Raw genomic sequence first — 131,325 nt, forward strand, 5'->3', positions numbered from 1 at the left:
ACAGTGATTATAGTTATCCTTATTGCTCAGAGTCCAACTTCTTCAATTCCATTGAATAAATCATGAAGTTAAAACAGTTTCTAATGGTGGAGTGCTGAGGGTGACTTGAGGAATTCTGAGGAAAGAAAACGTTACTTTGTTTCACCCGTGTCATCTTTTGTCCGCAGGGATTGAATACATAAAATAAATAAAAAGCTTTGAATTATTATGCAATTCATCACAGTGATTTAGTCTTATAAGATCCTTAGCCACCAGGACCTTACTGATTTGAAAGGTAATAAATGATTGAGCTAAATGCTAATGTCAGCATGCTATCTCTCGACTGTCATAACTGGATCCATTTGGTCCAATACGATTTGGAAAGGCTACAAGAGCAGCACTATCAAATAATATTATCCCTCTTAAACCAGAAGTTAGTCAGCTCGGTCAGCGGCAGTCTCTAGTGCGCACGCTCTGTGGGCCGCACAACATGGAAGATTATGAGTATTTTCATTCCCCGCACCGCCTCCAATGTTCTGACCAGATTTAATATAATGTCTTGGTCACTATCAGATCTGAGTAGCTGCCTGATCTGAGTATCCATCTGCCCTGTCGTAGTATAGCATATTTCCTGATTTTGTGTAATTGCGTATTGCGTATTGCAAATAAGTCTTTAGAGCCCCCCCGACTTGTATACGATTAGCATTATTCTTTGAGAAACTTTATGCAAAAAGAACTACACTACGTGATAGCACTACATGAAAAGTCAGGAGATCAACCAAAGTCATGAGGATTCATCCTCTGGGAACAATGAATACCAGTGGAAAATGGTAATCATACAATAGCTGTTGGGATGTTTCAGTCTGGACCAAAGCTGTGGTCCGGCCACCAGTGCTATCCCTAAATAACTGTCACCACCAACTTGTAAAAACACATCGGTGAAACACATTATTCCACTGGATAACTAACATGTTCCATCATTATCAAGAACATGAACATTATATAGTTCATCTATGTAGTAGGATCATTTTACTTTTCCTCCTACCTCTGACAAAAGTAACAAATGAATGGACGTGTGATGACTTGCTCATTGTGTTGCAGATTGATATTATAAACATACTGGAAGTTAATGAGCTCTTCAGTTCCTCTATATCCCATGCTGCCTCTCTGAACTGTAATCCCCAGCATGCTTTGCATGTTTTATTCAAAGCTGCACTATGGGAGGTGAACGAGGGGATGGCTCACGCCGTCTCTCACATACTGCTTTCATGGTGCGGTGGCGATATGCATTTTAAAGACAGTTAACTGCACAGGGACAAAAAAGAAAATGAGCCTTATTATTCATATTATTTTATTCCAGTTATTCATAATTGCGTTTATATACATTGTGACAAATAATCTGGGACACACAGATTTCTTTATAAAACACGTTGCTCTGGACGATAACACGCAGCATCATGTTTTATTGGTTCCTGTGACATTTCTCTGACAGGAGATGCTTCCTGACCTTTATGTCTCCCGTCTATTCTTTCTATGCATGTGGAACAAAATGATTATGGTTATTAATCGTATGGAACTCTTATTATCCTCGAGGTTGTTCCTTGCCGTGATTATGGTACTTCAGTGTTAGACACATTATCTGGAGAGGTGAGGGAGAGGTCACATAAAGAGCTGCCTCCAGCCTTCTGTGTCCGGTCGCGTCTCTCTCTCTCTCTCTCTGCCTGGTCGATCAGATGTGTCTCATTTTTCACATCACGTTGCAATCCGCTCACACAGGGACAATAAAGACTTTTTAATACAGGTCGACTGCAGCAGAGAGCCCCTTTTAACCTCAGTCATCGCAACCGTATTGGTTTTATCAGTTCCGTTTTAATGAGATCAATTTCGGCTGTCATTGAATTCCTGGCCTGGTTAAAGCTAGTGAAATGCTCTCCCTGTTCCCCAAAACTGCACGTTGAAAGTGTTTGACTTTCCCAGCATGTGATGATATTTTAATTGATATGTTAATGATTAGATTCAGAAGGCAAAGCGGTGCAGTGGTCTGCCGCACAACAGGAAACCCCTGGCTCTGAATCCACAGGCCCTCTCTGTGAGAGCTTTACTTGTCCTGCGAGGAAGCCAGAGGCAGCTGAAAAAGCTCTCTGGGATTATGTGCCCAACGTTCAGTGAGTTGCCAAACGTGAGATTGAGGGTGCTCCTGGTTCTAGATGTAATAGTCCTGTTGGTATTGCCCATCGACAATATTATGTGACCCAACTGGGACTCTTACACGGCTCGGTTTAATCATAAGCACAAAAGATGAACAAATGTGTTGGAAAATAAGATAAAAGGCTAAAATCCTGTGGACATGCCAACTTTTGGAAAAAAATCATCCAATTACCAGACGTAAAAGTCTGTGATTTTGTTCTGCTAACGGCAGGAGGAAGCTCATTAAGATCATGATTATGTTGTTGAGAAACTAAAAACACAGCCTGGGTCAGTTTTAGATGAATTCAAGCTGTATTTTGCTCCGAAGTGCAACAAAAATGTTTTGAAATCACAACCAATGCTTGCCTCCAAGTATCTCCTTCTCCATGCCAGTGGAAGCCGAGGCTCATGGGCATTGCAAGTCATTTGAGCTGTCCGACCGTCAAAATGACAAACGCGATTTCTCAGAAAACAAAGCGGGAGCTGCCCCGGCCATAGCATAAAAGCTATGCGATCGTTAAATGATCTTGTAGGGCCTTGTGTTTGTTTTCTGTTTCCAGTAACATTGAGGATATTGTTTAATTAAAGGGCTGAAATTGGAAAAACAGAACAGGAGAGAAACACCTCCGGGACGAGCGCCAACTCCCACTTCGAAGGCAAGGCAGGTTTATTTATGTAGCGCCATTCAGATTCAAGGCAATTCAAAGTGCTGTTACAGAGACATAGAAATGCATTAAGATAAGGCATTAATACATTACATAGCAGAAATTAGTTACAGATATATATATATTTTTAAAAAATGCGTGGAACTATAGAAAGTGATTTTGGACACAGCCCAGTTCTCTGAATATATCTACCCACGTAAGCCCTCACAGGATGTGCCGGCGTAGATAATGCATGGATGGATGAATATATTATTTACTTTGACAGTTAAGGCACCCTGCGGATTTTTTTTCCGACCACTCTTGAGGCTATAAAGCAATGTTTTTGATGAGCAGGCGCCGCGCTGCTTATATTTTCTCCTAACAGCACATAAAATAATACTGCAGATGAAAATATTACAAGGAGCAGCTCATCAAAAAATGTGAAAAATTCATTGAAAAGCCATCGTCTACCGGCTCGTGTTCTGATGGAAAGTCATCTGTAGTTTTATAGTCCACAAAACATTCCTGGAGCTTCACGACAAAACGACGTCGCAGCGCTCACCCAAACGACTGGAGCCGATGGGGATTCAAAAAATTTAAAAGCGTGCAAAAAAAAGAAAGTGAAACACAGAATGGCTCCATACAGCTCGTCAGGTGTCACCCAAGTCTCCAGAAGCTGACTTGTAAAGATGTCATTTACACCGTCAAGGCCCGGTCGAGCTCATGCACCCACTTCAGACAGGGTGGGTGTTTGTGTGTACTATGAAACTTCAGGTGAACTTTCCATCAGCACGCGGGTGAGTAGATGATGACTTTTCGATGAATGTTGAAATTTTTGACGAGCTTTTCCTTTAATATTTTCATCTAGAGAATTATTTTACGTACTGGCGGGGGACAATACAAACGATACAGCGCTTGCTCATCAAAACATCGCTTCATAGCATCAAAAGCGGTCAAAAAGGTTTTTTTTGCTTTTTGGCATAGACACCTTTATTAAGCAGTAGACAGATAGGAAATATGGGAGAGAGAGGGGGATGTGACATGCAGCAAAGGACCTCCAGCCAGAATCGAACAGGGGTCGGCTGCGTTTATGGCATGCGCTCTAACCACTCAACCACCTGCGCGCCCACAAAAAGTTTTTTTTTTTACTACATTTTAAAAGCAGTCCCCATCTACTCCAGGTGTTTGGGAGAACGCTGCAGCGCTGTTTCGCTGTGAAGCTCCAGGAATGTTTTGTGGGCTACGAAACTTCACCTGCAGAAAACCTCCATCAGCATGGAGGTGACGAGAAACAATGCATTTAAATTTCGCAGACGCTTTTTGATCCAAAGCGACTTATGATTACTGAAGGCGGTGGCTGCCATGCGAGGTGCCGACCAGCACATCAGGAGCAGTTTGGGGTTCAGTGTCTTGTCCAAGGATACTTCGACACACAGACCAGGGGAATCAAATCAGCGACCTTCAGAGTCACAGCAGCCCTCAAAAGTGTCTCCTTCGAGCCGGATTCAAACCGGCGATCTAAGGATTTCAGCAGCATATGCCTCTACAGTCCTCCGCTCTACCAACTCAGCTATCAAAGGGAGCTGATGAATACATTTCAATTTTTGGGTCAAATGTTCCTTTAAGCAATGTACCTATGTGTGAAATCAAAGTGGGTTCGCTGCCGTGAGTCAAAACTGGAAGCTGTTTCGGATTTTTTCTTGAGCATTTCCAGTGCCTGATCTCGAGCCGAAGCAGCTGCCCCGCTTCTTACTACACGATGGACCCATTTCCTGCCGGTTCCTTCCAGAACCGAACTGATTTATGTAAAGAGTCATTTCCTTTACGGAAAAGCGGCTATTTTGCTGTTACCCTCCAAATCATTTATGTATATTCACTTCATGGCCTGCAGCCTCCTCCTCTATGGCTGATACTGAATTTGCCATACCTCATCACAGGCTATACAGCGCAGGAGACACTTATTTTCTTAACATCAATTGACAATTAACAAAGACTTCGTAACAGGCTGCTATTTTTCTCCTCAGAACCGTCTTCAGAACGTCTTTCTCTGCCACAGTAAAGATAACATGAAAACAAATGCAGAGCCGCAGAACAAAAGCAATTGCTCTCTTTTCATTCGACGAGGAAGACAAAAGAATTATTGACAGGCACAGACGAACGGGCCGGGTTTCACACACTTCTCCGGGTTTTTTTCAACCAAACACTGCGCGCAGACCGAGCACCGCAGGCAGAGCGCCCGTGGCAGCCATCTGCTTTTTCATGAATTTATCTAATATTGCAGCATTCGGAGGTAATGAAAGCCAGACAGACTCTTGGGAAGGAATACACAACAACCTTGTTCCGAGCAATTTGTCTCCATTTAAAAAAAAAAAAAAGAGAAAAAAATCCCCCTTCAACGGGACGCTCGGTGAATAAATCAAACCGCGATCGAACATCCTTCATGCCAGACGCCCACGTGCGCTTTGTTCATTCCTTGCAGCCATTTAATAAAACAAAAGGCTTCTCTGCAACCTTTGAGTGTTGCGATTTCCATGGAAACCACATGCACCGCGGCCATAAGGTTTCGTCTGAACGCAGCCCGGATTTCAGAGAGGGTTGCGGTGAAGCGCGGCTGAGGAGGACGCGCCTGTGAAAGGAAACACAAAATAAACATGCTTCATATTTAACAGGATGATGAGATGAATTGTAAAAGAACGCAAAGACGTGGGAGAGAAAAGAAGAAAGATTTAACGTTGTCTTTATTCCATTTCATGTCACAATGGCCTGGAGGAAGTTCAGTCTTAACAGAATTCATATTCAAGGTTTGACCTCACCCTCGCGGTTTGAATAATGTCACGTTGAGTCCATGTGTAAGTGCATTTCCTTATTGTGAGTAATCCTGCGTTTGTGACATTTAGGCCCAATCAAAGAGACTGATGGTCTGCAAATTGCCTATAAACACTGTGAACGACCGCCCCTTTTAAGGATGCTTCTTTCATACCGGAGCATGACACCATCACTTGTTATAAAAGGACTTGTGGAATGTGAACAAATAAAGGTTTCTCCTACATTCCTTGCAGTCATTCGGCCCAAAATACATTTCTGATCCGCTGCCACGTTATGAACCATCCAGACCTCAGAGGCCGTCAGGTGCAGGTCTGCTTTCAGTTCCTACAGTCAGAGCTAAACATGGAGAAGCAGTGTTGAGTTATTATGCGCCACATATCTGGATCAAACCCTTTAAATCAAGACTGAAGACCTTTCTGTTGCTACAGCCTCGCTGAAGCTTCAAACCGCACTGTGGCTTTCTATTCTGTCCATTTTAAAACCTATTCCATTTTAGCTTAATTTCCCAACCTAGCTTGTTTGAATGTTTTAATGGTTTGTTTCTCAGTGGAATCGGTGTTTTTCCTACTTGTTTCTAATGTATTTCAAATGCAGTTTTTGAGCCAGGGCACGACAGGAAACAGAAAACTGTATTACATTTTCCAGGTTATTCTACGGATAGTCGATGTATTTTGGAAGTACACAAAATATTCCTAATTCCTAATTACAAAATTATACTGTGAAGTTCCATGTGCAATGTAAAATAACAAAAACTTTAACTGCGATAGATGATAGAATGTCCATTTTTGTGTACAGAAAATGTATTGTAAATAAAGTTTTTCATTCAAAATGTTAAAGGCAATGTTAAAACTGTATTCAGTTTATTCACTCAGATAAAATTAATGACAATCAGCACTTTAGCAGCTTCACTATGAAGACACCGGGAACAACACTGTGTTGGAGAGACATTGCTTTTGTCTAATTCTGAGGGTTTGTTCTATTAACAGAGTACATGTTGAGTCTGAGATCAACATTCAGTGAGACAGACCAAATACATTCACATTACTAACTACATGCATATAATATATCATAGCTGTCTATTGTATATTTGTGCTGAAGGCACTGTGGTCTATTTGACTACGCATATATATATTTTTTTAATGTAATATATGTCTGCTCTGTGAGCTGATATGATGCTGATTCATACGACAATTCATGTCAGAATTGCTTGATCTGTGCAGCGTTTTAATTGGCTGTCCTGTCATTATTCAAACATCTGGAGATGGCATACCAACTGAAAGATTCGTCTGATAACAATATGATAAATCGCAGTCAGATCTAACAGGATGGAAGAGTCTCTTTGACTTCCTGTGGAGACTGCAGGCTGCTGGGAAACTGCCAGACTTGACTGCAGCTTTTTGTCTCTGCCGTTGCTCTCATTCGCTTTCAAGGCAAGGTGCACCTATAATGAGCATAGTCTCCTGTCTGGTCCATGTATCCGTGTATCTCTCTTGGGTCAAAAATCAAGCTTCTTCACATGTAAATGATGATGTATGCACATGTCGGTTGTGTAGACAGGATACGCAGAGTATATCTGTTAGCATTTTTTCCCCATTTGCTTTTTTCTCCTAATGGAAGTGTTTTTGGACAGTGCGACACATTATTGTATTGTGTGTATCTGCACAAAATGCTGTGTGTGTGATGTGTGTGTTCTATGTTTGTTTTCCGAAGTTGCAGTACATTTGCAGTTGTCAACCAAGTACTCATAATCCCTCTATATATACTTAACTCCTTAACTTTTCCTTATAAATGTATACATTAACACATTTTTTGTCTTTATTTTCTCTTCAATTTTTGTTAACTCGTTTTTTTTGCCCTCTGTCTGAGACACTCATTTAAGCTCCTGTCTCTTTAAGGTCAGCCCGTCCCCAGTACCCAGTCTCCTTTGATTGGTCTGCTCACGCACACCTGAGCAAGCACCGCTAACAACAACAGAGCCGCTGCGCTAAATGCATTTCTTAAGTGCCAAACTAGCCACAGACTTTGAACTTTTTTTTAGCTCAAAGGTCTCCTTTAACTAATTGATTAATTATCTTTATCTTATGTGAATATAAATTAATCATTAAAAGATGATGTGTATACTGTGTTCATATGTATTCAACCAATGTTCTTGTAGTTATAGTCAATCCAAATAAAAAAACTTTATTTGTCCCAAGGGGGCAATTGACGGTTTATATACATATATATCAAGTTTTAAATTAATTAGTTATTTAAATAAATACTGCATATAAATGTGTGTGTGTGTGTGTGTGTGTGTGACCAAAATCTAAAATAAGCTGCAACATGTCAGTCATTAATTATTTACATGATAAATATGTACGTGAATAGAAAAATGAGTACCAAAGATAGCAGCAAGAATAAATACACATAACCCCAAAAAATCACAAAAATCACTTCATCGCAAATCTCTGCGTAATGAAAAATAATGAAAAATAAGATGAAACTTTAAAGATTTTTGTTTTTCATTCTTATTGACACTTGTATGAGAGGGAGGCTGCCGCTCTGGCAGAAAGACCTGATGTAACAACAATGAAAGAATTAAGTGCAGATGATGAAGCTGTCTCATATCATGAAATAAAAAAGATCAAACCCATGTATTACTGTTCATTACCCGGCGGGGGAGAGTCGGGGCCCAAGGACACAATTAAGCGGACCGAAAAGGAACCTGTCGCACATGAATTAGACTGAGCGCAGAGAGTTTTCAGCTAACACACATGATTTTAGCCTTTTGCAAGAGTCAGGAAACCGACTTTGTATTCTCTTTGAGGAAATAATAATGAATAATCTGCCATGGTTTGGCGTTTCTTTGATAGTGTGAGGCAGTCTCTGAAGTGTGGCCAAATCCTCTCCGGGAGCAGTCCAGGCCTGGAGCCCCAGTATCATTAGTCAAAGTGAATAAACAAACAGCATTGGATATCTGAGTCTTATTTCACCTCCTTGATGAGCTGTGTAGACACATATTCAGTCTGTTTGGTCTTTTGGTTTGTACTCCGCGGAGAGGAGTATCAAACATTGATAGCTGGCAGTTTCCCCCATAATAACCAGGAAGTTAAGAGTTTCACTACAACCTGCAGAGTGCTTGCTACCTCAGCCATGTCTGAGCAGAGGCCAGCCAGGGCTGAATAATATATGGAGTCTGAGAATTCAGCCCAAGGAAATATTTTTCCATTTTTAGCCGCGTAAAAGGGAATGACCTGAGCAGATAAACTAGCAAAGTGAAGCAGAAAAAAGCAGCTTCACGATAAAGTTCATGTTCAAATAAAGTCATGGAGGAAAACATGAATATCAAGGATAAACTGTTGCAGTGGATATCACACAGCAGACACAGCTGTGCTAACCGGTCACATAAATAAATCAGTGTTTCTGTGTCTATTCTGAGTGGTGAATTCACAAAACGATTGCGCAAATAAACTGGCACAAGTAAGACAAAGAGAAGCAGTGCAATTCGCAAAGCACCCACAAATGGTGAAATGCACCCCCAACTGCACTGTCAAGAAAATAGCATCTCATTTGCATGTTGTTAAGTGAGGTAATATGCACACATTTGGTGCAAAATTGGCCCCTCGATATGCAAATGAGCCTCACACCAGCGCTAATAGTCACACGCGGAAAATTATTAGTGTCTTCAGAAAGTCCCAATGGGATATAATCATAAAGAGACTTTCCACAATATAATATATCTAAAATTTAACTTTTGAATCTTATGAGATCTCTTCTGATTGACATTATGCTGATCTTAAAAAAAGTGCAACATGTAAGAATTCCCCCAGCTGACTTCATGCTCAAAATGAATAGGGAACAGCACATCGCCAGAGTAACCACGAACTGCTGCCAACTATAGCCGCCATTAGCTAGTTAGCTCAGTTAGCTGTGAAGCTATCAGTACGGGTTGGGGGCTCAGAGCAACGGGGAAGTGTTGGTGTTTATACTCGTAGCACAGGAGCTTTGGACCTGGACAGGCTGGGGCTGACTGGTTACTTAGTGAACATGCTGTGCAACACAATGCATTGACAACATTACGTCCAAACTGTTATTCTATCAAATGCTGTGTGTGATCTTAGTTACATGTTGATGTTTTCAACCAAAATTCTTACATGTTGAGATCAATCCTTATGTTGCTCATTCATAAATACCTTTGGAGGAGTGAATAAATGAAGGAAATGGAATGCTAACTTCTGGTTTACATGCTGATGTTTACAAAGCGTGTTTCCCATGTTTGCCCATTTTAATTAAGCATGTTAGCATTTGTTAATCAGTACTAAACAAAGTACATTTAAGGTGGCCAGAAGGTCATTAATTCGCAGGTACAAATCCTCCTTTGCAGGACATGAATGTATGAATGTAATGGCAATCCATTCATGATTTGTCAAGATACAGTCAGTGCGTTTACATGACACTCAAGAAAACCGAATTACTGCGTTAGTCTGACTATGAACGGATTTTTAAGATGCATGTATACACCTTAGTCTGACTAAAATCGGACCGGATCGGATTTCTCTTAGTCGAATTACACTACGTAGATTATTCGATTGGTAGTCGCATTACTCCTGCATGTGTACGTTTCCAGCGGATCGGATCGGATTTTGCGTTCTGCGCAGGCGCGAGATTTTTCCCCGGGGCCGTGAGCCGGAAGTAGACGGACGGCGGCGGCTTTCTTCCGAAATCACGGCAAGAAAGAGCGCCAGAGTGCACCTAGTCTGTGTAATTATCATGTACACCATATACGAAGTGTACAAAGATGCAGCTTCGTCCCGCTCTTCGTACGCCATCTTTCTTGAATGCCGAGGCAGATGGTGACGTAAAGAGGTCAGCCGGAGGTGCGCCGTTAACACTAGTTGAAATGGGTACAGCGCCACCTAGCGTACCGGGGTATGACATGCTTTCGGCCAGTAATTTGATTTTCTCACTGGCATGTATTCTCGGATAATTGCAGTTGTCCGACTGAGCAGCATAGTCGAACTATGGCTGTAATCTGACTAAGCTGTGCATGTCAACGCACTGACTGTTTCAGTTTGGACCACTGCTATATCTGAAGCCATGGTGCTAGCATTGTAGTCAGTGGTTTCATTTAACTGAGTGAGCTTCTACAGACGTGTGAGAGCAGCAGCAGATGTATATTGTAGACTGCACACAGAAACGTTGCCCATTCAAACAAATCTATCAGTAGTGTGCCCAGACAGCTGAGCTTGGGCCTGGTTTGACCACTTTTTTATTCAGGCATCTTTCAGTGTGGGCAGAGAGTCTAAAACATGAAACAGATGTGGAGTAAACAGACCCACTGACTTACAACTCAAGACTCAGAGACTAACAGTCACAGTCGCAGTGGTGCTGACAGAACAGAAGCCATAACCACTGGGGCTCAAGCTGTTGCAGGTACTCAGTGTTTCCAGCAGGTTCAGCTCCAAAACATTTTGTTCTGCAGCTTCCACAGAATGGTACGATCGGCTCACTGCCAGTCGATAGATTAAATCAACTGCAAACACTCATTTTGAGTCTGATTTTTTACTGTGTCTGCCCCCTGCTAGAGATAACGAGCATCTTCTCTGATAGCTGATTTGTTTTTTTCCCTTTCATGTGTAACTGGTTCTGGCCTGATAGGGGTAAAACATATAGAAAGGGGACAGGGACACTGGTTCTTACTCCTCTTGGCCCATTGACTGTGCATGGACAGAGAGTCTAAAGACTGAAGCCAATGCAGAAGTGCCTTTCCCCTGAATTCTTTATCATTTACATTTAGCAGACGCTTTTGTCCAAAGTGACTTACAGTAATTCATACATACATACGCTGACCAGCTGAACATCACATCAGGACGTGTAGACCAGGGGAATTGCGCCAGCAACCTTCCAATAACAAGAACCTGGCTCTACCGCTGAGCCACAGCCGTTCCCATTTACATTAAAGTAGACGATGCTTTAGGGTACGGCTACCTTGTGGTTGACGAGTCGCTACCACGGTGACCATCGATCAGGATAAAGGCAGTGCTTATGCTCTCCAGCACTGCTCTCTAATTCAAACATGGTCACCTCCAGCTTATAGCTCCAAAATGCAAGATAATGCCAAAAAACCGTGGTCCACATACCTACCGGTCTTGATTGGTTAACAGTTTTCAGTTATTTCTTTATTTGCTGTGATGGGTCCATCTTTGTCTCTGTTAAGTTCTGTTTAGGTTCTAATTGTAGTATAGATTAGGAGGTCTGACGGCCCGTTGTGGGATCAGTCTGGATGGCTTCTCTCCTTTTTTGTGTTTAGCCGAACTCTCAATCCCCCCTCATTTCTTTTGTCTGGCATTGATTTTCACATTCATAAAACATAAAATGATTGTATATGTCTCATTCTCTGACCTATTTAAACAAAATAGCCTATTAGGGAACTGTTCCATAGAAGCCTGCTGCTCCTGACTTGACTCTTGCTTGACTCCAAGTCATCAGATCCCTTTTTTTTTGAAAATGGCTTTGTTACAGTCGCTAAATCAAGGCAATCTTTTCCACTATTCTCTCTGCCACATTGGAGCCTGAATCGGTTTGGAAATCAGCGGTGGAAATTCAATCAAACACGCACCGCTGTTCAATGTGTCCCTGTTGCTTTTGGTCTGTTGACTGCGCGCAAACCAGAGTACCGTGACCGTTTGAGATTTTTAAACCACCTGTTGACGAGGCCGCATCTGCAGCTCAGCGCTCTCCTGCCGGTGCTTTGTATCGTTTTACCCTTCCTCCCCTGAACATTTTCATTGTCCCATTCGACTTCATTGCGTTTTTGTTCCGTTTGCTTGTTTTGACTACATCTCCCCGCCTGTTCGGAAAGATTCGATGTTTCTGTTTGATTCCATTTGATACAGACTAAAGGAAAAAAATATATTTGCATAGCACGTGGAGCAGCGCAGGCCTTGAAACACTATTAATTAGCCACAGAAGTCTTGTTTACCAGGCATGAGATAGAGCTAATCTCCCTGTTGTATACCTAAATTGACACATTTTTTTCCTGTGTGATATTTCATTGAGTGATCAGTAAGAGATGAATGTAGCTCGCTCGTCTGTCTTTATAGTTCCTCGGTGTCCACTGAAACAGCAGAGGCTGCGCGCCAAAGGCTGTGTCATCAAAATCCAGCATGAAACTGCACATTCGTGATTCAAGGATGATCACATTTTCTCAGCTCTCGATGTCTGCTCGCATCAGGAATACAACACGCTGTGAGGTCTGCCTCGTGTTCTGAGCCAGTTATGTTGTTGTTATGTGGTTGAGGCACACGTACAGACCTCTCCACCATCACATTCAATTAAGCAAAGCATGAAAGCTGGTTTAGGCAGACAAGCCTCATCTCTCCGGCTCAGCTTGGTGTTTTCTTGTGGGGAGTGAGGAGGTCGGACAATCAGTGGCAAATGCTTACTTTCTATTAAGATATAAGATTAAGAATAAAAATAACATATTTGTCTCAGAAATGTGTGCTTCCGCCTCAATATAATGGATTTAAGATTCAAAGTTTTATCTATCACATGCAGTTATACAAGTACAGCAGCAGTGAAATGGGCATCGTCATTTGTGCCCATGTACTGTGTGGACCATGATTCTGCTCTTCGGGGTAAATAAAGGTTGGAGGTAGGTTTGAAATGGAACCACGCCGATTTTACCTTTGAGAAGACCTGATTGCATGTTCCGACAGAATACTGCAGTTTTAGAAAAATACTCTTATTCATTTTCTTGCCAGCTGTTAGACAAGATTGGAACCACTCACCACTCTGTCTTTAGCTGAATATGAAGCTGGAGCTGGGAGGCGATTAGTGTAGCACAGCATAAAAACCAAGCTTCCTGGGAGGGCATGTTTTGAAGCCAAAATGACGATGATGCACAGGGGCCCGAAAATACTTGTTTCCATAAGCTTACGTTGTGAAAGAAGCGGTGGATAATCCCTCGCAAATGACCAGATCAGAATTTGATCCATTCGGTCCAACAACATTTGCAAAAATAATTCAATCATGTTATCCCCATTCAAGTTAGCCACTCAGCCAGTGGAAGTCAGTCTATGTGCCTAACAACAACAACAACAATAATAATAATAACAATAATAATAATAATAATAATAATAATAATAATAATAATAATGATAATGATAAGGAATTCAGGACTAACAGTTAACCTAGCTCTGTGGTTTAATGGCAGGAGTAAGTGTATTTTCAACTAAATCTGAGAGTTGTAATGTCCTTTTCTAACGCTGTAAGTGCCAAAAATGAACTTCCATTCATATCTATTAAATCAGGGCAGGAGGCCTGGAGACAGATATTAAAGAATTAAAGGGAGGCGGCAAATTATTCATGCTCGTCGCTCCTTTAACTTCCATTCTTCAACTGATAAACACGAGAACGTTCCCAGGAAAAAGGAAGCGCCGACCAGACTGTGACGATGAAAGACAACAGGACTATAATGCCAGTCATTCGGAGTAGAGATTGAAGGGGGACAGCAACATCTGTCATCCACATCTGCCTGAAGATTGCATGAAGGACGCAGTGCAGAGCCGTTAACAAGCGCCAGATGCCCCGTAGTGGTGTCATCTTTACATTTCAACCGGCGTGGCTGTTGATACGTTGAGTTCAATCTTTACAAAACACAGCCAGCTGTTCGCCCGGGCCCTGGACATCCAATATGGCTGCCAAGAGGCCTGTTACATCACCTGACAGCCTGCTTATTGCCTCCATCACTTTGGCTTCTAATTATTGCTGTGCATGGTAACGTGCTGGCTATTTCCATTACCTTGTCAGGATGTTTTGACAGGTGCTTGCTTTCCCGGCGTTGTCGAAGAGCGCCGGAGCTGGCACATGAATGAGTGTAGTGTTGTGGAACTATTGACATTACGTGGGATTTGTAGATGCTGTGTTATTTCCCCGGAGGGCTCCCGCGCTGTTTTTTTTCTTTCACCGCAGCAAATACAAGCCTGGGTGATTGAAGGTCTTTTGACACCACCAATATCTCCTGACACGGACTGGGCATGCTCTGCCAACTCATAGACCGGCCCGTAACCTCGGAGGGATGGAGAGTGTGTGTGTGTGTGTGTGTGTGTGTGTGTGTGTGTGTGTGTGTGTGAGAAAAGAAAGAGAGAGAGGGGGAGGGAAATGTACAATGTCAGTGTGTCCATGTGAGAGAACAGTAGCGATACAGTCAACGAGATACTGTGTGTGTGTGTGTGTGTGTGTGTGCGTGCGTGCGCTCAGCTGATTTATTTTCATCTTTAATCACACCCCTTGCATAAAAAGCAGCCGTAATGTACCACGGCCCTGTCTAAAGTTTCTACGCGTCGAAGTTTTCTCTTTCATGCAAAGAGAATATTTGATTTGCAAACACTGTCGGCTGGTAATGGGGGAATAGCCCCTCTGCTCTCAGGGTAACAAGAGCTTTTTCTCGTTCAAGGAGGAGAAACACGAGGACATTTTCACCAAAATACTCTCGCTCGCAATCGTCCCGTTTTTCTTTTTTTTTTTCGCCCTGGTGCATTAGCGGTTGAACAGGGAGAGAAAATGTTCCTTCCGACAGCAGACACGATTGAAACGGATTTGGCTGATTCACTCGCGCTCGTAGGAAGCCTCCCTTTTAAATATTACAGAGGACAGAATCACCAGATAAATGGAGATATTGTCAGTTTGAAGACTGTTCAAACTGTCGGGTCAGCATTGTAATAGTGCCTGTTAAAGTCTGTGGATGTAACCTGTAAACAGTACTTGTTCCTACCCATAATTCAGTGGTGTTAAAGGGATAGTTCGGGTTTTTTGAAGTGGGATCATATAAAGTACTTATCTATAGTCGAGCTGTTTTTTACCATAATCACCGATCAGCGCAGCTTCAGTTTGGAGAAGTAGAGAGCCGCTCCAGCCCAGATGCTCAGCTTTGTACTGCAGTGAACGGGGTCCAGCAAAAAAGCTAAATTAACCACCTAAAACAAGGCTCACCTAAGATTTTTTACATCAGTTCAAGTGTACGTTGTATAGGTAAAATTCACACCGCTTTACATCGCCGTCAGACCGCGCTTTCTTTTGGCACTACATTTTGTCAACCGCAGAACCCCCGTATCCCTACGCATGAGCGCTAACGCAGAAGGATACGGAGAGTTAAGTTTCGTTTTTATAGAAAGTAAACCTCTCGTCCAGCAGCTGGGCCTCGCGCTGTATTCCGCCGCTCGCAGATCAGCTGTTGCCCAGTTACGCTAGTGCGTAGGGATACGGAGGTTCTGCGGTTGAGAAAATGTAGTGCCAAAAGAAAGCGCGGTCCTACTGCGATGTAAAGCGGTGTGAATTTTACCTATACAACGTACACTTGAGCTGATGTAAAAAAAATTAGGTGAGCCTTGTTTTAGGTGGTTAATTTCACTTTTTTGCTGGACCATGTTCACTGCAGTACAAAGCTGAGCCTCTGGGCTGGAGCGGCTCTCTACTTCTCCAAACTGAGTCTGGGCTGATCGGTGATTACGGTAGGAAACAGATCGACTATAGATATGTACTTTATATGACCCCACTTAAAAAAAAACGAACTATCCCTTTAAAGGGCAAACAGAGAGAAGAAGGCAAATACGGATCCATTTGGTAGCTTCGTCCACATATGCTGCTGTTGAAGGCTGCCCACAGCGCATGAATACCACTATAACACTAAAGAAACTCCCTTTTCTTTACCCTCAATTTTCTAAAACCACTTTCACCCTGCAGGTAAAAAAAACTCTGATATGGCTGTCGATGTCAGTGGGAAAGGGTATAACCGGCATTTATCCCCAGGTGGAATGACTCTGCAGGTATTTATCTGCTCCAGCTGCACCGATGGAAACACGACACCTGGGTGGACACGCTCATTTCCGCCCCTCTTTTTGCGCTCCTCATGCTTAAACTAAGAGTGATGTTCAAGGATCATGTGAGTGTTTTGGCTCACTTCATCTCATTTACTTTATTTGCCATAAAAAGGTGATTGTGATTGTGTAACGAAGACATGTTGTAAAGTGAGACATTCAAGGATCCTTGAGCTTCCTTCACTTTCAGTTCACTTCAAGTTCCTATTTCCTTTTGTCAATGGCCTTTTCAAAAACTGTGTTGGATTTTCTGATCCTATCCAACTCTTGCAATCCGATACCAATCAGCACTGAAGTTTCAGACAGAAAGACCTTCGAACCAGCAGCCTAAAGCTCACCTGATGATATCTAGATCGTTGCAGTGTGAGCTGCAGAGTTTTGGAGACATTGTCCATGGAACTAGATGGAATTCGGCTTGTGGTGCTCAACAGCAATGTCTCTTTCCAGAAATCATGACCTGGCTACCTCAGATAATCCACAGATCTTGCTGTGAAGAGTTTTGTGTAGGAACTATTGAGCTCATACTCCAAAAAACAAATAGGGGGCAGCGCATCACCAGAGGCACTGCTAACTGTTTATATCTGTAGCTGCAGTTAGCATGTTAGCTCAGTTAGCAGTGCAGCTAGCAGATTCTGACTGGAAGCTCGGAGCACAGGGTGAACATTGATTTTTTTTTTTAACACCTGGTCTTGAGCGTTCCCATTTTTCCCTCCATGAGAAATCACATACTGGATTATATAGGGCTTCTGCATGCTTTCCAGGCTGTTGTTCCACTGTGGACGGGTGAATTCATGCAAATAAGTCCGTTCATCTTTACCTAAAGTGTAGACAGAGAAGGCTCAGCGCTCCAGTGGTGCGCTTCAAGAGAGGCTGCTAATGTACCCGTACATCACAGACCTGAAAGTACAATGCTAATCCGGATATCTTTTTTAACTGCATCACGGAAAGCACTTCACACACGCACATGAACACACACACACACACACATTGGTGCACACTCAAAGCCCTTGGGAGATGGAAATAGTCAAGCAAGATATAAATGCAATCCATTATTTATAATATTTCTGAGAGATGTGGCAGGGAGTAAAAAGAGCTATATTTTTAGGTCATCGTGCGGAATCCATTCTCACGATGTAAAAATCACACACACACACACACACAAAAAGGTTGAATCCCGCTCATCTCTAACCAGAGAGGAACACTAGAATCCCATTTCTTAGGAGTGTGCGTGTCCTGGCTTTACAAGAGCCTGCCCAGTCCATTACCGAGTCTCTGAGTGTCTAGGTTTATGGCAGAGGGAGAGACGGAGGGAGCATCTTATTGGCACTATAAAACATCATCACTGTCACATTGATCCAGTTTTATCCACTGGCTGACTGGTCCGGGCAACCGGCAGCCTCCATCAATCAGAGGCGAGGGGGCTTCGGAGGGGTCATCGCCGCCCCGGAAAAAAGACACAGTCAAATGTTTTCATCTCCGTTTGCCAAGTTAACAGACTGCAGCTCTTGGCGGCAGATGTTCACGGAGAATTATCTTTTTTTTTTCTTATCGTTTATTTATCCACTCAAGGTTGAGTGATAACGTATGCTCTTTTCCAGCTCCGTTTCTATAGCTGCGAGCGCCTCCCCGCACTCTTCCACAAGCTCCGCCGGTGCAGCTTTCCTCCGCTGCGGGGATCGAAGCCCGCTTTTCTAACCGCTCTGCCGTTTACCGCTCATAACCTTTTATTTAAACAGCACTTTGTTTCCCGCTTTGTTACGGGATTAAAGCGTCTGCTGTTCACCTGGATTAAAGGCTCTGCCAGGTGCTGGAAGGGCAACGGCAAAGAAAAAGGGAAAAAAAGAGCTTCCACACACTCACGGGCCAGAGCCTGGGCAAATCTTAAACATACGTCCAGCGGCAGCCTTGGGGTTTGTGGAGGATTTGTAGTTTTTTTTTTCCCTTCAGTCCAGAGAAGTAGCTTCCATCTACTACTACTATGGCCATCATCTGTCTCCTGTATCTCCCTCTCCTTCTCCCTTCCATGATAACTCTGTTACTGTGAGGGTCTTTGTTTCTGCTTTGCTCCACTCGCTCAGATGCTTCAGCCAATTGTATATAGATATGTCACAGTGGATTGTAAGAAATATATTAGAGAATGTTTAGCTTACTTCAGCAATAACGTCACACTTGATCGTAATGAAATGCATTATACATTATTTTATTGTGTGAGTGAGGCTGAGTGACACTGAGTGAGGGACCGCATTGCGTTGTTGTATTCAAAGCCCTTTAAAATGGAATTGTGCGCTCTCGATGATCGTATTTATCGAAATGACACCAGAAAACGTGGGATGATGTCACTGCATTGCTCGAAACTGAAGACTCATTGATTTCTTATTATTTGAAGAAGTAACAAGCAAACTTGCTAGCTGCTGCGACCACAGCTGACTGAAAACAAATCAACTCATCAATCAATCGATCCGATGGGAAGATTGGATGAGCCCAACCAGTCACAGGACTCTCACCTAGTAGTGTCCAGTGTGAAGTGGCTAGTTACTTTATCTCACAAATGTAGTGTAGTAATGTCACCTTCATGATGAAACTTAAAGGGTAACGCCACCAATTTTTGGACTTGAAGACTGCTTGTGTAAAAAAAACAAAAGTAGTATAAAAGCCTTTTGTTGCCCCAGAGGAAGCTGCATGTAATCTGTTTTTGATAAATGGCCTTTCAGTGATGTCACTCAGTGGCCATGTTGCAGGGTGGGTAACGTAGGCACCAGGTTTTGGAAAGGAAGAAGGATGTGTGGAATAAAATAGGGGAAATCCGGTTCAGCTGTATCGATTTTGAGGGTAATGCTAGACCAGTGGACTGCTTCTCAAAAGCTGGTGCCTACTTTACCCACAATGCAACTGAGCAAAACACTGGAGGCAATTGACCAGATTACATGCAGCTTCCTTTGGAGCCACAGAAGGCTTTATGCTACTTAATTCACATATGCATTAGTGCTCCTCAAGACCTGTAAACACACCTCCGTGTATAAAATTGGTAACATAACATAAGTAACTTGTTTGAATCAAACTGTATGACAAAGGTCTGGTTCGATCGCTACTGGCACGCTGCAACTGCCACGTGTTTTTTGGAACGGTGATTATAAGCTTTGTCGTTTTTGGGTTTCACTGGCAATTGATTCATCGATCAGGTGTTGAAACTGGGTGCATACTGACATAACCTGCCCGGACAGTTTCGGGACAGTTTTTTTTTTTGTCTGTTTTACAGATGTCTCATTAAAAAGAACAAAAGCCACAGGAGCCTGTGGTAAAAAGTTCCCGACGTCCAGACCAGAATGCAAAAAGACTTTCATTTCCACTGACTACAGCCACATACTGATTATGTGTCTCTGCTGGTCGGATCACAAATGTGATTAAGATCTTTTTTGATTTTCCCAACTACATGCTTATCAAGCTCAGCCACCCCCTGTCCAGAGGCTGCTGGTTATAAAGTTTTTGGACAACTGCCAAACATGTCAGAAGAATAGAAGAATACTAGCCAGATCATTAATCGTTCAGGTATTATTCAGGCTTTGTGACCCCCTCTAACTGCATGTCAGCGCTGGCTGAACCAGCCAAAATTCAGTCTGATTCTAAAATGATTCTGGGACGATCAGTAATGGGTCAATTATTGCAATGTCTGCCGAGCTTTAGTGACAGGTCCAAGTCTCTCTAACCACTTGGATCCACTTTGTGTAAGGGTCCAATCCTGTGGAGCAAAGTCGTCACATCTAACACACTGCCTGACCCCAAACATACAGCAACAGATGGAAGGCGCCCAACTCAAGTGAATGTATGTGGTTCGGACCACCTGCCGCCTGAAACTGAGCATTTGTGAACATATGAATTCCGTAAGGCGAGAACGATCTTCATTATCCTGTTGCACTTCATTTTTATGAAAACTCATATTCCACCTCTTCCACTCAGATATCAGAGCATCAAATATGTCAAGCTGCAGAGAGGAGGCTTAAATAACGGAATAAAGAATAAATGTGGGTTTTTGCATTCTGTTTTGCAGTATACTCTAAATTGTGCAGAGTATACTGTGAGGGATTCCCTCCGTTTGTTGTTTTGTTAAATACAGTACATTTCAAGTATAGATGGGAGACCCAAAGCTGATAAATAATTTGTCCGTGTTGAGACAATGAACATCCGTATATGAATATCAATGAAACCCAGATGCAGTTTAATATTTCCAAACCAGCGTCTGCTGTCGAGACCTCGTGCGGAGGGTAGGTCGAGATTTTCAGCGGGGAATACTCCTCACCGGAGCTAAATGAGAAGACACATGGCAGGAATACAGAGGACGGGCTTAGACTGTGTTAATTTATTGGTCCTTGTGCCAGCAGGCAGCTTGACAAGGTGAGAGAAGCCGCGGAGAGAATGTATTTAGCTGGAGGAGATGAGCTGCATCTCCTTTGCGAATATCTGACAGTTTCTAATAAGTAACTCAACACCTTCCTCCTTTCGATTCAACTTCATTACTTTCTCTGCGTTCGAAGGCTATCTGGTGTATTGCTCTGTACTTACAGTGTGACTTGAAAAGAGAGAAAAACACACAACCATAAACTTGCTTTTTTTTATTGTAGAATTTGCCAGTATGATCCGACTTGGCCAATCAGAAAAAAAAGACTAGAGGTGCTCTATGTAGTTTTGGGGAAGACATTTTAATTGGAAGAGACAGATCTTTCTTGAGTGATTTTTTTTTGTATGCCTCAACAAAACAGTTTTTGTTTTCATGACTAAATAAAATTTGGCGGACCCTGACACCTTTCTAGCTTCAAACAGTGTTCAGGGTTCCTTATTTTCCTCTGAGAACAGCTTGTTTATTAAGTCTTTGTTGCTTTCTTATTTATCTTGTATATGTTCCCTTTCAAAATTGCTTTAGTTTGTATATTTTTGTAGTATATATTTCTTTGACGTTGTTGGCATCCCCTGGACAGCACAAGGAAGAATTTCATTATAGAGGGAAACATGTTTCCTTACTGTGCATTACTGTGACATTAAACACCTTCTGGACAAATACATATATTTCTGAGTTTGTATTATTATTATTGTCAATATTCAAATTCTGCATTTGAGTTTATCCTCCAAAACTACACAGTGCCCCTTTAAAGAAACAATTTTAGAAATGTTCATGAAATCAAACTGATACAATCTATGGTCAGCAATTTTATAGTGACAGCCTTTCAATCATTTAAATTCAGCAACAGTCTCTCTATACAGTAGTTTCTTTAATAGGAATGGCAGGGTCAGCCGCTTCTCCTTTGTCATTTAATGACAGTTGGTGCTTTAAGGTGCCACCTTAAACCCCACCTTCTGGATCAGTGGGGGTTAATGTCTACATCACACAAACGGGCCGTTGAATGATACTCAAACACCGCCGCCTATCGCCACAAAGCATGAGGTTGCCAGAACGAGGCCTGGACACAGGTGACACAGAGGGAATAAAGCCTGCATGTAATTCAGTCCATGTAATGTCATTGTCCACAGCCGCACTGATTTGTTATCTTTGTCTTGACCTTGAGGCCGATAGAAACATTTCCTGCCTGCAGGGACAGAGCGAGGAGCTCGGACTGCGACTCCTTCTTGTAAGGACAGCTTGTTGGTTGATCCCTCCAAAGTGTCTGAGCATCTGATTAGGATGCCCCCCGGATGAGAGTTTCTTGCACATCTAACTGGGAGGAGACCCAAAATATGCCACCGGGATTACATATCCCATCTGGCATGAGAACACCTCAAGATCCCTCATGAGGTGCTGGAGCGTGTACCGTAGCCAGCGAGGAGGATTCTGCCACCATGACCCAGAATGACATTCATCCATTTTCTGCCACTTAGTCGCTCGCTCATATGACATTATGTAAATTAAACCTGCCTATACCAAGGTCTACTTGACCCAGACTCCAAAATGTCGAGTGTGGATTATCAATTATGCGTATATACTCACTGAACTATAATAAAAATTCAAAACAGAACGTCAGAAAGTTGGTCCAGCAGGCTGATACTGATACACAGTGAGGCTCAAACATTCAGCTAAAAAGAGGAAAAACACATTTCTGACCTGAATGGAGCTTTAAAATAGAATGAAATCCTTTAAGATGACAATGTGATGACAATATAATGGCAATAAAACTAACTCATAAAAGTGGAACTGAGGAACTTTTGTGTGTGTGCACACACACTGTGACCTTTTTTCTCATTTAGAGACAAACAGCCCTCCTCAGTGCAGCTCGTCTTCGGCCCCTCGCAGATTGTAATGCGGGAGACGGGCTCGGGCCGTCTATAAAAAGCCTGATTCTGCCACATGGTCGAAGTCTGCGGCACATCAGACGGACGCACACTGGACAGCAGGGACAGTGTGAGGCTGGAAGGATCGAACCCAGATGGTCCATTTCTTTGTGAGCTGGCACCGAGTATCCTAATTATTATTCGTGTGAAGAGAGGCTCCTCTTTGAGTCTGATAGCGTTGGCTGACATGGCCCGAGGCAAGGCCAAGACCGACCCCAGAAACACTGCAAAACAACAGCGCTATTCTCAGTGCTGGAGATGCACACACACACATACACACCCCCCCCACACACACACGGTCTCTTGCCTGACAATTAAGAGTAATTTAAAACACCGGTGACGTCACTCAAAAAATATTAACCTCATACAGCTTCTACTCGACTCTACAAACGTAAAAAATATAGAGAAGAAATACAGACAAACACACACCCTCACACACACATGCTCATAAGCACACATAACACACGCACAAACACAGTCACATGCTGGGACTGAAATAGCAGCAGTTAATTATGTCAGTGAATGAAAGAAACTTTTATAGTCCACCGTCTTTTTATGGTGTTGACTGCGCAGCTCTTTAGTGCCTTTGTTCACTTACACTACGCAAAACACAGTTTAACCTACAGTACAATGAACACACTGTGTGAGCTGCGATGCGTACACACAGTACAGTGTGTAATTATGTGCTGATGTCCATGCCCAACCCATACCACCCGAAGCTACAGAAGTTGTGGGCCATGTATGTAATAGGCAGTGAGTGTACGTCTTCTGACACAATTTATGTATTCAGTCTGTTTTAGCGACATATGCCATTTGCCGACTTCTAGCTAGCTCAATTTTAGTTTTGCGCAGTCAGGGAACCGTTGTTTTTCCAGACACTGCCATTTCAAATATACATTTTTAAAAATGATGTGCTCAGTGTTGCCTTACACAAAAACGTGGAGACTTGGACAACGTCGGTAAACTACAAGAAGTTACACCAATATGAAAATGACTTAAAAGGTGAAATTAATATCATAATCATCTAATTACAATGTGGAGTTCTGCTGGGAAACCTTGTGTTCTGGCACTGATGTGGGCGTTCTTTGGCATGTACCAGACATCAAAACCCCAGATTCCACCGGGTCCGTCCCGGCCACGTTACAGCCGCGATACGGTTTCTGGAGCAAATCACCGCCAATGCTCTTGGTTCCACTGGCCACACCACGGCTAATATTTCTTTAGTGCGGAGAACAGGCGGCGAGTCTATTTTGGACAGAAGCGAACGGCAGCCACATCAGTCTGCACAGAGCGGCTCGAGCCAGGCAGGAAGTCGGCATAGGGCATCCGGTCAATTTTTAAAGTAAAACACCTTGCGCCGACGGGGAATCTACACAGCCAAAAAGCACAACAAAGTCGGAAATATAAAACACAATTAAAATAGACAAGTAGCGATGGTCTTCTCAAACACAGTGGAGGCACAGAAATCAGGGGAAAAAATCAAAATAAACACAAGTCTGAGGAAGTCAACAACATCAGGCAGGCACGATGTTCCGCTTCTGAAGTGCTCCCAGTGGGACGTGAAGTTCTCTGGAAACCAAAGCCAAATACATCCCGTCATGGCACGGACACTCCCCGCTGACAGTGCCCCCCCGCCTGAGTCCATGGGGTTTTAAGGTAGGGTCTCATGGTAGCTTGAGGATGGAGCTGAGGCCTTGTCAGAGACACACTACACCCTTTTTCTTGCACCCTGGCTCTTCTCATAAGCTGCTGGTACTCTTTTCTGTCATCACCATACAGGTTCTCTGTGCAATTCGTAATGGCCCTGAATAAATGGCATTTCCAGGGAGCAATATGTGACACTCACCTGCTCCCATTCTCGCCCGCCTGCTTTTATCTGTCGGTGCTTGAAGTGTTTGTGTGACACACTAAAAGTAGACAGAATTGAAAGTATCCAGGGAAGCAGACACGCCAACACAGTCGAACTGGCCACTGGGACCAATGGGAGTACCTGCACTTATTTTTTCCCACTCTTTTGAAGCACTGAGCACACCTGAGTAGGCTCGGCTCAGGAGTCTATAAATCAGACCAGCAGGATCCTCTCACTCTGTTCCCCCGGCCTACCAGCTGGTCTGGTTCTCTGCTTGTGCTTTGTGTTTCACATCCATGCACTCACACACTGTACACCACTCCCGGGGGCACTGCATACAGAACAGACATACAGCGACTGACATGTATTTCACTCTTGAATGAAAGAATTGTGTACATGTGGTCTCCCTCCTGTCAATGATAGCTTTCTCCCGAGATGCCAATCAATAACTCACAAGGGACGCCGTCTTTATACCTCTATCAATAATTGTCTTATTGTTAGAGAGGTGTTATTTTATGTGTAAGTGCAATCAAATGGGAAAGATTTTGGTTTTGATACATTTTAACAAACACCCACGCACTTTGAGGTCCAGCTATTCAACCTCTTCCTGTTTACATCTATTCATGGTACGTTAGTCTCATAGGACACAACTGTCATTTACCACATTATCTGCAACAACCATTGGTGTAAAGTCAAGGTGGGCACGTGGGACATGACACCCCCATCTTGGAAAACATATAAATTGCCCACCCCACTTGAACACAACTATGTAATTTTTAATCATTTAAACTGCAAGCAGTGATGAACTGGCCCTTGTGCCTTGAAGTGCCAAGGGTATGCGGGCCCATTTGTCACTGTGGACAGTGGACTTTTCTTGTCATGGTGTCACATCAGCTTTTGCCATGCTACAATGGCCTTCAACAAAAAACTCACAATGTTCACAATACAGCATCATCAAGGTCTTAAGTGAATTCTCAACATGTTTGACGCAGGTTTGGTCATCCGGCCAGGAGGAGTACATTACTTTCCAGTCCTTTCCTGCTGCCAGTAGGGGGCGCTACGAGTGTAACTGTAACATGTAAATGTGTTCAGGCTGGGAGTTTGGTGCCGATTTGACCATGCACATTGGATTTACGGCAACTTTCCAGGTGAAACATTGACGTGCACGACCCTGTCAAGTTTTGTTACAGGACAAAATGTGCAAATCGCCAAAAATAAGCAAAACATACAAAATGGCTGACTTCCTGTTGGGGTTAGGTCATGGCCACAGGAGACATTTATGTTGGTCTCGGGGCGATACACATGTTCACTTCATTTCAAACATGTAGCCAATTTTGCCCCACCCACAGCTGAAACATTGAAAATACGCTAACCTCCACCACTTTTGAATTTTGGGTAAAGTTTCATCAGTATAAAAGAAAAGAAAAATTCCTTGTTTTCAAAATGGTTCTTGCCTGGATCAGTGCTCAGGCCCTTATACCTCCGTAGCTCTCAGCGGTCGCACATTATGCAGGTAGGCCTCGTACACGTGTGGAAATCTGAGTGTGCTGTTGATGACTGACCTCCAGTGAGTTCTCTTTACGCTGAATTACGATTCACTCTTTATGTTAGCTTGTGGACAGCCGCGGTTAGTAGCAAGCCACAGTAATATACCCAGTGTTTGCAGTGGAACAAATTCTGTAGTGTAGTTTACCTTCGCCAGCCAGCCAGCTTCCTGTCACTTTACACAGCCTTTAAGAAAACGAACACAATATTTCACTTCCGCTGCTCGGAGCGCCAGAGGAAGCTTTCAGTCCATCAATAAAGATGATGAAATCGTGTTTGTAAGTGTTTAACTGGAAGTAGCATAAGCACAGACTGAAAGATGGACGGATAGAGAGATGGATGGGAGGGATGCCTGAGTGAAAGGGAAGTCAAGGACATGGCTAAAGGTGGCATTATAAAAGGGCACAGTTATCCATCCAATTAAATTTATAACCCACATTAAGCACATTTGGCAGTCTGGGTTGCAGAAATTGAAAAATGGGGGACGTGCGTCCTCAGGCATGCCCCTCCAACACACACACACACACACACACACACACACACACGTACGCTACACTCCTCAATCAAAGCACCGGCAGCTGTAAGCACCATTTCAAGGCACGCCATTATGCAAGGAAAATGTCATTAGCGATTTCACAATTTCACGCATGGGTGCCGCGAACATGTCTCTGGAAGACGGCAGGGCACGGGCGAAAGGTAAGGGCCTCACACTTTGAAAGCAAACCCTGTGACTGAGATGGAGGAAAGTGAATTCTCTGCAGCGTGCCGCCCTCTCCCCCTCCGCTGGTACTTCACGTTTCTCAGCCTGAAGCCACCGACTGCCTGCGTCCCATTTTAGTGGAAACAAACCACCGTTATGCGTGTCTCTGTATGTTTGGAAATGATAATAAAGATTGAAGGCTTATTTTACAAATCGGCTGTTATTTTTGAAGGTTCGGCCGCGTTGCTGTCGGACATAATCATGGGGCAAAAAAAGAGCCATAGTAGAAGTAAACCATAATCTGATGTCTATTCAACCAAGTTATCTGTATCTGTACCTGGACACCAAATGGGCGTGGCTTAACCCGGATGTGGGTGGTGCTTAAACAGAAGTGGTTCATTTTCAGCATGAAGTGTACATGGTTTTATTAAAAAAAGCTGTTATATTTGTTATTTATTAGAAAACCGCTGTATTTACAGACCAGCTGCAGAAGTGAGCTGCAGATCAAGAGTAACAGAACTATTTAACTTGAAGTTAAAACTTAAATTTAAGAGTTTGTTTTACTCTTGAATGACTTGATGAAGTCTGCCACCCTATGAGGTTTTTTGCGTCATCATCAGAACATATATAGACATTTACTCATCACACAGACATTATGTGAACCGTTTGTGTGAGGTAATGCATACCTTTCTAAAAAGTAATGAGCAATATATATTCTATTACTTTTTTGGAGTAACAACTCCAACACTGCCAATAAATATAAAGCATACATTTGTTACTGTTCGTACAATAATTGTTATTTTTAGTCATTGTTTGTTCTTGGTCATCACTGTTATAGTCACTGTCAGTAGCAGCTGCTTGTCTTTATGCGTGTAACAAACTGTTGAATAATGCATTTTATTCCTCAAAAGACTAACCAGGGACAGCTGCAAATCAGCCAGGGCTGGTAGTCCTATACGCATCGGACTGTTTACATTTTGTTTAGATGCAACGATGCCTACGTATGTCGTCCCTGTCGAGAACAAAAAATAACAGAGGAGAAGTTAAAATAAAACCATGACAATGAGAACATTTAAAAATAATTATCCAACACAGAGCACAGACAAAGGAATGGGAGAGGATTTCTTCTCACTGTCAGCCAGAGCTGGCTCATGTTAGGCTGTATTGCCAACATGTGTCTGCCCCATGTGTACAGTTTCTTGTATGTCTGTCAGAAACTGTTAGTCAGTGTCCTTTTAAGATACATTTAATTAATTCACTAATTAGCAGGTTTGAGGATTTCCTGCAGTCTGTTGAAAAATGACTAAATAAGCTGAATGCTTGACTTCTTCCACTGATGACACCTGCCAGTGTTATCCAAATACAGCGTACATTTATAGCCGAGGTTGGTTTTTGATTGTTGGTCTACATTATGGTCCATCAACCAGTATCCATAGTAACTTACTACAGTAACTATGTCCAGTACCTCTTTTATGCCGTTCATACATTTAAAAAATACTATAAAAGCAGAATCTGCATTGCAAATGAGTGTCAGACCGTGGGCAGGGGAGCTGGATGACGCTCCCTCCACAGAGAGCCGCTCTCTGCCAGAGTTTGTGGATCAAAAGAGGTTATAATTAAGGCCCGTCCGCAGAGACGTCTTGGAGGGATCAACCAACAAGCTGTCAGGGCTGTCAGTCTTTTGGAAGGGAACACAGTACCATAATTGAGCCGAGCTGAATGGCTACAGTAGGGAGACTTTTGATAATCAGCAACAAATTAAAATATAATGCACAAAGGCTTTTCAGGGAACGTGGCACTCAGGTCCTTTATGGAGCTCCTACGTATTCTATGAACCAGTGACCCATCAGATAAATCTGATGTATACACAAAAGTCTGTTAAGTGCTGAAGTGTGACTTGCCTTAACTCGATTTAACTTGGCTGTATTGGCTGTATGTATGGGCTTGAAAGTCCCTCAAAATCATCCCCTAAGAGGCAGTAGAAGTGTGTGGGCGTGTATCTGCAGAGATCCTGCCGTCTGCCTCTTCGTTTCTTGCATCTTCGATGGGTTGGTGATGTTTACGGAAGTTCACGGAGGATAGTTGATTGTTCAGTGTTATTCCGAGGTCATCAGATACTTAAATACAGATACAAAGAGACTCACCAATTAACTGTGTTCCTCCAGAATTGCTTACTGCACCTTTAAATGAGGGCGTGCGTGGTTATCCTCTTCTGTACGATTGATCAGGTCAGGACACCAGAAACATGCAAACACCACTCAGGTGTGTGAGAGCAGGTTTGATGCAGTAATCCCAGGATCCTTTTTCACCCGCTTTTTGGCCATTTGAAACTGTTTCAAACATGTTTCTCTGTAAACCTTTTTTTGCTGACTGAATGGCTTATTATTTTGCTCTCAGCAGGAGGGAAACTCTTTCTGGTTTCATCCTCAAAATTTCCACAGATAAGAGGCTCTTTTAACACATTAAACACAGCCATCACACAGCACTTCCTCGCTGCATTTTTATGAACAATATCTATTTTTAGCATTCTGTTTCCACTCTTCTGTCCAAATGCCAAATCCTCATTGGCTGGTAAACTGTGCCAAGCCAGCGGGGGCAGAAAAAAAATCTAATAAATAATCCATAATGTATCAAAGATAATTATTGCTGCGTATCGGAAAAATACGCACGCACTCTCACGCATCGTGAAGACAGAGAAAAGAAGAAGAGATAAAGATGCTGAGCAAGCTGTTGGTCCTCAAGTCAGTAATTGATTGATGCTCATATTACTGTAATTATATCAAATTTATTCCCCACTTTGGCACAATGCCATTTCACATCGGTGCTAACAGCTCTACTAAATCAAATTTACTTGAAAGCGCGCTTGTGTTTGTGTCACGGCATGGAAAAAAAAAAAAGGCCCCCCGATAAAGCTGCTGTATCATGTCTACCTTCAGGCTATTTTACAACAAGAGTGCATTGAGGGAGAGTGTTTCCATAAGTGTTTGTCCCAGGGGGTCGCACACAATCCGTGTGACATCAAAGCCCACAGCTAGCGCCTGGTGCAGGAGGGGGCAGTAAAAATCCTCTGCTGGCTTGGAAAACATCACTGAAGGACGGGGGAGAGTCGCTGTGACACCCGGGGGTGACAGTGTGACCTCTGTGTGTGTGCTTCACAGGCAAATGCTAACACGCCTTTGTCTCACCTCTCACTGAGCGGAGACAAGTATTTAAGTTCTGCTGCTCTGGAGAAATAATGTTACTGCAGTTCTTCTGAGTGAATATTTGCCAACTGATTGCTTAAATGAATATGAATGGCAAAGAAGAAACTCATTTTTATTGAAAAATTATGCCAGTGGCGGTGACTTCTTCCCATCGTGGCCTCGTGTGACCTCGCTCCGCCTATATTTCTTGGCCATCTCCCAGCACCCTCCTGCGTTTCTCCTGGGGAACTCCCGCAATTCACATAGTCCTCAAACTTTACTATGAACGATCATCGAACACGGATTGGTACGTTGTGTGTCTTGCCACATAGTCTTTGAAAGATAGACACACACGGTCTACACACTACATGCAATTTGGACCCGTCTGTCAACGCAACCTGGCAACCCACAACCAATTTACAACAACAATGAATTACTTAAACTGATGTAATCACCCAGTTTATACCTGTGCAGCTTCTTGTATCTGGCTCAATGTGCAAACATGCGTAACTCATGCATAATCAGTCATGACATTTACAGGATTATGGGCACTACTATAATATTGTTTCTACAGTTGAGCTTCAATGAACTTTCATAGTCCAAAAATCCAAAACATGAGCAGCAAAACTAACAAAAAAAAACAAGGAGAAATACAAAAACCAAAAGAATAACAAACCAGACGCTCTGGGAGCGCAGGCAGGAACACGGGAACAACACAGGCTTCAGTACAAAACTAAACTAACGAGGGGATGAGCTGCAGGTGGAGAGACACTGGGAACAGGGCAGTGCTAACGAGGATGATGTGAGACAGGTGTGTGGGGGAAATCTGACTGGGGAGGAGAAGAGGAGGGAAACAGAACACAAGGAACACAGAAGAGCAGGAAGTAGAAATTGACATAAAAACACAAGATGATATAACTACAAAATAAAAATGGAAAATTACTACACCAAAAACTCAAAACATGATGTGCATGGTAGGACTAACATCCTTGTCCAGGCAGATATGTGACTCACTTTAGCTAGAATGCAATTAACATGATTTATTTAAAGAAGACAGAATTGTTATGAATCACATTCAAACATACGACGTACAACGCAGTGAAACTGTTCCTCTACTTATACTACAGTAACCTAACTACTACAACTATACAAACTTCAGAATCAACCTAATGTTCATGCTTGACGGTGGCTCTAACCTCCTCCCCCAGCCACAAAAAACTCCCATATCTAGAAACCTCAATGCTGGCAGGCATGTACAACCCGGGGGCTCTTTCATGGGAAATCTCGACAGATATAAAATGTTCCTATTATCTGTCTACAAGGTGAAGGTGAAACTGAATCATGCACCCCGCGCAGCCTTCGCAACAACAATACAATCTAAAGGAGCCGGGCTCATGTTGCAACCCCAATATACGGTGTATGAAATATGGAACTTTGCCTCCGACATTATTTGTAATCTGAATGAAAACTAATTTGTTCTTCTCAATATTATGCGCGTGTGTGTGTGTGTGTGTGTGTGTGTGTGTGTGTGTGTGTGTGCGTGCGTGTGTGCGCGCGCTCAGTCAAGTATGCAAGCCAAAGTTTTGGGCCCACTCTGTATCATCTGAGCACATTGACAGCTCTCTGATCTACACCAGTAAAACACAAATCAATCAATCAATCAATCAACTTTATTTATAAGGCACTTTTCATACATGAGTATGTAGCACAAAGTGCTTTACACAGGAAACATAAAACAATAATAAAGAAAGCCCCTCCCTCCCACCCTCCGTACTATATACATGCACACATACGTACACACACACACACACACACACACACACACACACACACACACACACACTTACTACAGGAAATAAGGAGACATGGCAAGGCACTGAGGATTGAGGAAACGCCACCTTTGGGGCCGTCCACACTGGGAGGAGTCACAGGCTGTGCCACGGGGGGCACCAGTGCCCAGGCCCCCCGACCCTGACAGACAACGACTGGCTGGGCCAAAGGGACCCAGGGACAGCACCCCCAGCAGCATCCCAGACACAGCTCCCAGTGTGGAGGACCCCCCTGAGGAAACTCTGGAGTTAACCCTTAAAAACTAAAAACATAAGATAGGATAAAAACCCTGACAAAAGATAATTTAAAGAAGTGAACAGTTAAAAGGATAAAATGCATAAGATAATAATAAATAAAATAAAATAGTATCGAAGATAAATAATTAAAAAAAAAATTATTTAAGATGAAAATTGTTTAAAAAAAACAAAAAAACAAAAAAAAACAAAACAAAACAAGATAGGAACAACAACATAAAATACGATAGAACCACATAAGAATGGAATAAGAATTTAAAATATTAGTTAAAAGCCTGATTAAAAAGGTGCGTCTTTAACCTTCCCTTAAAAATATCAACAGTCTCTGCAGACCTGAGGTTCTCCGGCAGGTTGTTCCACAAGCGGGGGCCATAGTGGCTAAATGCCGCCTCACCGTGGGTTTTAGTTCTTGGTTTTGGTAGGGATAAAAGGCCAGAGCCGGAGGACCTCAGGGTCCGCGAGGGTTGATATGGTAAAAGCAGGTCAGATAAGTAGGAGGGCGCAATGCCGTTAAGACATTTAAAACCAGTAAAAGAACCTTAAAATCGATCCTGAAGCGCACAGGGAGCCAATGCAGTGACTCTAAAACTGGTGTAATGTGCTCCCGCCCTCTGGTCCTCGTCAGCACTCGTGCGGCTGAGTTCTGTAATAATTGGAGATTTAGAGTACTCTTTTTGGGAAGACCAGAGAGCAGGGCATTACAATAATCTAAGCGACAGGAAATAAAAGCATGCATTAGCACCTCTGTACTGGCCTGGGAGAGAAACGGGCGGACTCTGGCTATGTTCTTAAGATGATAAAAACCTATTTTTGTCATATTTCTGATATGTGGAATAAAATTCAGCTCAGAATCAAAAATCACGCCCAGATTTTTTACTGAATCACAGCATCACTCATGCACACATTAAATACGGAGCAGTATTACTGGTTTTTACTGGTGTTTTTCAGTGATACAGGCTGGAGGGGGTTATCAGGCGCTTGCCTTTAGAAACTGTTTGGTCTTTTGGTCTCCTGTTGACTCGTCACTAAACTGTGTCTGTGAACTGACCAGATGTGTTGTTGGTCAGGACGTACACACACTCGCAGCTGGTAGTTATGAATCTAGTGCTGCACAGTCTCTGGGTCTAATGTTGTAGGCCATCTCCTCCAGATGTAAGTAGACAGCAGAGTCTTGACCTAAGGAATGGCACAATACAGGAGGGCAAACTCCTCCGGTCTGCTGTCCACCTCCATTGGCAGGAGAAAAATCATCCCTTTGAGGACAACTATGTAAAGATCTTGGCCAGGGGAGATAGCTGGTGGACTTTCTCCAGCTGGAACGGTCGTCTTTGAACTGAGGAGGTGGCCTGTGAGATTCTTTATCAACCACCTACACTGCAGTACTGAGTTCTCTCCCCAGACAGCTCAGCACCTGGGCTCACCTAGCCCTAGCAACCCACATGAAGGTCGGTTAAGTCAACAACCTACAAGTGGCAGTAACTACCCTGAACTTCAGAGGGGACACTCTGTAAGGACACTCCCACGCAGAGTTTAAAACCCTGCGACTCCCCTCCAGTTAGTTGAGAGCTGAAGAAGCCTCTTGTTGCCTATGATACGGCACTTCGATTTGATAATGGGGTTAATATCTTATTAAAAGGTGCACTACATGGTTTTGGGAAAGAAATTTTAATTTTGGGGGCGGCAATAGCTCAGTCCGTATGGACTTGGCTTTAAAGGTCGCCGGTTCAAGTCCCACCCAGACCAAAAGAAGAACGATGTGCACCGGCAGTTGGAAAATGCCGTTTCACATCCTGGGCATTGCCAAGGTGCCCTTGAGCAAGGCTCCAACCCCTAACACTGCTCGTTTGGCGCCATGGCATGTGTGGCAGCCCCTTTGCCCATCTCCTCTACACTTTGTGTGTGCGCACCTGTGTGTAATGTGAGTGGAAAAGAGAATTTCCCAATTAGGGATTAAAATAGTATATACAATTTTTTTTAAACAAGCTCTCTTTGTTTTCATGACCGAATGAACTAACTTACCTTAGAGGACAACACTGTTTCATACTGTTTTATTTTGACTCATTCATATTCTAATATTAGTTTACATAATATATTATGTAAACTTTTATATTCTATAATAGTTTACATTTCTTCTCCATAACTACATAGTTAAGTTCTTAGTGATACACATTCTTGCCGACCTTTTAACGCTCTTGACAGCTGATGGTAGTAAGTGATGGCAGGAACGCTGCAATGTTCCATCAAAAAGGCAGGAGAAAAGAAGGCTGGCAAACTTATATTTGATCAATGTTGGCTCCAGAAACTGACACTGCAAAATGTTTTATGCAGTAGGGAAGTGCATTCATTACATTTGTTAGACCTCGAGGATACACGTAATGTGTTATAGTGAGAAAACGCTGCACGGAAATATAAACTAGTACCCCACAGGGCACCTTCACACCTTTTTAAATCCTGGTCTCGATTATGTACACTTACTGTGTATGCAGGAAAATGACAGGATAAAGCGATGTTAAAAAGCCAGCAGGGGCTTAAGTAGAGTGGTTTGATATTTTAGTGAAGCGCTGTTGTCCCAAAACAAAAAGAGACTCAAGGAGAAACATAAAGCTGGAAAATAAGCTGAGAGAGGGCTGATGGCAGCAGGGTGAAAACACACACACACACACACACACACACACACACACACACACACACACACACACACACAAACACTTATTGTACAACTTGTGTTTATATCTTAAATGACTGATGGTGCTCCGTGAATGCAGCTCCACTAATGACTGTCAGCTCACAGCAAGGACACAACAAGGATCTGGTATCAACCTGAGTGGTCCGATCACAAGTGGAGAGCTCTCGGTACAGCTGTGAACTGCCCCCCAAGATGAACTGAGGACGCATTTGAGATCCGACCAGTCAGACCACATTCATAGGTGGTCTGGATCGCGTGTAATCACGTTCTTAGCAGTGTGTGCGCACATGTGTCCTGGGCCACACTGAGGGACTGCCTACTCAACCAGAAGCCACAACTTCAATCATAACGGATCAAACGCTGTCTGATTTCCGTGTGGCTGTGTTCGGGCTTCTCAAACGTCAGCAGAAGATTTTTTTTCTGTGATTGTCTGTTTCATGTCAAATTTACAGTGAACAGTAATTAATATATGAACAGAGGACACTTCTTTGTCACCTGTGGAAAAAGTCCCGACTCCCTTAAAAAAAATCACTCAATTTTGTGACATGTTGAGTTAGTAAGTCTTTATAAAGTTTGTGAAATGCTGTCTACAACAAATTCTTACCTATGCAGGCCTTCTTGTAAATTCAGCAAATGCTATCAGGGCATGTGAGCGGAGCGTGCGGGGAGCGGAGCGTGCAAAATATAGTCGGAGCGCAGAGTGGTCTTTGAGCGGAGCTGTCTGGTATAACTTTGAGCGATGGAGCTCAAAGCTGTCCAGCTGTGATCACACCAGTCAGGATGGATGTTAAAACTAGGTCTGAGCAGCCTCAAGGATCCTGTTCTGATTGACACGGTAATTCAAATTTTTGCTGTAAAATCAGTGCATTATGCAGATAACATACATGCTGTGTGGGGCTACTTTTGCACTTTGGTGGAATTGGTCTTGGAGTCCCCAAAAACACTGCTTATAAGGTTAGAACAATTTTTTTCTGTTTGCAAGATATAGCTCACAGCTTTGCCTTCCCTCCCATCTCACTGGCTCCAAACTCCAAAGTTGACCTTAAGAAAGAGATTATGTGTACCTCCAAGAAGTATGCATTAACCCTGCCAAATATGATAAAAGCATTATACCTCACATAGCGGCAATAAAAGCCCAGTGCCGACCAGCCTGCAGGATGAAACCCTGAGCTGAGAGGACAATAGGACTCCTCTTTGCAACTTGATCAACAGCACTGGCAGATGGGGAAAATGGCGAGCTGCACTCGGGCGCTGCACTTCAAACGAGAGCATGCTCTTGAATACAGTTCGAGAAGTCCAACTGCCATCTGCTCAAAAGATTACAGGTCTGTTCAGCGGCAGTAATTCACTCACCTAAGAGAGAAACGGGATGCCGTCCCTGCCGATCCAGCCTCACAAATAATAGGCTGTGTATTCACACCTGTGGTGAGCCACATCGGGTTTGACCTTGCACTTGTCAGCAATCGCCGCCGTGTTGCCACGCTGACCTCAGATAAATTACACTTTGGGAGTCATTTGTAGAAAGTGTACAATCAGGCGGCTGAGTTGAAAGCTGGGTCAAAACGCACAATGAATGAATGAATGAGGCGATTGGGGGGTTAAAGTAAACAAACTGGTTGGAAAACAGCTTCAATTATTTATCAGTGTAATGAAGCAAAACCCAATCTGTGAGGCTTCTGCAGCAGTGAAACCCCTCCACCGCGGCACAGTCAGAAATTAAAATCCATTCAGGCCATGGACAGTAATTTGTTCGCCACGAGCCAGCTCAGCTGCCTAATTGGAGACCCAAAGCGAAGGGGTTTTTATTATAAACAGCAGATTGGATAAAAGCATGGCTGCGGAGAGGAGATTCTCCAGATACTGTTCAGAGGATTACTCTTAGCAGATGTGAATACAGCATCAAAAGGGATTTAGGGAGTGTCAGTCGCTGCTGGATGTATGCACTGTGGGAGCAGAGGGAGAGCATCTGACGCTGTGTTTTCTTTGTGTTTGTAAGAAAAGGAGCAGCAGAGGGTTTTTTTTCCAAATCTGAGATCACAATGTCACACAGAAACATGAGAAAGGATGCAGATAAATGGAACGCTAATCTGATTTCTGACTCCCTTTTCATCAGAAAACACATCAAGTGATTGCTGTTAATTTAGGTGCGGTGGAGAAGTAACTGATGACATAATTTAGCAAGTTAGCGGGCGCTAAACCAGAAGTTAGCTGGTCTCTAGTGTGCACGCTCCACGGGCGTCACAACACGGAAGATCTGTGTCGTTCTATACCAGGCTTCGTGCGCCACTGAGCTGCTTTCATATCAACACTGCTGTATTCAGATTGTTAGATCAATAAGTAGCCATGTGAAGACTTGTGCGCCATCATCAACAGCTAGGCATGGCTACGCCAATTGGAAAAACCCCATGCAATAAAAAAAGGAAACCTGTTCAGTTACGGTACAGAGTATGATTGTATTTGCAAATGAATATTTCAGATGGCAGTGCGCTGTTGCCTAGGCAGCTACTTGCATCAGGAAGTGCCAAAGCAATCTTCTCAGCTAGCTAGCGCCAGTCAAAAAAAAACTAGCGACAGAAGAATTGTTGAAAGGCTATGAGGAGATTGTTGCAGCTGTACAAGTTGTTCTAAGTTGACTTATCTATAATGATATAGAAATAATTACAAAATAATACATCTTTTATTTGATCAACGTGAAAAACAACCACTGTCACAGCTTCTACAGTAAGTCAACACAATTATACTAATGGATAAGTCACTCCATCCTGAATGGCTAGGGTAAGCAAAAGAAGGTTCCATTCTGAAAAAGTGAAAAAAAAAATTCATTTGAATTTGATTATCGACAATCATTCCACATTAGACATATGAAAAGTTTACTGTGAAATCTGTTGTTGACGGAGCTGAAGGCCAAAAGACACGTCCTGTCTAGCTGCTGTTAGAGATTCTGTAGCTCAGTGTGATCTCTGATTCGGGGGGGTTTGTTTGATCAGTCTCCCCTCAACATTCACTCTATCATATCTCCTAATGCACTTTCTATTAAAAGATGAAACCTTCATCAAATTATAATGTTCTTGATACCCACTAACACTGTCGCTCTTATTTTTCAACAGCTGTACTGCTGTTATTATTTTTAATAGTTCAAAAAAAAATGGAAGGTCTTATCAAATTATCTCCATGTTCTTGATACCCACTAACACTGTCGCTCTAATTTTTCAACAGCTGTACTGCTGTTATTAAAAATCACATGTCGGAAATAGAATCTGCCTCATCCTCTCAAGCTGGTGACACTCAGAACCACATGGACTTAATTGAAACTCTGTTCAGCGATGGTTGCAGAGAACAAATAATATGTAAACATGGCTAAACCAAATGAGGTTGTGTAGTTAAGCTCTTGTAAGTAATTTGCATTCAAATGTTGATGTGATTTTGAACCGTATTTTTGTTCCTCTGGAACAGAACAGAAGGCCAGATCTGTTTTCACTTAGGCTCTTTTGCCTTTTATGGCTCTGGAGAAGCTCCAACAATCTTTTGATGGTGAGTTCAGACGAACAGATGAGCCACATGAATTTTAGATGCAACTGCATACAAATTCAGTGGAAGGCAGTGAGTGGACATTAGGCATGAACCGAAGTGAAGATGTGCAGCAGCGAGCTGATAATATCTCAACTTGAGCGAAATTTTCCGGCTCATCCAGGGGTTCATATGACGAGACTTCATAAACGTAGAGACATGAGAGGAAAAGGAGAGACTGGAGGGAAATAAAAAGAGCTGAAATTCCTGGTTGATCAGTATGAGCCGTTACACAAACACACACCACAGATGCCCTCTCACACTCAAAATGTATGTAGGTGCATACACTGCTGTATATCTAAAGATCATTTCCGTACAGTTGGTACATTTGCAGTCCTGACATTTAGCTGTCTGATAAACAGGAAAGCATTTGCTTTGCTTTCTGTCTGACCCTGATCAGTCAGAGACTAGGAAATGAGGTAGAATGAAATGTTTATTACAGCAGATGCTATGTGATAATGAATCTTGTCAGACAGTCTGGAGCTAGACTCTAAGGGCGTCTTCCCTGGGCAGCCGTGAGAAAAATCCCCCTGTGGAGTCCAGACGCTGGTGGTGGTGGTGGATGACTCTTCTAAGACGGAAGAGGAATGGACTGACAGCAGAGAGATGAAATTCTTGTGCTTGTTTGACCCTCCTCACTATTTGTTGCTCTTTATTCCATGTCACCTGACTTCCTCCTTTGCTACTGTAATAACTACAACAGCCACAAGGGGTCGCCATCTAACACGAAACATAATCCCGGGTCACAATAAGCTACTTTCACAGTCAACCTTTAAGATATTTTTTTATGATGAGGACCGGATGTAAAAGATGTATGTGGGTTAAACAGAAAGATGCCACTGGTTGCATTATGGGAAATGAAGGATTCATTGTTTATGGAGGTGGATCTCCATCTGCTGCATCCATTTTGATCATTTTTTCCTGTGTCTGCCAACTTTACAGAAGAGCCGTACTAACTCCAGGAGTGCTTCCCCTTTAAATCAGTCTCAACCTGCATGATGGGAAAATATTACCTTTTTTTTTTTTACTTTGCAATTACAAAAGTCACATCCCAGCTCTTCTTTTGAAATGGAAAATTGATGGTGCCATCAACAAGCTGATGCCCACCTTTCATTTATTTTCCTTCACACCATACTTCCATCCTTAATTAGCCGGCACTGAAAATAATTAAAGACCTGCTTCCAAGTCTAATGAGGGAGTCAGAGGAATTAAATAAGAAGCTGATGGCCACACACACATTCCAACATCAATCCAATTATCCCAGTGCCCTTGTCAGTTTTGTCCCTGTGCGAATGGACAAAACAATCTCAGTCCAAACCCTCTGAAACACATCAAAGTATGGGAACTGGCACTTTGCAGGATCACCTGCCAAGTCCTCCGGATGCACCATCGGTCCCCTCGAAGCTGACGGTCTTCGATCGCAGCGAGGGGGAGGGGGGGCTATTAGATTTTATCCGTATGCGTGCCATGTTGGAGGGATTTCCATCCTGAGCACAGAACAGCGCAGAGAGACAGAACCTGAATCTACAAGCTGCACAATGACCTGCATTTAAATTCAGTCCTAGCCCTCCTGTCAGTCCTCTGAGACACACACACACTCTCCAAACGCACGCACACACTGCATACACGGAATCTATATGAACAGTCACGGATGTACACACAGGCATAGAGTACCAGACCCTCAGCATCTCCATATGGAAAAAAGAAACATATGCGTGCATACACAAACGTGGACGTAGCCCCAAGACATGTACACTGATGCATGTATATTCATGTAATGATAAGCAAAATCTATACACTGCTGAATAAATTATACATACACACATACACCCTACATGACCTCACACACACATGCTCAACTAAACTTAGGCGAACTAAAGATTTGAAAATGGGGATCAGCAGTGTGTAGAAATGTTGGACCTCTTTTTGGTCAAACCGCTGATGTGTTGAAAATTAAGTAATATCATGAACTATTTTCAATCTCATCCCACAGGGCTGCCTAAGATTACAAGCAGTTGCCCCGAATCCTGCCCTGTTTGAACAAATATTAGATTATACCCAAGTCTTGATGGATCATAGCCTAATGAGAGATGAAATATTGATCACCACTTTCACCGACTTTCCATTGGCTACAGCTGTCAGAGCTACAAAGTGTTGTTGTTTACGGGGGAAACAAGGTGTGGACCCAAAGGCAGACAACACATGGGATTGGGGGGGGGACAAAAGATGAGCTCTGATAATTAAAGCTGAATGATTTCAAGGAAAACCAAAAACGAGTCACAAGTGACGACCAAAAGGGCAGAAGCAAAGCACAAACAAAACCAACGTACGAAATCAGTGAAAACTCAAGGGGCAAAAATCGGAAACATACCACGGGGAGACACTGGAGAAGGTACTGGTGGTGAACGCAGGGTGGCATCACGGGGAAACACGGAGGAGGACGGCACCAACTGACAAAGACGTGAAGGAGAACAAAGACTATGCATTGACACACTAACGAGGGGATCAGGAACAGGTGGAGTGAGGAGAGAAAAGGGCAGGTGAGGGAACGAACGGAAAAACACTGGAGGGAGGAAAAAAACACGCAGGAGGAACTTTAAAAAGCAAGACGTGACACATGAGGTAATATCAAAATAAAACAGGAAACACAAGAACAACAAGGCACTGAATCATGACACAAGGTACCTGCTCTTTTCCTCTTTTTGTTTCCTGGTATTGATGAAAATGGGGGAAAGTTGCAGTCGCAAGGAGAAGGTAAGTGTAGCTGCAGGCAACCACGGAGGAGGAACGATCTGACACGTGGTGTGCAAACAGATGTGATCGGCTGATGAAAATAATTAAATAAAAGACATTTTACGTAATGATTTACACATGGTGCCATACAAAACTTTTTTTGCTAGTGACAGACAGCTGAATTCATCAACAAAAGTAATTCACTTTAGGGCTGACCTTTGACTTTCATGTGTCTGACTTACCGGATGTACACCAATCTGGCTGAATTCTACCTCCTTACACTATCTGCACCTTACCTTTTTTCCAGATCTATGTTGCTGCTTGAAACAGCAACAACCTCAGAGCTAGTGACCTACATGCTGAAAACAAGGCAGGTAACACTATAACACTAACCTGTATGCTAATGGAATGGACCTAAACAAGCTAGCTGTTCGTACCTTTACTTATGAAGTGATTTAGCCAATTTAAACGCAGAACTGGCCTAGGAATGTGCAAAACAAGCCCTCCCCCCCGACACTATTTTGCAGGGGCACCGTCACTGCGTCCTGGGTTTTTGCATCATGCAAAATCATTGTGACTGGTTTAAGGAAATACAACCAAGCCGGAGCGTTTACCATAATAACAATTGGTGGGTTGGGCTATGCAAGACTACAATGAATATAATGGTACTGGACTTCAACCCATTCTCATCTGGTCACCATACCACCCGCACAGATAATGAACCAATCAAATTACATTACTGATATTGTCTATTGGGACTAAAATTCACATCCTCTAAAAAACAGCGGGAAGAGAGAACAATAATTAAAACTGGAATTTTGTTCTTTCAGTTTTGAAAAACTAAGCGCACATATCAAAACACACACCAAAGATATGCAAAAATTGATTCTTATATCAGTACAGCTTCAACAGATTCACATCTAATGCTCACACTTAAGTAGAGTGCACACACATATATGCACACACACAAACCACAGCTCAGTCTTCAGTGGGACTTATGCTGAAGCAAGGCACTCTTTCCCAGCTCCTCAAGGGAACTGTGTGTGTGTGTGTGTGTGTGTGTGTGTGTGTGTGTGTGCGTGCGCGTGTGCGTGTGTGTGAGGGATTGCACTGATCGTAAACAGCAGCAGCAGGGAAACAAATGGGTGGTCCCCCGACGGCTTCATCCCTGTGCCCAATCGATGATGCACGATAACGCAGCAGCGAGGCCCCTCTGGGGAGACGGATGGAGTCCGGTGTCTGCAGCGCAGTCGCTGTCAAACACACCATGCTGCTTTGCATTTCTGGATGAGGCGGTGTTGCAGTTAATTAAAGAGCTCAGAGGTGTATGAGATGCAGCGTGTGGGCAGGGCTGGCTGCAGTCTACAGAAGTGTGGCAGATATCCAGCTCGCACTGGTATTTTTAAATTCTCAGTCATAATTCTTATCTTTGACTTTCACAACAGCCCAGCTCTTTGCTTTTTAATTTCTATTTGTGTTTTTTTGGTGCACAGCGCTTTGGGGAGCAAGGCAGTAGTAAACATGCTTTCCCAGAGGAATGTAGAATTCCCCTGAGACACTCAGTAACACATCTGTCACCTTGTACTTCTCTCCCAGGGCGGTCGGTGCATGTTTGGATGCTGGCACACAGCAGGTTAATACAGAATCTCAGTGTCCACTGAATGCATCATTATGTCAAATTTCATCTCAGTTCTGATGGAACTAAGCAGTTGCTGGTACACTGTAATACATGACCTTTATAGTGCAATTGAAAACATCAAGCAAATGCAGTGATAAGATGCAAATAGTCCACTTAAGTACCATCTGATCATTTGTCTCAGACGGTCACTGCTGGACAACTACCCATCTACTGTATGCACCAAGGGTTTTACTCCTCTTCCTTTTTTCTGTTGGCTCCTAGGAGGGAGATGGTGGGTGGATGTGTTGATTTATCTTAACCCACTGTCCTAGGATCGAATAGTGCCATAACCATACTGCATAATCAGAAACCACCGTTAAACCACAGCTAAACAATGAGCTTGATTAAAGCCATTTTAGAAAATGGCCAGTTCACAAAGTGATCTCTGGTGAGTCCAAACCACTGAGCAGTCAAAATAGGGCTGTTAACGTACTCAAAGAAAGGTCGACACAGGAGAGGACTCTTTCCAGTCCTCTATCCAATGAATCCAATATCAATGGATGATTTCACTGCTCCACCAATATGGTCCTAAGAATAATCTAATGAGGAAGCTAAAATCATCACTAATTACTTATTTTATTTATAACTCATAACCTTCTCCATGACAGTCATGCTTTCACCCATGTTGGTTGGTCGCTTGGTAAGTCTATTGGTTGGTTGGTTGTTGGTTGGTTGATTGTTTTGTTTTTGGTTTATTTGTTTGTTTGTTGTGGTTGGTTGGTTGGTTGGTTGGTTGGTTGTTGGTTGGTTGGTTGTTTTGTTTTTGGTTTATTTGTTTGTTTGTTGTGGTTGGTTGGTTGGTTGGTTGATTTTTTGTTGGTTGTTTTTGTTGGTCTGTCGGTCAGTCACTTAGTTGTCTGGTTTGTCAGCGGAATTTCCCAAAAACTACTTAAGGGAATTCCATGAAACTTAAGGATGGGTCATTGCCAGGAATAGACCACGATAATGTTTGGTGCAGATCCAGATGAAGACATGATTCACAATTTTGTTCTCATTTTGGTTAACATTGTGTTATGGGCAGCTTTTCAACATTTTTGGGGAATATTTCAGGGGATAATGCATGGATCTTGATGAAAAATAAATAGTGAGTACAAAAGGGGACTGTTGGGCCTTGGCGAAGGTATGCACTTATTCTGGTTCAACACTGGAGCTGCCGTGGTAACACTTTAATGTCCTCTGGGAGACCATAAATTCTACATTTAAGGCAGATTCCAGCATGGAAAGGGCTCTGAAACAACATTTAGAGATTCATGTTTTAAAATGAACTGGTAATGATTTATTTCACAGGTCCATAATTTCTTGGTAATTTCCTCTGACATTCTCTGAAAAATACTAATGTATGCAGACAGGTTTTACAGAAACAGTTTTCACTTAAAAGAGATATACCATTTGAATACAACTCTCAGTAAATACTATTGAACAGCTAACTGAATAAAACAGTATGATAAATCCAATCATCTCTTTGGTGTCAGTAGGCGGAGGAAACTTCAACTCATGGTCTCAGTACTTTTGAAGTCCTGGCTTCATTTATTCATTCGTAGAACTAAGAAGCAACAGCTGGCGCATGTGCTCTATCAGGATAATTGCTTTGATTATGGCAGAAATCTTTTGAAACTGGCCCCGTCAGTAACCACCGGGCCATGTGGTGCTCTGTTTTGACATGAGCAAAAATACAAAAAATAAAATATTCCTTCTTAAAATTCTGTTCAAACAGAAAAAATGTACAAAAACAACACTGGAAGAAATAACACTAAATCTCTCCTGCTGCCATCAGGCAGACTGAAAAACGATCCTTATAGTTGAGAGGCTGATAGAAAGTGTGAGGGGAGGTCACCTTCGAATAAACTAAACCCTGCTAAATCATTTATCACAGAATATGATAGATGGGGAAGTGAGACCTCGACGTCAGAAATCATGGGACACGATAAAAAAAATAAAAAAAACAGGAGTCTTCAACCAAAGCTGGAGCCAAAGCCAAACAAACAGCATGGAGTTAGGCAGAGATTGTAGATGACAGATATTCATTATTTAAGGTGAGGCATCTATTTGTGGGTCAGTAATTATTAACCGGGAGGGGAACCATGACGCGGAACCTGCAGAATAAAGAAGAAAAGAGTTAAGTCAATTTCTTTATCGTCATATGCACGATAACTGCAGCAGAGCTTTGGCTCACACAAATATGTATACAAAAGTTAATGAAGTCAAATTTAATGAGGGGAAACACGGCGGCGCAGTAGTTAGTGGTGTTGCCCTACAGCAAGAAGGACCTTGGTTCAAGACTGAGCAGCAAGTTTGCATGTTCTCTCCAGGGACGCTAGTTCCCTCCCACAATCCAAAAGACATGCAAACTTAGGTTTACCAGTTACTCTAACTTGGTATTGTGACCATGAATGGTTGCTTGTTCTTATATGTCAGCACTCTGATGGACTGGATACTTCTCCAGGGTGTTCCCTACCATCGCCCAATATCAGCTGGGATTGCCCTGACCAGGCAAGCATAAGCATTTTTTTTTTTTTTAGATAATCGATGGATGGAAATTTAATTAGAATCTCTAAGAAATAAAAAAGTGCTTTTATATAAATATATACACAAAGAAAGAATGTAATACACTTTAACTTTTACAGAGGTGCAATAGAAAGCATTCTGGCTGGACACATCACAAACTTTCATGGTCTATCCAAGGCTCAGGACAAACATTATAATAAAACGTGTAAACAAACAAAATGAACTAGGAAGCATTTTCCATTGAAAAAAAATACTTAGTTGATTTTTTTATATATATACCCAGGCTTCAGCAGAATAAACTGTCAGTTTCAAAAGCTGGATTACATATAGCAGGCTGCGTACAAGACAGATGTACTTAATTTTTTTGATTTGAAGACAAAGGTACATCTAGATTCATGGTTTATTTGTTCACCCACTTGTACCTAAATTTATATAAACTTAAAAGTTCCACATGTCAATAATTTACCTTTTTATAAAGAGGTGCATGTGCAGGGACAACATTTTGGTGTCGGAAGCTCATTGTATGGGTGAAATATAGTCTTTATTAAAAAATAAATAAAATGCAAGTCTTCAAAAAAAATCCAAGTCACATCGAAGGATTCATTCAAAAATGTAAATGCCTTTATTCTACATGGTGATGTGTATTAAAAGTGAACAACACACATGGAGACCAACATAGACATAATACATCTTCACTGGGTCATTGTCAGCAAAGGCAACAAAGGGATTTAAATTTTGCACAAATCCAAAAGAGCCTTGGACTGTTTACGAAGGAAACAAGACTATAACTCACCCATGCATTAGATTAGATGGATAGATTACACTAGGCTGTGTTTGTGCTTGGGGCCCTCTTGAACACACATCTTGGTATTTGGTAAATAATCAAAATGAACTGTACGGCAAACGATTGTTATTATTCTGATTCATTTATTAAAGAACAGTAAATAGCTAATCTGTTCATATTTTGGTATTTAAACACAATTGGTCAAGTTTTGTCAAAAGTTTCATTGAACACACCGCTTTGACGTGGTGCTAGCTCCACAGCAGCGTGTACGTTCTGTGCTTGCACAAGATGCAATAAGCGGGTGGCTCTAGTGTTAGACACTGGACTAGAGGTTTATGCACGCAACTTTCTTTACTTTCGATAAAAACTAAACTTAACTATTTCAGACAAAAACAGCTGCATAATAAACATGCAGAGAGGCATTACCAAACAAACACAGATTAATTCAGCCTGAACGGACATAATAACAGCTTGTCTCATGCCAGTACTCCAAATCATGAAAACAATAAATGACGGAACGGAGTGCATAGAAAACCAATGCACACACAGTATTCCGCCCCTCCCACACACCGCTCTGATTCGCTAGCACACCGCCAATCAGAGTATCCAATGGCTCAGACAGCCGACGGCCCACCTCCTTAGACTTCGCATGTTGAATCGGATCAGACAACTTCCGAGCGGCTCCGAAAGCTTCCAACGCAGCTGAACACACCAAACAGATTTGTTCCCGACCTCATCCGAGTCTCTCCAAACACTTCAGACGTCCAAATGGTTGGGCAAGTGTGTTCCTGCCTTAAAAAAAAGTGACATGGCGCTGAGCATGTGCCTACAATGCCTGTGGCCAGACAACAATCCTGCCCAGCATACAATGAGCCCTTCACAAGATGGAATAAGTTTTTCTTATTCTTTTCTTATTCTTGTTTCTGTTGGTACTGACCAACCACCCTTGAGTGGGCTTTGGTTGCATGCAGGTAAAAAAAAGGTCCGTGTGAAGAGCAAAAGAGGCAGAACACAGTCTCACAACCAATCAACTAACGTCTTCCCGAGGGGGAGCCAGAGAGCTGATGAGAAGCACCGAGTGAGAGACGTGAGTCCAAGGCAATTACGACAGTTTAAACACTTAGTTTCCAACTACAATTAGTGTTAAAAATCACGTAACTCTGATAACCGATAACTCTGGAATCTGAACACATGCAGACATGATATATAGTACATCATTCTAGATTTAGCGTGACTTACAGTCAATCATTTCAGAACTTGCCCGAGAATCATCATGTGTATAAGTTCTCTACATTATGAAACTACTCCAGTTCAACTATTTTTGAACAATTAAACATAAACTGGATGATTTTATTGTTTTAGTAGCTCATCTTTAGGTTTCATTTTGTTCCACTCTGTTCTTTGCCAGTGAAGAACTGTTTAGACTTCATTACAGCTTCGGCGAGGTCTCAATGGATCATTTCAGCCCAGAGCTCCTGCCGCTGATGCTAGGGAAATGTTAATTACCTAGTCATATTCAACATTCAGACTCTCCTCACACACACACACACACATACACATTTGCAAAGGCTGGTGTCTCTGCCTCTTTGCTTCCTCCTTCCTCTCTGACTGTGGATTTTGGAGCGAGTGATATACCAACCAGAGACAGCATGGCTCATCCCACAGGCACAAAATGTTCTAGAAACTTCCACAGTCTCTCACCATGCCTTCTGTTAGTGGAACGTGGCAGTGTTCAGATGGTAAAATAGAAGCTATGTCAACTACCGATGGGAGGTTGGCCAGTGAAGTAAAAGCTGCCACGCTAGAATTAGGAAAAACTCTTTAGCCTGTGTAAGCACTATTAGCAATGGCATTCTCTGGGATGTGAGACCATGTTGGCATGAACTGCTTGCAGTGTGCAGCAGTGCAGTATATTGGTTTTCATGTATAGCATTGTATCATAATTGCCAGATATCATATTGTGTACATTTTGATACCTATGGTATTGACATCTACTGTAATTCTGTATTTTGTGATATTTTCTGAGATATCGTACAATGAAAACCTCAAGTCCATTGCAACTCTGCCACTGCCTGTTTGAGTCCTACTGCTCTGAAGTATGATGACTAAAAACATGTCAAGTGTCATTGTTTTGTATCCAATATCCTTTTCCATCTAGCCACAATTCCGAGCCAGCAGAAGGTTTATAAGTAGGAGCAGCGTTTCACACCGTGTTCAGCCTCAGAAAATATGAAGCTTTCCCAGTGCCACCATCATGACTGACAGTTGAATAGAGCAGTGTAGGCGTACTTTACTCAGCTTACTGTTTTTGTGTGCCATCTGTGGATGCTTAAAGCAACATCATGTAACTTTTTCACCTTAAAATAACAACTTCAAAATCATTTTGATGGTAAAGTGTCTAGTAACAGGGTGAGTGGTGTCTCTGGCTCAGCCTCTCCACCGTCCGATCACTTGTTTCTGCTCTAACCGACTTCAGTGAGAGGGTAGGATCACAGCGTTACAAGCGTTTTCAAGACATAACAATGAGTTTTGGCTATAGTTATGATATGACACTGATGTTGCACTCAGAAACTGTGGGGGACCCCAAATCACGTCAAATGCAAATTGCTACATAGTGTTGCTTTAAGTAGCCATTTTTGTAGCGTTTTTGAACCTTTAGTTTAACCTCTGCTTACTATCTGCCATCACAGTTTGAGATCAGCTCGTAAATAATCATAGAACGACACTTGACAGGAAAGACAAAAGTCATATAGTAGTATTTTCATTCAAAATTCTGCAGTATTTTGATAGTATTAACTGTGTTTTTAAAAACATATCTGGGAATCCTCTGCATAGCACTAGAGGGAGTACCACAGTTTGAGAACAGTGGAGGTGGAGGATATAAAAATGGCTCTTTAAACATGTGAGGGGCTGCGCCAGCCTGTCAGGGATGCTGCTAACAGAGACAGAGGCCAGAAATATGGCTCACCGGTTTGAAGGTGAGGCTTAATGAAGCGAGTACGAGAGAAAGACTGTCTCTGAGGCTCTGGGGGTTGAACTGGACTGAACCCAGCTGCAACAAGTGAACCGAGCCCCGACACCGATGACACGATGAAGGACAGCCTCCCAGACTCAGCAGCAGGAGTTGGGAAAGTACAGTCAGTGGACGATCTTCAACGTTTTCGGTCAAAATCAGGTATTGTGGTAAATGTAGAATCTAGTGTACTTGGAGCTTGACTCATTTAAGGGACTAAAAGTCAGGACAAGTCGACCTCTGCTGCTTTGATTTCATACACTCTTTTCATAATCTAGACACAGTGCACTGAGGTACAGTAAATTAACAGATTAAACTGTTGTGTAAATTGGTATCATGTGGAGCACTCAGAACTTGGACTTGGATTTGACTGAAGACAATGGTTCTGTGTTAGTGTTGCCTCTCCATTATTTAGCATACATAAGAGAAAAGCCATCTTTCGTATTATATTTACTATTCTTATTCAGTGTAGGCTCTGTGCATGTCGATTATCCGTGCATCACAGCGTCATAAAACACTCTATTGAGGCCGTCTTGCTTCTTTAATTTGTTGCTTATATCAGGAAGTTCTGTTTTGAAGTCTTAGCACTTGCCTTCCCGTCCACTGAAACTGCCCGGGAAGGAGAGAGGGAATCGAATGGTCCAAAAAAAACGAAAACAGAGACCAGCAGCTGTTGCGCCTGTGGATCAAAGCCGCGCTGCACGGCGGTAAGGCGCACAATGGCGGCTCTTGTTTCCTGCTCTCTGCTGAGAGCAAAGGACTCACATCCCCATCAACACACAAACCCCCAGTAAATGACAGCAAAATTGAAAGCTGGCAGAGAATGAGAGGGAAAAAACACGGAGTAAACAGACTTTAAAGGCGGAGGATGGGATGTGACATCAGCGGACACTGAAACCATTGAACGCAGATAGAGGGATTTCTTCTAAGGTCAGCGTCTTGCATCAACTCTTCCTTAAGGGATCCTTGAGGGCGCACAAGTTCATCGCATTTTGTGGTTGCATATGTTTTTGCATGCATGTGTTAAATCTAAATGTCTCATGAAACATATATATATATATGCATATATATATAGAGAGAGAGAATGTTAGGATGCAGTAGACCCAAAGTGGAGGCTGATGACAATGTCATTGTTAAAATCCTCAATTTTCGCTCCAAGTAGAGGCCTACCACATGTGCACACTTGCAAAACAAGATGGCGACCTCAAGGCACGAACAAGAGTGTCTTTGTTTGTTGTGTTTGGTGGAACAACAAGAACCAGTCAAAAAACAGAAAATGGTGTGCCATCGCTGTACAAGAACAGGACCAAACATGTGGAATACACTAGAGCAGCGCACGCAATGAGACGCAGCGAGCTTTCCTATTGCACGTGCATTCAGACATGTGTACGGATGTCCTCACTGACCTTGGTCAACATGGGATGATTAAATTAAATGATTTAATTTGATTATAATGACATGAAACAGACCCATCAGACCCAAACACAAACCCATCATCCATACCCTATCAACCATATTTTTCATCAAAAAGCTGAATATCCAGATTGCGACAGTATGGTAAGAATAAAATGTTAGCACTAAGGCTTCTGCAAACCTCTGAACCTCTGTTCAAATGTGTACGCATCATAGGCTTCATACCTTGTTGACATATCTACAAAACATGTCGTATCATGTTAACCAGACATGTTCACTACTTGAATGGAGTCAGGTGTTAAAAGCGGCTGCCAAGCCAGTGACTGCGGGCTGAGTCTGCGTTTAAGCATTTTTTAATCCAGTTAAACAGCTGGATATTTCTGATGAGGGACCACAGTGTTTCAATATTTGTAAGCGTCGCACTGCACAATATTTAAAGGAGACGCTTGACAATTTCCAGTCATGTTTGTGGCAACAAAAAACTGATATTTTTGACCTGAATCTCCAGCCGTGTTAATGGCGACCAAAACAGGTATTTGAAGTATTTTTCTTACCGAGCTGTTGTTTACTTACCTGTGGTTTTGCATGAATGCACATTTGCTCACATTTATTCCAGTGATTGGGGTTGATTATTGGTACTTTCACAAAATATTAACACAATGAGATTTATCAGTAATGTGGACAAAATGACTGCGTGTGTTAAGCGTATTAGTATTGGAACAAATAGAACCGTCAGTTAAATTCAGAAAATTACAAAAAGAAAAGCCCACACTTAAATAACTATAATTAATAATGGTATCCAAAGTCTAAGATGGTGTATATATAGTCTCATATCTCTAAAACAATATAATATAAAATTGGCTGGTCATAGTTCAACCTGATACTAAAGATCATTTAATTGAATAAGACATGCTTCTGTTAAAGAGGTGACCACCACCACCACCCAGATCAATTTGACATATTTTAACTTTTATAATTAACTGACTGTCCTCATGATGAAGTGAAATGAATCATGTCAAATTTTGAAACATGCCGCCCCTCCAAAAAAAAAGTTTAAAAAAAATTGGATGGATGCATGACACCCCTATTCCATATTGTGTGGGACCTATAATTTGTGATGTTGCCACATTGCTGAGATTTCAGCAATTCATTTGATGCTCAAAAACATTTAAACCAACATTTTTTTTTATTGTTTTCTTTTAAATTCCTGAATCAGAAAAACGTCACCCCTCCCCATAAGCTCCACACAAATAAAGATTTGGTGGGAGTGTGTGCGTGTGGTGTGTGTGTCACATCACATATGACCTTCCTGCACCATCTGTCCATGTCCTCTCCTCATTCTCTCAAATTGCCCTTTGACACCGAACAGGAAATATGGCTTCCCCCAGATCCCCGCTCTCCACCCAGCGCAAACTGATAGCCAGACACCGACCGCCCGATGCAGTCAATCACCAGCCGTCAGCGGCGCTCACTTCCGAGGAATTTCGCCACACATGTACAGCGGTGACCGCATCCTCATAAGTCACCCTCCCCCCTGTGATTCTGCTGCGGGGAAAAATGGCGGATTTATTGCTGCCGTGTCTGATAAGGAATTAATGAGGGTGATAAAGTAACTGTGGCGCCGCCGTACTTCCTGAGTGATCAAAGGAGCGTTAGATGACTGATCTGGTGAGTCAGAGGGAGCCTTCGTCCTCGCCGTGCAGCACACTCAGCGTTTCTGTGCCTCTGTGAGCCCTGATTTGGCATTTTGGGGAGATTTGTCTCATTAAAACGGTGAAACGGTGCTGTGGAGGAGTCAGCGCTGATAACAAAGGACTCACACACACACACACACACCCTTGTGCTCTGTATAATTTATGAGAATGTCCAAAATATATTCATTCAAGCAGTTTCTGTTCTAATGTGGGCTCAGGTGTCTGTTGTGGTTTAACTTTGATGTAAAACAAAGAAGAGTTTAAAAAATGTTTTAGCGAAAGGTCAGGTTCCACACACGCTCATACAGCACACACGCGTTTCCACAATGTGTCAGCCAGTCCCCTGTCTCCTGTGGTGCAGTGTGCTGGTGGCGGGCGTGGACGCCACATGTTTTACGGCTCCAGCTGACGCTAACGGTAAACACTGCTGCTGCTGCTGCTGCTGTTTTTATGGAGTCGCTCACACAGTTGAAATATGAACCAGTGGGGTTTTTTAGCTTCACTGGGACTTTTTCATGTCTCATCTCGACTTCATGAATAAAAATCAGAGAGAGTCTCTGAACGTCTGCACCGCTGACAAGTCAAATCTGTCCCTAGTTGACGATGATTGCGTACACGCTTGGCACACAATGAGGTCCTTCCACAAAAACGCTCCCACAGAACACTGTCAGGGTACAGCCCCGAGATAGGATTTAGATTTCGTGCAGTTCCTGTAATCAACTTATCCCCTGTCTCCCTCTCTGTTTTCTGCTACCCAACTTATTATCAATCAAAAAGTCATTAAAAACTGTTGACTTCGATGTTTGTAATTTTTTTTTTTTAAGTCCAGGAAAGCATTTAATGGTGCTTTTTCTGGGGTGAATTTTCAGATATTTGATCAATACAGGATGCCCGAGTGAGGTAGGAAATTAGAAAGTTTGCATTTTTTCCCTTCCGGAAAACAAGCTTTACAGATTTTCACATCATTACATTTGTCAATAAGTACCAACAGTTTGGATGAGTCTTAAAAACGTAGCTGCTAACAAGTGGCTAAATGAGCTACAGAGGGTGTCTGGGATATTAAACGTCATCAGGCTAAACACAGAGACTAACCTACTCACTGGTGCGTCTTTACAGGCGGACATTAGTTGCAAACTATTCTTCCCCTACTTCCAACTCACAGATTGATCAGTTTATAGTAAAGTGTGTATAGTATAGTGTAGTAAGAAGCCTCGTGGTGGTGACATTTAAGTCCTGTCACCGTGATGTAGCTCGTTTATAACCCAACATGCATTCATGAAAAAACTCGCCGTGCTACCAGTAGATCTGTTTGGTCCAAGTGTGTTCTCCTTCTGTCTCCAGCTCCTCGTCCTCTCAGAGTGCACCTGCCCGTTTCTGATCGCAATCATGTTTGACAAAAGGCGAAAGAGCGAACGAGCCGCTTCTTTATTACAGCTCGGCCGCGCTCAGCCCCCCTCCGCTTCACGGAGGACTGTGGTGAAATATTGATCGGAGCGCAGGTCTACGCTGACCGCTGCACAGATAGCGGCAACTTAAATGATGGATCTTTCAATAGGATCCCTGAAGGGGGGCCTTTAAAACAGACCTCTGCTGTCTTCCAGCCAGAACTAAGTGCCGGCACCAGCCTGGGGGATGTTAACTCTTATCCATCATGTATCAAGCTGTATTCAGGACTGCTAGCAAACTGTGTGCTACAGTCAGTGTTCCAGTGCCCCGGGGTTATATTCTCTCTGACTGTTCAGGCTGCAGGACGTATTCCTCAGATCTGCCTTTTTCCTCCCAGCACCTCCTCCTCCTCCTCTCTACCTGTCAAACACTGCAAGCTACCGTGCTTTGAGCCAACACAAACGCCTGGTTGGTACTGATGGACAGAGACAGCTGCCGTGGAAATACAAAACGTTTGAGAACACACACACACACACCAGACTGTTTATAGAGGGTGCAACCAGAGCCGGGGAGCAGATTAACGACTTCACTTCCCAATTAGCCCACTCAGCAAGAGAGGAAACGGTTCCGACTGGCCTCTGCTTCCTTTTCTTCTCCGCGTATCCAGATACTAGTATGAGCGCGTGGCGGCTCCCTCTGATCTAATTCCAAAGCGCTCAGCGCGGCTCTCCGACAGCTGCCCGCTGGCCAGTGGCTGTCACATGTTGCCTTCACTTCCTGTTTGTGTAAAAGCTCTTCAGAGCTTGACACAGGTCTGGAAGCCTCGAGGGGGGGTGGGGCTGGGACGTGTGTGTACACCCTGTGTCACACACTGTGGCTATAATGTCAGTAAGTTTAAAGGAACAGTTCATCCAAAAATTTTAATTCAGTAATTTTCTAAAACTGAATTTTCATTTTTGGGTGACCTGTTCCTTTAGTGTAGTTGCTGTATCTTAGGGGAGGAGTAAAAATACATCTTTTAGAGAACATTTAATATTTAATATCGTATGAAATGTGCCTTTTTTCATTTCAAAATACCTTATTTCAACCAAAACTTTATTTTTCATTACATTCATTCCATCTTTTATGTCAGTGCTGTTGTCTCCAGTCCTCGTCCTTCAGCCAGCCAATCACATGTCCCCGGCTCTTTTCTAAGCCACAGCGGAACAGACCTTGAACAGAAAAAAAAGCTTTTTTCACCATTCAACCTACCAGATATAGCACAGACACCACTAATACTCTTCTTGATGACTTAAGTAATTGAAGGGTCCCAATGTTCCACTCAGTGAATCGTCAGAAGCGGTAAATGCGGATCGACTTGGCACACCCAAATGGAATGCGCCCATTATCAAAGCCATTAATTGATGATGTGCTTTCGCTGCTATAAAATGTCAAAAGTCAAATGAAAAAAGGTTTATTATAAGTGTTGCAGTGGTGACTTGGTAAATTGGTATACAGTGTGTTTCATCCCTTAAGAGTAAAAGCAATTTGTGCTTTTCGTGCGCCATAGCCCAGAGGACAGGCTGGAGAAGGGAGCTTGAAATCCCAGCAGGCGTCGAGACAACAGTGGCCTGAGTGGCGCTGAACACTGGAATCTCTTCTATGAAGTTAAATTACGTGCTTCGGTGTGTTCACTTCAGGTTTGAGGTTGTGTGTTCGGGATAAGCCGGGTACTCGTGTTTGTAAGCATTCTCCTTCCATTTCATCGACCTTCTATTGGGTAACGGAGTGACAGAAAGTCTTTCACTGCCCGAGTTTATCCATTTTCGGCGTGGCACTTAGCTCGTACTGCAGTGCCTCCTTGCAGTCTAAGGAAAGGGACCTCCTGTGCACAGTGAAATGCCACAGATTGAAGTGAAATACTGCAGGTCAGACATCAGGCTGAGGTTAGGTTGATAACCACCAACTAGACAGCCGTTTGGCCAATAAGGTCTTTCTTGGGTTAAACTTAGTTATTACTTTAATATTGAACAGCTGAACTCGCATGTGATGGGGAAACCCTGCATATGACAAATAGAACTTGCTTCACGGCAAATATTTTGGCATGTCATCAGGGGTCGCCCATAGGAGGTTAGAAAAGGGTTTTTCTGGTCATCCAACCACCAGAGGAGCCCACGGAGGCCAGTGTTAATCATGTTCATCCTAATATAAGTGATCACACTGAGCAAAAATGCTCACTATTACTTACTACATTGCCAACCTGCTAAAAAATAAAAGGATAGAAATGGATCTACCTCTTAATTAAATTTAAGAAAGAAGGTTCAAGTTCAGGGTAAGGCATCACTGATATCAGTTATGTGAGATGTCTGCACAGAGCTTAGAGGATAGTAAAAGACAACACCCGTCCAAGCCACAGTCTGTTCGCCCTGCTGCCATCTGACAGAAGATACAGGAGTACCCCTTTCAGAAAAAAGAACAGCTTCTTTCCTCAGGCTGTGATACTCCTGATCGTATCCTCCCTGTGTTGTAATTTGACAAATCAATTAACCTTTAAACAGCAAAAATACATATTGTATTTACTGTTGCTTAAGTAAAATGTAGCCTGATTATTAACATCTGAGAAATATCATTACTTTTACTGTATGTAAGTCATGATGCCAGAAATAAGAAAATGAGGAAGCTGGCAGGGGCCAAAAATAGACCCAAATAATGATGTAATTAGATGGTTTTGCCTTATAAGGCAGATTTTGGGAGGATTGTTTCAGGGGTTCCTGTGTCACAGCAGGAAAAAAAAAAAAAAAAACAGTGCTGACAAAAAAATGACACATTCCATTTGGGTGAGCCAGTTCCAGGGTCCTGGTATTGTGCATAATGGTTCACTGTCATGGCTAGGTGGGAGAGTTGATGGAACCAAGCCATCATTGACAAAATTGTTTCACCTGTGCTATGACAAGTCAAAATGTCTTAAACTATTCCCTGCCCAGAGGTTGGTATGCACAGAACGCACGCACGCCACTATCCATCCGCCTCTCAAGCAACTCGTAAACCTAATCAGGCAAGGGTTGCTTAAACAACATCCGACGTAGCGCCGAAACAGCATGAGAACAAAACCACTAAGACACAGTCACGAACGGAATAAATACGACAACTCCACGCAATCTATCTGCAGGAACCAGTGCAGTCATTTCAGACTGTGCTAACAACGTGGGCGCTCCTTCCTGCCAGGCCAGCATGAACAGCCTGTTCCTTCAGTTTCCTACAGCCACGATTACGTGACATTTGAACTGGCTTTAAATCAGCATCACGTGTAATTAATTTGCGGGGGAACAGATTGTCACATCATGCACAATAATTATCTAAACTTGCCACCTGGCGTGCTCTGTAGTCGTCCGTCCTCTCCACCCCCCCTTTCGTAAAAAGTCAAACAAAAAGGGGTGGCGAAAAAGTCAGGGTGGGTGTTCGAGCCACAGGGATCTGATTCATCGATCTGCTGAGCGACGAATCCATCAGTGGGTTTGCACCTACACTGTGCGGGGATCTGATTTATGCTTCTCGGTAAAATGTCACACTGATGTTTAAGTACTCTATGATGGTTTTCTCTGTGGAGTACGGACCAGATGTACAGTAAGTGATATTGCATAATCTGGTCCGGGTCCCACACCACCGAGCTAAGGACAAGCCTGAATCATTGAACGGGATGCAGCTTTGTTTCTGGTGAACTCTCCCCACACGCCCTGCTTTTTACCTTGCTCCCTTCCCCCCCGTGGGCATTCTCCTACCTCGTGAGGATCCCAGCCGCACCCCTGCGCTGTCTGCTTGACAGTGCTCTGTCAAGCCCCGGCTTCGTCTTCCTCCCTTTCGTTGCCATAGAAACCGACAGCCATGGAAAAGTACAAGCGGGCGGATTGTCTGGGAAAAAAAAGGACAGTGAGGCTTAGCGATGGACGGCCGTGCCACTATGCAATACGGCTGCTTTGGGTGTGGGTTTGTGTAATCTGAGAGAAGTAAATGTTGTTAAAGGCTGCTGAGGTCAGGATTACGGGATACGGAGTGTCAGATCGAGGTATTTCATGTGGTTTTAGCACTTTGAGGCATGAGGTAATAACAGGGAAAAGTAGACTCATTAGTCACGCAACTTCCCCAAAGTCACCAACAATAAAATTAAAAAAACATGATACAGACCCTTTTTACAAGGAAATATCTAGAAGTGTCAACAAAGTGCAGAAACAACATGTTCTTTCTTAAAGCGATGTGAACATGGCTGGATTTCACATATTCCAACAACACACCATGCCTACAATTTTTACGAGGAAAGAAAGGCTCTTAGCATGACTGTTATGCCCCAAGGATACATATAATGTGCTGTATCCAATAAAAGAAAAACAGGACTTCTGTTTACCTTCACAGGTTGTCTTTAATATTGTCCCTTTAGCCGATGGCCACGGCAAATGAAGAAAAGTATCACCCTGCTTATTTCAATAACTCAGTATATTGCAGGTTATTATAATTTCATTCAAATGTTCAAATATCTAATTATAATTCAACAAAACGTCCTTTTCTGTGATGAAAAGTGGCAGTATGAAATAAAAACCGACATTGAGAAAAAGGAGATTGTGAAATAAAAGCAAACTCCTCGTGGATGAAGACAAACAGGGGAGAACCGGTGATCTGATTGGCTGTTGCTCTTGCATATGAGGCTGAAAGAATGTGACTTCAAATAATGAATCGTTTTTTGTTTTTTTTTATGAAATCTGCTGGAATTAAAGAAATACTGCCACTAATTAATTAAAATGTTAAGTTACTTTATATATTTCATCTGTGTTTTACTGATTTATTTAACTTTGAACACTTCATTTTTCCACAGCACTCTAATATCAGTTTAAAAATAAGGAATTACCAGCTGAATGTTTTTCCACCCTGCAGTTGGAAGCTAAAATGAGACTGAAAGGAGTGTCTCACCTCTTCGCTTTCTGAAAGATGCACTGCTTTCCGAGGATGCTGAGAAAAATGTTCTATTCTGTCCTCTCTGGAATCAATTCTCCGGCCGATAGCTGGTGTCAGAATTCTTCCACATTCTCATATTGCAGTCGGGCCGAGCGGACCCTGTGACATGTCACAGCAGGAAAAAAAAAAACGCAGGTCTAATTAATTACTTTAACGATGGCTGCATTCCATTCAGGCCATTCCGCTGTCGGGGCTATTAATGTGCATGCCAGCTCACCATCTTTACTTATTGGGATTCCTAAGGTGCAATAGGGACATTAAATGCCATGGTTCTCTCAGGGATTTCAGTGTTGGGTATGTAATGTTCCTTACCGTATGATGCATGTTTTTTTTTTGCGAGCAGTGACAACCTGTGATCCATTATTAACTGACTGAAAATGACGCAACGCCACACTCCTGTTCCCCTACATCTCCAACAGGCCCTTTACGTGTTACAGCTGCAGCTAATCAAAGGAGTAAAGACGTAAGTTTGTGTCAGGAGAAGTAATTATCAACTGCTGACAATAACGCTTCCCTATGCCCGCTCATTGTGTAAATCAGTCTTATATGTATGCATAATTAATCATGTTAGGTGCAGCTGTGTTGTCACAGATTTATAGTTCAGACGTTTTGTGTGCTTTATTCATACATGACTGCAAAACTTCTCACAACATGACTGGGGTACGTCCCCGGGGAAATGAATTGTCGAGGTGAAGGCGACCACCGTGAACTGTGACAAGTGATTTCCAAAATTGCTTGCATTGGTGGTGCCAAAAATTAATTTCGCCGCGCTAAAAGCATTAGTTTGACATTCTGGGACGTCCGCTGGTCCTCGCTCTGGAGAAGAGTTTGACTAAAACGATTGATATCACTCTCCTACAGTATGTCTGTCTGTTAAATGAAAGTCTACAGCCAGCAGCTGGTGAGCTTAAGATTTGCATGAAGAATAGAAAATCCAACGAAATCCACCCTCTGTATATCTCACCATGTCGAGGGCAGTTACCTGCCAAAATATGTAGTTACATTTTGTGAAAAGTTTATGCAAAAATTAAGTCAGGTGTTGTTTTTGTAGTTGATCTTTACACCCTGGCTATATATCAGGAGATACAGTGGGCTGTCCTGTCCAGTAATCAGAAAGTCGCTGGTTTGATTCCCAGGCTCCTAGAAATAAAGTCCATTCCATGTTTTAACCCGAAGTCTTTCCTGAAGCTATGCATAAGCGCGCACCCCGTCTAAAAATGGAGGCAAAACCGGCATTTCTTTCACCCTCGATGCACGGTCCAGCTCTACCAAATGATGCATTTTTTCGTTGTTTCGTGCTTTTTTACATTTTAAAACAACTCCCCATCTATTTCTGTTGTACAGGAGAAATGTTCACCTGACTTTCCACCAGCATGGGGCTGAGTAGATAATGGCCGAATTTTCATTTGTGGGTTAACGTGAGCAGATTTTATTACTTACGGACCACGCAATTTCATTTTTTCTGGTCTTTGTGCTAAGCTAAGCTAAAAGGCTGTTAGCTGTAGCTTTATATTCAGTTGCGCTTTCAAAAACGTTGAACTGGGATTACTTTTGGAGAGCTATTCAAGTGTGAAGAGCAAGTTTAAACCTGTCATGCGATGTCATTTCATAGGATATACGTACAAAGGTTTCAAGCTTAGCCATAAAGTCTCTGTAAGACAAACAAAACAAAATCACAGTGGTCCCACTTTCAGGCTACGTTACCCACACTGCAGACAGCGTTTTTTTGGAGCTATCAACCTGGCAACCTGTCAGCGATCTACGCTTATTGAGCTGGCTTCTATCTGAAGGAAAAGCAAGGGTTTTTTTTATGTTGTTGTTGTTTTAACAGAAACATTTTCTCAAAGGAACAGAACTGAAGTTCAGTGCATGTGCAGCTGGCATGAAGGCAAAAGTGAATTTCAAATGTGCACAAATTGTTTGAATATGTAATGTTGTATTTTGTAGCATCAGCAAATGATAACGAGCAGCTAAGGCAAATCATATAAAAAAACATCTCCATCTCATCCCAAGTGATAAAATCGCTTGCTAATAATTCCCTCCAAGCGAACCAGCTCCTTTTATATAAAATGAAATGCTCTCAGGTTGACAGAAAGGTACCAGAGTGGAGCGAGGTGTTAGAAGTCGCTCCCATTCATAAAAAGCCTGGTAATGACAGCAAAGTCTCATCAGCAAAGGCTCACAAGCTACACATTTGTTATGCAACCACACAAGTCTATTTAGGGCATCTTCAGAGGGATCTGGTCATCAATAATGAATGGCTTGCCCCTGTTTCGGAGTGGGCTGGTTTAATCGTGATCACACGTTCCCAGCGTGTGCATCTGTAGCCCGCGAGCTAATTTACCGAACACGAGCCGTACCACATAAACTATAGTGGTGCCCAGAGCGCACACAAGTGTCTATCCTCTGTGGAACTTACATTTACCGAAGGTGATGTCAGTTGTCCCATTTTTCATAATGAGCGTCTTCATTTTTACACCGCTCTCTGACATGATCACAGGAACAAACAGCTGAGGCAGTGACTGAAGCGCTCTCTGACAGGTTCTGAAAAGGGAAGAGGAATGTGTGGAATAGAAAAAAGGTGACGTCTCTGGTTGAACTGCAATAATGAGTCCAACAGTGGGGTTTATTTAGGTTTTTTTTCACAACGCAATTTAGCAGCTGAGCAACATCACAAGCGGTAATTCATCAGATTAGATGCAGCTTCCTCTGGAGCCACAAAAGGCTTCACACTACTTTTTTTTCACATACGCAGCAAGTCAAGTGATGGTAACGGTGCGTATCTTTCTGACTCTCTAGTTAAAGTACGAAATTATGGACAAGATGTCAGTGTCAATGTGGAGTTTGTGATCAGAAGAACATCAGCGAGCATCACAAATAGACCCACTTATCCTGTTGTTTTGTACGGACCTGTATATAGGTTGTTTAGTGCCAGCTGGTTTTGATCAGCTCCACGCTTCCCGACTGCCTTTTGCCTTCTCACGTTGACTATTTCAACAGCTATCAGCAAATACGTGCCATTTGGTTCTGTGGGTACAGTGTGTTTTTTTTTTTCTTTTGGTCTAAAACATTCTGCCTACTGCTGCTGAACATTTGTCAGTCGTTGAAACCGCGGGGACTGAACCGGCGGTAAAGTTGTCAGCCAAAAAAGCAACACCCTCCATAAAACTGAGAGGAACTGGGGGATGATCCTGTGAGTTTGTCACAACGAGCGACACCTTTCATATCACACATGGCCATATGACCCGCTGATGATCTCACAGCAGCTTTACTGCAGCTTTGATCAAATTAAGACAACTACACAGCACAGTCAAACTGGTCCAACATGAAGCTGTTTATTGTGGTCTGCAGTGTTACTATCTGAGAGTCGAGACGTGTGGCCAACAGGGCCCAAAGCTCTTGTGATATATACCCAATGTTTCCATCAGAAACTCATGAAATGCATCTAATATTCAGAGATGATGGTGGACTTTTCATTTAGCAATGTCAGCTACGTGAAGGAACAGTGGAAATAAGAATAAGCACTAAACCTGCAATAACGTAGTGATTATTTGGCCACCTAGGGCCGGCGGAACGAGCTGTAAACACACTTTCACACATGAAAGTGTGTTTACAGGTCTTGGGGAGTACTACTGAATATGTAAAAATAGTGGTAGAGAGACTTTCGCGGCTCCAGAGGAAGCTGCATGCAATGTGGTGAAATGCCTACGACGCATTGTGGGTAATGTAGGCGCCAGGTTTCGAAACTGAAGAGGAATGTGTGGAATAGAAAAAGGTGACTTCTCTGGTTGTGCTTTATCGATTTGGATCATTTGTTTATGAACTGTCAATAATGAGTCCAACAGTGGGGTTTCTTTTTCCGTGCAATGAAAGACCAAGTGGACTGCTCAAAACCTGACGCCTCCGTTTCCCCACAATGCAACTGAGCGACATCTCGAGAGGTAATTCATCAGACTACTTGCAGCTTCCGGAGCCACAAATGTTATATAAATGATCACAGCTGCTCTCAGGAGGTAGTGATGGTAACGCAAACCTTTTCGAATCACTACCGTTAGGCAGGATTACTTTGATGTGCAACTTTTTATCGGTGTTGTTTTAAAATCAGGGGGTGATTTTAAAAACTTTATGAGCAGTCCGCTGTTCTGCGTTGATACACATCCAGAGAAGACTTCAGAGGAGGTGATTAATTATACATAGAGCATGTGCGTGCTGAACGCGCTGCAGACTACATAACAGTGTGCCTCCGACTCCCACGTGTTTTGCGTTTTGTGAGAAAATTGCCAAAACCATTTAGAGTCATTACTGTTTCAAAAAGGTCAGAGCGCATGAAAAAAAATCAGCAGCAGGGCCGTTATTCAACGATGTCACTGTGAACTGGAATTCTGCTGGATTTTTTGCTGAGGAGCTAAGCTAATAGCAGCATGAAACGTGTTTTTGTCGAAGGATTTCGGAGGAATGGCTTGACAAATAACTGCGTCAGACCTGCCGAGGCCAGATAAGTTGGTAGTTTACTGTGGATTTATTTTTTTTTTCCTGCACGCATTCAGAAATGTTGAATAGGAAGGTTACTAACGAGGCGCTGTCCTCAGTGTGGGCAGCGGTATATGATGTCTCTAAATGCTTATGAAAGGAGTTTCTTTCCCTCTCTCCTTTCACCTTGATCAGTCGGCACTGCCTATTATGAGACGTCATTAAACACATGTGCTCAGTACAATATTCTAAAGATGACACACAAATTTTAAATGTAAAGTTCCGCTTTACATTACTTGGCATGATTTGTCTTTTGCATTTTTCAGCGATCTCGTGACGTTTTCCATTTAAAGTCAAGACATTCAACTCATGCTCGAGTAGTGACACACAAAAGAACCCTTTTCAGTGATTCTTTGGAGTTGTTGTTGTTGTCGTTGTTGTCGTTGTTGTTGTTGGTGGTGGTGGTGGTGGTGCTTTACCTTTGCTGCAATCATTTCCTGTCATTAAATGCTCGTTCTGTAGTCTGATCCCTACATGAGTGGACCAAACCAATCTGTAACTCCAAGGTCCACTTTCGAGTGATTTCTTGAAGCTTCGTTTGTACCTCGTGGTCTTCGTGGAGCGGCTGTGGCTCAGGAGGCAGGAGGGGTCGTCCACTAATTGGAAGGTTTGCTGTTTGATACTCAAGTGTCCTTGGGCAACATACTGAACCCCAACTGGAGTATACGTGTGAATGGCTGAGTATAGAGAGGGCGCAGGACTGCAGGTGAATGTTGCATGTGGTGTACAGCCCTTTGAGTGGGTTATTCACCAGTCGTTGAAATTCACTGATGAAGTGTAAAAGGTATCCGCATTTCGTGAATTTACTCATACTTACACTATGTTTGTCTCAATTTTAACATCTGAGTGCAGAATCACAATATTATCTTTTTACCTAGAAACCGTCTCGGGATGGGAATCGCACACCAGCCGTGACGCCTGTCAACTTGTTCCCGTTCAAACTCTACATCATTCCTGGATGCCCGTCACTACATGCAAGGGATGAACGGACAAAAGACTCTTCCGCTATAGAAGGCTGCCATTTGCTCAGCCCGTACACCTTGTTGATCGTTGTTATGAGTTATCATCTGCACAACAACCTGTGTAAATGTCTTGACTCAAGAGACGATGCTAAAATGTTAGACGTCCGGTGTGCATGATGAAATGGGCAAGAAGGTCAGAGACTTTTCTTTTTATACCGGAGCTACGGGATGCATGAACTCAACACAAACCTACCCGAACCCATGTATTTAACCAGAAACAGAGTGTTTGTGCCTCGTCCTTTAACATGACGAGAGACGTCAAACCAAAGCAATAAAGTTGCAGGCCATGAAACCGAAACAATCTGCTGAAAGACGCTAAAACGCTTCGCAGCGCTGAGGGGAACTGCAGAGTCGGGTGACAATTTTCTGTGGATTCACCACCATAAGTAACCTTTTCCTCACATTGTACAGAGTCATTTCACCCGTCGTTAATACTATATAGATTAGTGCAGCCTCAAGTTACTCTGATCCCTCTCTGCCATCGTAGTTTTATAGTCACTGCCACTGTCCTGCACAGGTGGCGTTCATTCTCCCTGTCATCTCTCCTTTTTGTCACGCCGGACCGACAGCTTCAGCTCGCCATCCAACCGCTCAGTGCAATTAAAAGACTAAACGGCACACTCCGGCTCAGCTCGTCTCTGCCCGCTGCGCAGTGTGTTGCTATAACTAACCAATTAGCATAGTGGAGAGTTACGTGGAAAAACAGGCGACGTCAGGGTAATTCAGGGTCAACTGAGCTGACTCCTCTCGAGCTATAACTCAATCTACAGCAGCAGCAGCAGCCCTCGCAGCGGCAATCACAACATTTCAATTCACGGTGGCTCCCTTTGTCACTCTCGAATCTCTGCACCCTCTGTCACATTCATAAATGTGACAGTATCGTTCCCTGGGAGAAAAATGCATTCACCTGTCTGCGAGGGAGAATATTAAGAGGCGAGAGGGAGCGATGAGAGGAGAGGAAAGGAAATGCCGGAGGGGAGGAGGGACGGGATGACAAAAAGAGGAAGTGATGAAGTGTGTTGGATTACAGGGGTGACATTGAAAGAAGCCTCTCTGTCCCTTTTCGCTCCATCCCTCTCTTTCACTATTCAGGAACACCTCCCACACATCATCCACTTTCCTCCACCAACTCCCACCCACCGACCCCCCACCCCGCCCCCATCTGTGAGGGTCCCCGCGGCTGCCTGGTGGCACCGCACGAGTGCCCGTCAACGCTCTGGAGTGTCACAAACATTTTCCCAAGGCGGACGTGAATGAGATCGTTGTCCTCTGCTGCGACGCCGCGCTGCACAATGCAAAGGGGAGGGGGGAAGCGGGGGAGGGGTGGAGGAGGAGGTGAAACGAAAATGAGAGGAGAGCTGACAGTAGGTGAGGAGAAGGGAGGAAAGGAGAGGACAGGGGAGGAAATGAAAGGCGAGGAGGAAATGAAAAATAGGAGGGGAGGGGAAAGAGGGGTTAAAGGAGAAGGATCAAATGGTTGATGGGAGGGATAAGAGAGCAGAGACGGAAGATAAATAGAGGGTTATAGGAGGGATGGAGTAAAGAGGAAAACGAAAGGAGACATGAGGACAAGTTGGAGGAAGTTAGGGAAACGAGAGGGGAGGGAAAAGGGTAAGAAAAGGAAACAATACAAGAGAAGAAAGGAAGGGGTGTAGGGGAGGAAGGAATGAGTGGAAAGCTAAAGGAAATGACAAGTGAGAAGAGAGAAAAAGGGCATTCATATGTGGACGGAGCGAATGAGGTGGTGAAAGGTAGGAGGGAAGAAATTGATGGGAAATGAAGAAAGGCATTACTTTAAAGGGGAAAGAAATTGCAGCGAGGGGAGGAAACAGAGGAAGGGCAGGTCCAAGGTCCACGGCTAAAAAGGAAATGGAAAAAAGAAAGGGAATAAAAAGGGAAGGGAGATGTGAGGAGAGATGCAACGGTGGAGAGAAAGTGAAAGAGGAGGAAAGGGTATATTAAAAAACAAAAAGTGAACAGAAGGAGCCATGAGGATGAAATAGACCTCGAAATGAAAGAAATCGTGAGGGCATGTGGAAGTGGGAAAAACAGGATGAAAATAGGAGCAACAAGGAAAGAGTAGAATGAGAAATTAAAAAAAAGAAAGAATGAAGAATAATTGTGTGTTTTTTATATATATGTCATTCAAACTACGACGATTTTAGAGACCCATATTTACCAAAGTCGCCATTTGTAGATGTAATACCTGGAGGGGGTTTTCAACAAACCAATTACCTCTTTTCTTTTTTATCTCTTTATATGATAGGTATCCACCACTAAGGACATTCTGGGCCCATATAATTCTTTCAAATAACAATTTGGCCCATTTCCAATACAATGCTTATGCTTGTATATTATGTGTATGTTCTCATTCATTCTCAGTTAAGGGAACAAAGAAATCCTCTTTTTAAAAAAAATAACTGGACAGTTTTAAAGTCAGTCAGACCGTTACAACATTACTCTCGTCGCCCTGCTGTGAACTTTCATCACAGGCCTGTTAACGATGGAACTACGGGGGATCTCTGATATAAGTTGAATTTATAAGGAGATCATTCAAAATACTTCCTGTGGTGTTCTCACTGACTGAATTATTATCTTGGAAAATCCATTTTTTCCAATTATGATTTACTACGGCCTGTGTCTTATTTCACCTGTCTGACTTTTTTCATTTACCCTAACATTCACTTTTAACACTGCACTCACCATGGTTATATATTTTTTTGCCCGTTATCATTTTGCTATTGCTTGTACAACATCCCATCAGACATACACACTTTATAGGTGCAGTTAGTTCCTACAGTGTGGCCACATTCAAGCATTAACATATACATTGCGTGTCACCACACCAAACAGTTTGACCCCTATCCTTCCTGGACCCATTTTGGAATCAACAGTTGGAACCTCGTGATCGGAGGGGAAGCACTAGTGGGTCACACAGGAAATGATTTGTGGTAAGAATAGATGTGCCATCACACACATATGAATGAATATATACCGTTTAAAAGGCATTTTAGACAGTCTGTAATTTCTTTAGCCTATCTGCACTGTTATCTGTGACGCTCACAATTAAACCAAGAGACTTCCTGCAGTGGGCAGCGGCAGGTTGCTGTTCTTGTGAATGTCAAAGACGCCGCCAAGCTGAAAAAACACAACCACCAATATCAACATTACTTTCCAGATATCAGGTGTAACGGCAAACAATGAAAGAGCTGAATCTACTTCCCCGACCCTCCGTGAGTCATCGCCAATGAAAGGCTTTCATTGTTTCTACATGATCACAAGGGAGGTGGTGTTATAATGGAGCTCCAGCCTCCAAAAATAAACTTGACGTGACTCTTAATTCCACTTTTACCCCAAGAAGATGTAAATGATTTCTAGGAAAACAGAAAAAAGGTCACAAGATGGTGGTACAGAGGGCTCACTACACGTTCCCGGACACCTGTCAATCCAACAGTGTCAGTGAATGGCGATATCATCGTACTACTGCTGCTAACTAGCCACTGTCCCTTCATAGGAATCATTGGAGACTGACTGTACTATTAGCAGTCAACACAAACCAGTCTCACCCGCTGCCTGCACTGCCTGTTATTTCTCCTGTGCCGTTTCCAAATGGAATATTAAGTTTGGGTAAAATGATTTTTCCATAAGGACGTACATTGATATATGAATATCATTAAATTGGAGTGCGGTTATGCAATTGTGTACTCGTAAAAACATTATATACAACCTTCATTCCATAAAAGTGAATTAAAACCGACAGGATGCAATAACTGGCAAAAGCTTTTTTTATAAATATTCAATTGAAAACAGGACAAAGACAAAAATATTTAATTTTTTGCCTCATTACCTTCATTGAGGTTTGTGAATTTATGCTCATTCTGAATATGAGTACAGCAACTCGATATAAACAAGTTTGAACAGGGGCAACAGAAGACAGGGAATGTTGTTGAATGCTCCAAAAACACCTGTTTGGAAGATTCCACAGGTGAACAGGTTCACCGGTAACAGGTGACAGCATCGTGACTGGGTATCCTCGAAGGCCTCAGTCATTCTCAGTTAAGGATGTGGAGAGGTTCATCAGCTTGTCAAACACATTAAGTGCTGAGGATTTCCAGACTCCAGTAGATCTACCATCGTCTCTGATTCTGGTCGTGTTTTGTATGGAATAACGTGGCCCAAGCTGGACTCTACTACCTACTTAACGTACGTGATGTGACATTACGTTTTGTATGTAACTGAAATTAAATCAACATTTTTGAGGTTAGACTTGACACAGTCTCAGCACAGATCTCCTGGGTGAAAGTCCTGTGTTTGCCACATAAATCCACCCTGACCTCCTTTCTAAGTTTATACTACATCACCTTCACCTTTGCTCCCGTCATACTTAATATAGCCATTAGAGGTCACCACCAATGTATACATCAGTCTACCCCTTTAAACAATTGACTGGCACATTTTCTGGTCCGGCAGCTTAATACGACCCGTATTACTGTTTTCGACCTCTAGTGGCCCTTGTAATTATGACAGCTGCAAAGGAGGAAGTCAGGAGAAGTAGTATAACTCTATAGATGGATGGGGTCAAGGATGGACAGTCGGGTTAAATGAGCACAGGACTGGACATGAACAGAACACTGTTCGTCCAGCGTGAAACTAAAAGTCAGTGGTGAGTTCTTTTAAGTCAATAAGGTAGGGAAGTTACGTCACAGAGGTTACTTTGATAACGTAGGTATGTTCATAATGGAAGTTACAGAAGTAACGTGATTTTAACCCAAACCACAATGTTTCCCAAATCCAACCCAGTTCTTTTAGTTCCTAAACCTAACCAAACCGCAAGCATATGATGAAGGTCTTGTCACACTGCTTTGGGGACTCTGACTATCGACCTTTTTACTTGTTTATGTATGAGTATGTGTTGCAAAACTGCCATGCCTCTTTAATGGAATAGATTACTGCCTGACAGAGGAGGGTTAAGTAAAACTGGATTGTGTAACACAGCTAAGCTAACATAGCTTCTTCCATTTTTGACTTTTCAACTCTCCATTCTTTCAAAGGTCACCACCGTCAAAACAGTCTTCCAGTCGCTTGACTTAGCATGTCAAAGTTCAGCAAAGTTCAGCTTGATGTCGAATAATTAGTTCAGTTTTACTCTGCCTCCTAAAAGGTTGCACAACCAGCTGCCATCGTGCTGTACTCAACAGACATTTATTGATATGTAAATCTTTGTGGTAATTGGCTTTGTCGTATTTTTATCATAATGGAGGCAAAGACGAACAAAAGATAGAGGTCACAACAAAAGCAGAATGTGTCCTGGGGCTGTTTTTTTTTTCTCCACATTGTTTGGCAGCACATGCCGATGTCAAAAACAAGCGTCTCACTTTCAACACACAGACGCACAAAAACCAAACACACCCATATTATCTGCCTACCTGTGCGCGGTTAAAAGCCGCAGCCTTACTCCTGTTACATCTGCCCGGGTGCTGACTCACTGTGCGTCTTGGCTCATTCACATTCCAGGAGACGGATCATTGTTTGTGTCTATCCCGAGGATAGGCAAATCACAGAGGAGCCTCCTGCCGGGAAAAGGCGATAAAGACGTTGTAATTGGAGAGGATTGAGTTTGAGAGACAAAAGGTTGTGTATTCATACAGATTTGGGAAATGTCAGTGCGAGAGTTGTCACTGAGTCGGCACAGCCTAAAGGACACGTCGCCGCATGATCTCTCCGTGTCCGAGTCCATCTTATCAAACACACACCTTTCATAAACTGAATGAGGTTGGGCACACCTGAGCAAACAGTAGGAACATGAATAAATAAAGCTGGATTAGAAATCAAGGCGCAATTTTAGTGTACCATACACTGAAGCGTGGAGGTAAAGGCAATCAGAGTGCCTGTTTTTCTAAACTCTTTCTTTGACCAGCTCATTAATCTCACTTACATTCAGGCACAATATTAAAATTCGCTCACCGATTCTGGACATAAGTGGATTTTAATGTGGTCAACAAATGTTTAATGCATGGCTGTAACATCATAGCTAACCCCACAGGTCAGTCGCAATCTTCTACCACAAGAGCTGTGGACTCTGTAAAGTGAAAATGGAAAAGAGACAACATTCATGTCTTCTAGCAGACACTAAAGAAGCCTTACATGAGCTGGTAATCTCTCCACACACACCTGATGATACAGACATAAATCTCCAGTCGGCGCCGAGAACATAGGCCCCAATACATCCCCTCCAAATACTCGCAATCGTGACGACAATGGTCCAACTGGAGCACGTTTTGCCAATCTTACCAATAGCCTCATTATACCTCATGAGAATGATTCAGACTGAATTTCATGCGTCAGTCGGCACAAACACAAACTTTCTTCAGCATAAAGAACTTTGGTTGCCTGGAATTCTTCTCAGGTACCACAAGCCCACAGGCTATATCGCTCTAAGCTGGTTTATGAAGCCTGTAAGCAGAGCTACACAGTATGGTACCAAACATTAAGGGTACCTTTTATCAGTTCAGGATCAAAACATATCAGAAATCTATTTTCAAAGGGGATCTGAAATCGCATCGACTGTGAGCGGATTGTAATTGTGACGCGGAAAAGTGAGACCTTCCCCCGTCTCTCTCGGTTGCTGATACAAGCCCGCAGACGATTTGTTTAAGTCATTTAACGCTGCCGGGCTGTGGATGTGTTCACGATGTGACTTGATGCACGTACTCGAGTGCCGCATCACAGTGTCTGTCTCTGCTCTGCTAATACAGAGCAACAGTAGCTGACGGTAGTTTAGAAATGGAGTGGGCGATCAGTGACATCTTATATTATATGAGATCAGCAAAGATTAAGCACAAATTCCTGGCAACCCTTTGTGGTTCACATAAAGGAGACACCAGAGTTATGTGACAACCATTAGTGCAAATGTGCCTACAGGATGAACGTCTGAATCTTCTTTTCTTGTTGCTTTATTATTATTATTATTATTATTATTATTATTATTATTATTGTTGTTGTTGTTGTTGTTTGTGGTATACCATTTTAAGTCAATTAAAGGTGCAGTATGTAGTTTTGGAAAATACATTTTAATTAGGAGAGAAATATGTTCATTGACTGATGTGCCTTCTGCCTAAACAAAATAAAAAATAAAAAAAAACTCTCTTTGTTTACATGACTGAATAAACTGAATAGACAAACTGACCTTAAAGGAAATCACAATTTCACACTGTGTTACTTTGTTTATATGTGGCGGACCCTGCCACCTTTCAAGCTTCATGTGAACAGTGTTCTGAGGACTTTATTTTCAATTTCAAATGAAGTAAATGTTTTTTTTTGTGCACAATGTGTAAAATCTCTGCATTGTCAAAAGCAGGTTATAATAATGTGCACAAAAAGGGTACTTTTAGTCAAAATATAGATAATATCTGGATTACTTGTCTTGAGTAAGGCAAATCTTCTAACCGTGACGTGATTAGTTGCACTATACACACACGCCTGGTTTTAGCTTTACTCTAGGTGTCACCCAACTCCACATGGCTAACTGGCTCTGGCTATCTCGCAGAGAATTTAACACATCGACGAGGGAGACAGACAGAAAGAAAGACTGCACACTAAGCTGAGCTCACAGTTTGCAAGTGTGATGTCTGCCTACAATCTGCCTACAGTCTGCCTCTATCTGCGCTTAAACTGATTGAACTGTATGTTGCTGACACAAGCTGACAGTCCATATCTGGTGGAAACCCTTCATTTTTTTAATTATACATAAGGGATATAGCCAGGCATGTGGGGCAGTGCTTCAATTATTCTTTCTCAACTGTCTTTAAGCATGCAGACCAAAGAACATGATGTCTCAGTTATGTGTTCGTCTTTGAAACGGATTAAAATCACCAATCGCAAAAAATTTCATGTGTGCAGTTTTTTGCCCAGCCCTATTATGATCATCGTTAAGTGAAACAGTTGCACAACCTTTAGAGTATTACCACAGATTGGCACAAAACAGCACAAACATATTTCACGATTCAAAGCTAATTTTTCCTAGAAAAGACCATTCAGTCATTTTGGGCTGCAGTAATAAAGAAACAATGGAGTGACTGCTAAAAATAAAAATGCTTGATCTGCCAGAAGGTTTGTTACACAAAAACATGAGGGAAGTCGTCCTTGGTCACTGTTTGGAGAAGGGAAGGCACTTTAAAAAATATGCTTGGCTGATGATTGGACGATTCATCGCATTCATCGTGGGCTGACTTCAACCAATCAGATCAATGAACTATATGACATATGAGGAGACTGTACCAGTGGAGCCAGTTGGTCAATCAAACCTGTTTTCTATCGAGAAAAAGCTGTCAGTGCCATTCTGCGCTCTATTTTCAATTAAATATTATCTCCAGTTCTGATATAACTGCTACACTAACCTCTTCAGGAGCTGCCTTTGTTGTTTTCAAGGGAACAGTTGCTTCTCTTGCTGTTGTCGCACCTGGACCACGTGGCTTCCAGTAGTTCGATAAGACGACGAATAGTGCAAATCCCTGTGGCTCAGCGAGATGGATTCCTGAATCCAGCTGCTCCTCAGAGCACTCAAAACAAAGGGCTCTCTCACATTTAGCACCATATGAAAGAGTGATTTCAACAGTAAAGATCAATCAAAAAAGTGAGACTAACCTAAATGCCCTGTTACAACTGGGTGCTGACAGACGTTGAAAGAATAAACCTGGTAAACTGCACTGTCAGACTTCAATTGTCTTCACTAGCAATTTAATTAATAGCCTGAGAATCAATATTCGGAAACCCACAGATTCAGACGAAAGCAAACCAGAACGTGGGACTATTGCAGCTATTCTCTTTATTGGCTTTCAGTATGTAAAGGGTAGCAGTCATACAGACAAACACTCTCCTTGAATCAACCTGTGGCTGAACAATCACATCTCAAGCACAGTTCCTGCCTCCAATCAGGCAATATTTCACAATTGTGTAAGCAGTATCTCAGCGCAGGCTACATCCTCTCCTCAGCCCGACCATTACTACCCTCACAAAACGCATAGTGACGGATCTGGAAGTAATTTTAGGAAAACCATGACTGTGTCTGTTGCATTTGAGTGCATCTGCAGCACTGAAAGAGATTGTTATGAAGACGGGACCTTGTCAGGACCTCATTTTATTTCATTTTGTACGTAACACTACACTGATTGAATCAGAAATGTGTCCATTCCCTGGTCTGTATCAGCAGGGATGTTTACTGACACAAGGGATCGAACCTTAGTCATGTGGCTGAAAAAGGATTTTCTGAGTTTATGTCCAGCCTTAAAAATGGAGCCGGAGCAACTTCAGACAGACTGAACATGATAAATCAGTTAATTGGGAGCATTCAAAGAAATCGGACAAATCATGAATCCCTCTTAACATGAATATGTTTCCTTTCCAACTGGCCCTTTCCAAGGAAATAAAATCTACAGCTGTTGAAAGAAAAAAAAAAAACGAACAATACAGCCGTATCATTAGTTGCCAAACCAGTTCTGGCAAGCCCTCTATTTTGGAGATTAATTTCCCTACAAAGTGGTTCGCCATCTCCATTTGCATTGTTTTTAACTGCTGCTTGGCTCCCGAGGGAAGATAATCCCAGACTAACAGCGGCGTTATCTCATGCAAAAGAGGAACTGAGCTTTTCACACAAACAGAGGGAGGTCAGCGATTGGCTGAGAGACAGCTGTCCCTGCTGCTGTCTGCCTATCGGTGACCTTGAGGGAACGAGGAGGAGGTTGTGTCCGCACAGCTGCCCAACTGCTGTTATCACTGGCAGACACCCTATCACCTGTGTGTGTAGGCGAGGGGGCGACTGAATGTGTATGTGTGTTTATGTGTGTGTATGTGTGTGTGTGTGTGTGTGTGTGTGTGTGTGTGTGTGTTTCCTTGTCTACGTGTCTGCTTATACAAACTGAGTGCATCTGTCTGTGTATATTTGTATTCAGGAGTCTACAGCTTACCACCTGCATACTCATACTGATAGCAGAGAGGATATTTACTATGTGTTTGTGTGTGTGTGTGTGTGTGTGTGTGTATGTCTGTGGAAGTGTATGGGGACATACATCTGTTTATAATGTTGTGGGGACTCACCTTCCTTATCGGGACCTAAGGCCCCCATAACATAAATCACTAAAGGTAAGTGTGAAGGTTTAAGCTTAGGGTAAGTTTGGGTTAGGTTCAGCCAAGTAGTGGTTATGGTTATTCTCACAGGAGTCCACGAAAGGTGATGGAAACATGACTGTGTGTGTGTGTGTGTGTGGTGTGTGTGTGTGTGTGTGTGTGTGTGTGTGTGTGTGTGTGTGTGACCCTGGTGGGTCATAAATACAAACAGTTTGTTCCCTGCTGTACTGACCTCATGTTTTCTAACTGCTGACAACAAAGGACATTTTTAGGAAAAAAAAGCGAAAACCAAAAATAAACAGTGTCCATGGTGTTTCTCATACCTGCTGCGCTTACTTAAAGTCTCACAAACAGCCTGAGGGATGCATGCAAATCCACACCCACTTTGCAAATTTAATTACATGTTTCATATGCTTTTTTTATGCTGTTTAATAGAATCTTTTCTGAATGGACTCCTCAAGCTGAACACGCATGCATGGATTTAATTCACGATTGATCGGTTAAGACTTGTCCCTTTACCCTCTTAAGGGAAATGTGCCACAATTTTACTTTTTTTTACAACCATTTTTAGATTAGATTTGTGCCTCAAGTACTATGAAAGTGGAGCCTGCTGTTTCACTTCTTAATTATTTTCCCAGGTGTGTGATGCACTGAGAAAGGTTTTCACCGCATGATGAAAACTGGCACAAATACCAACTGTTGCTAATTAAATGCTCACCAACCCTCCATCTCCGAACGACTATCTAGTCGCAACTTAGCAACCGTAACTAGGCATGACAGTGGCAGGCCATCAAGCCGTGGGTCTCTCTACATGTTAAAGTGGTGTGAACGAAGCTCTAATAAAAGCTGGACTCTGTATTTAAAGATTTTTCAGATATTCGCGATTTTTTTATTTCCTCAAAACCTTGCGTGATGCTAGCTCTGTCCCATACTTTATTAAACGCGGGGAAGTTTACACAGTCAAAGTCATTACCTAAGAAAGTGTTACTATACACATTTTTAAGTCCTCATCCTTTATTCTTTAAAATGCAGTTTGAGAAGAAAGCAATAAAACATACATTTGACCTCTTTGGGCCTTATGTGCTTCTTATTTACACATCTTTTGCATGGATTTTATGAGGACGTTGACTTTGGTCATGTAGCTTTAGCCTTAGTCTTTTGACACATTGCCATTCACAGTATGTATGGCCACCATGTGCATATTCAAAAGTCCTTTCACAGTGTTATTGATTTAAAATTAGCCAGCCAAAAATATCAAAAGGAGAGTCAGGCAGAATTTTTAGCCATCTCACTGAATAAAGGGGTGACTATCATTTTTAAAACGTTAGGATTTTAGAATGAGATTTCTTCTTGAGTGCGACTCTCCACAACATCTGGTAAGCATGAACCATTTGGACACTAAAATATGTAAATATAGTTCTCAGGTTTAAAAGCACTGGAATTCCCCTTACCAGTACCAATTACCCTTACTGTCCACACCGAGAAGTGAAAGGCCTTCTATGGTCTTCTGTGTGAAATCAAGGCCTAACTGTTTCAGATATTACTAAGAATGTCAATGATATATCTGCCAAGATACTTAGAGTAAAATATATGCGCAATGCCAGCATGGGAGGCATAGCAAGTGGGCTGATGCTTAAAGAAAAGTCATTAGGAAGTTGTGGAATCTTTACTATGGAAGTCAAGACACTGAGGTGATTTCAGTAAATGTAATTATTCAGCGTGGAAGCATCTAATGACACATAAAAAGCTTTGTGGCTGATCCTAAATTACACAGGATCCCAGCCTACTGTAAATACTGTGTTAGAAGGATTATCAGCTCACACCAGTTTTGTTCATAAAACTCAAAAAGAGAGGCTAGTGATGAAATGTATTCTCATAAAGCACAGCTTTACAGTCAGCACTGTAAAGCTGCACTGTGTGTGAGCGTTCAGTCAGGGGTTTTATGGAGTTTTCAGAAGCAGCACCGACCAAGGTGACATTTCTGCTCTTATCGCCGACTTCTTGCTCTAATCGCTGAGAGAGGCTGAGCCGAGCCAGCTGACCGGCATTGCCTCTGCCGGCTGGTTTGGCAACAGGTACTGCAGTGTCTGTCTGCGTGCGTGTGTGTGTGTGTGTGTGTGGGTGGGTGGGTGTAAAGAGAGAGAGAGAGAGATGGAGGTGGTCTAGGAATAAAGCCAGCAAGCACACAGAGGGTCAAAGGGCATCGAGATGCAGGGGAGCCAAATCTAGAGTCCACAAACACTCCAGTCTCTACAATGCTTAATTCTTCTCACATACACACTGAGAACACTGTAGCTGGAGTTACACACACGCTGCCCACGGCTGCTGTTAAAGCACAAATACAACCTCATTGTTTAATTTAAGAGTCATTATTTTCTGGAGGCCACAGTAACCAAATAGCAAGGTCGAATCGTTGAAAAAGATTTGGACAAATTATGTAGATAACTCCTGAATTACATGATGATGATGAATCATGTCACATTATGATAGTGGAAGGTCAACAGGCTCTTTTAATGCAATAACAAATACAAAACAAGTAAAGGCTCGTACGGAAGGAGGAAGGACAGTTACCATAGTCGGCTGCTACGCTAGCGTGCTGCTGCGCTAACAAGATAAGATACTGGAAAGATAAGAGTCAAATAACATTATCAACTCACCTGTTGCTTTGGGTTTTGAGTTGAAGGTCGATGCAATTTCCATGTTCAGCTTACCATTCTGTCTGTTCGACAACTGCAGAGTGCTAGCTACAGCTACACAGCTGGGACCAGAATACAAAGCATCCTCCCATGAAAAGCAAGAATCTTCAAGGTGAATCTCACCACTCCACCACCGCATCCACCAATGCTACACATCTGTCACAAAGACACACACACACAGGCTTAAGATACTTCAGATTGTCTATCCATTGTACAAAGGTTTCCCATCTTACATTGTACTCATTGACTATGTACATGCATTAAAATTCTTTTCAAGCCAACTTCCCACTGAGCAGCTCTGTTCCGACAGCTACGAGAACACTTATACTGGAAAAGGTTTGTGATGGCTAAAGCAGAAATACATTTTTTACAACGTTTCAAGACAGTATGTAGGATTAAGAGGCAGAAAGTGAATATAATATTCAAAATTGTGATTTCACCAGTGTATCATCGCCTGAGATTAAGACTTCTTGTGTTTTGGTTACCTGAGAATGAGCTTTTACATCTACAGAGGGAGCAGGTCCACTTTCATTGCGGGCACCATGTTTTACAGTTGCCCAGAAAGCGCAAACTCAACACTGACTCTAGAGAGTTCCATTCACGTTTCAAGCAGCAACCATAGTAGAGGGTGTGGTGGGGGTATTGGTTGCAATGTTATCTATGTATACCCTTTTACTGACTCATAAATATCTGTTAGCCAAGTCAGTGTAGCCCAGGATGAAATGTGGAGGGGTCTCTTAAGAGCCAAGAAGCTAATGCATAGCTATAATTAAACAAGGCACAAATGTGGAAACATACTTAACAGCCATTCAAACCAATGTGTGGGCACATTTTTGCAAATCATCAGGCCAAACATTAAAAGATAAGTAAACTTTTGGCAGGGGAAACGTGTTCTGCATGATAAGTCCTAAAGAAATGGGCAATTCTGCCAGGGGAATATAAATTTATAAGCACAACTGGATATACATATTGATTACGGCAGCTTCAAACACAGCTTAATCTTTCAGAGTTAGTCCAAGGACAGAGTTCCTAACCTTCTAATCAAATATAATTATTGTAATCTATTCTGATGTAACCGACAAACTAGAATGAGAATAGTCAGATGTGAGGATTGGTATTCAAAACATATGACAAAGAGAACTTTGTGCAGCTTCAATATGACTGAGTAGCAACAGTGAGCAACAGCACCAGGTGTCATTAACATGAGCCTCCACTCCTACCTATCGACTTTTTCCACTGGGCTCAGACCAGAACAACTGCGATTTAACTAAACAAAACAGACAACATCGAAAGCATGTTCATTTGAATCGGAGACAACGGACCTAAATCCAAAACAAGCTCTCAGCGTCTATGAATCACAGAGATGGCGAACAGGGCAGCTTTGCCTGCAAGACATGTTTGCATAACTGACACTCCAGCATGCACCCACACACATACACATGGAGAGAAATGGGCAAAATGACAGGCTGAAATACTTTTTCAAAAAGCCAGCTTGCCTTGCTCATCGTTTTCGTTTTTTCCTACCATTTGGGTCATTTACATAGAAGGTATAAAACACACAGTTTATGTACTACTGAGCAGATGGCTTAGTATTTCTGGATTTTTATATCCCTATACCACAGTGCACAGCCTGCTAATGGCTAATTACATTAAGTATAATGGTTCAATAATGCTGAGTAGTGAGAATAAAGATCTCAAGTATGAGATTATTCATTTCACATTCCCCATAATCCTCTACTGCAGGGTAATAAAACTATTTTAAAAAACACTCACTAGTATCCATTCTTCATCAGATAGCCGCACAAAGGCACATACAAGTTGGATTTGACTCTGACGCTCAGCCTGAATAAAGCGCCAATAAGCAATCTTACACCTATCTATCTAACGCCCACGCTGTCGGAAGAAAACAAAACAGCGAGTGTGTGAACAATCTGCTTGCCGTTCTCTGTGCTGATGAGTCGTTTCACTTCAGACGCAGCCTGTGGAGTCGGGCTGACGCCAGATGTCCCGCAATAATGGGCCTTTCTTTGTATACCTGTTATCTTTTTTGCGAGCCACTCTGAATAATAAAGCCATTTGAGGAGATTCTACATCTCTAAGTGATCTGTGATTACGGATGTGGCGGTGATGTGGCTTGATAAGGGTGGCAGACGAGTCCATGTAATCTAAGTAATGAACATCCTGAAGATGATTACGGCTTTTCTTTAGCGGCTAACTACACTTGTGCGCTGTCTGAAAAGTTTTCTATGACTGAGTGAAAAATACAAGCATAAAAAGAGCACAAATGAGACCATTAGCGCAATGGTTGGCGTGGCAACCAATCAAGCAAATGGAAAGTAACACATCAGGAGTCTGGAGGACATCTTTGACCATCAGATTGCTTGGCTGAAATGACATGTCTGAAAGAATATAAAACACACAATAAATGTCCTACAAGTTCATGGAGCATGTTAAAACTTAAGCATAACGTACTATGGACTATGTTTCATGGATCATTCAGCATATTCAGTGGATCGTGTGCTTCATGATGCTGTGTATGTCTGATGGAATAAAGCTTATACTTAAGCACACTACATATGTTTCATGCATCATACTGACACAACAGTAAAGTGTATGTGTTTAGTAGATCACGCACAGTCTTGCAGAGCCGGAGGACCAAGGAGGTAAAGTGGGAAAAACAGAACCAGGTAGCAATGGGGTAATGTTCAGTCTTTGGGAATCTGATAGAAGTTATTCATAGTCGCACAGTGGAAAATCAATGCAAAAATGCTTTCGTAAAGCAAGTGAAAGAAAGAGGCAACTCATTTTAGTGCCATTTTACTTGGTGACACTTTACATTAGGGTACACAAAAATCTGAATCGTTGCTGAGGAGTGAGTTAAGAAAGAATCATGAACGACTTGATGGTTAATGAATCATTAATGAGTAATTCCCGAATAACTGTGATTCAAGGACTATATACTAAATAATGTTGAGTTACAGGAGAACAGACTGGAAGTTACTACATTACTGAGTCATTAGGTAATGATTGGTTTATAAATATGAAACAACATACTGACTACTTTGTCCATGAGTAGTTCCTGATTGACCATCAACCACCCGCTGATTGGCATGAACTAGCTATGACTCCTTATTTACTAATTCTACTTATAAAATGAATAAATCATTACTTATAGACTCATTAGATACTAATTACTTAATCATTAGTTTCTCTTTTTGTGTACCTTTAAGTAAAGTGAGACGTCATACTAAGTAGTTACCCAGCAGACTAATTACATACTAATTACCTAACATTAGTTACTCTGCTTGTGTGCCTTCAGGCTAAGTGAGAATTCACACTGAGTAATTACCCGATAGGCTAATTAAATGATAATTACTTAATCGTTGGTTATTCTATTTTGGAATAAAAATGGTCAGTATTCTGATTCAGAGATATTGATGAACTAATCATTACCTAATGATTCATTCATTTGATATCTCCCTGTCAGTTCTCTAGTAACTCATCATTACCTAATAGTCTTCAAATCGCAGTTATTCAGGAAAACTAACCACATTAACAATTCATTAACTATCAGCTAGTTCATTATTCATTACTCACTCACTCCTCAATAACTACTCACATTTCTGTGTACCTCATTGTGTACCTCATTAAGTGTTACCTTTTACTTTTTTTAAACACAGCGGTTGGCAGGATGCACAGCGATGAGGTGATGTCTATATTTGTGGCCATGTAAGATTGATAACTGTAATATGACGATGGTAAAACAAAGGGAACTGTTTTACTGCTGCACCACCAGAGCAGCGTCTTCCCTCAGGCTGCAAGACTCCTAAACCCATCCTCAGCGGTCCACCATTAAAAAAAGTTTTCCGCTGATGACTAATCTGAACCAGTCGGAGTCCAGCCTGCTGACAGGTATTCAGAATAACTCCAATACCTAAAAAGATTGCCAGTCTTATTGTTGATAGTCTCAATATAAAGGTGTCAGTATTAAATTGAGAGTAACCACTTAAACACTCTTTGTAGTACATTTAAAACTGCACTAATCATTGGTTTTATATTAATGATGGGTCAGTTGACTATTTACACTTTGAAAGGAGTCAAAGAAGTTCCCCTCAGCTCTTCAGAGCGTTTTTGCAACTTTTAACCAACTGTTTTGATTTGACAGGCAGCAGTTGGGAATCACAACTCTAATCAGCATCATTTTCAGCATCAGGCAGCTAATTCATCATAAGTTCTTAATCTTCTCATAATGCATGCTTAGAACAGCATGACAGACTATACGACAGAACAGTTAATCATCAGAAAACATTTATTAAAACATCCCCCTACCTTCCTGGCCCTGTCTTCTGCAGGTTTAAGATGTAAGTATCCTGTTTGTGTCTTTTTCTTTCTTTCTTTATTTGTCTTTCTGTTTTCTTGCTAAGCTGGTGGTGATAAAAAGCGTCTGGATCATAGGACTCTCTTGGCTTCGTCTACTTCCTCTCTCATTAAAGACAGTTTGGTGCCATCATTTTATAGGATAAAAATGGTACAAAGTTCCAAATTGTTAAACCATCTAAACATGACAAATTCGTGCTTCTGGAGATGGCGTACAAATCCGAGCAGCCGCCAAGTCGCTAAAATGCTAAAAAATTCAACTGGGATTCATATAAACTGGTAGCTACACAGCACTATAGCTGGAAACAGCACTGAGGGCTTCATGATGATGTTATTTTAATGTTTGTCTATGGATCATTTACATAGAACCCTCAATGGGCAACTGGACAGATTAGGTCAATCACTGTTAATATTCATATCACAGTAATCTTATCAATAACCGTGTAAGCTAAAAACCCTCTTCACACCTTCAAATAACATTCAGTTTATGGATCGATAACGCTCTAAGGCACGTTTGCACTGCAGCTCTCATAACGTCATTCAGCCTAATCAGACACAATGGATCCTGGGAAGGTTATTGATTGTTAAGAAAATCCTGGGATTTATAAATACATGAACGCAGCTCACTAAAATCAACAAGGCATGACAACTTTCACGCATCGTTTGACAGGCGGCGTAGGGGCATACATATAAATGGTCTGTTTATGGACTGGACTGGCTTTTTTTTCCCCCCGCCACAGAGCAAGGAATATCAGCGTTGTATGCACTACATATGTTGGTCTCTAGTACAGTCAGTGCATATAGTGCTATAGTGAGGAATGTTTTAAGAATTATTTTATAGGACCTGAAATTTTGGATATCAAGAAAATGTAAGATTCTGGGAAGGGAAAAATAAGTCAGGGAGGAATTAAGGTTTATTTTTGAGACTCATTCCTAGCTTGTCAAATACTGAGGCATCGGCATGGCAGATCAGCCCGACCTTCAATCCCAATGCGTCAGTATTTGATGATTAGGGAATGAAACTCAAAAATCTACTTTTCTTACATATAGTACCTTTAATGCAATCCACTGTGTTTGCATCTAGAGTAGAGAAGGACACACTCTCTCGGGGAGAGAGACTTTTCTGTCAATGCAACTTCATCACCATCTCAACGAATAATAAATACACTGGACTTTTGCTCTCTGTCGATTGGACATTCTGACTCTGTGGCAAGCCTGGCTATAAGATGAGGCCATAAGATGAGACTGTTGTTCACTCATGATGGACTAATATGGACACATGTGCAGACACACATGTAATCTGTATGTACTGTCTAGAGCTTGAATTCAGCTCTGTATGCTACTGCTGTAATATGTTTTGTCAAAGGTCATAACAAAAGAAAAAAAGAGAAGAAAAGTAAAAGTAAATTGCAAAAGACAAGAAAAGATCAGGATGAAGATTTTATCCTGTGGGTAATGGGGGCGGGACTTGATAAGCTTTGGCTTCTCCCGCTTTTCCCTTTCGGCCATGTGTGTTGTATTATTTGAACAATGATGAAATGTGATGTTTATGAATTGACATGCCCGAAATAAATAACATAATAATAATAATAATCATGATGGACTGCTGTTGCCCTCAAAAATAGACTTTTGGGGCCATCTCACTGACCCACCAGTATCCAAAACCATTCTACCATCCAACAACCGCTTCTGGTGAAGCATAATCTCAGTTTAAGTCTGGTGATATATGTTTTTTTTCAGCAAAAAAAAAAAACATTTTAAAAAGAAATGAAGAACGGAAAAATGCAAAACACTTGTTTGTGTATATGTTGCATGAGAACTATTCACACTGACGGTGATGCAAATTTGAACAAGTATGCTTCAGTGTGCAAATTCATAACATTGGGTATATTATCACATCATAAAGATACTTACCAATGACCAAACAGGACTAAAAAAAAAACATGCCAGCTTGCAGAAGTCCAAGAGGTCCCCAGGGGTCTCTGGGGTCTCTGGGGTCACACTGCAGCTCTGACCGGGTTCATCTGAGCTGCCTGTTCCAAGGCTCCAGTCCAGTCCGCTGAGATGCATACGTTAAAACATCAAAGTTACAAACACACTAACCTGTCGGGGCAGCAGTGGACCAGCAAACCTCATGTTCTGCGAGTTAAAATTACAGTTTGAAGAGAGAACAGAGAGACGTACAGCTTCAGTTCCTCGTCAGTAAGTCGCCCATATACAGCAGCAATCAAGGTTAGTCATCCCAAATCACTTATGTCATGTTCTTAATGATTTCAGAAAAAAACACTGGTGCTGGGAATCAATCGCACGATAAAATAACCCCAGTGTGTAAAAGCTTTTAGTCACACTTTCACATTTGTCCTGCTGGTGTATACTGCAAGCACCGGATATGTATTATTCTGCAGCTTAAAATAGTCCTTAATAAATAAAACATTTCCTGCCATTTGAGTAGCGTTTGTTCAAAACTGCAGGGCCCAGATGTTTTGTAAAATGACTGAACTGTTTTTTAAAATTGAAACTATATATTATGTGAGGTTTTCATTAAGCTGCTCTACGTCTTCAACAGGAAGCAGTGGGCCTGTGGCTAAGAGCCATAGAGGATAGAGAAGTCATAGAGATGGACTGGAGCACTTTGAGCTTTGTTTTCTGGGGGGGGGGGGGGGTTCAGTCCATCTTTCTACTTATGATGACATCTATTTTGCACACCTCATCTAAATGTGTACTCTTGTATGCATACTTAAAATAGCACTGATGTAAATGTTAGATCGGATATTCTCATATAACTGTGCTACACTTCCTCTTTACTATAACACATACACACATTTTAAGTGCAAACAATTTTAATAACATCCAAAAATGCTTTTAACTGCCTTGCCAGATTGGCATCGGGTCAAACTGGGATCCAGTTGTTAAAACAAAGGTGGTCTGGATTAAGAGCTCTTCCGAATGACTTAAGAGCGCTGCGAAGCTATCAGTTTCCACGTCTTCCCCCCCCCCCTGATCAAAGAGAGACGGTAATGGTGAGGAATACATTGGCGGTCAACCGACATGCCAAGATGGGAGCTACAGAGGCTTCTTATGTAACGTAGGAAGAACAGCTGCTGGGGACTTCAAAGGAACGCACCGCCATGTTGGAGCGATGTCAACAAGAAGAACAGGCTGTAAGTTCATCACGTCCTCACTGATCTCCTCTCCTCTGTTGTGGGTCAGATCGAACAGTGTGCCACCCCACAGACAGCAACTGTTTTCTTTGTTAGGTAAAGAAGAGAGGAGATTTGGTATCACTTTATCGTAACGGTCCCTTATGTTCTAATCATTTCCTAACCGTTTCCCAGAAAGCACTGTGTTATTTAGTAGCAATTGCACATGAAGTCGATACTAAGTTCTGAGATTCATTTTTCGCCGGTTAAGCTTTTAATCTGCACATTAGCAGCGGTTGTTTATTGCCAGATGAATTTTCTTTCATTACGCATTATTGAAAACTTTACACTTCATTTATGGTGTTTAATTATGAGCTTGGGTGCGGAACAATTTGCACATTTAGGTCAGCTTAATTGGAGTCGAAAAGTTGCTAAATGGCGCGGTTCTTTCCGGGAAACTTCTTAGAAAATTGTTTTAAAGTTAAATTCATTGGCCTGTAAAAAAAAAAAAAAAAAAAAAAGGAAGGGGTTGCCTGAGACTGCAGATTATGACTTTTCTTATCACAAAGCAGTCAGATAAAATGTATATATTACTAATTATAATGCTGTTGAATTGGCCAAAACAGTTCGATAACGCTTTGCAGTAATAATCATGTTCATGTTGACATTAGCGATGACAGCCAGATTTTTTTAACAAAACACTCGGTTACTTAATAACACAAATACAGACTTTATTGATTACTGATTTTGTGAAATGCGGCCTGTTTATTAATAAAACCTCCTGAAAACCGTGTGTCATTTTCTGTATGCAGCGCCGCGGGCAGCCGGCCACATGACCTGAGAGACTGACTGATCTAAGGTGATAAAACGAGGGATTTTCTTTGCTATGTCAGGACGTGCACATAAATTGGAATGTCGGAAAGACAGGATAAGAAAAAGAGTGAAAGTAATAATAATAATATAATGACAATTTGTAGCTTAGAAAGCTGCTCCCAACCAGACTGAAGAGTTTAACCATAGAGCTGCAGTTTCTCTGCTTAATAGCTTCAATTCATGACTTGTTAAACCTGAATAAATCAGAATCCAGCCCAGTGACAGGCACCGAGAACTACACAGAAATAGCCAGTCTTAGCTGGTGGTCTCGTTAGCTGTATGTAGGTCATATAGAGGCATCAGTATTAAACTGAGACTGTTTCCTAATAAGTTAAAGGTTCCTCGTAGTGCGTTTAAATTGTATATTTTTGTATGTACAGCTTTGTAGTTGTCTCACTGATACTACAGACATCCAGCAAAGTTTAGATATTCTCGCTTTAACGTGTATGGTGATCAACCTCTGTAAACATTTCAATCTGTCACTCTTGACTAAAAACATCTGCTGAAATGAAAATGCATTTTTATGATGAACCCTGATTGCACCACTGTGACTGTATCCATTTATTTATTTTTAAAAAATTTTAAGCATAGAAAAAGAGGCAAAGGAGTATTGAAGGACTGGCGGGGGAGCAGGTGCCTCCAGGTCCTGACTTCAGTATTCAGGGAAACAAGCTGCCTCCTGACACAGCAGTGTTCCTCTCCTGGCAGCGGCGAGCCCTCCATGTGTCAGGAAGGGTGCCGTCATGTTTAATTGAATTAGCTCAGCTTCAGACGGGAGGGTGGACGGAGCGGCGCGTGCATTTGACATTACGCGCTGGCAGTTTTCTCCGAGCGGCAACAACTGGCGGTGAAACCCAATTCTCCACACAGCTTCTACTTTTAGACCAGGAAACAGGGGGGTGAGAGGTTCAACATTTGTACGGCATGAAGGGCTTGGAGAGCGCGGGGGCAGCAGCTAGTTAATCAGGTCATCCAAGTGACCCCGCTGAACCGCCCGGGCTCCGACATTCATCCGCCGCTGTGCACATGAGGGGAAAGAAGCCACACAAGACACCGTGCTGTTTTTTTTCCTTTAAAGTCTTTTTTAATGGAATGTATCTTTTCGAGGTATGAAAATAGATCTCACGTTGAAATAAGAAATTGGACAGTGGATTAAAAAGGGGCACAGCTATTAACTTTGGGCGTAATGATGGCAAAGGGAAGGCATGTCAAAGAAGCATCACACCAGTCGCGTTAGATAAAGGGCAGAGCCATTACTCTGTGTGGGAGATGACAACAACACGGAGGCATGTGTTGGTTTGGCGCCAATACACTGGCGAGAGAGAGGGGGGGGGGGAAGCGGCGGGGAAACACTTCCAGCAAACAGGAAACGACATGAGCCGTAGTGAAATAAAATGTTTCCCGACAGCGCGACATCCCCTCCATCATGACAAAACAACGCCGAGCCAATCTCTGAGGCCATTACCTGTCACCGTCCACCAAGTGTTACGTTGCGTGTCGACGCCGTTAGAAGTTACCCAACATTCACACTGTTCAGTCCGCTCTTTTTTTCCTCATGAAAACATTTCCTGCCTCGCAGTATAAAAGCTGCAGATTGGAGAAAAGGTTGTTTGAACATCTCTCAGAGGCAGAGCTGCTACACAGACAGGGATAATGTGAAAAGGCTGTTTTAGCTTAATTTAGCTAATTTAGGCAAACTTGACTAATGCTAGTTCTGGTCTGTACACAAAACTACACCGCCTTGTCGCACCAACTCTCATCCTGGTACTGGCGGGGGGGGGGGGACTGTCCTTGCTTTTTTCAACCAACCGCAACTGTCTTTCGACGCCACTAACCTCAGGATGCGGCAACGGTGCCCATGCAAAATAACATCATGAATGAAGCGTAATTCGCCAACATGTTCAAACGGAGGCCGAGAACGTGTGAGCTCGATGACGTAGGCTACTCGCAGGACAAGCTGGCACACTACAGTAGCTGGCCAGCCAAATGCTAACATGTTAGCTTGTTGGGAGCAGACATAATCACCCATATTCCTAGCTCCAATGATACCTAGCGAGAATAATGGCGGAACAAAGCATTGGTAGTACGTATCGTTCATTCACGAATATCTGTGTTAGTGACTTTTTGGAGTGAATACTACCAACACTAGGTTTATTGCTTAGCTAAATTAGCTTACGCTTCGAATCCGCAAAACTACCATAGGGCGTCCGTAATTATGGTACTGGTGCTAGCTCTGCCAAGCATCACCCGTGGATATATCGCTTGTTGTGGACTAGCTTGCTTACTGACATAGAAAGAATAGCAAGCTAGTCAGCACAGCCACTTACATGGCAACAGATGTTTGTAGGGAAACCTGTTTGCACCATCATCCTGTCCCATAAACAGATAAAAGAAGACAGAGCGACACCGCTAAGTGGCTACCGACACGTTTAAAAACACAGAGGAAGTGTCTCTGAATTTCAAATGTCAAAGAATTTTCCCCATTTCTTGTCGGTTATCAATTTAAAGTCGTTTCCTCCAGGCTTTGGTTTCAGACTGCACGTACCGAGCCAGTAAAACTGTGTTAATTCGTCCCCACCTGCTGAGATTCAATGCAACCACATAACTTGTCTTTAGAGCAGCTCTGCTCCTGTAAAAGTGTCAATATAACAAAAAAAAACCTCCACTGTGCATGTTAGTACTAGCTCTCCTCTGTAACCACTGAAAACAAACTGAGGGTAAAAAGCCAGTATCTCAGATTTAAGACTCACAAGAAAGCATGAGAGAGCTTTAGCCAAAAAAAAAAAAAATGATGGGAAATGATTGATATGCACAAGAAAAAATACAAAGATGCACTGTAGGTATTAACAGATCGAGCCATCGAACAAATCAGGTACAGGTCATGCAGGCATCTCGTCATATATCTATAGTGTTGTGGTATAGTATATTCTGAGCTGTAACACTGCACAAGAGAGAGAGATGTTGTGAAAAAAAAATGATTCTTTGGTTCAGTTGGGAAATGGAAACATGGACGATGACCCATTTTTAGCAGTTATAAACTGATCTGACTAACCTACAGCAACCGTCCTAAGATAACTACGTAAGCATATTCCCAGTGGACTTTGTGTGTAGCGCGTAGGCCGCGGGCCTCCGAGCGAGTACTTCTGGTTCCACTCTGTCAACAACCACACTGAACATTCATCAACAACAGAACACTTTTATAGAAAATATATATACACATATAATAAATAAGGGATGAGCCCAATCGCACGGTAGAATACAGTCGTCTTCTCACATGCTTTTTGTCCATCAGTCTCTTGTGGAATAAGTCTCTGTATTGAAAAGGGGACCGGGGCGGGGCGCTGGTCTGTGGAAACCACTACATGGAAGAGGGGCTCTCCTGGAGGATGGAGCTCGGTGGCGAAGCGGCAGGGGGGAGATGCAGCCCGGCTCGATATTCGTCCTCCGGCTGAGCGTCCAATTAACCTGCGGACGCAATCAATTAGACAGACTTGCAGACTGGCGGTGGCTGACACAAGGAGGCGAAGGAGATCTGGAGCCAACCCGAAACATAGACTCAATATAACAGGGACCTCGGGCTGCTCATTTCGTTTCAACAGTTGGGGTCAAACAATTGATGCCAACACAGACTGAAGTAATGGAAAAAACTTTGTTCCCCTCACTCAGTCTGAAAGTTTCTACGTAAAAGAAATCGGCAAGGACCGTTACTCAGCAGGGCCGTAGCCAACACTTTAGAATACTAAGGTCATGAGTCAAATAGTCCACCTGACCCCCCCTTTGCTCAATACATTTTTATATTTTAAACATTTTAATTTGTTATATTCTATTAATTAATCTTCATTTAACGCATTACTCAAATTCGATTAAAAAGCCTTTTTCTAAGAGGGAAATACTAACTCCTTTACTTTTTCATTTAAAGGACCAGTGTGACAGATTTAGTGGCATCCAGTGGGGAGGTTGCAGATCGCAAACCAACTGAACACCCCTCGCCTTACTCTTCCCCACGTTTACCGCCAAATACCTGGTGTAAAGGCTGTGTTTGTTTTGCTCATTCTGGACACGAGGACCTCTTTAGATATTAAAAGGCTCATCGTAAGGTAACAAAACCACAACAATTCTTAGTTTCGGGTGATTATACACTAATGAAAACATAATTAGGAATATTATATTCCATATCTACCGATGCATCCTCCTAAATCCAGCACACTGGACCTTTAAAGCAAGGACCTTTCTCCTTTTTCTTGTACTAAATATAGTAAATTTAGAATATATTAAGACGAAAACATATGGAATCAGCCTACACAAAAACACCAAGGTCCGTAATTAAAAAATAAAACCCCAAATTGTCAGAAAAGAGACACAGAGGATCTGACCTCAGTAGTAGCTACAGCTCTGCTGATCTTATGGACGGATGTTAATAAATCATAATAATCAATTAAGTTCAGACATTTAAGTGTGTTTTGATAAAGAGTAAAGTGATTAAAGCCTATTAAAAAGTCATCAGTGTTGGAAATGTCTTAAAAAACAACAGTGGAAGTCCCCTTTGTAAAAGTGTGTGGGGGGTGTCAGGTTACAGTGTTTCCTCTCAAATCAAAGCCTTTGCAGGACCAGTGTTTGGTGACTTACGCCTGCTATGTATGGCAGTGACCTTATAATAATGCGTGACCACATTGTTTCCAGATGTTCGGTCCCTGGTGGTGTTCTTCCTGGGTTCAAAACCTCGGCGTGACAGCAAATTAACCACGTGCCCACACCCAGCCATGTGCCTGGAAATGTACCGGCCAAAACAGACGAACACACTGCGGCTCGTTTACTCTGATGAACACGAGTTGGAGTGGGCTGGGGTGTTCGGTTGGAGGTGCATATTACTGAGGCTGTGACACGGGACGGATCGGAGAGTGAGGGGTGAATTGAGATGTCGGTGTAAAACAGCAGGGACTCGCCTGGCCGCGCGATCTGTGCGTTTTTACGCTTGATTTAAAGTCTCTGGGGAAACATGTACGAGTTTTCACAGGTTCAACTTTAACACTGAGCACTTAAACAAGTTGCAACAGCCCCTCACTCTTGTAAGTCTAATCATTTGAGTGGATTTTATGGACAAATATACCGCACATCCTTTCGGTATTTATGTAATCACGCGACGTGCGTAATTTAAACCTGCTCGTCTCCGCGCGTAAGGGCCAAACCCTCCTTGAGTGAAACATCAGACCTGGCTGTGAGTGGACATCCTGTGGAGGGAGCATATAGCATTGGCCCCAAAAACCAGGGGGCTCCCGAACTTTTCTTTGCGCCAAGAATAAATCCACATTTTGTCCCCTGCAGTTGAAATATTCGCTCGGGGTTTGATCTGTGAGGAGGACTGTAACCTGTGATGGAGCGGACGTCCTCATTCATGGCACATATATCCAGGAAATTCTATCAAAATGTGTCCTCAATGTACAGGGGGATGGGGGGGTCCCCAGGTGGTCCCCGGACCTGGGAACCCCCCCTCCCTCCTCCCTCCCCTCAATCTTGCTTTCTCTTTCTTACCGCTAATGGCGCACCAGTGTCCGCGGGACTCGCCGCAGGTCACGCTACGTTTGGCGAGCTGCGGACCGTCTTCTGGCCGGGCATCTGCACGACGAGCAGCTGCTGCTTCTGCCGGGTGGACTTGACGGCCAGGATCGCCTGCCGGTTCTTGTACTGGACCATCTGCAAGGTGATCTCCGCGTTCCAGCCCTCGTCCTGCGGGCACCTGAAGTCGATCTCCTTCCCCTCCGTCATGACCACCGTGAAGTAGACGTACTTGCCCTTCCGCTCCACGCAGTCCACCGTCTTCATGTTGGCGAAGTGCAGCTCCTTGACTTTGCCCGTGTCCCCGCCGCCGTGGTGCGGCTGGTGGTGGTGCGGCTGGTCGTGCTGCTTGGGCGGCAGCAGCAGCACGCCGTCCTCGGTCAGGACGCAGTGTTTCTTCTTCCAGAGCTGCAGCAGCCCGTCGCTCCGCTTCTCCAGCAGACCCTCCTTGAACACCTTCCTCCCGTTTTCCAGCATCTTTCACCTGGCGTCCGCAGGCTTTCCTCCTCGCTGGGCTGCTCGGGCGGAGACGGACGGGCGGACAGATGGACGGCTGTCTATCCCGGAGCAGGTGAAGGCATGAGCCGCCGCTGCGACTGCGGTGGTGTGCGGTGCTGGCTGTAGTGAGGAGGCTGCCTGCCTGCCTGCTGCCTGTCTGGCTGCTGGTCACAGTGTGTGTGAGGGGGGTTTGTGGGCGGGAGGGGTCTGCCGGAGAGGTGCACCGCCCCCCTCAGAGGCACCCAGTCTTCTGAGACAGGAAACAATAACAGCCTACTAATGAGGACTTCTCAGCGTTGACAGGCATTTTATTTTGAAAATTCGGATTTAGCGTGTAATGAGATTGCGATAGTCATCAGGCAACCACAATGCTCAGTACTATTTATACACTGCAGTCCATGAATGTGCGTCTATGAATGAGGTATGTTAGCCTCATCATTTACAATTTTATTTTGAAAAACACACCTTTAAACACAATGATGCACATTCCATACAGAAATGACAATGTGTTTGACAGCAGTGTGGTGTTGATGTGGATGGGTGGTTGGTTCACATTAGGGAATAAGTAGCACAGAAAATGACACCTGACATTAATGTTGGTCATGACAATATCACCGCTAAGAAAAAAAAAAAATCACAAAATAATAATAAGCTCTCCCCAGAATAAATGTTGGCAATGCATGTTTCTGTAAAAAAAAAAAAAAAGCCCAGGGTCTGGAGGTCCAGGGCCCAGAAGCATCCATCGCAACCATCCAAGATTAATGCAGAAGTGTCAAAATAGTGGTCGTTAATTTCAGCTATGTTCAAAATCACTCCTTACAGTTCATATCCACACCAAGCTGATGATGACGACCTATGGCGAAGGTCTGCATAACAAGCAGACAGGGCACATTTTCACAGGTCGCCTGTGACCATGTGAGGAGTTAATGCTGTGGAGTGTAAATTCACTTTTGACTGCACATTTATCTTAGAGCTGTAAGTTGTTTTACAGACAGTGATTTAACATTCAGAACAGGTTAATATACAAAACATTCTGAATCATTTTAGATTGAAACACCAAACATATAGTTAAAAATAAATAAACCGCCTACAATATGCTGCTGATGTGCATCTGTGGATCTCAAATCTTTTAACACAGCTTCAAAGAGACACTGCAATATAATCTGAGGTAAATACTGCTGTATTCATTTAGACCCTTTACATGTAATGGAGCATTTTCCATCTTTACCTTCTCCAACCCTGGTAGTGTTTCAGATTCTACTTCAGTGTCTACTAGTTTTATTTTGGTCACCTCCTGCATATACAGACAGCCTGGTTTACACTACTAGTTAATGTGGGAACCTTTATCATGTAACCCAATTAGGCGTCTCCACACTTGGCTTTGACATAATCTTACCATTACTGTCTGCAATGCAAGCCGCTCTATTTTTAATTTGTTTCACCTACACTGGGCCTCTCTGGGATCAGGTCTAATGGCTCTCTTGGCTTTAGTGTGGCATTTGATGTGGTCACTCTTTATTTCATTACAAACCATATTTGCTCGTGGAGGTCAGGACGTGTCAATACTGTACAATCTCACAGCAATGGCACCCTCTACTGGTTGGCCTCGAGACTATTCCTCCACAGTTCTGGTCCGAGTATCAGCAGCAAAAACAATAACGAGAAGACCATATTGGACATGTTTAACCAATTTATTCATGAACATACACGTACAGTTATTGAGTACATTAGTATTTTTGTAGCATAGCATTTTGCCTTGACAACAGCTGCTCAGAAGGACCCTACAGAAACCCTTTCACATCCTTCTCCATTGAACATGATCTGAATACTCCCTGCAGAATGAGAAGTACCCTGGCTCTCCACAGTGGACACGATGCTGCCCAACACAACCAACACTTGGCTGTTTTCACGACTAAAAAGGCATTAAGAACGGACAGGGAGGGAGGCAGGCTACGGTTTCTTCTCGGTCCCCCTCCTGGCTTTAAGTATTGCTCTGACATGCTTCTCTGTGGCCTTCTGGGTAACAAAGGAAGGAGTTTGGGGGGTAGGTGGGGAGGTGGGTCATTGGCCTACACAAAGGCCTTATCACACTTCCCCTCTTTCTTTCACAGTGATTAAAATGAACAGAGACCTCAGAGGCTGGGCTGAGGTCCATGTGAGTCACCTGACTAGTCAAAAATTGACGACACAAGAGGTAAATGTCAAAGTGATGAGGAAAAAGGGGCGTTTTGGTGAAGCTGACATGTTAACAGACACTTCAACACCTGGTTTGGCCTTTCCTCGTCTTTCACTGCGCTACATCTGCCCAACCCTGTTCATACAAAGCCTCTCTGAACAGGCCAAGTGTGCCTCCCCAGGAAGAAAGTTAATGCACTTCAACACTAGATAGCACAACTCTCCACAGAGCGGAGACAGCACCAGTCCCCCATGCCGGTTAAAGCTACGGGGGGCGTCAAACAAAGTGCTGCTCACAGGGAATACTCAGACAGCTAACCGATGACAGGACGCCACTGGTACACCACACACACACACAATACAAAGTGCTACAGAAAAGACGACAGCCACGCCACTGCGAGCCTACGAGGAGCCTGAAGCACTGGATTATTGGGGCTGGGGGTGGGGCCCCGAACTGGCCATCACGCCAAACTTCCACATCATAAGGATCCGCTGGAATGTTTAAGAGACTCAACCAGGCTGTAAAACTCTGGGAGCGACAGATTACATGACAAAGGGGTCGAAAAAATACGGAATTTTTGTTCAAATTAGGTGAGTCTGTCCAGTTAAAGACAAGTTGACTCCCTGTGAGAGAGGTGCACCGACGGTGCCAGCCAGTCTGCTTACTGGAATGTATCAAGAGTGGAAAGTAGTTGAGCACAAGTGGTGCAGGAAGTGGCCAAAAACACCAACTCCGGATCCCATGCTCAGCAAGATTAGATAAACTGGAGTAGCCACCCGGCTGCAGGGCACATATCTGTCCTCCCTCACTAGAGCTGGAAATGCTACAGTGCTTTTACAAGTGCTAAAGGCCCCGCTAAGAGTTTAAAAAAAAAAAATTCACCTGGGACAACCAGAACTGACCAACCAGTAACTTTGGTAGGAGGATACGGAGGGAAACAGGAGGGGGGTGGGGATTGTAAATTGACGTTGCCGCGATGCAGTCTAAACCACAGCTGTTGTCTAAGAGCAAATACAACAAAAGACTTCACAAGAACCCAAACTAGTTTTTAGCAGTGAAGAAACAAGTTCATGCTTTTCCAGGGAGATTTTTTTTCCTGTATTCTATCTATTGTACAGAGAAGGAGGAAGAGAAGGAAAAAACAGGTCTAGTAAAATACTATGTATATTGAGCCACACAGCTCCCAGTATATTACCATGAGTTTTTGTAACAAAAATCTTGAAACTTTTTTTTTTCTTCAAATTCTCTACCAAGAAAAATACAAAACATTATAAGGCGTAAGTAACTATTTTTTTGAACTTTTTTTTTGTTGTTGTTTAATTTGAGAAGCCGTTACAGTGCAGTTGATCCTCAAGGCAGCCGGGCCAGGCTTCACTGCTGCTTGCACTCAGCTGGGGGGGCTGCATCCTTCTGTAAGAAATCACAGGAGTAGGGTGGACAGGTTGTCAAGACCAAAACAAACTAACACAAACACACACACACACACCAAAAATCACATCACACATAGCAAAGCCATTTCAAGACCTAAAAGACATTTAACAAGCTGCTTGAAACGCTGAAACATCTGAAGCGTAGACCGTCTCCTGACTACTTTGAACACAAACATAATTCACAGATATGAATGTAGGGGGACAGACACATTCAGATCAGACAAGGACAACTATGATTTGTCATCATGGTAGCATCCTTATGGATGCAGTGATTACAAACAGGGTTTGGATCATCATGGTCTGAAGTGATCCATGGCTATAACCCCAACATCATGGTACAAAGGTTCTGTGGGTGTTTTCTGAAATACTTTGTCAAAGTATCAAAGAAACAGAAAAGACTGGGATGTAGAGGGGGGATGATCTGAGAAGGCCCTGGGTTGGAGTCAAACCGTGACATGTTGATTAAACACACTGGAGGCCAAAGAGCCATGGGCACATCTGATGCAATACGTTTATAATGTATATTTATGAATGGTGAATATTTTTACATTTTTGGAAATGCATTTGCTTCAAAGCTGAGAGTTAAATAAGAAGATTGATAACACTCTTTTATGCATCTATTGAGTATGAAGCTGGACACTTTAGTTTAGCATAATGACTGGAAGGAGCGAGCAATCTGGCTCCTTAACAAGGTAACAAAATCAGCTTACGACCATTTTGAAAGCGCTTTACTCGTGTGTTTAATCTGTACAAAGAGTAATAACCACAAATTGTTCCCCTGTTTCCAGTCTTTTTGCAAAGCTGTGCTAAGTGGCTGTTGGCTTCAGCTTCATATTTAAAAACGTACAGACACGAGTGCCATCGATCTTATGCAACTCAACAACAATGTGAATAAGCACATTTCCAAAATGTCAAATATTTCTTTAGCCAGTCTTGTCAATCCTTCAGACATGACAGGACCTCCATCCATAAAGAGGAGCTAGTGATTTTACTTCTTATGTTGACAGACCAATGCTTTTGTGACCTCAAAGTGTTTGCTTCCTAAGGTGGCTAACAAGAATTATCACTTTAGTGCACAAACAGGCTCAGGGATCTACAAAAAAAACAAGACAAATACTGGAGTTTTGAAACCAATATCAGCACTAATGATCACATTGACAAACTAAGGTAAGATGGGGACAACATTTAGTTTTATTATTGCAATTTCTGTTACTGTCCGACACAGCTTGTACTGCACATCAATGTCAGTGATAAGCTCAATCAGCTGACAGTGGAGGTCAGGCCAACATACTGGTCAGACACAAAGCTGTGCAAACTAGATGAAAGGAACATTAAACCAACAAATACAAGCCTTAGAACACACTAAGCTCCATAATCTCCACTGGCTAATGATTAAAATGTGTTGGTATTGCTTTAAGTTCATTTATAGAAGACTTAATGCTGGCATAAAAATAAGTAAATGGGATTAAAATAGCTGATCAACTGCCAAAGGTGCTTATTTTGACGCTGCTGCTGCAGTATAATAAACACTTCAAACAACCTCTCAACAATTTGCTCCCATCAATTAGCCGCCAAAAACAAAAGGCAACACACAAGTAAATAAGGGATGAGAAGTGCACAGAAAGATAATTAGGACCCCCATCATAGTTGGGTTAGGGCGTCCTTCCAACACACATTAGACACTTGTAGAGGTGATGGCACGCTGCAGCTGTTCAGGCTGCTCTCGGTGGCCTCGTGCCATACCCCACTCCACTGTAAGGTCATTTTAGCCATTGTGCAAGACATTTGGCCGCAGCTGAGCTCCTGAGTTTTCATTCCAAAAATAGTTCTCTGTGCGAGACGTGGATTTAAAACACTGCCGTTTTATCACCAAAATACCAAAAGTAACTGCTCTGCTTCCATTACAGATCGTGATGCAGTGTCTGTTGAAAGATTTCATGTCTGGACAGTTTCATTCCTTGTGTATTTTTTTATTATTTTTTTTTTTTTGCACCCCATCTACTGCAGGCAATCGAGTTTCTAATGAAACAACAGAAAACGGGCCGTTACTGTTGACAATGATGGCACCTTTAGGGAGATAAAATACTTTTCTTTTTATTTGGGTAATTTGCCAACTATTGGTTAGGACTTATTTCAAAACACAAACAGCCCTCCAAGGCCATTATCCCAGCATTTAAAGTGCATCTATAGAGAAAAGGCAGCTGAAGAGAACTAATGTGAACAGGAAGGTGGATCAAAACCATGGATGAATGGACTGATGGTGTTGAAATGGGTATTAAAAAACAAAATCATCCATAAACAAGGGACAGGATTCATGGCAGACGAATAATCATCCTGATAAACTCATAAACTAGGCTGCGTTTGTGGAAGTTCAACATGGTGGAGGGGAAAAAAGACAAGGGAGGGCTGGACTGGCTTCAACATACAGAAATAATACAAGTGCAAATGTAGAACTCACTATGGGTTAATCTCAAAAAAAAAAAAAAAACCAACAACAAACCAGTGGGTTAGTAACTCAGGAGGGTGCAGCACGGCGGCAGGAGGAGGAGGGTGCTTGTGTGTGGGGTGCAGAGAGCTGGAGGGATGGATGATGGACAAACAGGAAAAGGAAAGCAAAAAAAACAAATCGGAGAGGGCGAGGTTGACGGGTGGGGGTGTGATGGTAGTAAGCTGACAATTCACAAGCTGTACCTACCAGGATAGGGTTATTTTTCTACTGTCACCACTTAAACCTAGTGAGGAAAAATTTAAAGAGTAGCTGACAAAGGATGCCAAAGTGACCGGAGATGAAGAAACATTAATGAATAGGAGAAAAACAAAAAAAGCAAAACTAGCAGAATACAGAATGTCAAAGACGTTTTTTGTTTTGCAAAGAAGCAAAGGTCATGCTTGTTTATATCGTGTCGGGGTCAAAGTTACAAGCTGTGCCTGCACTCAGGCCAGATCACCCAAGTAACACTTCACAAAAGCCCCAAACCAGACCGCTGTACATGCACTGAGAAAATGGCATGATCTACACCAACTGTGCAACTTCATAAACTGTAGACACCAGCCTAGCAACTCACTGATGAAAACCCTTTCAATACATTATGTTATCAGGAGATTTCCATTTGTCTTATTGTTGCTCGCAAACCTTTTAGTTTGCACAGCTTCTCTTTTGTACACTCTGTATATTCAGTTTTTCAGGTACATTACCTCCATCAGGAAGGCAATGAAGCCGAAAATCTCAGTGAACAAACAGCCTACAGGAGAGGACCTCTTATTTATTTGTCTCAGCTGATTTACAATAAACTTCTGCAGGTTTGCACTTACTTGGTATGAATCAAAGCACACACACAATTATGTTTTATTAGACATTTATCAAGCCAAAGCTTTCTACACAATTTATGCTTTTAAGTAAGGCCGAAACATCAACATCAATGATTAAAATGAATGTTGTTTGTAGGCAACACTTCACTGGGGTCATCTTTGTGATCTGTGTGTCGCTTAAGGTTAAGGTTTTAGTAACAACACGCAAGAGTCCAACTAGGGCTTGGCAGTATATTGACTTTTAAAGATATATCCAGAAGTTTTCAAACGAGACAGAGACAGAGCTGCATGCTTGTTTGTAAGATGAATCAGATCACAGCTAATTCTCCTCAGTAGTAATTCCATTTAGTGACAGTGAGACAGTGACTGGATGCAGGTGACACGTGTTTACAACACTGAAGCGCAGTGACGGTACGGCAGTTCATACAGGGGGACATGTATAATACTGTGCTCCTTCTCCATGCCATGTGTATATTAATTAATGATTCAAGATAAGATATTGAAAACAATGTCTGCATTTCTATCAGCAGTGTATTAATTGTTAAAAGGTCTCTGACTTTGTTTTGGTAAAGACTATGATTGTCTCCAACTACAGACCTTGATACTACTATACTAATGCTACCATTTTGTGTCCTGTGCTGCCAAACCTTCCATCTCTGTAGCACCAGTGCTATGTGCAATGAAAGTCAACATCCAGCCCCACCATTCAAATGTACTCATCTGTCTTGCAGCTGTATATTTTAAAACATGGAAGAAAGCCCTGTCCCTGCACAGTCTGTTTAACCAAAGTGACGTCTCAGTTATGGCCCTGACTTACATCTGAACATTTTGCACCGTAAAAAAATACAGATAAAAAAAAAAAAAATCACAATATATCCTAAAAATACAGAGATATGATCTTAGATCCATATCGCCAAGCCCCAAGTCAGTCTCAACTGGTGAGAAATCATTCTGAATATGCAGGTTCAGGATCTGGTTAGGACGATGGTGAAAAGAGGATAAATGTCTCCTGGGAGAGTTTTGTTTTTGTCTGGAAGCCAAATCAAGATCACGACAACATAAAAAGCTGAAGCAAACCAAAAGCTGGTGTAAAATGAGATGCATTTGACAGTATGTATTCTGTATGTTGAAATCTGACAATTTAGGACAGCTGTTCCCTACCTGCAGCTCAGGAACCCCAAAGGGACAACATTTGTAACTTACAACATGAACATTTCACTCATGAACTGTGGAGGCTCTGAGAGATCACTGCTGCCATCAGAGGCCTCCAGTCAGAGCGGTTTTACTTTTGGAAAGAGCATCCTGAGCCAACAAAGTTGAGAACAGCTGAGTAAGGTCTTTCTCAGGACACCAGAGATCTTAAGAGGGGGAGGGGCTGTGTGTGTGTGTGTGCGTGTGTGTGATCTCACCTTGGGATCGTAGTCGGGGTCGTTCTCCTCATCAGCCTCCTCCTCTCCTTCCTGAACACACAGCACAAAGAAACTTCAGACTACTGGGCTTCCTCAGCAGTATCCATCATGACACTAAACCCCGTCAGTCATTTTCATCAAGGTCTTAAATAGTCTCACCTCATCATCCGCCTCCTCTCCCTCTTCATCGTACTGTGGAACACAAACACGAGGATTAGCTTGGTTAAATGTGATCTGATTCAAGCTTCTCGTATTTTTACCCAAAATAAATGTAATATCCAACTGCCAAGGAATCCTCCATTAAAACAGTTGATACTTTTAGTCTTCAGCCAAATGTTTATATAGTGAAATCCATTACTAGAAAATTCCTTACACCGTGTAACAGCTTAAATAGGTGCCAAAGCAGTGAATTTTTGGGGGGAAATTGTGTCTGTTCCTTTGACAAAGCAGAACACAATGAACCATTTATAATGGTGACGTTTTCATTCCAATATGGCAACAAACAACAAACCAAACTTGAACTTAAAAGCCAGAACTCACATCGTCATCGTCATCCTCGATGGCCTCTCCTGTGAAGTAGAGCACAGCCCTAGGTACAATGCGCTCACGGATGAAGTGGCCAATTTCAAAGTCTGCAGCCAGGACCGCCTCCGAGTCTTCATCCTGAACACAGACGGGCCAATCAGTTTGTGAGATTTAATTGTTGCTTAAAAAAACAGCACAAAGTCAGGTAGGGTTGTAACAGAAAGCATTCTGGGCTGTACTCTGAAATAGGCAACAATAAGATGTTTCACTTGACATGATTCCAATTTACTTAAATACATGGATTTATGAAGCTCAGAACCTGGCCAATCACTAATGAATATTTTCCATAATTCAACAGCTAAGAGCAACACAGAAAATATGCAGTCATCTAGCTAAAGGCAAAATATATACTTTAACTGGAAAACCTTGATTACTAGAGTGAGGTCTCTTTGAATATTAAAGCTTTGCTTCTAAAATATACATTGATTAATGCCTTGCTTTTTTTGTTGCTTGAAGCTGTTGAAAGCTTTGCTTCAACTGATCCATTAAAGCATTTGGAAGAACACACATCTGATACTGACCCCAACCCTAGCTGTACTGGTTTGGATGAGACCATGCAGTGACTACTGAAAATCAGTGTGTGATTGGACCACTGCTAAATTGCCACAGATCTATTTTTTCCCCCTTAAGCATAGCATTGTGTTTTGACTGATGACCAGCTTTAACAAGAAAAAGAATTGTATTATTCAGAATTTACACATTGTCAAACCCTCAAAAGACAGATTTTAATCTATAAATTCTTACTAACTTTATAGGCACCAAGCCCACTGGTTCCTTCTAAATCTGTAAATATTTAAAACCATTAGCTAAAAAGAAAATAGCTAGTCACTGAAACAGTGCATTTAAGTGGGACTATTTTTAGCTGAGGAGGAATACACAATACAGTGTTGAGTGACATACCGTCCTGGAAAGATCATATTTCATCCCAACAGTAGGGATGTGGATGATTAATCATTACTCGATTTATTGCCATTAACAACTGAACTGATTAAATATGAATTAACTGACAGAGAAAGGCACAAATACAGCTGCCTACCAATTGCGAATCATTCAATCAAAATAAAATACAGAATTCTGGTATGAGAAAAGAAGTCATTTTTACTTGATAAAAAAACAAAGTTATTATTTTGTTATCTGTTAAGTAACCTGGTATGGACTGTTCTTTTAACTCCTAGTGTAATCTACTCTGGTCTATGGCAAGTTCAATGCTAAATCTATCATTTTAATGATTAACATTTAATCAGTTATTAGGGCAAATGACTACAGATTAAACTGCTTTAAATTTGCATCCCTAGTATTTAGACTCACCGATCTGTTTAATAGTTTGTGGACATTTGTGAAGCAAGGGAGGTGGCATTTAGGCATTTTAAGCTTTTTTGTCAATAACAAAAGTATATAGAATCATACTCATCAATTTAGGCGCTCAAAGGGGAAGTTCATTAAATGATCTGACAAATTCCATAGCCAACGCTTTTGTGAGACAAAACTAACCAATGAAATATTGAAGTTGAGGGGTTGGCAATGATGTATGGCAATTAGGGAAAAATGCCTTTCGATGATTTGACTGACTAACCAGGGTATACAACTTTGAGATAATGTGAAGTAGTACAAGACTTACCAATTCTCCACTCTCTGGAACTGTAAACAAGTAGAGAGTATTCAAGTTAGTTCAATAACACACATTTATGACAGGCAGAAAAACTGAATAGGCTCAACAGTGCTGCCCCGTCATCCTTACCTTCTGGCGGGGTGAAGAAGTTGAAGAAGGAGTCATTGGGGACTGTTTTGGTGACCGTCCTCACTGTGCCGCGGCCCTTGTGCTTCTGTTTCTTCTTGATTGTTTTCAACGTGACGTTCTTGCCCTTTGTCCACTCAATCGTGCAACTGTGGTGAAACATGAGGAGGAGGCAGCAGGAGAAAGCAAGGTCAGTATCCAAACATTTTAAATGTCAAGTCTAAATGACATCTTGGGTTTATTTTAGGAATCTAGCTGGTGAGGTTGCTGAAAACCACTTAGAAATGATTCAGAGAGAAAATAGTCAGAGAGCTAATGGAGGCATGGTGGGAAATGGTTACCAAGGTTGTTGAGGGGATGTTTCATTAAGGAATAGTCCATGGGTCAAAAATGAGTCAGACATAAAAATAAAAAAACAGAATTACTCTAACAGTTACACTAGGGGTGGGTAAAAATATCGATTCATCAGTACATTGCAATATATTTTTTCCCAATTCAATATCGATTCATAAAATCCTCTGAATCGATTTGGACAAGCGATACCTGCTGTCCCTCGCCAGACCTCTCGGTCCCCGCCTCCAGCAGCTGGAAGCGTCTCACCCGCGACCTCGCTCGAGTGTCGGAGGGTGATGCGCTGCGGAAACACCGTCAGAGCTGCTGAGGCGGGTAGCCGATGTCTGACGCACCGCTCTTTCTGAGACAGTAAACTCCCAGCGCAGCCGGTCTCACCCTGGCCGCTGCACCGTGCGCCCGCGAGTAGCACTCTCCTCCGGAGAGAGAGGGGTTCAGTGTCAACGTTTACCCACTTGTGTCTAGCTGGAGGGCGGAGGGACCGCGGTCATGTCCATGTTTATGTCAGACAAAAATGTACCATGGAGTCCAAGAAACAATGGCACTTTCTCAGCTTAACTATGGTTGCACTATTTTATAACTAAACACATCGAGTACCTTTGTTTACATTTCAATTCAAACTAGAACTTCCAAGAGGAAAGATATAATTTAAGATGACTTTTTTTTTATTAAAAAAAATTATCAACAGGTACCCTAATGAATTATTTGTTTACTACTTATTACTGAATCAATATTGAAGCATTTAAGTCAATATTGAATCAAAATCGAATCAAATCGTGAGGTTCTTAATACCCAGCCCTAAGTTACAAATTGAAAAAAAAAAACAAAAGGGACAATATTGAAACGTCTCACTTGATATAAATCAAGACCACTGAAATGGCAGTTAAAATGATACAAATGTCATGACTGATTAACAAGTTAAAAAGGAGAACGTGTTTGGACAACTGAATTTACAACAAGACGACTAAATAAAACCAGGTGCTGAACTCACCCTGTACAGCACATGATCTCTGGTCCATCGAAGGAGAAGGGGTCAGTCTCGTCGGGCTCTGACCTCATCTTGTAGGTTTTTGTCAACACTGTGTTTGTGAAGAAGTCATTGGCCTCAAAGTGGAACTCTAACGTGAAGCTCTGTGGACAACCAAACGACATCATGACAGTTACAGACAATTTCAAAGTCAGCAGACTGGCTTCAGCTATTCAATATGAGAGTCGAGCTCACTCACCATGGGCTGTCCTGGATCTGAGAATTTTACTTTAATGTCTTGTAAATGTTTAAGGATGGGTTCATCATGTTCCTGAGGAGGAGAGAAAGGATTTAGGAAAAAAGTGGATTGTTATAATCTACACCGGAGGCCCATGCTCTACACAACTAGGCCAGCAGGTGGAAGCAAATCCTGATTTTTCATTGCTAGCAGCAAATACTGTCTGTGACCCATTTTCACCGTCTCCCCAGCAGCTGTCTGGATGAACCTACCTGCAGCATGTCGCTGAGCAGGTCCACGTTTTTGAAAACCGTTAACCAGAACTCGGGGATGCCTTTGGGGTCTTCCTTCTCCTCGTCCTTCTTCTCTTCCTCTAGCTTGGCCTTCTCCTTCATCTCATCCTGGTTCAGGGAGACATTTTCTCTTCAAAATAATGCTTGCTCAAACATTTTTCTGGTCATATATTATACCACATTAAACAAAGAGCTCTTCATCACCTACACCCACAAAGACAGCACTCAGCATTAGGGAACTGCTGAAGACAAAAAAAATGCAGCAAGGGAACTAGCTCCATGCAATTTTACCCTCCCCCCCAAAAAAAACAGCTGCAATAAATCACACTGATTTCAACAACTGCTGTTGCAATACATTCATCTGAAATCAGTGATGAAGAAGTCCATGCTCTCATTGGCTGCATGCAGTGTTGCCATTTTGAGAAGCTTATTCTGTTCTGGATGAGACTATAAGCTGCATGCATAAATTTGAAACTAGAAGAAAAAAAAAGATGGTAAAACACAAGCACTCAGTTAGAGGGGAAGCATGCAGGTGTATACGTCACCTGTACCTGCTTACTTACTGTCAGCTCTTCCTCTTCATCTGCTTTCCATTCACATTCCTCATCTGTGGGCTCATATGCTGCTTTCACTATGTCACTTCTCTGTAAACAAGAGAAATAAAAACAAGTTAAAGTTTGGACCAGTGGTCCAATACTACTTGGCTTTTGTGAAAAACAAGTGTGAGTTATTTAAGAGACAGGTGAGGACATTGGCTGTTATTAGGAAACTGGCTGCCCAGGTTGTTTACATAAAACAAGCCTGTAACGCTGCTGCATTAGTGACCTCACAAACTAGCCGGTGACTGTCTATGCAATTTTCTAAACACAGGCAAGTCCACTCAACAACATGTATATCAAAATGCAAGGGAGAAGAGTCAACAATGCTTTATGAAAACCACAAGACCTGCCATGTTTTGATCATGCAGTCTGCCATAATGAACACTGAGCAGTGCTGAGTCATGCATCTGAAAGTGGTAGAACAATCTGATCTTTACCCATTGTGTCATTCCACTGCAACTACAGACAGTTTCAGGTTTGACCGAACTGTCTATAAATCTGGGATTTTTATAAGATTTGGGAATTTTGTTTTCAATATCTATGAAATCTATGTGAAATACTATGATTTCAAGTTAAAACAATAACCAAAGTTAAAATGTGATCAGAGTAGTCCCCATTTATTTTCAACTACAAAATCACTTTTCATCGTGGGACAAGATAAAACACATCAACAAGTCTCAGTTTGTCTTAATTCATCAATTAGTTTATCAGTGAAAGTTCTTCATCAGTTAAATTAATGATCATCTTGTTTGGTATTAAAGAGGACATAATGTGCATTTGGGATTTTTGCCTTTCCTTTATCGTGTTATTAGCATTTTTGTGCATGTCAAAAGGTCTGCATAGTGAAAGCCCAAAGTCCACATCAAATGGAGTTACTCTCTTCCACAGAAAATACTGCACTGCCTGACATGCCTGGTTTGGAGTAAAGCTTTTACTTCCGTAACTTATGTGCATCACTATCTAACAGGCGTTATCTAAATATATATATCTTCATATACACTTATGATAAACATATATACACTCCAGTCAGTCAGCAGTAATACAGTTGCTACTGCTGCAAAGCATCATTTTGGATCACAATACCTTGTTTGGCATGACAAGCCCTACTCTGCCAATGACTGGCTATATCCTGCCCATTATGTAGTGCGCATGTGCAACTCTCGCCAAAGATTGAACGGATGAGAGATGTCTCACTCTGTAGCTACAAGGGAACGTTAAAGACAAAGCGTGGAAGGGGATGCTGCAGCAATGCACCATATGAGAAAAATTCAAGTATGAACTTAAACATTTGCATAATAAGACCACTTTCAATGAAAACATGGGTCTCGTTCCAGCTTGCCAATGTTACCCTTTTCTCCTGGATGACCAAGACTTAGAAGTAGGAAGCAGAGTCTGTGTAGATGTCACCTTGGCTTTATTTGAAATTGTAAGGAGCAGTTCTCTACATTTTCTAGGCAAAGTTACAGGCCTAAATTCAAGTGTACACAAAAGTAAAATGCTAAAGCTGCTATAGTGGCATTTATGTTTACAGCCATCTACTTTACAGAGACGACTGGAAAGATCCATTTTATGTCTGAGCTCTAAAATGGATCAGTGGAACCCGCGCTGCTTCCTATTTTTGAGGTTGCTACTAAAGATCAAAGATGGAAGACGTGTGTGTGTGTGGGTGGGTGGGTGGGGGGTTGTTTTCACTGGATATACATCAACACAGATCAGCATAAACATAGCAGCCCGCTTAAAGGCAACAGATGCTGAGGGAGAATGCATCAACTGTACGTTTTCTAACTGACAATGCACGCATCTAGTGCTCCTTGTTGTCTTATCCAGTTATTCATAATGATCAACAATCATAAAGGTTCATGATTCTTTTAATGGAAACTGAATTGTAACGCCAATACTTCAGTTAATGCTTTGAGGAAACCCAGAGTTAAACTCTTAACATTAGTAATAGCAGTACTAGTAGTTCCAAGTCACGATAAGGAAAAAGGTGTAAATGACGTACTTTGTCGAAGAGCGGCTGGTAGAGGGCTGCGTACTTTCTCTCCAGTTCGTGTACTTCTTCGTAGAACTTTGCCTCAATGTGGGCACATTTGACCTGCAGGTTCTTGAGGGCGTTTACACGTCTCTTTACAACCTTTGGTAAACTGTGGAATGACAGATATGAACAGAGAAGATGTGAGTACAATCCTGGAAAAATACTGTTATTAAGGCCATATTCTTTATTTCAAATTTCACCCTGCCTTTTCACTCTACACAGTTCAGACTGGCGAGTTTTCCACATACAGTACAGTAATGTGACAAATGTATACATTGTAACACAGTAAAAGTTAGCACACTGAGTGAGAACAATTGGATTGCTAGTCTATTTGTGTTTGTGGCAACCCTTTGATAATCATTTTGTGATAAAGATAGATATATTAATCTAGTCTTTCCTTTGCTCCCAGACTTTTACATTTAAAAAACACTCAGGACAAAATGTACACACTGTAAACAAACTGACCCTGCACCAAAACAAGTTTTATTGAGATTCGATTTATTTAACATCAACGTGAAGAAAATGCGTCCCATTGTACACACATTTATTGGTTTATGCTTCAGGAATTCAAAGCCTGGTTCCTGGTGTGGATGACGCTGTCTAGGTTCTTAAAGATTATAAGATTTGAAAAAAAAAGTGTCAGGTTTTCTTTCCTCTTTTAATTCTTTTTTAAATACTGAGGAACATTTCAGAGTGTTAACTTCTGTAGACAAGAGCACTGACTCAAAACAACAGCTATGACCTCAAACAACTTCATCAGTCATGGACAGCAGGATGACAGGTTTTACATCGCAGCTCTGTCTTGTAATGCATCACTGCAACCTGTGACCAGAAGGTAAGTTGGCCTCATGTCAGTTACAGAATACTTGTATACAGTATGTCCAACATTTTATTGTTCAATGGCTGTTAGAGTTGTTTAGTAAATTAGTTTTAAATTAACCTTCGGTATATTAGATGTTTAGTTTGTATTTTATAGCTTGCTCCACAAATAAAGGACAAAACGTGCATCAAGACCAGAAGAGCAGACATATGTAGTTTTAAATTCAGGTAAAGTCTATGAAGGCCTGAGTTAAATTTCTGAAATCAGCAAAAGTAATCATATGTCTGCGTTATCATTACTACACAGGGCAAGCTGGCAAATTAAGTTAAAACCAATACTGGCTGGATAAATACAGGTTAAATTAATGAATGCCATTTTGATACCATTAGTGTTAGCAGGTCAGCATTCAGTTTTAAAATTGCAAACAGAAGATACTGAAATGTAAAACACTTCTTAAATAGCCAACGTGGCACCAAAGTTTCAACCACCATTAATTTTTATACAAATTGATGGAATCCAATTTCCCTGTGGCCTCAGGTAAGTCCTGCTGGAGGTGAAGCCTTCAACATCAATTGACTTATTCCTGAGCAGTAATTGTGACGTGATTACCAGGCTTTGTGAGTTCTAGTTTCTCTGCAGTGTGCTAAATAAAACCGCCTGCGCTACCCTGGCATGGGAATACATGTTTGGTCTCAAGTGCTGGGATGTTGTAAATGGTGAGTTTGTTGGTGACTGCCAAATACTTGACAAGTTGATCAAAGAGCTGTTTGCTGATGGTTTTTCTGAGAAGAGGAGCTGTGGGTGGCACAGCCCCCCCGGCCAAGACACACGGCTACATTCACACAGCATCTCAGAGGGTACCAACACTGACTGTATCTCTGTTCTTCAGTAAGTTTAAGTAGTCATCCATCTGGTGCATCCAGTTCATCCATGAGTAGGATAAACTAACGATGCCTATTAAAAGGCACTCACCCCCTCTTGGACATTTTTATGCCAAATATTAAAACTTTCAAACACAGTGGGTGTAATCGGGACTTTCTGACAGACAAAACATGCTGATCCAAAGTACAATTGGAACACAAAATAACCGATTGCCAAAGTATTCACTAACTCAAGTAAATATTTTGCACAACAGGAATAGGCCGAATCTGTGTCTTATCAAAATAAATGCCTTTATACAATGTATATTATCAAAAGCAGCCACTGGCAAAATGCTGGTAAAAAATACATGCGGCTATTGGATTTCACTCACCAATACTCGCCAAAACAACATCTATTGACAGCTTGGTGAAGTTTGTCCACTGGAAAAATGACTAGTCAATGTTCAAAATTTAATTTTGCACACCGTCGTCATTTTGGTGTTTGCATTAATTGCTCTTCTTGCTCTACGACGCGTCTTTTTAACTCCTGAAGTTTGCAGACAACGCAGCCTAATCTGGGATGGTGATGAGCCTGCATACAGACAGGAGGTTGAACTGGTGCCATCAGAATAATCTGTAGCTGAACATGCTCAACTGTGGAGATTACAGTGGACTTCTTGAGGGATCCCCAACACTGCTATCCTCTACCACACTGTGCAAATGTTTCTGCTGTGGAAACCTAAAGGTTTCTGGGATCCACAACCAACATACACTCCATAATTAGGAAGGCCTAGCAGAGGATGTACTTTGTGCTCCAGAACAGTTCAACCTGCCTCAGGAGCTGCTGATCTCGTTCTACCATATATTCATTCAGGCTGTTCTTTGGACATCCAACACAGTGTGGTATAGATCGGCAACTAAACAGAACTGGGCTCTCACGTCAACTATGCTGACCACTTTGCTTTATATCAACACACAAACAATGGCTATATATTAAACAAGATGCTGACTAGCTGCCTGTTACGCAGATCTACACAAAGTAAAGCCTGTGAAGCTACGCCAAATTCTCTGCTGATGGTTAGTAATTGACCTAAGGTGGGCTGAGACTTGACATCATCCTCTTGCGAGCAGCTCAGCAGTAGCACCACAAAACCAGACTGCAGACTCAGTATGGGCTGAGCCATTCAGTAGCAGTTTGAAAGTTGAAATCTCACCTCTAGATTCAGGGTTTTTTATCTTTTACTAAAACATATGGCTGCTAAATATGAATAAACTTTGCTTGAACTTGATTTGCGTAACAGCATTGCTGCTCAACCAGGCACAGTCACCGCTTAGGAAACTAATTAGCATGCAAGTATGCAATTGCAGAAGCAAAACATCCACCTACCATCCAAGTGAGAGTGAATTATTACAACCTACGACTGATGGCCCACAGCACCGGAGTTAACAGTGTGATTAAAAAACATCTACTCTACAAGTTACTGATTAAAACACAAATCTATTATCTCCCTGTATTTATTTTTTATACAAAAATTGCAGATGGGAATGTAATGATGGAAAATGCGGTGATTTTGATCAATACAACAATGTTTAATATCGGCTGCAATTCAGGAGCCTACTGCCACTGAATGCGTCTTTGCTGCTGTAGAGTCCTTACAGATGTTGCAGAGGATCCTTGAAAGGGGGCAAGCTGCATAGATATAATCAAAGATGAAGTTGTCACTGAAAAATAGACCATGTCTCACCTCTCCATGTAGCCCGACGGTGAGCCATTCAGACCATCAAGCCTCTCCTGCAGCGCAGCCAGGATCTGTGGATTCTGCATCATCTGCACAGTCAGCTGACGGGCTGAGGAATCAAACACACGTAAATACAGTCAAAAGTGCTATACGCAGTCTAATAAATCCAGGAGCACGAAAAGATGCTTTCACTTGTATTTTGATGAGAAATGATCAGACTTCGGATATTTTTAGATTAATGCGTTGCTCAAATAAGCAAATTCATAATTTAGACAGGACTCACTGCAAATTGAGACCATATTCATTTGTTCTAGTCGGTAATGACTTATCACAATATCAGAGCCATCCTGAGGCACACTGCAAACCTAAGCATTATGTATTTTCACTGAGTATGTGAGCAGCTTCCTGTCCAGGACATTCAGTCATTTCTCTATTACATTTAAAGGTTTTGTTTTCAGCGTGTTCTGCCTGTTTTTTGATCCGAAGCAAACAAGCTAAACAGTGAATGAAGTCAGATGAATAATGTGCTAGCACTGCATAGATACAAGAGGTAGCAGTCGGCAATAAGGGTGCTCTGCCTTTGTGCAATCAGACAGGTGACAGATGGTACAATCCGAGTGTCCAACACATTGCTTGCACCTATCAAAGCTCAGTCAGATCACTGCTGGCAGGTGAGAAGATTAAAGAGATTGGAAGTCACTTTTCTCTGTTGGCACACCCTGGCCATTTTGCTTGTAATGTGTTACCAGCTAGCATAGAGCAGCTGTCCAAGGCGCAGCATCCAGTCAAATAAATACACCTATGCTTGTCTGAATTCACACAACACAAGCTGTTAGGAGAGTGCCTTAATACAACACTCTATTTGTGGATTTATCAGAGAAGTGAGTTATCACAGGACCAGTTGCCTTTGAGGTGGTAATGAGTGCCTCTTTGTATTTACCCCATTTTCACCAAACATTATCCCTGCTGACCACCATTCACTTTCTAAATTTTAAAAGAATCACAATTACTACAAAAAAAACGGCAACTATACTTTCCCCGCCTCAGTAAGGCAAGTGATGTAAAATTATTAGCACACACAGAGCCAATAAGATTTTTCCAATTGTTGTGGGGACATTTCTAGAAAAAAAAGTGAATCCCCTGGGTCCCTACCAGGGGTGTCACAATCTCAATTTTCGGACATCACAATCTCAACCTCAAAATACAAATCAAAGGTGGAATCAAGGATTTAGCCACACCACCAGTGTCACGTCCGGTGACTGATGAAACCGGTATGCTGCCTGCCCCTTGTGCAGTGATGTCAAAGTTAAGTCATTGTACACTATCACTGCTGTACATTAAAGGTCTGATCTTGCAGTCCAACCAATATAGTTTAGCAGGGGACAAACACTTGCTTGTTTGAGGATAACCCTGCCAGTGTTGCTTCAAAGGTCTATACAGGCATCTATGCATTAGTAGGTAGAGCATTTATGCTTTCCTATTTCCTAAAAGTGAGAAACATCATCTGCAACAGTGAATAAACTTGAGAATGGAGGTCGCTGCATAATTTACACTGGTGGGTGGCAGCAGGTATAGTTTACCATATTAGCTGGGCTCTGATTTTTGGGTCACTCTGAGATGGTTACTGGTGACTCACGGCAGCCTTAATGCATGATATGTTGGGTTTCTTATCGAGAGTTAGCACAGTTGTGTTGGTCGTTATGACAGATCGGTCGTAGGCAGTCAGACTAAGCCTTACTTGAAGTCTGGCTTTTACAAAGACTATTCAAACTTGCTATAAAAAGATTAGGCCAAACAGCTATCTATATCCATTCACAGTGCGCCGTGAGTAGGCTAATATGAAAAAGAAAAAACAAATCTGTGTGAATCATTTATTGAGCATCAAAGGATGCATAAACAGCATCAAGATCCCAAAATAAAACTGATTATGCCTCCCAGCTCATAACTACAATTCAACATCATGTCATGCAAATACTCTGCTCAGATTAAATGCCACGCAGAGGCACACAGAGTTCAAATCGTTAATCTGCTACCGAGATGACATTTCTATACACCTGAATGAGTGAAAACCTGGTATTCTATGTATTCTCTTCTGCAGAAATTCATGTAAAATTTGTGTAAAAAGCAGTTTAAGACACAAACCACTTACAACTATTAAATTGCTAGAAATTACACTGTCAAAAGTCTGTACCCAAGCAATTTTAGCAAGGAGGCGTACCTTTGCTGTTTTCATCTTCTCCCGTCTCCTCCTCTTCCACTTCTTCCACATCCTCCATATCTGCCGGGTCCATCTCAGCCTGGTCTTTGCTGCTCAGGGAGACGGGGGGGGGGGGGGGGGGGGCAGAAGGGAAGGTCAGCCAAAACACAGCACTTCAGATTGCTTGCACAGAATTAACACCGATCACCAAACTACTTCTGACAAGTTCAGGACGAAGCTGCCAGCAACGTTCAATTCTTATAATTTCAAAAACATTGAACAATTAAGCAGGTACATTTTTTTTAGTCTTACACTATCATAGAAAAGTCACTAATTGCCTGAAGCTTCAAATTTCAAAACATGAAGAATGATCAGTAGTGTCCTTGGCTTTGAAAACTAGCGACATGTCTTTGCTCATTGGCACGTTCAGCAGTAATTGAGGGAAGTAGGTGATTATGTCCAGTCATAATCCCTGCCTATTCAAAATACAATTCTCATCCCTTTCAACCACAGGATGCAGTAAAGCTCTAAAAAGCTCTAGCAGTAAAGCAAAACTGGGGGCTCTCTTTATCCATGATGCTTTTCCAAACACTGAAACAAGACACCCTCCTTTAAGATGCATTGCAGGAGAGCTCAATACCAAACCCAACACAGTTTCATCAGCAAAGCCCATCACCCTCCTGCCAGTCTGCAGCACGAGGTGAAAATCAATGGTCAACAACCGTGGAGTAGTATGTATGAGAGGGAGACTGCATTTTTCCCTGTTGTGTGACAGCCACTGGAGCATCACTGAGGTAGGAGCAATGTGTAGAAGCGTCACTCAAACGCTGTGACATGTTTTGTAGGTGTGCGTTTAGTTTGTCAAGCCGACGATGCAACCCGAGCCCAGGTGTGGCACCCCAAAGAGCCCCAGCCTTGGTAAACAACTGCTTCCAACAGGGCTCACTAGGTGTACGCCTGCTGCAATTCCCTCTATGGCTTCAATCATGCTGCATACATAACCACGCCCAAATCAGTGATGTCACAGCCGGTGTTTTCTTCGTTACTGCCCAGGATCTTCCTGCTGCCCATCTCAGGCACCACGAGTAGCAGACCAACAGAGGAGACAGGAAGCAGAGAGGCTAAGTTTTACTGATAAAAAGATGTACTTACTTGTCGATGTCTGCCATCTTAGCTGAGTCTCAAGTGATGCTGTAGAGAGAAGAGAAAGTCATTAGTTTAGAAATACTGGACCGCACAAACAAATTAGTTTTGACTAAACGTTTGGCTGTCAGCAGATCTGGGTCAAACAGCATTTGCAAATAACTCCTGATGCCAATTTAAGATGCTTAAGAGTACTACAGGGGTGATGTTAAACTTAGCAACACATAATGAAAGACACTAAAAACAGCTATAGAGGAAGAGGAGCTATGACAAGTACACGTTTTTCTTTGATTAAGAGTTAAAGATTTTCATAATGTAGTTACGTCACCATGGTTCTTTCCCTGTGCAGAACTTAAGACATTTTTAAATTTCCTTTTCACAAAAAGGCAACTATTAAGACTCACTGACAAAACACAGATACTACATGATACCAACTGCATTATACTATCGGCTCACAAACCTTGACCCAACTGTCAGAATTCTTACAAAAGGGATACAAAAAAGAAAACTGTCAATTTGGCCCTGGCAACTGAATAATTCTCAATCACAATGTAAGGAAAAGATGCATCTATTCAGCGACGTTCTACAGGCTCTGTAGACGTATTCCTTTTTAGGTGACATTTGAGACTTAAAAACTTGATTTAAACCAAATGAAAACTTTGCATTTGATTTGTTTTTAGTTAAGTCTGAATTCTCTTAATTTCTTACAGAAGATACAATACTATGTTCGTTCACCTCAGCCTGCTGGTGTTGCAGTGAGGCTCTCCTTCACAACAGCCAGGCTCTACACTGTGACACCTACGCTGTACAAGAGTGAAAATTGGTGTGAAAAATGTGGTCACAGTCACCATGAGTGACTCTGTTCTGACACCTGGGTTGACAATATACAACAATCCACTAAGCTCTGGTGCTATTTATCATAATCAAAAGTTCAGTGTACAAAACATTCAGGTAACAGCTTCATTTTTAGCCAGAGATGACTGACGCCTTCTCCAGTTAAAATGACAAATGCGCTGGCGGCAGGTCACATCAGCTGTCGCTAATTAATGTGAATTCCACGAGTAACTTGATGGCCAAAATTAAACTTGGCTGTTGACAGGTTTGTGTGCCGTCTACAAGCCGGTGTCTGTCTTCATCACAGATGGTTTGTGAAGGAAGGAGCTTCTATTGTAACACCACTGTAAAATCATAGACTGAGCGCTTCTTTTAGCTCCTTGATGTGTCTTCTAAAATTTAATTCCTTTGAATAACTGAAAAATAAGATTTGTGATCCTGGACCTCCATTATTTGGATCAAGAAGCTTCGTGCTTGTTTTTTTCCACCGTGCCAGATACCCTTTTAATCAATATTGAGGTAAAGAAAAGTATTGGATCCCATTTATTATCAGCAGATAACAAATATTAACAGGACTAAATCAGTACCAAACATACTTGACCAGGACCTGTAGGTAACTTCATAAATGAGTGAATAAAAGGATACCGGCACCTGTGTGAATCTTGCCGACACACAAGACATTTAATAAAATACTGGTATTCATATTCAGTATAGAATAGGTTCCATTTCCTTAACTAAAAGTGTTTATGCTTTGGGGTCACACCAATCTCAGACATTCAAAGCTGACAGAACTTGACTTTTGTAGCCTGCTGATTCCCAGAAAGATTTCAATGTTTCACATTTATATGTGGTCCTCACCCCACTCCACTTCTATATTCAGAGCCTTAGTAGAACAGAACAAATGCTGTACCTAATTTATATTACGTAACCAAGATTTTACATAAAGGCTTCAACACTTGACTTTAAAATCATGGCAAATATTTTCATACAAATAAAAGAAAAACAGGCATTACAAGAAATCCTACTCTTGCAAAACACCGCTGCGTGTGAACCAACACCATCAAAGAGGAAATGCATTAAAAAAAACATAAAGAGGAGCCCTATGCAGCAGTCAACACCTCATGACAGCCTGTATTCAGTGAAAGATCAAAGCAAAGCCCTCTTTCCTTAAAAAAAAAAAAAAAAGCCAACAACTAGCAGCTGAGAAAGGACCTCACCGAAATTGTCTTGACAAACTGTGCAGTTAATATATCGTCACATCAGCGATACAGAGACACGCCTTTTAATGTACGCTGAATGCACCTAAATGTATGTTGCTACAAAAGAGTGTAGACCAAGCCTCCCAATAATGCAGCCAGACTAAGCTTCTACTGCAGTTCCCCAGAATTTGGACCATTTTTTCCCCCCATTCTTTAAGAATAGCCCTGTGAGACCACAAAAAAGTTACGTTTTGGGCACCACTAGTAGCAACAACAGGACCACATAAGATGACCACTGTCTTATATTTGTCCATCATCATATCGATTACCAAATACTGAGCAGTGCAACGGAAGTAAAGATCACAATCTTCCTTTTCTCAGTTCATCGCCTTTTGAAACACACTTCCAGTTTTCTGTGTAAAAAGTGCGTTTTTGCCATCCAGACGGGATCTGTGATCTGCTAAGACTGTGACTCCCCCACCACTCACCCCCTCCCAGAGCCTTCTTCCCCTTAGAGAGATGGATTACCATGGCATTCTTTCGTGAGCGGCAGGATCGTGCCCATAAGACAGCAAGGCAATAGATCATGACCTGCAGTGACAAAGGTGTCAAAACACACAATCGCTAAGGTGGCTGTAACTCTAGACCTAAGCCTTGTGCTGCTAGACAGAGGTTTTTGCTTTTAAAATTCCATCAGAGCAATACGTGCAGTTCATTTGATGTTGGTGACAGACAAGAATAGAGGTGAAGTTACTAAAGGAGATTTTTATTTGGTTGGACTCAAGCGACAGCCTTCTGGTCACCAATGGTCAATATTAAAAAAGTAAGTCCCCAGGTGCACTCACAAGTTATGCAACGAGGCTCCTAACAGTAAACTGTCTTATGTTTAGTATTTGGGTTGTTTCTGCCCCACCTGTCTCTCACTCCCTCAGGGGGCAAACAGCTAACTCTGTCATTCTCTCCAAACTGGCACAGCCACAGTACAATTGGCAAAGATGGTGCTAACCATTGGAATGAGTACAAGAAAGACAACAACCTCAACCATGCAGAAGCTGAAGGGCACTCTGACAGAGGGACATTTCCCCAATGGCACACGCTGGACTTCTGACATCCAGTACCTGAGCATTCTTCTGAATATACATATTCCCCCCCCTACCAAATTATATAACATCCAATAGTCGAAAGTGTCATTTTCAAGTTACCTTTTGCCTTATTATTCTGCTTTATGCTAGGGCTGGCCAATATATCCGTATCGTTATCGGGATATGAGACTAGATATCATGTTAGATTTTGGATACTGTATCGGGATTTGACACAAGAGACATCATCCCCGGTTTTAAAAGCATTACAGCAAAGGGATATAGGTATAACTGCTAGTTATCCCTGCAATATTGATAGAGGTATTTTATCAGAAATATTGTAATAGGTGATTTGGTTTCCTTTGTTGTCCTAGTATTTGTGAAGTGCCTTTGAGGAGATGCAATTTATTGTGCATTGCGATATGGCCTAAAAATATAAGGTTATTAATTTAAGGCCATATAGCTCAGATAATTGTGCACCTGATTAAATGGAAAGCGACTCTTACATTTCACATCAATTTGCTTTTTTTTGGAACTAATTAACAGTTTAATAGTTGTCAGCTTTTCAATAGTAACTGACATTCCTAGTTTGGACAAACAAGACATTTGAATACATCACCTAGGACACTAGGTAATGTACATGTTTCACTACTTCTTGACTGATGATTAATTGGCAAAATAATTGGCAGATTAACAGAAAAAAATAGTAATCTGCATGCCTCTGCCTTATGTTATATATCAGATGTGGCAAATATCATTCCGTTGCTACCATACTGCGCAGTTCCAATGCAGAATCGCACATTCATGCACAGTGCAACACTGGCCCCATCAAAGTCTTTCAAAAATCACAGCAAATGTTAATGTCATTTCAATTGAGTACAGACTGGGGCAAAGGTTCTAATCCTAGTCTTTGACTGCCACCTTCCTGCTAGCTTACCATCCTGTCTAGTCATTAATTGCATTCACTCGTCATCCCAGGAGTAAAGTCCCTTATAAGACAGTGACACGGTTAATGGTTCTGGGACCAAAGGCCAAAAACTTAAAACCTCTGGGGTCCACGATAATCAGAAATGAACCATTGAGATGAAACCATTTTCAAATTTAAAAAACAAAACCAAATCTCATTTTCCATTTAAGTTTAAATGAGCAGGATGGATAACCTTTGAGCAAAGCCATCATATCACCACCATCTCTCTATATATTAGCTGGCCTACATTCGGCTAATACAGCAAGATTAGTCAACTACAGAGCTGATGTGACAGTTCAGTGAGCTCTGAACAAAGTCACGTTGCAGATCAAATCGTTTCTTCCTTCATAGGGGGATAACCGATGAAGAGAGCTGTCTGTGTTCACTCAGATTTGTGCCTTTAATCATGTCCCATTTCTCAAATGAGAGCTGCATCCTGTCATTTCATAATTTGGAGAGCTGTCACTTTTAAGTCAACAATGGTCTGCATGAAACAAATCCACAACCATGAAAGAAAAATAAAAGCACACATCACACTGCAATATCTGAGGTAAGATGACACCATCTATCCCAGCCTTCTTGTATTCTCTATTATGCCAAATTATTGATGGGAAAGTACTGTAGAAAGCTCTTAGCAGCAGGCAGACATTTTTCAAATATACTGTCTGTGCAAAATGTGATGACAGGGTGTTTTGAGTTGGGGTCAATACTTGCTTTTTAATGGACAAAAATAGTTGCAGTGAAACGTAATGTGGACAAACTGCTCTACAGGGAGACATGGCTCTGGCACTTTAAATCAATGCAGATTATGCCTGGAAGGAGTTATGAGTACATTTATGTTGCCTGTCACTGTAGAAGTTCCTGGAATACCTACACATGCTTGCACATTTTTGTGAAATATGTCCATCTCAACAGTGAAATAGGAAAGTCACGAGAGAAGCATCCACATCTGATCAATGTAAGTGATGATTCATGATATGAGACATATCTCATACATCTCACAGATCATATTCAGTTTGGAATGTAATCTTCTAATCGTCTCGGCCATGTCACAAAAAGTCAACACATACAAAATAGCCACTAGACAAGTCATATATTCTCATATCTGGGTATCAACTGTAATGGTACCACTGGTTGAACACACTGACCGAACACAGATCTTTTCTTTTCTGGGACAGGCTTTTTGTACTAATCCTGCCCCGAGACCACGTGTTGCATGCTCGAGTCCAGCGACCCATCAATGACTGACAAAAAGCCCCGGGTGGGTGCACGCCTGCTCACTCTGAAGCCACATTTTAACTTCATGTGGACCAAAAGCGAGCCGGGCAACCTGTTGAAACGTTTACCGTCCGACGTCAGATAACGAATGTCCGCCCGCTTCCCCCACAAACAAGCCCCTGGCTAATAAACAGGCTAACCTTAGCCGGCCTGCCGGTCTTGTTAATGCACTGCCTTGCTAGTTGAGCTAGCTTCTGTACTGCTAGCTTGATGCGCACCGCCTGGGCTGAGGCAAGTGGGAGGAACAGCTTCGACAGACACGGTGCCGTAGCTAGAAAATATGGGCCAGTTAGGAAGTGGTGCCAGCGATCCGGGACCATGTTGTAACAGGCTTTAGCCATGTAGCGTTCATATCACCGGCTACATAGTTGAAACATCTGCCGTGTGTTGTACCCCTAAAGGTCCAGACTCGCATCCACAGTTCCCCACCCTGGGAAACATCCTAAAAAAAAATAAGGTCAAGTCCATAAATACAAGATAACGTTACAAGACACGTGTCAACAAATGTCGATAAACGCCGACAATTACTGGAATTAGCCGACGTTTCGTGGTTTCTACCAATGCAACGAATGTCAAAACAATCCGGTGGAAACGGCCGTGCATTATAATCGTTGTTTTATTATTTTTTTTAAACGCGTGTAACGTTAACACACATCATGGTGGAGCCAGTCTCAATGGCTGCTGCCGCTGTCTGACTACACTAGCATTAGCAAAGAGGACTAGTCCTCCTCTGCCGCTTGTTAATTCAAGCAGCAGGGTTGCAATTTAACTTTCGAGACGACGCACAAGTTTGGGGCGTTGGCGCCGGAGCCATTTCCAAGTCCCGTCCCTTACCTTCGCTCTCTGACCGGAGGCTGGACTGGTGAGGCGGCTCTGCGCAGTGAAGAGGTCCCGGGGAAGAAAGAGACTCCGCTCCGATGGCGGTAAAAGGGGAGAGAGATCCCGCCGCCCGCGCTCATATACATCCGACGTCATCACGTAAACCGGCAGTCACCGAGGCAACGCTGTTCATGGGAGGGGCGAGGGCGAGGGTGCCCCTGTAGGGTGGGGAGGAGGAGGAGGAGTGGGGTGGTGAGAGCAGGAGATGAGAGATCATCATCACCACCACCAACATCTTAATCTTCCTCTCCTCATTCTGATACTCCTCTTCATCACCTCGTCCACACTTCTTACCCCCTCCATCATTAACTTCCTCCCTCATGATTCATTCCCTCACCATATCCTTCCTAAACACAATCATTTTGTTCAGCATCACGACCATGTCACTGTGATGCTCCACCATCCGCCGTCACCCACCTGCTCCTCCAGCAGCGGAGCAAGACATCTTCATCTTTTTTTTTTTTGTCGTCGCCACGAGCTGGTACAAGAGCTCACCCTCCTCGTCCTCCTCATCGTCTCTGTGACCTTCACTGTCAGAGGCATCATCCTCGTCCTCGCTTTTATCAGTAAAAGCATGGCGTGATTTGCACGGGCATCGACCTCATTATCATGCGACACTTTATTGCTTCCTGCTTTAAACTGTCTGCCCAGGACCCCAGGAAGAGCAGCTGCAGGTACGCTGTAGCCGACGGGGATTCTAATAAACCAAACTCAATTATTCCCTTAAACCGTTCCAACCGTGATGTTCCCAGTGCTCTGCGGACATTTTCACTCCAGCGACTTCAAAATCAGAACATTCTCCTAAACAGTTTGAAAAACATGACCTTCACAGCCGCTATATCACTGTTACTGACCTTGGAAATACACATTTGATTAAAGATTCTTGGACGGAAATTCCACTCACTGGAAACTGACCAACTGCTTTTGGTCAGATCTCAACTATTAGCAGGCGGATATCACAGTTTTAGTGTAGAGTCTATTCGACTCGAGGATTTGTAGGTTTGCAATTGCAGCAATTTGGAAATAAATTGCAGACATCACCATCTTGCATCATTCATGTCCGTGTAATTCACCCACATCCTGTAAATATAATAATGAACTTACCAATTCGTCCATCTGAGGTTCTTTTGTGTACCTTTGCAGTCTCATCTGGGAGAAGTGTCTTATTGTCCTGTCAGTATGCTCCACCTCTCATTGGAGAGATACAAAGATTGTCAAAGTGGCACCTGCCTTAAAGGGTGACTCCGCCAATTGTACACATTATAGTGTGCTTGCAGGTCTCGGGCATTACTGCAGCATATGTGAAAAAGCCTTTTGTGGCTCCAGATGAAGCTGCATGGAACCTGATCAATTGTTCCTGATGAAGCTGCATTGTGGGTAATGTAGATGCCAGGTTTTGAGAAGCGGTCCACCGGTCCATCAGTGCACTCCTATGACACTGCTGGACTCATTATGGACAAACCGAGGCAATTTCTATGATAACATGCAGCTTTCCTGCGGAGCCACAAAAGGTTTTTACTATTTCCACATATGCAGTAGCACTCTGCGAAATCTGTTCACGCGCTTTAATGGACACACTTTATGCAGTAACCCTTTAATGTTGTGCCGCCCGTTGACAGTCTGGCTCACAAGCAGCCTGACTATTCGACTGAATTGTGATGAATTTCTGGGCAAGTCATGCCAAAGATGTCGCATGTACAGAACAGAACGACAAAGTCACAATTTACAAGGTGCATTGACAGAATATCTGATAGAAAGCATGTATATATGTCAAGTGTGACGAATGAGCAGGCCGAGGCGTCGCCATGCGTGGGCCCGAGCCGCACGACCTCCTCTCCACCGCGGTGACCTGGAAGAGGGCCGGCCACACGAGATAATTAGCAGTAAAACGGGAAAAGATCAGAGTGAAGAGGCATGAAATTTGACAGAAATACAGATATAAGGAGATAGTAAAACAGAGGAGAGCAATAACCCAGCAGAGCCCGGGGTGTGTCGCTCCAGATCCGTCAATAAGAGAAGAAAAAGAGCCTTAGTTTGTCCATCATGCACCTGCCGGCTACAAGTTGTCAGCTCCTTTCTCCAACACCTAAATCTCTCCGTTTATGAGTAATTGCATGTAGCTGTTGAAGATTGAATTCTCCGTGACATGGATCACATTTTCAAGGTTTGTCACAGCTGCCGCTTAGCTTCAACTTACATCGTTCCCGCCTGTCAAAACAACGAGCTTGTCCGAGAGTGTGAATAAACTGTTAAACTCAACACTGGAGACCTGAGCAAGAACGGTCTAGTGTCCCCCCCCCCACAGCAGAACACTTTCTAGATTCCATTAAAAGTACATGTATGCTGATTTGTTAACACTAACTTCCTCCTCTAGACTGAATCCTCAGTGACGAGGCTTCTCAGAACACAGAGGGACTCGTATGAAATCTCACTGCTGCCGACCATGAACAAAGCCAGAGGCAACGACTGCGATGATTTCAGTGTGATTCATCCATCAGGCAGCACCAGCCTGAGTGTTACTAACACCAGGCACGCTGCTCAGCGTCAACTCTCTATGAGCGATATCTGGCATGTGCCCAAAGGTCAGCTCTGTCATCCAACGCTTCTCCTACAATAGGAAGCCTTCCCACGCATGCCGTCCATGTCAGAAGCTTATAAGTGAATATTTCCCTGAGTCATGCCGGCCAGCGGCACAGGAATAGACTTTGGACAAAATAACCGTGGGTGCTCGGGGAGGATTTTCTCACCTCGCAATCTTTCACATCACAGTTACTGCACATCTGAGAGATGCAGGTAGGACCACAGTGTGACGCTGAGCGGGTCCATCGGGTCAGCTGGGAGGACGGTCAAGGGCACCTTGAAGTAGCTGAAGAAAGGTGGGAATAAGTCACTTCCTGTCAACAAAAAATGTTGACAGGAAGTTGCACTTTTAACTGAACTTTCTGAAAAAGGACATGACTCTCATAGCCAGCTCTATGGTGGCCCCGATGGTCAAAAAACACGACATTTGCCACGACACAGCAGTTTCCGACGGAAATCACAAAACACCAGCGTTGCACAAAAAAATCCACAACATTCCCCAAAACGCAATAACGTTTCAGCATTTAACCGGCTGCAACATTTCAGATTATGGACGTTTTAAAGGAACAGTTTGTGGTTTTTGAGGAAACGCCGTCACATTTTGTGAGACGTCTCACTGTTTTCTGAAATGTTGTTGTCGTTTCTGAAAGGCCATTGTGTGACAAAACCAACCCGGTCGCCAGAATAAATGTCAGCGCTGTATGTTTGTCCAAACCACCGGCATGTTGAAACTCCACATTTCTTACTACTCGTGTTTCCTGTCCCATCCATTTTATAGGCACATTGTGAGACTGGGTTGTGTACTGTAAATGTTGTGGGCCTTTCTCGTCGGCTTTTCAGACATCTCAGCGGACGTTAAACAACTGAAAACTGTGAATTTCTAGTAGCACAACACAGAAAATACATCGCAAATAAAACAAACATCAGAATAAACAGTGACTGCTGCCATAAAACAGCCAAAGAGAACATTTCAGGGAAAACTGTGAAAAACGCAGTAACACCCACACGGCTTCACAAACAGGTGATGATAAGCAATTACCAGGTCTCGACAGAACTATGACGGAGAGAACGCTGCAGATAATCTGGTCCAGGAAATGATTTGTGCACCGCAAAACATCACCTTACCGTCACATCTCCTCCCATCACTGTAATCAACCCAGAAATCTCTTTTTTTAATTCACGTTTATTGATCCCAGACAATCATTTCCTTTCAACATAGTGATTCATTGCTATTGACTTTGAAATCTAACTTAAACATTCACTTACAGTTAATGTAGTTTATGCACCAGCTACTGTCACTGATTAACGTGTAGGAGACTTGTACCTTGCTCACCGTGTTTTAATCTTAAACACAACACATCAAATGTGGAATTTGGCTGTATAAAAAGAAGAGGATAACGTCTAAAAATAGTTGTTCATGGAGGGAGGTCTGGTCTGCTTCACTTTCACACGAGCAATCATTTTTCGACACCAGATGTTGGGGTTGTGTTTTTTTTCAAGGAGCGAGTGGATTTCACATTTCGGGCTCATGTAACAAGGGAAGCTCCCTCCCCAAACACAATCCTCACCACTGACTTTGCACTTATGGAGGCCGCCGTGGCTGTCAGCAGGATATCTGATGAGCCTCGGGAAAAAACACGTGCGCGCTAGAAAAAAAACCGCAAAGCGCGCCGGCCTCGACGTGTCAGGCTGGGTTTGCGTCCTGGGCCGCGACACTGCCACCGACTTCCCCTCCGCCGGGGTTGAGAACAATTCCTCGACTTGATCCCCAACAGCGGAGAAAAACAGGTGATAATGGCCACCATTAGAGGGCTGTGGTTTTTTTTTTTTTTTTACCGGGAAAGCATGTTTGGACAGCTATTGATTATTCCATCTTCTCTGACCACAGGAATAGAAGTTTACTTTGAAAAAAAACCTGCAGGGAAAACTTCATTTTCTCTGCGTATTTTTTTATTCTATTCCTATTTTTGTTTTTTGCCAGAGTTTTTTTATTTCGGCCCTGACAGGAGGATATTGGAAAACAAAACTCACAAATTGATTTCACATTAGATCTATCACACAAAGAGTCACCAAGACAAACTATAACTGACTTAATTGTGGTGTTCCAGATGTGAGATTCACGGCGTAAATTGACACCTTTACGACCAGTGCCAAGGTGCAGCGGGGAGTTTTGGTGTCCTGCGATGCTCCAAACTCCTGACTGGTCGTGTTATTAATGGCAGCAATTTCAAGTTCCAATTTTTTGGACCCAAGCTTTTTAATATCGATACAAAAAGCAACAATCAATTGGTCTGTCTGGTACTTCTCGCCATTAGCAGTGGTGTCAATGTTTGAGCGTGACATCTGAAACGCTGCCTTTGATTATACTGCACTCTGATCGCAAAGTTGATGGAAAAACCCCAAACGCTGCTCCGTCGACACACTGTCCTTATTGAGGGCAGCTTCTGAGTGAAATGAGCACAGTTTGAATTCATTTTTCTTTAATTCTTTATTCTAAACGACTTTTATTTCTTAAAATCCTTTTTTTTTCTGTGGGGAAATGATTCCAGACACCACATATTTGTCCATGAAACTCCCCAAACTCATTACACATGAGTAGCAGCTTCACAGTTGTTGGGAATCTGAATGCTGAGCTTGTTGGCTGACACCTCCAGTGAGAGACCAACACTTTACAGCTGACAGCAACTGGCAGTGTCACTAACTATAGGTATACATTTATCTGGAGTTGAGGGTCATGACAGACTTCAGACAACAATACTGGACATTTAAACATTCATTAAACAGAATGTTTAAAGTTCCTGTATTGTAGCAAGTGATGTTTGCCATGTTTTTATGGATTATAAAAAAGGTCTTTGATATCCTGATTACAATAAAACTGTCTTGTTATTGTAAGTTCAGGTTCAGTTCCCCTGGTCTGACACTGAACCCCAAACTGCTCCTGATGTACTGGTCGGCAGCTCTCATGGCGGCCACCGCCATCAGTGTTTGAACTATTGTAAGTCGCTTTGGACAAAAGCATCCTGCCAAATGCCTTAAATGTAAATGAAATAGCAAGCTTTGAGCTAAATGCTAACATGCTCACAATGACAATTAACAGGCTGACGTACAGCAGGTATAATGTTTACATGGTACAGCTCAAGGCTGGTGGAGGGCTCACTGCAGGTGTGTTGGCTACAGATCTTTTACTTAAGCATAAATGCTAATACTGCAATATAGAAATATTTTTGTACAAGCGAGGGTCCTGCCTTCAAAATTTTACTTGAGCAAAAGTGCAAAAATATAAGCATCAAAATATACTTAAAGTACCTTAATTAAAAAAATATATTATGAAGAAAGCATATCTGAATATTGTATGATAATTACTGCTGCATTCATGTGTGCGTCACTTCAACACTAAAGCTGGTGCAGGTAGGCCTAATTTCAACTACTTTATACACTGCCGGCTTGTGAATTTACCCCTCGTATTGTCTTAGTGTACCCTCTAATAATAAATCATACAGTTTAATAGTTAATGATATTTAGTAATATTAATCTGAATCTGCAAAGTAACTAGTTATTCGAGATAGCAAATAAGTGTAGAGGAGAAAAAAGTACAATGCTTGCGTAGAGTGGAGTATAATCAATAATCAAGTAAAGAACAATTACGTCAAAATTTACAGCACTTAAAGGTCATATTGCAGACCAATATTCTTTTAATGTAATGTAATCTTTTAAATAATGTATATGCAGAGATGTGTTATACATATTATATTACCTGTGCAAAGGTCCAGATAACTCTTTTCCTTTAAAACATTACTACAATTGTTAATTAGTAGTTTTAAAAATGTTGTCAGATCCAAAATGATCATTTTGCTCATCTCTGTGTAAGAATTCTGACAGCTGGTTCGAGCTTTAAACAAGGTTTGTCAGCCAATAGTATGCCGCCGTTGGCATCACATGGAATCTGTGTTGCGTCAGCGTCAGTGAGTATTGGTGGTTGCCAGTTTATGGGGGAAACTATAGTATTCCCTTAGCATATTATAGTTGTAATGTTAGCTAGCTAGAATGAGCAATGTTAGCAACATTTAATTTAGCCAGCTAGCGCTCTCAATGTTGACATTTGCTAGCTACTGTTAGCACAAAGTAGGCTCCGTCTGGAGGGGAACCATGAATGTCTGAGCAAAAGTTCATGGGAAATTTTCAAAAAGAGACCAAACCAACCAACTGCCATTGCAGTCCCCGAAGCCATGCTGCTAGCATATGAAGTATGTTGAGTATCATGCCGAGCAGTGCAATAAAACTAATGAGCAAACTCAATATGCGATCTGAGCAGAATAAGCAAAACAGAACCGACGAATCAACCGGAGTCCAGAGTAACCCAGCAGATCTCGTTTTAGCTTTAAAGCCACTGTGTGGGCCCGTATGTGTGACAGGAGCCATGCCGGCATGCAAAGCAGCGAGTGGGCTGACAAAAGAGCTACTCAGGCGTATTAGGACAGCTGTTGTTTTGAAGTAATTGGGAAATAAATTTGAATTCGCTAAGTGGACTGGGTTTGGAAACACACCCTTGCTCATATTAATTAGGCAGGCCTCTAAATGTTATCTGAAATGTCACAGCCCTCCCCGAGCATAGTGTTTCAGCCGGGCCCGTCTCGGTCTGGGATCCACTATCACATTGTTCATGGCGATTCACAAGAGCTATCAAGTTTTAAGTGTATAAATAGTTCCGCTTTGTTTGCACACAGTGACAGTGACCTGACTGCGGGAGGAGGGGGAAATGCACACCAGATAGTTACTGCAAATGCATTCAAGTTGAAAATTAAACTTCCACCATCCCTCTGCATAATTAACGGGCGGAGGACACTCTGCGACCGAGGGGAGACACGCCTGCGAGCTTCTGCAGCCAATTAAGCATCAAATAAAGAATAACGTGTCGACAGCCCGCCAAAAAAAAAAATCTTGACATTATTCCTCAGGGTGCGACGACTTCTAGCAGGAACGAGGAGTTTCAGGCAACAACAGGAGCAACGTCACTGACATTTAAAAAAAAAAAATTGTCTATTTGGTTCTGACAGAAAGAGAGAATGCAGTTTAAAACATCCCACCCTGTGATTTGCACTTTGACTCCCCGGTGAACTTTGGCCCCCGCGGGTGAATCAGCAGCTCCCGAACCCAGTGACCCAGAAGAGAGAGGTAACATTTTGTTATCGGATGAGAATGGAGGGCATCTGACGGGGCAGCCCACACTGGAAAGTGCTCTTTATGTTCTTCCCACTCAGATGCACGACGGGGGGGGGCGTCCCCTTTGGTGTGCAGCGCTAACTTCCAACTAACCTGTTGTGCATTCTCGGCATTCATTTCATTTCACTTTCAATTTCAATTTCAGTATGTTGATAAGAGAGAATCCGATAAATCCAGTTATATTAGGTAGCTTTAAAGGTGCAATTCATAAGCATCACATTTCATCATTGTTCAAATAATACAACACACATGGCCGAAAGGGAAAAGCGGGAGAAGCCAAAGCTTATCAAGTCCCCGCCCCCATTACCACAGGATAAAATCTTCATTCTGATCTTTTCTGTCTTTTGCAAATTACTTTTTTTCTTTTCTTCTCTTTTTTCTTTGTTATGACCTTGACAAAACATATTACAGCAGTAGCATATAGAGCTGAATTCAAGCTCTAGACAGTACATACAGATTACATGTGTGTCTGCACATGTGTCCATATTAGTCCATCATGAGTGAACAACAGTCTCATCTTATGGCCTCATCTTATAGCCAGGCTTGCCACAAAGTCAGAATATCCAATTGAGAGAGAGCAAAAGGTCCAGTGTATTTATTATTTGTTTGAGATGGTGTTGGGATGGTGTAAGAGCCCTTTAATGCCTTTTCATGTTATTCATCAGTCTCCTCTGCAGCTTTTATGGCTGCTAGCTTCGCCATGTCCTCCGATTGGTGGCCTACATCAACTCGCATCTGTATCACGAAGTCGCGGATTGTTGAGATGTCAGAGCGTATCCCGACCACCGCACTCCGAGTATTGGCGTTGTCCGCCCTCGCACTGGTCTGCTCAGTAGCGATCTTTCTCATTTTCCATATTGCATAAAGATTCCAAATCCCAAAGCGATCGTCAATTGTCATGAACGTGAACATGTACACGTCCTCGACATCTTCCACATCCAGTGCGGCAAGGCAGAGGACTCTCAATTTTCCCAACAATCCTTAACGTAGCCGGACATAAAGGTCCCGTCCCGGGCATGTCGGTTCACCAGAACCCGCACGCCGTGTTGAGAACACTCTGTCGATGGCATTCATTGACCAGCTCAGCAACTCCCTCGTGGATTGATCGATTGATTGATTGGTTTAAGAACGTAGTTGGACAATATTAGACGAATCTCAATCGAATGACTGTTGTGGCCGATTTACAGGGTTGAGTCCTTCACAGCTCAAAAGAACTTGTGATAACTCACATAGTGGCACAGTGTTCGTACCTAAGTTGTCTCACATTGTTGATACACATTTTCATGACTGAATAAACAAACTGCCCTTAAGGACAGCACAATTTCACACTGTTTTACTGTCTCATATGTGGCGGACCCTGCCACCTTTTTAGCTTCAAACGTGTTCTGAGGACCTTTTTTTATTAGTTATTAAATTCTTTTTTATATATTTCTGAGTTTGTATTTCAATCTACCCAAATTCTCCATGTGATGCCCCTCTTCCATGACCTCCACTGGCTTCCTCTTGTGGCCCGCATCCGATTCAAGGCAATGGTGCTGGCCTTTAAGGCCGTCAACGGAACTACATCAGCGGGCCGGCTGGTACCGCCATCGCTGAGAGCAAACAAAGCCCACTCAGCGAAGTCGCAGCTCTTCTTTGTTCTGGTGCGTCAGTAGTGGAATAAACTCCCGACCAATGTCAGGACAGCGGAGTCGCTCGCCATCTTCCGCAAAAGACTCAAGACTCATTTGTTCAGACTTCGCCTCGACCCCGAATAGCACGACTCTTCTTCTCTAGAACAACATGGTGCAGCTTTAAAAGCATTTCACGTCACGTATACATAAAGCAAACATAAAGTTGTTCAACAAGTTCTACAAGAAACCTCTGCTCATGCTTGTGTCAAACTCAGCGCAAACATACAGAAAAGGTTTTATCGACTACATCGTTGAGCACGTACTGCAAAATGCTTTTTGTAGATCCATGTAAACATTCTGTCGTGAGACTCACATAAGACATGCAAACTCTGGACATTTTGGCGATGAAGTGCACAGACCTTCAGTCGCTGTCTTCTAAAGATACAGAGCAGGCGAGAACCACAGCGGACACTTGATAAAAGTTTTTCCATCGTGCACATACCGGAGATGGAGGAAGTGAATCAGTATTGTGTTGCGTTTACTGAGCAACTATGTGAGTTACATGCTCATGTAGGTAAACTACAGTAGGGACACAGCCTAATGAACAGGCTGATGCTGGGTCCATCATTTGCATGTTTCAATGAACTATGATGCAACAGTTGGAGGAAGTGTTCTAACACGCATAAACCAAGTCGGGCACCTGCTTGTAAGCTTGGAGTGATCATGCACGAAACCGAAGTTGTGCAATCAGACATATTTTGGCAAAAAGAACTCTACTATTTCACTAATAATCAGAATAATAGCCCAAAAAAGTCTCCAGCTGGAACAAATATATTCAATAAAACATTTCTAGAGCTTCACAGCAAAACAGCGCTCTCCTAAACAACTCAAGTAGCTGAGGACTTCATACAATGGCTCCATACAACTCGCCCGGCATAATCCAAGTCTCCACATGCCCGGAGATCCCAAATTGATTTGAAAAGATGTTATTTACGCCCTCAAAATGCGGTGGGCGGGGACCTCGTGCACCCACTTCAGACAGAAGCCCGCTAATGCTTTTAGCTGAGCAGGTACGGGGAATGTTTCGGCTTGAACAAGGCTGTAAATAACAGCTTTTCAAATCAATTTAGGTCCACCATCCGCTCTAGTTGCACAGGAAAATTCTGTTTTGCAACTCTTTTTCTGCAGTGAAGCTCCAGAAGTGTTTTGTGGACTACAAACCTTCACTTCACTTTCTCTGACTGAATTTCCTTGTGCTTTAAGGCCAGTTGGACGTCTTGTTGGTCAAAAGGCTCGCAACAGGTCGGTTAAAATAAGTGCATACATATATGAATGATGCCGGAATCCACACAGAAACACAGATAATGCTCCCGGGATACAATGTGGGTCTTCTTCAATTTCTTCAATAAAGCTGGAAACAAAAAAAAAACTTCTTATTCTTCTTCTACTGTTTTATTTCTGGCACGTCAGACGCTTCACAGCAGGCGGAACCACTTGAGTTATTTTCAGCTGTGAAAAATGTCATGGTTGTAACCCCGGTCTAACAATAAAAACAAATCCATTCTGAGCACAGCCTCCGCTTTCCATTAAAGACCGAAATACAACACTGTTACGGCCACTTTCAAGACTGTCCACGGGTCAGCGTTCCATAAACATCAACGCCGCATCAACTCGATGGAGCTGACGTAGAGCTACTCCCTGACTACTCGGCGTGCTGAACTGTATCTGCTGGCAATGATTGACAGCCTCAACCTCTCACTTCTCTGAGGAAGTGGTAGGCAACAAGTCCAGTTCTCCTTTTAGCAACAAAAGTGCATTATAATAATAATCATCCAGAGCCTGGAGGGAGTCCATAGTCCCCGTATTGGTTGATTCATAGACTGGTATGTAACAGTAAAATAGTGTGTATAATTATGTGGGCTGGATGGCATCACTGCCATAGTCGGAGTTTGCCATCGTGTCAGAGCTGCAGCCTAATAATAACACCTCAGATTAAATAACGCTCCATGAAACTAACTGCGAATCCTCCATTAGGAGGGAGAAATGCCACGCACTTCTCAAGGGCACCTGACAGAACGGCGCGGGAACGCATCCCGTGGCCATCAAACTGCAAATTGCCACACAGAGCCGCCCGTCCGCACGGCGAGCCTCCCTAATGGGCTGTTTAATGAGACCATCAAATGCTAATGGGACCTTAGTTGTGACTCTTGAGCGCCCAGGCTCAAGAGTGTGTGGGGGTGAATATTCCACCTCAGCAATTTTCCATTCAAGAGTAGACATAACAATTGGCTCCAGAGCGATCGCCGTGGGAAGCACAGGGTGATGTTATTGCACACTGATAAGCACCGTGTCACACTTAGCATAACTGAA

General features: G+C 42.5%; 2 protein-coding genes, 1 long non-coding RNA gene and 1 other non-coding gene across 6 annotated transcripts; all 4 read right to left on the reverse strand.

Annotated features, from left to right (window-relative positions):
• Positions 1 to 4,300: 4,300 nt before the first annotated feature.
• On the reverse strand, positions 4,301 to 4,390 carry trnay-gua (transfer RNA tyrosine (anticodon GUA)). The gene is given in 2 exon segments: positions 4,301 to 4,336; positions 4,354 to 4,390. It is a non-coding gene; the product is annotated as a tRNA-Tyr (tRNA).
• Positions 4,391 to 54,690: 50,300 nt separating this feature from the next.
• LOC115595121 (uncharacterized) lies at positions 54,691 to 58,702 on the reverse strand. The gene is made up of 3 exons (XR_003986645.1): positions 58,565 to 58,702; positions 57,385 to 57,514; positions 54,691 to 54,837 (listed from the first exon to the last, which is right to left on the reverse strand). It is a non-coding gene; the product is annotated as an uncharacterized LOC115595121 (long non-coding RNA).
• Positions 58,703 to 86,428: 27,726 nt separating this feature from the next.
• On the reverse strand, positions 86,429 to 91,623 carry phlda1 (pleckstrin homology-like domain, family A, member 1). Its single transcript, XM_030440541.1, has 2 exons — positions 90,899 to 91,623; positions 86,429 to 88,834 (listed from the first exon to the last, which is right to left on the reverse strand). Exon 1 carries the CDS (start codon positions 91,397 to 91,399, stop codon positions 90,938 to 90,940), a length of 462 nt encoding a protein of 153 aa, XP_030296401.1. The 5' UTR covers positions 91,400 to 91,623; the 3' UTR covers positions 86,429 to 88,834; positions 90,899 to 90,937.
• Positions 91,624 to 93,092: 1,469 nt separating this feature from the next.
• nap1l1 (nucleosome assembly protein 1-like 1) lies at positions 93,093 to 119,650 on the reverse strand. Of its 3 annotated transcripts, XM_030439726.1 has the most exons (16): positions 119,498 to 119,650; positions 113,316 to 113,354; positions 112,185 to 112,273; positions 109,973 to 110,075; positions 106,515 to 106,656; positions 104,465 to 104,557; positions 103,893 to 104,021; positions 103,642 to 103,713; positions 103,407 to 103,546; positions 102,068 to 102,213; positions 101,948 to 101,967; positions 100,285 to 100,407; positions 99,904 to 99,936; positions 99,745 to 99,795; positions 97,722 to 97,758; positions 93,093 to 95,006 (listed from the first exon to the last, which is right to left on the reverse strand). In XM_030439726.1, exons 2-15 carry the CDS (start codon positions 113,330 to 113,332, stop codon positions 97,753 to 97,755), a joined length of 1,164 nt encoding a protein of 387 aa, XP_030295586.1. In that variant the 5' UTR covers positions 113,333 to 113,354; positions 119,498 to 119,650; the 3' UTR covers positions 93,093 to 95,006; positions 97,722 to 97,752. The 3 variants fall into 3 exon arrangements, with proteins under 3 accessions (XP_030295586.1, XP_030295585.1, XP_030295584.1); XM_030439725.1 differs by lacking the exon at positions 97,722 to 97,758 and having other exon boundaries at positions 104,477 to 104,557; XM_030439724.1 differs by lacking the exon at positions 97,722 to 97,758.
• Between the last annotated feature and the right edge of the window lie 11,675 nt (positions 119,651 to 131,325).

The sequence above is a fragment of the Sparus aurata genome, chromosome 14 (genome assembly GCF_900880675.1).
Source record: "Sparus aurata chromosome 14, fSpaAur1.1, whole genome shotgun sequence".
Lineage (NCBI taxonomy): Eukaryota > Metazoa > Chordata > Actinopteri > Spariformes > Sparidae > Sparus > Sparus aurata.

Coding starts and splice junctions, on each gene's coding strand:
- phlda1 (XM_030440541.1), bottom strand. CDS start 91,399: ATGCTGGAAAACGGGAGGAAGGTGTTCAAGGAGGGTCTGCTGGAGAAG.
- nap1l1 (XM_030439724.1), bottom strand. Junction 106,657..109,972: donor CCGTCGGGCTACATGGAGAG/GTGAGACATGGT, acceptor GTCATTCCACAG/TTTACCAAAGGTTGTAAAGA. Junction 95,007..99,744: donor ACCCCGACTACGATCCCAAG/GTGAGATCACAC, acceptor GATTTCTTACAG/AAGGATGCAGCCCCCCCAGC.